The 144,179-nt window shown below is 32.5% G+C and overlaps 3 protein-coding genes across 23 annotated transcripts; 1 reads left to right on the forward strand and 2 right to left on the reverse strand.

Annotated features, from left to right (window-relative positions):
* Positions 1–15,122: 15,122 nt before the first annotated feature.
* LOC143257317 (uncharacterized) lies at positions 15,123–73,526 on the forward strand. 21 transcript variants are annotated; one of them, XM_076515810.1, is made up of 13 exons: positions 15,151–15,429; positions 17,623–17,675; positions 18,653–18,798; positions 18,888–19,012; positions 41,231–41,508; positions 47,791–47,856; positions 50,392–50,685; positions 56,986–57,186; positions 59,617–59,752; positions 60,516–60,702; positions 60,902–60,958; positions 65,391–67,569; positions 70,129–73,526. In XM_076515810.1, exons 5-13 carry the CDS (start codon positions 41,380–41,382, stop codon positions 70,228–70,230), a joined length of 3,351 nt encoding a protein of 1,116 aa, XP_076371925.1. In that variant the 5' UTR covers positions 15,151–15,429; positions 17,623–17,675; positions 18,653–18,798; positions 18,888–19,012; positions 41,231–41,379; the 3' UTR covers positions 70,231–73,526. The 21 variants fall into 21 exon arrangements, with proteins under 21 accessions (XP_076372042.1, XP_076372035.1, XP_076372066.1 ...); XM_076515818.1 differs by having other exon boundaries at positions 15,151–15,363; XM_076515791.1 differs by lacking the exon at positions 18,653–18,798.
* A 1,256-nt stretch (positions 73,527–74,782) lies between these two features.
* Positions 74,783–76,433, reverse strand: LOC143257377 (dipeptidyl peptidase 2-like). The gene has a single exon (XM_076515958.1). It carries the CDS (start codon positions 76,305–76,307, stop codon positions 74,874–74,876), a length of 1,434 nt encoding a protein of 477 aa, XP_076372073.1. The 5' UTR covers positions 76,308–76,433; the 3' UTR covers positions 74,783–74,873.
* An 8,299-nt stretch (positions 76,434–84,732) lies between these two features.
* Positions 84,733–107,577, reverse strand: LOC143232811 (neural cell adhesion molecule 1-like). The gene is made up of 13 exons (XM_076468720.1): positions 107,529–107,577; positions 104,167–104,502; positions 103,299–103,409; positions 100,751–100,954; positions 100,268–100,561; positions 98,651–98,941; positions 97,585–97,872; positions 96,053–96,355; positions 92,833–92,964; positions 91,699–91,726; positions 88,611–88,708; positions 86,630–86,829; positions 84,733–85,225 (listed from the first exon to the last, which is right to left on the reverse strand). Exons 1-13 carry the CDS (start codon positions 107,575–107,577, stop codon positions 85,031–85,033), a joined length of 2,529 nt encoding a protein of 842 aa, XP_076324835.1. The 3' UTR covers positions 84,733–85,030.
* Between the last annotated feature and the right edge of the window lie 36,602 nt (positions 107,578–144,179).

Genomic DNA, 144,179 nt, shown 5'->3' on the forward strand with positions numbered 1-144,179 from the left:
ATCTTATCAGTATGACAACTAGCCGACAAATGCACATCTTATAGAAGTACACTTCTTTAATAAATACGTTTATCTCTTCTTTTCTTCTGACCTCATCTGTTTCATCAGCTGTCTTGACTGTAATTCCTTGCCATCTTGCCAAACACATACGGCTTCTACGTGCTACGTCTGTCAAATGTTATTCAGTTTAATAAGAACACGGGGCTGTGAAACCGAACGTTGTATGGTTCTACACATTCGCACATTTTCTACAATAATTCGAATAAGCTTTTAAGTGTCCCTTTCACAAGTTTAAAGACGTTGGCGTACAGGAACATAAGGAATCGTGTCCTCTTAAAAATAAATAATAATTTATGTTTATATATAATAATTTTACAATTAGAGTCAGCTCAGTAATTATCGCCTCCCGAGGTCTCAGCGCTAATTCTAGGAGTTTATAACATTAAAACTCAGGTTTTGAAACTCGCGGTAAGCCCATTTCTCTACTTTGCGATTAACTCAAAACAAAAAAAGTAATTATTTATATTAAGTAATTTAACTGGAATATCATTTCGTTATATTCGTTTTTATTTGTTTTTTTTATTTAGAATATTTAGGCTCAGTTACAACTGTAACACGTTGAGAAAATGATAACATTCTAAAATTTAAAAGATAAGAAATTATATCATATACAGTTTAATATCTAAGCACTGTTTGGTATGACCTAATTGATATGTTATTTGTATTTTTTAACAGTAATCACTTTTAAATTAGACTAAATTTCGAATTAAAACAATAATACTAAAAGAATCTTGTTTGAAAGCCATATGCAAATTTCATAGATAGCTCATAATGAGTGCTTATTGCATTCAGTGTTGATTACAAACTTTTGAAATAACACGAAAAGCTAATATTGTGCTTTTTTTTAGTAATGTAACAACACAACTTTTGCACTTAATAACGTGAGAAGTCATTTTGACAGATACTTTAGTTTCATCAAGAATTGTTGAAAACATCTAATAAAGACTCATAAGTAATCTAATAAAGATTGTAACAAGGCTTGGTTTAAAATGAAGGTTTCTAACACGCACATAATTTAAAACAAGTTAATTCGACATGTTGAGTTTCAGGCTGAATAGAATATGTTGTTGACACAGCATAATTAATTATCTCTCTGTCAATAAGAATATGGAGGGCATGGAGCAGTCTAGTAGCAACACAACAAAACGAAAGTGATGTAAGTACTCTGGTCTTAAGTCATTAGAAAAATGAAAACAAAAAGTTTGGTAGTTTGTTTTGACCTGTTGTTAGATTTATCATAAATAACATTATTCACGCTCTGTCTCGATGGAGCTGGCTGGACATTGTCCAGAGGTTGATGTGCTCGGATTATAACTAAAAAATAAATAGTTTGCGTCCGCACGTCTCAAAACTGCGTTCTTCTCGCTTTAGGGTCGTTAGTGAGCAGTAACAGTGACAGTAAAATCAGTTCAGACAAGAGAAGCTCAATACTTCACGCAGTGTGCTGTGACTAGTTTTCTTCCAGTTCAGACAAGAGTAGCTCAAGACTTCACGGAGGGTGCTGTGACTAGTTTCCTTCCAGTTCAGACAAGAGCAGCTCAAGACTTCACGCAGTGTGCTGTGACTAGTTTTCTTCCAGTTCAGACAAGAGTAGCTCAATACTTCACGGAGGGTGCTGTGAATAGTTTTCTTCCAGTTCAGACAAGAGTAGCCCAAGACTTCACGGAGGGTGCTGTGACTAGTTTTCTTTCAGTTCAGACAAGAGTAGCTCAAGACTTCACGGAGGATATTGTGACTAGTTTCCTTCCAGTTCAGACAAGAGTAGCTCAAGACTTCACGCAGTGTGCTGTGACTAGTTTTCTTTCAGTTCAGACAAGAGTAGCTCATGACTTCACGGAGGGCGCTGTGAATAGTTTCCTTCCAGTTTAGACAAGAGTAGCTCAAGACTTCACGGAGGGTGTTGTGACTAGTTTCCTTCCAGTTCAGACAAGAGTAGCTCAAGACTTCACGCAGTGTGCTGTGACTAGTTTTCTTTCAGTTCAGACAAGAGTAGCTCATGACTTCACGGAGGGTGCTGTGAATAGTTTCCTTCCAGTTTAGACAAGAGTAGCTCAAGACTTCACGGAGGGTGCTGTGACTAGTTTCCTTCCAGTTCAGACAAGAGCAGCTCAAGACTTCACGCAGTGTGCTGTGACTAGTTTTCTTCCAGTTCAGACAAGAGTAGCTCAAGACTTCACGGAGGGTGCTGTGACTAGTTTCCTTCCAGTTCAGACAAGAGTAGCCCAAGACTTCACGGAGGGTGCTGTGACTAGTTTTCTTTCAGTTCAGACAAGAGAAGCTCAAGACTTCACGGAGGATATTGTGACTAGTTTCCTTCCAGTTCAGACAAGAGTAGCTCAAGACTTCACGCAGTGTGCTGTGACTAGTTTTCTTTCAGTTCAGACAAGAGTAGCTCATGACTTCACGGAGGGTGCTGTGAATAGTTTCCTTCCAGTTGAGACAAGAGTAGCTCAAGACTTCACGGAGGGTGTTGTGACTAGTTTCCTTCCAGTTCAGACAAGAGTAGCTCAAGACTTCACGCAGTGTGCTGTGACTAGTTTTCTTCCAGTTCAGACAAGAGTAGCTCAAGACTTCACGGAGGGTGCTGTGACTAGTTTCCTTCCAGTTCAGACAAGAGTAGCCCAAGACTTCAAGGAGGGTGTTGTGGCTAGTTTCCTTCCAGTTCAGACAAGAGCAGCTCAAGACTTCACGGAGGGTGCTGTGACTAGTTTCCTATCAGTTCAGACAAGAGTAACTGAAGACTTCATGGAGGTTGCTGTGACTAGTTTCCTTCCAGTTCAGACAAGAGTAGCTCAAGAGTTCACGGAGGGTATTGTGACTAGTTTCCTTCCAGATCAGACAAGAGTAGCTCAATACTTCACGCAGTGTGCTGTGACTAGTTTTCTTCCAGTTCAGACAAGAGTAACTGAAGACCTCACGGAGGGTGCTGTGACTAGTTTCCTTCCAGTTCAGACAAGAGTAGCTCAAGACTTCACGCTGTGACTAGTTTCCTTCCAGTTCAGACAAGAGTAGCTCAAGACTTCACGCTGTGACTAGTTTCCTTCCAGTTCAAACAAGAGTAGCTCAAGACTTCACGCAGTGTGCTGTGACTAGTTTTCTTTCAGTTCAGACAAGAGTAGCTCATGACTTCACGGAGGGTGCTGTGAATAGTTTCCTTCCAGTTTAGACAAGAGTAGCTCAAGACTTCACGGAGGGTGCTGTGACTAGTTTTCTTTCAGTTCAGACAAGAGTAGCTCATGACTTCACGGAGGGTGCTGTGAATAGTTTCCTTCCAGTTTAGACAAGAGTAGCTCAAGACTTCACGGAGGGTGCTGTGACTAGTTTCCTTCCAGTTCAGACAAGAGCAGCTCAAGACTTCACGCAGTGTGCTGTGACTAGTTTTCTTCCAGTTCAGACAAGAGTAGCTCAAGACTTCACGGAGGGTGCTGTGACTAGTTTCCTTCCAGTTCAGACAAGAGTAGACCAAGACTTCACGGAGGGTGCTGTGACTAGTTTTCTTTCAGTTCAGACAAGAGAAGCTCAAGACTTCACGGAGGATATTGTGACTAGTTTCCTTCCAGTTCAGACAAGAGAAGCTCAAGACTTCACGCAGTGTGCTGTGACTAGTTTTCTTTCAGTTCAGACAAGAGTAGCTCATGACTTCACGGAGGGTGCTGTGAATAGTTTCCTTCCAGTTGAGACAAGAGTAGCTCAAGACTTCACGGAGGGTGTTGTGACTAGTTTCCTTCCAGTTCAGACAAGAGTAGCTCAAGACTTCACGCAGTGTGCTGTGACTAGTTTTCTTTCAGTTCAGACAAGAGTAGCTCATGACTTCACGGAGGGTGCTGTGAATAGTTTCCTTCCAGTTTAGACAAGAGTAGCTCAAGACTTCACGTAGGGTGCTGTGACTAGTTTCCTTCCAGTTCAGACAAGAGCAGCTCAAGACTTCACGCAGTGTGCTATGACTAGTTTTCTTCCAGTTCAGAGAAGAGTAGCTCAAGACTTCACGGAGGGTGCTGTGACTAGTTTCCTTCCAGTTTAGACAAGAGTAGCTCAAGACTTCACGCTGTGACTAGTTTCCTTCCAGTTCAGACAAGAGTAGCCCAAGACTTCAAGGAGGGTGTTGTGGCTAGTTTCCTTCCAGTTCAGACAAGAGCAGCTCAAGACTTCACGGAGGGTGCTGTGACTAGTTTCCTTTCAGTTCAGACAAGAGTAACTGAAGACTTCATGGAGGGTGCTGTGACTAGTTTCCTTCCAGTTCAGACAAGAGTAGCTCAAGAGTTCACGGAGGGTATTGTGACTAGTTTCCTTCCAGATCAGACAAGAGTAGCTCAATACTTCACGCAGTGTGCTGTGACTAGTTTTCTTCCAGTTCAGACAAGAATAACTGAAGACCTCACGGAGGGTGCTGTGACTAGTTTCCTTCCAGTTCAGACAAGAGTAGCTCAAGACTTCACGGATGGTGCTGTGACTAGTTTCCTTCCAGTTCAGACAAGAGTAGCTCAAGACTTCACGCTGTGACTAGTTTCCTTCCAGTTCAAACAAGAGTAGCTCAATACTTCACGGAGGGTGTTGTGACTAGTTTCCTTCAAGTTCAGACAAGAGTAGCTCAAGACTTCACGGAGGGTGTTGTGACTAGTTTCCTTCCAGTTCAGACAAGAGTAGCTCAAGACTTTACGCTGTGACTAGTTTCCTTCCAGTTCAGACAAGAGTAGCTGTAGATTACATCATATAAATACAGAAGATATTTAAACGTTCTTGAAGTATTTTAATAAGTCAAACAACAAGAAGAATTATTCTATTTTTAGGTTTAACCTGTGTAGTATCGCTTTGAAAGATGGGCGAAAATTACTGAAGATCAAATTCATTTTTATATTTTTTTATAATTTCCTTTTATTCAACAATATTTTCAATTTTCTAACAAAATAATAATTTTAAAACCAGCCGCTAAGTAAAGGGCTGTTTTAAAGGGTACCTAACGTGTGATAAAAGGAATACAGTAGAGAACTGATGTTTGTGGACGCAAACATTTTATAATGTCGGATCCACGGTTCGGCACGTTAACCACGCCAGAAACTTATGTTATTCATATTTCGGAACGTTTGAAAAATTAAAATGTGAAAGGCAAAACTGAAGTACCTTTCAAACTAGTAAAAATTAATGAAATATAATCCCTCAAATTTTCATGGTTGTCGTAGGTGATTGTCGATATCTTCCCTTACGGACAGATAGACAATTTCTACAAAAATGATAGATTAGACGTTACAAATACACATCATATAGTGATGGCTTGCTTTAAGATTAACATAAAGAAACGACGGATTCAACATACGTTTCACAAAGAAGACGCCGAACGTAAAAGTTCACAGATATAATCTAGGTAGCACTTCTGGACTTCACAAGTCTCTTGTTTCTCTGGGGATATACTATAACATAAAAGGCTTAAAGCACTTCTGTAGAAACAACAACCTAACTATCTCTGTCCTCTGTAGTAACAACGACCTAACTATCTATGTTCTCTGTAGCAACAGATGTCTAGTAGCCTCTGTTCTCTGTAGTAACAGCTATCTAGTCACCAATATTCTCTGTAGTAACAACAACCTAACTATCTCTGTCCTCTGTAGTAACAACTACCTAACTATCTCTGTTCTCTGTAGAAACAGCTATCTATCTCTGTTCTCTACAGTAACAACAATTATTAATCCATCTCTGTTCTCTGTAGTAAAAACTATCTAGTCACCTCTGTTCTCTGTAGTGACAACTATCTAACCACCTCTATTCTTGTGGTAACAACTATCTAGTCACCTCTGTTCTCTGTAGTGACAACTATCTAACCACCTCTATTCTTGTGGTAACAACTATCTAGTCACCTCTGTTCTCTGTAGTAACAGCTATCTAGTCACCTCTATTCTCTGTAGTAACAACTTCCTAACTATCTCTCTTCTCTGTAGTAACAACTACCTAACTATCTCTGTACTCTGTGGAAACAACTATCTAGTCACCTCTGTTCTCTGTAGTAACAACTATCTAACCACCTCTGTTCTCAATAGTAACTACCTATCTCTGTTCTCTGCAGTAACAACAACTATCTAGTCATCTCTATTTTCTGTAATAGCTGTTGTCTAGTCATCTCTGTTCTCTGGAGTAATGACTATCTAACCACCTCTGTTCTCTGTAGTAACAACAATTATCTAGTCATCTCTCTTCTCTGTAGTAACAAGAACTATCTAGACACCTCTGTTCTCTGTAGTAACAACTATCTAGTCACCTCTGTTCTTTGTGGTAACAAATACCGATCTCTGTTCTCTGTAGTAACAACTACCGATCTCTGTTCTCTGTAGTGACAACTATCTACCCACCTCTATTCTTGTGGTAACAACTATCTAGTCACCTCTGTTCTCTGTGGTAACTGCTGTCTAGTTACCTCTGTTCTCTGTAGTAACAGCTATCTAGTCACCTCTATTCTCTGTAGTAACAACTTCCTAATTATCTCTCTTCTCTGTAGTAACAACTACCTAACTATCTCTGTACTCTGTGGAAACAACTATCTAGTCACCTCTGTTCTCTGTAGTAACAACTATCTAACCACCTCTGTTCTCAATAGTAACTACCTATCTCTGTTCTCTGCAGTAACAACAACTATCTAGTCATCTCTATTCTCTGCAGTAACAACAACTATCTAGTCATCTCTATTTTCTGTAATAGCTGTTGTCTAGTCATCTCTGTTCTCTGGAGTAATGACTATCTAACCACCTCTGTTCTCTGTAGTAACAACAACTATCTAGTCATCTCTCTTCTCTGTAGTAACAAGAACTATCTAGTCACCTCTGTTCTTTGTGGTAACAACTACCGATCTCTGTTCTCTGTAGTAACAACTATCTAACCACCTCTGTTCTTTGTGGTAAGAACTACCTTGTTACCTCTGTTCTCTGTAGTAACAACTACCGATCTCTGTTCTCTGTAATAACAACTATCTAGTCACCTCTGTTTTCTCTAGTAACAATTACCTATGTCTGTTCTCTACAGCAACAACTACCTAACTATCTCTGTTCTCTACAGATACAACAAATATTTATCCATCTCTGTTTTCTGTAGTAACAACAATCTAATCACCTCTGTTCTCTGTGGTAACAACAACTATCTAGTCACCTCTGTTCTCTGTAGTAACAAATACCTATCTATCTCTGTTCTCTGTAGTAACACCTATCTAGTTACATTTATTCTCTGTAGTAACCTCGCATCTGTTCTCTGTAGTGACAAAAACTATCTAGTCATTTCTATTCTCTGTGGTAACTGCTGTCTAGTCACCTCTGTTCTCTGTAGTAACAACTACCTAACTATCTCTGTTCTCTGTAGTAACAACTACCTAACTATCTCTGTTCTCTGTAGTAGCAACTATCTAACCACCTCTGGTCTCAATAGTAACTACCTATCTCTGTTCTCTGCAGTAACAACAACTATCTAGTCATCTCTATTCTCTGTAGTAGCTGTTGTCTAGTCATCTCTGTTCTCTGTAGTAATGAGTATCTAACCACCTCTGTTCTCTCTAGTAACAACTATCTAGTCACCTCTGTTCTCTGTAGTAAGAACTTCCTAACTATCTCTCTTCTCTGTAGTAACAACTATCTAGTCACCTCTATTCTCTGTAGTAACACCTACCTATCTCTGTTCTCTGCAGTAACAACAACTATCTAACCACCTCTGTTATCTGTAGTAACAACAACTATGTGTCCAACGAGAGGAATCGAGCCCCTGTAGTAACCTGTTATCTGTTATCTGTAGTAACAACTATCTAGTCACCTCTGTTCTCTATAGTAACAACTATCTAGTCACCTCTGTTTTTCTGTAGTAATAACTACTTATCTTTTTCTCTGTAGTAACAGCTATCTAGTCACCTCTGTTCTCTGTAGTAACAGCTATCTAACCACCTCTGTTCTTTGTAGTAACAAGTATCTAACCACCTCTGTTCTCTGTAGTAACAACAACTATTTAATAACCTCTGTTTTCTGTAGTAACAATAAAGATACTCACTACCTGTGTGCTACAACAAGTGAATGTATTTCGAACCTGTTTTCTGGTACAGTTGTTTCGTTTTGCTTTCAAGTCCAATCACACAATAAAAACTTTATTATCTGTTGCAATAGAGAGAGTTTGATTATCTTTTGCAGTGATGCCCAGTGTGTAAAGGAAGAAAATACTTTCATCCTATTGCATGAAAGTGTAAGGAGTAATATCCTTTATCAGAACATTAGTTATAAGTATTTCGATCAAATATCGTGCTCACGTAAGACAGAATATATGTTAAACTGTTTGGAAAAGAGACGTCTAGTGTGTAGACGTGGAAATTTTTAGCATTTCTTGCCTTCTAGTAGAAGAACACTTAGCTCAGCTGCTATAGCTTTTGGCAATTCCCAAATGCCGTTGAAAGTTCCAAATCCTAAGACGTAGTAAATCTTGGATTCTGTTTAATGGAATACAGATTAGTCGAACTTTTAACAACTTCACTAAAATCTTAGTGGAAGATATCAAGTTTTTTCAAAATGGCTTATAAATCATGGCTTATCGGTTGAATTTCTTGGTAGAGAGGTCACAGTGAAAGAGATAAAGACATTTTATAAACGTTACGTGTTTTTATGAAGATATCATTCTCTCAGTAATTTAAGCGTTTATATTATGTGATGATGTAATGGTGTTTTATTATTTATTTCTAAACACGTTACGAAGGTATCAATCTACTTCAATAAAACTTATATGATTTTATAACCTATTCTTTACTGCGTAAATTCCTTATCCTGGTATTACATACAACACATTTCTAAAATGTTGGCTTCTCTACGGTGGCGGAAATTATCTCTTAGGAGACGCGAACGATTAGGGTAGAATAAATAGTGCAACACGTTTTAATATATATATTTTAGTTGTGAAAACAATAGGTAATTGCCACAATACATATAAGATTTCAATGTGTAGTGTATCCGTATATTATATCTCGTTATATAACCAACCTTTTCACTCATTTAAAGACATTAAGAAACTTTATTTATTACAGAGAGCGTGAAGGACAGACGTTTGTGAAATGTTTCTATAAAGTTTAGTAATTTTAATCTCACACACAAGCAAAAAAATTGACTGAGTTTGGAACATAGAAATCCACTTCAGTTACATTTATAATTTTATAGACCACTGCTGCCATCTATATAGTGAAACGTTACGTTTTAAGCATCTCTATAAAAATTAGAATGTCGTATTATTTATTTATAAAGAACATAATGAGTAACGGAAGAGAAAGTTAAGACTTTATAAGAAAAATTATATTATGTTTGCTTTCAAAGCTTCTACAACCTCATAACAAGGCATTACTACTGCCATCTATCGTCAATAATATAGAATATAAACCCATAAGCTGAAAGTCATTTCAAATTATCTTTCTAAAATGGATATCAACTTCTTGTTAAACTTTCGAAACGTTTACTTTTTCATAATTATGAATTTTGACGACGAATAAAAAAATTCACTATCTTTAATCAAACAGTTTACCCATTGAATAATACAGGATAAAAAATTAATAGCATGAATATTAGGTATTCTTCAAATGCTGATACAAATATAGGCTTAGTGTAGTGAGTAAAAGAGTATTTAAAAACCATATACGTCATTTACTGGTTATCTTTAGAAGAAATTTACAGTTTACTCCTATCCAAGTTTACTGATGAGACGTGAAACTCTCCGAAACCAACTTTCATCATTAACAGATGGTGAATCGAGATATTGATTAGATTTCGTATTTCTGCTTTGCTAGCTTCTGCCAAACGAAACATTAATAAAGATATATTTTAGCATAGACTTGTAGAAGGCGCAATAAGGCTTCTACTTCTGAAAGACATTAGATGAGCATGGTACAGCTGCACCAAACAGAAAATACAACCAAATTATAACAGCTACTTACCACAACACAGCAAGAACAAAATTACTAATTTAATGCTTTACGCTAAGCTTAACGTTTGAAACTTTGTAAAAAGTGACACCTGTAATTCTGAGATCCCTGGATCTTATTGTTGTTTCAAAGTAAAGTTGAGGAGGTAACACTGGCGAGCAGCACTTCAAAGTCGATTCGTTCCGTGCTCACTCATCGTGATAATGACATTTGATTTGCAGTGAAGGTGCGCATTACGTTTATTAATTGAAATATCGTGCTATGAACGTGCATCATAATCTTCTCATGCATGATTTATTTTATGTGTTAGAAGTTTTGCCATCTTAAAAGATCAAAGAACTTATTTAAATCGTTTGAATCACATCTTAATTATGGATTCTTTTCAAAGAACTGTGTGCATCAAAGTAAATAGGTCTGACTTCATTAGCGTATTTGTATGTTAGTCTGACTGCTTATATTAGAGAGTTCTTTGTACTAAAATTAATTTGTTATATTACAGCAGTCATCGTTAAATAAATATTAAATTAAACAGAATATTATGGTTTCCTTATTTTAAAAGATCTTATATTGAGAGACGTATCATTACCAACCAGTAGATAGCATAATTAATAATAACAATCGCGTTTTGAAACATAACATACATGTTTGCCGATAAGTTGAAACATAAGCAACTAACAAACCTCAATAAAGCCTTCGTTCAGTTTCTCCGTAGTAATGTAAAGCATGCGATAGCAGAAAAAAAAACTTTAATTTGTTCTATAAATAATGGAAAATACTTAGTAATGTGTTCTGAAAATAAATGAAAAGGCTTAGTAATTTGTTCTGTAAGTAACGTAAAAGATTTAGAAGTTTGTTCTGTAAATAACAGAACAGATTTAAAAACGGGTTCCTTAAATAATGGAAAAGGCTTAGTAATTTGTTCTGTAAGTAACGTAAAAGATTTAGAAGTTTGTTCTGTAAATAACAGAACAGATTTAAAAACGGGTTCCTTAAATAATGGAAAAGGCTTAGTAATGTTTCCTGTAAATAATGGGAAAATTTTAGTTGTGTGTTCTTTAAGTAACGAAAAAAGCTTAGAAAATAAAGGAAATTATTCAGAGAATGTGTGTGTTTGTTTTTATTTTTCTTATAGGAAATCCACATCAGGCTATCTGTTGTGTCCAACGAGAGGAATCGAGCCCCTGATTTTAGCGTTGTAAACTGACCGCTATCCTAGTGAGGGACCATTCAAAGAAACTGCGATGTATTTTATATTTAATCTCTATTAAAAATGTAAATAATGGTGTCCTTAAACCAAAACAGTTAATAAAAAATGTAACTAAATAGCTCGCGTTGAGCTTACTTGTATATCCTACATCTTAAATACGAAGAGAAAAATAATTATAATGACTTGATTCATTTAGCATAAGGGGACATAAAAGTCTGCCATCGATATGTCCATCACAAAAAATCGAACCTCGAATTTTGACTTTGTAAGTTCACCGAGATACTTGTATTTCCAACAAGTGAGATTAATTACGACTTCCGACGCTAACAAAACTCTAAGCTGAAAACTAATGATCGAAAGGAAAAACAAATTGATGTCAGATTGAGTAGACGCTCAGGCCGATTTACAGAAGTTTGCTCAAAGTAAAAAGTGTCGAGCCTAGCATCTGATAAAAAGAGACTGTGTGACCTACATAAGTGTGGTCCATTGTAGTGCCTTTTACTGAACCTAAGCACACAGATGACTTTCTCAAACTCAAACGCTTGAGCAACAGTAAAAAGCAAGATAGGCTCAAAACAATAGTTAGATATGTCCGAGGCACGATCTTCCTAAAACCAGCGAGTCATTAAGACTCAATAAAAATCGTCAACCTCTGACAGCAGAACGGTTAGCTACAAGTTTAAAAGTGTACTTGAAGAATGCATCTACCACAGACAGTGCCACCTAGCAAGACTAACGCTGGCCTCGACGTAATCAGTCAAAGTACTGTTCTGTATCACGCGATTTTCGTTAGTTTTACCATCAGGATTAGACATTACTGTCCCATTTCACGAAGACTTAGTTATGTTTTCTATGGTGTAAAACAGTTTTCATCATAATAACAACAATTGGTACCAAGGTTAATTTTTTCTTCTTATGTATAATCATTATATCTACATCAACAATTTCTGTAAAATTTATTTATTAAATATTTTTAGTTCATGTCCGTGTGGGTTTTGTGACCGAATAAATAAAAAATCCTACTGTTGTGTTTATTTTTTTTTATAATTAATAAATTCACCTGCAAAAGTTTGATTCACTAACAATTTTGAAATAAGATTTCTCCCATCTATTAAACTCGTTTGAGAGTTACTACAAAAACAGATCTGAACCAGTTAGAACTGGTAGTTGGATTAGTTTAATGTTTAAACTAGAACATGCTGGGAAAATGTTATCGAAGATATTCTATAGATGGCTGACATGGGTATTAAAACTTCAATTACAGTAAAGTACAGAACAACGTTTCGACCTTCTTAGGTCATCTTCAGATAAGATAATCTGCAGCTCACTATTGCTGGACACGTGATAAGAGTGTAAATAGATACGAGATTGTAGGGGGCGTTGCAGTTAGATTTTATGTTATTGATTAATATAGGTGTAAAGATATTCGTTTATATTGGTTTTATTGTGGTTTGAGTTCTATATAAAAGTAGTGTTTCTTTGATTTTGTGTTTGTTTGTATTTTACTTCAAGTGGGTTTCTCGTCATCATAAGTTATTGAGGATAATTTAAATTACCATGTGCTCATAAAGAAATTTTATACAAATATTATGTTTATTTGACACCTAAAATGTTCACTATTATCACAGGAACTTCCTTGTTTCTTAGAAAAAACGCCACACTGCGCTAGCTGCCATATCCGTCGCGAATCGGGCCCCAGATTATGAAGTTACAACTTACCGCTTTCCCACCAGGGGAGAGATCTGTTACTCTTATCAATTAACTACTGTCCAAAAAGCGTATAATTTTTTGGCATCACAATAATTCTAACCTCGTTCACAGCACAGAAATTCAGTTCAGAGAAAACCGTGTCCAAACAAAAAACAGTTTGTCTCTGTTAGCTTACCACGAAAACACCATATTTATTGTAAAAATTCATGTTTCGGATTGGCTGTTTCGGGGATCAAGACAAACCCTGTGCACCTCATTTTACCTGCGAGCACTACAAAAAACTCTAGAAGGTAAGACGGACAATTTCTGCTTGCTTGAATAGTAAGATTTTATATTATACAAATTTTAGACCTTTTAAAATTTAAATATCTTTTAATTTATTTTTTTAATTTCCAATAGCATAAAAAAATATTACATATCAAATATTCTGCATGAACCTCTTACACATTAGTTGTGGATGAAATAAATCTATTCTTCATAATCACAATTTTAATTTGCTCTTTTACAGGATGGTACAGAAGGGAAAAGAGAACCATGAAGTTTGCTATCCCAAGAAATTGGCGTGAACCCACTGATCACTCCTACTTCTGCATTGTGGACCTTTCCAAACGTCGGGCTGGCAAGAATGCATCTGTTACATGTATCCGGACCTTCCATCGCCCCAGTGCCACACTGCCCTGAGCTCTCTGTACCCACTCCGCCAGAGAGAAAACAGTCATCTTCACAATAGAGCAGCAAATCAGAAGAGGAGGTAGACGTTGAAGATCCAAATTACAATTTCATAGGTACAGCTGGTGAGAGAAACTCATACTACCCCAACCAAAGAGACCTCAATGACTTGATCAGAGATCTTGGTCTAACAAAGTCGAATGCCGAGCTTTTGACATCTAGGCTCAAGAAGTGGGATGTATTAGATGAAAGTGTGCAAGTCACAAGTCAGAGGAAGTGTCACCGACATTTTTCAAGCTTCTTCACTAATCAAGATGGGCTCTGCTTCTGTCTTAATGTATCTGGTCTGTGCGAGGCAATTGGGATTGCCTGTAACCCGAACGAGTAGCGCCTCTTCATTGATAGCTCATCCAAAAACCTCAAACATAACGGGAATAAGTATCTGTCTTTTCCCTGGCTCATTCGGTGCTCCTCAGATTGGAATACAACAGCGTTAAGACCTTGCTAGAAGCCTTGAAGTATGAAAAGTATGACTAGGAGGTTATCGGAGACTTCAAAATGGTGGCATTCTTGATGGATCTTCAAGGAGGCTTTACCAAGTTTCCCTGTTAACTTTGCCTTTGGGACACCGCAACACACTACAACAGGAAGCACTGGCTACAACGGACCAAGTTCTCTGCAGAGAGGCATAATGTCAAGTGTGAGCCACTAGTGGACCTCCAGAAGGTGTTGTTTCTACTGTTGCACATAAAATTGGGTCTTATGAAACAATGTGTCACAGCTCTTGATAAGGAGTCTGCAGCCTTCAAAAACATTTGAGACTTCTTCCCTAAGCTGTCTGAGGCAAAGGTCAAAGCTGGTGTCTTCATTGGATCACTAATAAAGAAGATCCTGGAGTGCACAGAATTCCCCAAGAAGCTCAATAGAAAGGAAAAAAAAAAAAGCTTGGGGCAGCTTTGTCGCAGTGGTTTGGGGCTTCTTGTGCATTCATAAGGCCGAAAATTATGTGGAACTGGTTGAGGCTCTGGTGAAGAACTACGGCAAAATGGGCTGCAGGATGTCCTTGAAAGTCCATATCCTTGACGCTCGCCTTGCTCCTCTGAGTATGCTCTCATGTTATCCTTGAATTTATCAAGATACGCTCCTTGGTAGCGGCGTTCAGAGAAAACATAACAGCAGACTATATATGGGGTCTGATACGTGAAAATGATTTACATTACAGTCGCAAATTTTGAAAACTACTCATTCTAAACATTTTTATTCATTTTTGTATAACTTTAGTATAAATACATGTAAGTCTTGATTCATATGTTGTTTTATTCATACTTTATGTAAATGAAAATGTGCAAATTTGCCGGTATTTACAAAGAAAATAAGTTAATTTCAAAATTTCATTATCCTGGTCACAAAAGAAAAGTTTGAAGGGAATAATGGCCATTTTCTGTACTTTTGCAACATAAGCAATTAAGAAATAACACATACTATCCAGGAACAAAATTTATATTGCATAGTGTTATAAACAGTTAATCCAGATAAACTTTTATTTCTGTCTGGCATGTGCATTAAAAATAATGCTCAATATATTTCGTAAAATAGCCACGAGATGCCACTAGTTAAGCCATTTGATGGAAAGTTTACAAAAAAAACCCAACAAAACAGATACCATAAAGTTTAAAGTTGTGACAGAAGCAGTGAGAGTGTGATACGGTATAGAAGTTTTGAGTTATGGCTGATAGTACAAATACCATTAAGCTCAAAAATGCAGAGAAAGTTTAGGTGTTAAAGAGGGAGCAAGCCGAGTTAGGTAAACTCTGAGATCGTGGTGTGTTGTCAGTTAATATATTCCTAAAAAAAAACAACAGATAAACTGGTATGGAGTATTTCTGTTAAGCCTTCTAACAATTGAAGAACAAACTACAGTAGCGGTTGGTTTTGGTTTTAGAGCAATACACGTAGATTTTTATCGTGACAGTAAAACTCCGTCGTCATTAAATGATAAATTATTTATTGTAATTTAATTAATTACCTTAAAAACAAAGTGTTTGATAACGCAAACATTATTTCAAAATATCCATATTTTTAAGTTTTGTGATTTAAATATGTTCTTTCCTTTACATATCAAACTCGGTTGTTTAAAAATTAAACCTTTAAAGTTCTAATAAATATATTTGAATGTTTCATAATTTACGTAACTTAATATCCTGTATAGCGAGTAATTTTAGGAATATAAAAAATCACGTACAAGTGAGTAATTGAAATCTTTAAAATTACAAACCAAAATTAAATTGTTTTTGTTGTCACCTGTGAGAATTGTGTATGATACCTGGGTGACAGTATTCCATACAATAATGTTACTAATATGGAAACCATTGTTGTTTATATTAACCGACTTTCAACTACATATTTCTAATTATTATAGAGATTCATTCAGTAATTATTGTTAGCACACCTGATGTTTTGTTTTTTAGGATATTTATAAATTATAGTTTTAAAGTAGTCTTGGTTGATGTTAGCGTGTACATATCAGAAGTAGTCACTTTATGTGAACGATTGATGCTGTAATGTAACGTTAAATACATCATTTGAATTAATATAATACACTTCAACAAGTTGTATTTGGCTGTCATAAGAAAGGCAGTAATGTTTATATATTTGTATCAATAAGAATAATGAACAGAAGGCATGTGTCACAATTAACAATGAAAGAGATATCCATACCTTGTTTGAGTATGGTTAAAAATGTCCTTCTATAAAAATATCTTTTGTTTGGTATTCCTTCTTCACTATTTCTTTTAATCATTGTTCAAGGTAGTGAATAGATTAATAATTAATTATAATAATAGTCTCACAATAGTTCAGAAAATTATGAATATAACTTGTTGCAAGAAAAAAATTTGAATTGGTTTTACCTCAGTTGGTATGTCATTTTGGTTAGTTGGTGTGAAAATAAATAACTTGGATTACCTTGGAGGAACCAGTTTCATAGTTGTACAATGTTTTCTTTTTCAGTGGATAAAATATTTATGTTTGTGTGATTTATCTTGGTGAGCCTTGGGAAAAGCTAAGAAAGTAGTGGATTGTTTTACAAGTCAAAATAGTATAATAATTTGTTTTACACAATTGGTTTGATTTATTGGTTCTGGGCAGCATGTAGGCCATGTGGTATTAAAATGGAGCACTGACATTGGTTCATGTAAATAGATAATATATCATGGTTGAATATTTACCAGTAAATTCTCAGTAAAAATCTGACGGTTCAAACAAACTCTCCAGCAGGCTGGAGCACATTTTTCTTCCACATTTGAAGTGTTTGATCCCATAGTCAAAACAAATAACCATTTCTAGAGTTTTCTCACGAGTTCTACCTTCAGTATTTAAGATTAAAATTTAAAAGAGGTCTAATGATGCTCCAAAGTAAGATTGAATGTTGTTTAATTACAGGAATATCTCGCACCCTCAAGAGGTGTGAGCACCCCTGGTTGGGGACCACTGAATTATAGGAATATCTCGCTCATTTTAAATAATGTGACTCTTTTTCCAGCTTCTAATGAAAAACATTTTATACAAAATAACCTCTTGTTAACAAGACAATATACCAACTACTAATATTCTAAATTCTTCCATTATCTTTCTAAAGATAGGGTGAATTCCAAAATATCACAAGTTCTGTTGTTTTGTACCTTCCAGTTTGATGTGTTTGTAAGGTAAAGAGATCTTCTCTGTGAAGTAATTTAAGATTCTTATTTGTTAAATAGGTGTATCTACATCATCTATAAAAACAACTGTTTAAACAGTAATGTGTTGTCAAAACTTTAAACTGTATAAATCATTTATAAGTAAATTATATTAAATGTTAAATATGGTACAGGTGATAAACAGATCTATACCAGTGCTACTGAGTTACTTGTATTTGGAGATATATTCTGGTCACAGCACATTTCCAGATACAACTTTGGCACAAAAACATTTACTGTGTGAGGCTTGTCTCACAAATACCTGCCACTACTATTATTCTGAGTATTATGTCTGTGTACTAGTGTGATTTTTTAATGATGTTTTTTAGATGAGCTAAAAACAGCTTATAAGAAGAAGGCTCTTCAGTGTCATCCTGACAAGGTTAGTGTATACACATGTAATTAACTCATTTTATTTACTAACCATCCCAAATCACAGACATACAGCACTCAATTAATATTCACACTTTAGGCTTAAGATGCCCTTCAGCCATCTTAACTTGACGACTCTTTTATTGTGTTACTTTATATCGACATTGGTTTCTTGTAGTTTTTATTTTTACAGACTAATATGAAGATATATATCTGTAATGAATTTATAAATTTGGTAGTTTTAATGTTTTTACAAACTGTTTAGGATATTTCTCGTTAGCAGTTGTTCAATGAAGCTGCTAGGGAAGACTTAAAAGTGTTGATTTATTGTTAACGACTAATGGAAAAATGGTTGAGAGTGACTAACAGAGTAATTGAGTTGTCTTGAGTTTCTTTATATTTTAAATTATGTCTGTTAGTTTTATTATATCTTAAACTGATGTCCTTTATATCAAACTTGTGTTCTTTGGTGTTATCATCTCTCAAACTTTTAACCATTAGCCATCTAAGACCTAAAAATGTTTGGAAAAATGACATCCACTTAGAAGTTCACCTAATTCATGGTAAATCTGGATAGCCAAAAAGAACAAAAAGTGTGTACCAATCTTGTTGGCAAGTGTCATAAACAGGATATAAAGATTTATTTAACTTGTAAATAACAACTCAATTTTAGGCTATTTTAAATTGTGATACATAACAATGCTATCAGTACATTACATTTTTTCTACATCAAACAACATAATTTCTGTGCTGCTTGGAAACATTGTAATACTTATTTTGTTACAACACATTGGCAGTTTCTCTTTCTATGTGTGAAAACTTGTATGGCAGTATGTTAGTACACCTTCTGTAACAATTAATATATCAGATATATGTTTCTTGAGTTTTAAAACTCACTTTTGCTATACAGACAACCAACAGATGTGCATTACATCAAAGATGGGGAGGATCATATTATCACATAGTCACATTGGTTTAATCTTCCAGGTTCTCAACTCTGTTGGTTCTGTGAATACAGTCATCTCAACAGATGAAGTGACTTTTAAAATGTCCACAGGAGATTACATCTAGAGGAAGGACAAAGCAATCTTTATTTTTATACAACGTGTTCCAACATTAGATGGAATATTTAGGTATTTGTGAAACTAGCATCATACAGACAGATGTAATAGATTTACAAAACACATACACCACTACTAGTAACTTTTTTGTTTCTCTTCAGAATCAACATGATCATTTAGCAACTGAGAACTTCCAAATGCTCAATGAAGCCTTCCAAACTCTTGTAAAACAAGATGATATGTATAGCATATATTTTGATGATGACCTAGTCTGTTTTGAGAAAATGTACGTAAGAACATTAATATTTTTCACACAATTTAGTAGCTTGTATTATAGGACAGTCTCCACTTGTACACATTGTATATTATTAACAGAATTTTACACAATTTAATAGTTTCTGTTATAGGAGAGCTTCCACTTATACACATTATATATTATTAACAGGATTTCACACAATTTAATAGTTTGTATTATAGGACAGGATCCACTTATAAACATTATATATTATTAACAGGATTTTACACAATTTAATAGTTTGTATTATAGGACAGTTTCCACTTATAAACATTATATATTATTAACAGGATTTTACACAATTTAATAGTTTGTATCATAGGACAGTTTCCACTTATAAACATATTTTTGTAACAGAATTTTACACAATTTAATAGTTTTGTACTATAGGACAGTTTCCACTTATAAACATTATATTTTTATAACAGGATTTCACACAATTTAATAGTTTTCCACTTATAAACATTATATTTTTGTAACAGAATTTTACACAATTTAATAGTTTTGTGCGATACGACAGTTTCCACTTATAAATATAAAATATTATTAACAGGATTTTACACAATTTAATAGTTTGTGTTATACAAAAATCTTAACTTACACACTATATTTTTATAATAGGATTGCACACAATTAGTAGAATGCATTATAGGACAATCTCCACTTATACATTTTACATTTTTAAAACAGAAGTTTCCTTATAGAAATTGTTAGTTAATTTTGATGAAGGTACTGAAATGTAATTCATAACATCATTTTGTATGTTTCTGGTTCTACTGACTCTAACAACACAGTAATGGAATATATCACACTCTGTGTTTATCTAACAAAAAAACACACTAGAGAAGATGATTAGTTACTACATTTACACCTAGTTTTATATCAAACAGTAACAAGAGTACAGTAGTCTGTATGTACATTGACATTACTTACTTTACACATAGGTTTATATCAAACAGTAACAATTGTACAGTAAGTAGTCTGTATGTACATTAACATTACTTACTTTACACCTAGTTTTACATCAAACAGTAACAACTGTACAGTAGTCTGTATGTACATTACTTACTTTACACCTAGGTTTATATCAAACAGTAACAACTGTACAGAAGACTGTATGTACATTGACATTACTTACTTTACACCTAGGTTTATATCAAACAGTAACAACTGTACCGTAGTCTGTCAGTTCAGTGACATTACTTAATTTACACCTAAATTTGTATCAAACAGTAACAACTGTACAGTAGTCTGTCAGTACATTGACATTATTTACTTTACACCTAGGTTTATATCAAACAGTACCAACTGTACAGTAGTCTGAATCTACACTGACATTACTTACTTTACACCTAGGTTTATATCAAACAGTAAGAACTGTACAGTAGTCTGTATGTACACTGATATTACTTATTTTACACCTAGGTTTATATCAAACAGTAACAACTGTACAGTAGTCTATATGCACATTGACATTACTTACTTTACACTTAGGTTTATATCAAACAGTAACAACTGTACAGTAGTCTATATGTACATTACTTACTTTACTCCTAAGTTTATATCAAACAGTAACAACAGTACAGTAGTCTGTATGTACATTGACATTACTTACTTTACACCTAGGTTTGTATTAAACTAACAACTATACAGTAGTCTGTATGTACATTGACATTACTGACTTTACACCTAGGTTTATATCAAACAGTAACAACTGCACAGTAGTCTGTATGTACATTGACATTACTTACTTTACACCTAGGTTTGTATTAAACTAACAACTATACAGTAGTCTGTATGTACATTGACATTACTGACTTTACACCTAGGTTTGTATCAAACAGTAACAACAGTACAGTAGTCTGTATGTACATTGACATTACTTACTTTACACCTAGGTTTGTATTAAACTAACAACTATACAGTAGTCTGTATGTACATTGACATTACTGACTATACACCTAGGTTTGTTTCAAACAGTAACAACTGTACAGTAGTCTGTATGTACATTGACATTAATTACTTTACACCTAGGTTTATATCAAACAGTACCAACTGTACAGTAGTCTGTATGTACATTGACATTACTTACTTTACACCTAGGTTTATGTCAAACAGTACCAACTGTACAGTAGTCTATATGTACATTACTTAATTTACTCCTCAGTTTATACCAAACAGTAACAACTGTACAGTTCTCTGTAGGTACATTGACATTACTTACTTTACACCTAGGTTTATATCAAACAGTACCAACTGAACAGTAGTCTGTATATACACTGACATTACTTACTTTACACCTAGGTTTATATCAAACAGTAACAACTGCACAGTAGTCTGTATGTACATTGACATTACTTACTTTACACCTAGGTTTGTATTAAACTAACAACTATACAGTAGTCTGTATGTACATTGACATTACTGACTTTACACCTAGGTTTGTATCAAACAGTAACAACAGTACAGTAGTCTGTATGTAAATTGACATTACTGACTTTACACCTAGGTTTGTATCAAACAGTAACAACTGCACAGTAGTCTGTATGTATATTGACATTACTTACTTTACACCTTGGTTTATACCAAACAGTACCAACTGTACAGTAGTCTGTATGTACATTGACATTACTTACTTTACACCTAGGTTTGTATCAAACAGTACCAACTGTACAGTAGTCTGTATGTACATTGACATTACTTTACACCTAGGTTTATATCAAACAGTAACAACTGTACAGTAGTCTGTATGTACATTGACATTACTTACTTTACACCTAGGTTTATATCAAACAGTACCAACTGTACAGTAGTCTGTATGTACATTGACATTACTTACTTTACACCTAGGTTTATATCAAACAGTAACAACAGTACAGTGGTCTGTATGTACATTGACATTACTTACTTTACACCTAGGTTTATATAAAACAGTAACAACTGTACAGTTGTCTGTAGGTACATTTACATTACTTACTTTACACCAAGGTTTGTATTAAACAGTAACAACTATACAGTAGTCTGTATGTACATTGACATTACTTACTTTACACCTAGGTTTATATCAAACAGTAACAACTGTACAGTAGTCTATATGTACATTGACATTACTTACTTTACACCTAGGTTTATATCAAACAGTAACAACTGTACAGTAGTCTGTATGTACATTGACATTACTTACTTTACACCTAGGTTTATATCAAACAGTAACAACTGTACAGTAGTCTATATGTACATTACTTACTTTACACCTAGGTTTATATCAAACAGTAACAACTGTACAGTAGTCTGTATGTACACTGACATTACTTACTTTACACCTAGGTTTATATCAAACAGTAACAACTGTACAGTAGTCTGTATGTACATTGACATTACTTACTTTACACCTAGGTTTATAATAAACAGTACCAACTGAACAGTAGTCTGTATATACACTGAAATTACTTACTTTACACCTAGGTTTATATCAAACAGTAACAACTGTACAGTAGTCTATATGTACATTACTTACTTTACACCTAGGTTTATATCAAACAGTAACAACTGTACAGTGGTCTGTATGTACATTGACATTACTTACTTTACACCTAGGTTTATATCAAACAGTACCAACTGTACAGTAGTCTGTATGTACATTGACATTACTTACTTTACACCTAGGTTTATATCAAACAGTACCAACTGTACAGTAGTCTGTATGTACATTGACATTACTTACTTTACACCTAGGTTTATATCAAACAGTAACAACTGTACAGTAGTCTGTATGTACATTGACATTACTTACTTTACACCTAGGTTTATATCAAACAGTACCAACTGTACAGTAGTCTGTATGTACATTGACATTACTTTACACCTAGGTTTATATCAAACAGTAACAACTGTACAGTTCTCTGTAGGTACATTGACATTACTTACTTTACATCTAGGTTTATATCAAACAGTAACAACAGTAGAGTAGTCTGTATGTACATTGACATTACTTACTTTACACCTAGGTTTATATCAAACAGTAACAACTGTACAGTAGTCTGTATGTACATTGACATTACTTACTTTACACCTAGGTTTATATCAAACAGTAACAACTGTACAGTAGTCTGTATGTACATTGACATTACTTACTTTACACCTAGGTTTATATCAAACAGTAACAACTGTACAGTAGTCTGTATGTACATTGACATTACTTACTTTACACCTAGGTTTATATCAAACAGTAACAACTGTACAGTAGTCTGTATGTACATTGACATTACTTACTTTACACCTAGGTTTATATCAAACAGTAACAACTGTACAGTAGTCTGTATGTACATTGACATTACTTACTTTACACCTAGGTTTATATCAAACAGTAACAACTGTACAGTAGTCTGTATGTACATTGACATTACTTACTTTACACCTAGGTTTATATCAAACAGTAACAACTGTACAGTCGTCTGTATGTACATTGACATTACTTACTTTACACCTAGGTTTATATCAAACAGTAACAACTGTACAGTAGTCTGTATGTACATTGACATTACTTACTTTACACCTAGGTTTATATCAAACAGTAACAACTGTACAGTAGTCTGTATGTACATTGACACTTTACTTAGGTTTACAAACAGTAACAACTGTACAGTAGTCTGTATACATTGACATTACTTACTTTAGGTTTATATCAAACAGTACCAACTGTACAGTAGTCTGTATGTACATTGACATTACTTACTTTACACCTAGGTTTATATCAAACAGTAACAACTGTACAGTAGTCTGTATGTACATTGACATTACTTACTTTACACCTAGGTTTATATCAAACAGTAACAACTGTACAGTAGTCTGTATGTACATTGACATTACTTACTTTACACCTAGGTTTATATCAAACAGTAACAACTGTACAGTAGTCTGTATGTACATTGACATTACTTACTTTACACCTAGGTTTATATCAAACAGTAACAACTGTACAGTAGTCTGTATGTACATTGACATTACTTACTTTACACCTAGGTTTATATCAAACAGTAACAACTGTACAGTAGTCTGTATGTACATTGACATTACTTACTTTACACCTAGGTTTATATCAAACAGTAACAACTGTACAGTAGTCTGTATGTACATTGACATTACTTACTTTACACCTAGGTTTATATCAAACAGTAACAACTGTACAGTAGTCTGTATGTACATTGACATTACTTACTTTACACCTAGGTTTATATCAAACAGTAACAACTGTACAGTAGTCTGTATGTACATTGACATTACTTACTTTACACCTAGGTTTATATCAAACAGTAACAACTGTACAGTAGTCTTACTTACTTTACACCTAGGTATGTACATTAGTCTGTACATTACTTACTTTACACCTAGGTTTATATCAAACAGTAACAACTGTACAGTAGTCTGTATGTACATTGACATTACTTACTTTACACCTAGGTTTATATCAAACAGTAACAACTGTACAGTAGTCTGTATGTACATTGACATTACTTACTTTACACCTAGGTTTATATCAAACAGTAACAACTGTACAGTAGTCTGTATGTACATTGACATTACTTACTTTACACCTAGGTTTATATCAAACAGTAACAACTGTACAGTAGTCTGTATGTACATTGACATTACTTTTTACACCTAGGTTTATATCAAACAGTAACAACTGTACAGTAGTCTGTATGTACATTGACATTACTTACTTTACACCTAGGTTTATATCAAACAGTAACAACTGTACAGTAGTCTGTATGTACATTGACATTACTTACTTTACACCTAGGTTTATATCAAACAGTAACAACTGTACAGTAGTCTGTATGTACATTACTTACTTTACACCTACGTTTATATCAAACAGTAACAACTGTACAGTAGTCTGTATGTACATTACTTACTTACTTTACACCTAGGTTTATATCAAACAGTAACAACTGTACAGTAGTCTGTATGTACATTGACATTACTTACTTTACACCTAGGTTTATATCAAACAGTAACAACTGTACAGTAGTCTGTATGTACATTGACATTACTTACTTTACACCTAGGTTTATATCAAACAGTAACAACTGTACAGTAGTCTGTATGTACATTGACATTACTTACTTTACACCTAGGTTTATATCAAACAGTAACAACTGTACAGTAGTCTGTATGTACATTGACATTACTTACTTTACACCTAGGTTTATATCAAACAGTAACAACTGTACAGTAGTCTGTATGTACATTGACATTACTTACTTTACACCTAGGTTTATATCAAACAGTAACAACTGTACAGTAGTCTGTATGTACATTGACATTACTTACTTTACACCTAGGTTTATATCAAACAGTAACAACTGTACAGTAGTCTGTATGTACATTGACATTACTTACTTTACACCTAGGTTTATATCAAACAGTAACAACTGTACAGTAGTCTGTATGTACATTGACATTACTTACTTTACACCTAGGTTTATATCAAACAGTAACAACTGTACAGTAGTCTGTATGTACATTGACATTAACAACTTACTTTACACCTAGGTTTATATCAAACAGTAACAACTGTACAGTAGTCTGTATGTACATTGACATTACTTACTTTACACCTAGGTTTATATCAAACAGTAACAACTGTACAGTAGTCTGTATGTACATTGACATTACTTACTTTACACCTAGGTTTATATCAAACAGTAACAACTGTACAGTAGTCTGTATGTACATTGACATTACTTACTTTACACCTAGGTTTATATCAAACAGTAACAACTGTACAGTAGTCTGTATGTACATTGACATTACTTACTTTACACCTAGGTTTATATCAAACAGTAACAACTGTACAGTAGTCTGTATGTACATTGACATTACTTACTTTACACCTAGGTTTATATCAAACAGTAACAACTGTACAGTAGTCTGTATGTACATTGACATTACTTACTTTACACCTAGGTTTATATCAAACAGTAACAACTGTACAGTAGTCTGTATGTACATTGACATTACTTACTTTACACCTAGGTTTATATCAAACAGTAACAACTGTACAGTAGTCTGTATGTACATTGACATTACTTTTACACCTAGGTTTATATCAAACAGTAACAACTGTACAGTAGTCTGTATGTACATTGACATTACTTACTTTACACCTAGGTTTATATCAAACAGTAACAACTGTACAGTAGTCTGTATGTACATTGACATTACTTACTTTACACCTAGGTTTATATCAAACAGTAACAACTGTACAGTAGTCTGTATGTACATTGACATTACTTACTTTACACCTAGGTTTATATCAAACAGTAACAACTGTACAGTAGTCTGTATGTACATTGACATTACTTACTTTACACCTAGGTTTATATCAAACAGTAACAACTGTACAGTAGTCTGTATGTACATTGACATTACTTACTTTACACCTAGGTTTATATCAAACAGTAACAACTGTACAGTAGTCTGTATGTACATTGACATTACTTACTTTACACCTAGGTTTATATCAAACAGTAACAACTGTACAGTAGTCTGTATGTACATTGACATTACTTACTTTACACCTAGGTTTATATCAAACAGTAACAACTGTACAGTAGTCTGTATGTACATTGACATTACTTACTTTACACCTAGGTTTATATCAAACAGTAACAACTGTACAGTAGTCTGTATGTACATTGACATTACTTACTTTACACCTAGGTTTATATCAAACAGTAACAACTGTACAGTAGTCTGTATGTACATTGACATTACTTACTTTACACCTAGGTTTATATCAAACAGTAACAACTGTACAGTAGTCTGTATGTACATTGACATTACTTACTTTACACCTAGGTTTATATCAAACAGTAACAACTGTACAGTAGTCTGTATGTACATTGACATTACTTACTTTACACCTAGGTTTATATCAAACAGTAACAACTGTACAGTAGTCTGTATGTACATTGACATTACTTACTTTACACCTAGGTTTATATCAAACAGTAACAACTGTACAGTAGTCTGTATGTACATTGACATTACTTACTTTACACCTAGGTTTATATCAAACAGTAACAACTGTACAGTAGTCTGTATGTACATTGACATTACTTACTTTACACCTAGGTTTATATCAAACAGTAACAACTGTACAGTAGTCTGTATGTACATTGACATTACTTACTTTACACCTAGGTTTATATCAAACAGTAACAACTGTACAGTAGTCTGTATGTACATTGACATTACTTACTTTACACCTAGGTTTATATCAAACAGTAACAACTGTACAGTAGTCTGTATGTACATTGACATTACTTACTTTACACCTAGGTTTATATCAAACAGTAACAACTGTACAGTAGTCTGTATGTACATTGACATTACTTACTTTACACCTAGGTTTATATCAAACAGTAACAACTGTACAGTAGTCTGTATGTACATTGACATTACTTACTTTACACCTAGGTTTATATCAAACAGTAACAACTGTACAGTAGTCTGTATGTACATTGACATTACTTACTTTACACCTAGGTTTATATCAAACAGTAACAACTGTACAGTAGTCTGTATGTACATTGACATTACTTACTTTACACCTAGGTTTATATCAAACAGTAACAACTGTACAGTAGTCTGTATGTACATTGACATTACTTACTTTACACCTAGGTTTATATCAAACAGTAACAACTGTACAGTAGTCTGTATGTACATTGACATTACTTACTTTACACCTAGGTTTATATCAAACAGTAACAACTGTACAGTAGTCTGTATGTACATTGACATTACTTACTTTACACCTAGGTTTATATCAAACAGTAACAACTGTACAGTAGTCTGTATGTACATTGACATTACTTACTTTACACCTAGGTTTATATCAAACAGTAACAACTGTACAGTAGTCTGTATGTACATTGACATTACTTACTTTACACCTAGGTTTATATCAAACAGTAACAACTGTACAGTAGTCTGTATGTACATTGACATTACTTACTTTACACCTAGGTTTATATCAAACAGTAACAACTGTACAGTAGTCTGTATGTACATTGACATTACTTACTTTACACCTAGGTTTATATCAAACAGTAACAACTGTACAGTAGTCTGTATGTACATTGACATTACTTACTTTACACCTAGGTTTATATCAAACAGTAACAACTGTACAGTAGTCTGTATGTACATTGACATTACTTACTTTACACCTAGGTTTATATCAAACAGTAACAACTGTACAGTAGTCTGTATGTACATTGACATTACTTACTTTACACCTAGGTTTATATCAAACAGTACAGTAGTCTGTAACATGTACACCTAGGTTTGTAACAACTGTACAGTAGTCTGTATGTACATTACTTACTTTACACCTAGGTTTATATCAAACAGTAAACTGTACTGTACAGTAGTCTGTATGTACATTGACATTACTTACTTTACACCTAGGTTTATATCAAACAGTAACAACTGTACAGTAGTCTGTATGTACATTGACATTACTTACTTTACACCTAGGTTTATATCAAACAGTAACAACTGTACAGTAGTCTGTATGTACATTGACATTACTTACTTTACACCTAGGTTTATATCAAACAGTAACAACTGTACAGTAGTCTGTATGTACATTGACATTACTTACTTTACACCTAGGTTTATATCAAACAGTAACAACTGTACAGTATATCAAACAGTCTGTACAGTAGTACATTGTACATTACTTACTTTACACCTAGGTTTATATCAAACAGTAACAACTGTACAGTAGTCTGTATGTACATTGACATTACTTACTTTACACCTAGGTTTATATCAAACAGTAACAACTGTACAGTAGTCTGTATGTACATTGACATTACTTACTTTACACCTAGGTTTATATCAAACAGTAACAACTGTACAGTAGTCTGTATGTACATTGACATTACTTACTTTACACCTAGGTTTATATCAAACAGTAACAACTGTACAGTAGTCTGTATGTACATTGACATTACTTACTTTACACCTAGGTTTATATCAAACAGTAACAACTGTACAGTAGTCTGTATGTACATTGACATTACTTACTTTACACCTAGGTTTATATCAAACAGTAACAACTGTACAGTAGTCTGTATGTACATTGACATTACTTACTTTACACCTAGGTTTATATCAAACAGTAACAACTGTACAGTAGTCTGTATGTACATTGACATTACTTTACACCTAGGTTTACAAACAGTAACTACAGTAGTCTGTTTACATTGACATTACTTACTTTACAAACAGTAACAACTGTACAGTAGTCTGTATGTACATTGACATTACTTACTTTACACCTAGGTTTATATCAACAACTGTACAGTGTACAGTAGTCTGTATGTACATTGTACACATTACTTACTTTACACCTAGGTTTATATCAAACAGTAACAACTGTACAGTAGTCTGTATGTACATTGACATTACTTACTTTACACCTAGGTTTATATCAAACAGTAACAACTGTACAGTAGTCTGTATGTACATTGACATTACTTACTTTACACCTAGGTTTATATCAAACAGTAACAACTGTACAGTAGTCTGTATGTACATTGACATTACTTACTTTACACCTAGGTTTATATCAAACAGTAACAACTGTACAGTAGTCTGTATGTACATTGACATTACTTACTTTACACCTAGGTTTATATCAAACAGTAACAACTGTACAGTAGTCTGTATGTACATTGACATTACTTACTTTACACCTAGGTTTATATCAAACAGTAACAACTGTACAGTAGTCTGTATGTACATTGACATTACTTACTTTACACCTAGGTTTATATCAAACAGTAACAACTGTACAGTAGTCTGTATGTACATTGACATTACTTACTTTACACCTAGGTTTATATCAAACAGTAACAACTGTACAGTAGTCTGTATGTACATTGACATTACTTACACCTAGGTTTACAAACCTAGGTTTATATCAACTTTACAGTAATCAAACTAACAACTGTACAGTAGTCTGTATGTACATTGACATTACTTACTTTACACCTAGGTTTATATCAAACAGTAACAACTGTACAGTAGTCTGTATGTACATTGACATTACTTACTTTACACCTAGGTTTATATCAAACAGTAACAACTGTACAGTAGTCTGTATGTACATTGACATTACTTACTTTACACCTAGGTTTATATCAAACAGTAACAACTGTACAGTTTAGTCTGTACAGTAGTCTATGTACATTGACATTACTTACTTTACACCTAGGTTTATATCAAACAGTAACAACTGTACAGTAGTCTGTATGTACATTGACATTACTTACTTTACACCTAGGTTTATATCAAACAGTAACAACTGTACAGTAGTCTGTATGTACATTGACATTACTTACTTTACACCTAGGTTTATATCAAACAGTAACAACTGTACAGTAGTCTGTATGTACATTGACATTACTTACTTTACACCTAGGTTTATATCAAACAGTAACAACTGTACAGTAGTCTGTATGTACATTGACATTACTTACTTTACACCTAGGTTTATATCAAACAGTAACAACTGTACAGTAGTCTGTATGTACATTGACATTACTTACTTTACACCTAGGTTTATATCAAACAGTAACAACTGTACAGTAGTCTGTATGTACATTGACATTACTTACTTTACACCTAGGTTTATATCAAACAGTAACAACTGTACAGTAGTCTGTATGTACATTGACATTACTTACTTTACACCTAGGTTTATATCAAACAGTAACAACTGTACAGTAGTCTGTATGTACATTGACATTACTTACTTTACACCTAGGTTTATATCAAACAGTAACAACTGTACAGTAGTCTGTATGTACATTGACATTACTTACTTTACACCTAGGTTTATATCAAACAGTAACAACTGTACAGTAGTCTGTATGTACATTGACATTACTTACTTTACACCTAGGTTTATATCAAACAGTAACAACTGTACAGTAGTCTGTATGTACATTGACATTACTTACTTTACACCTAGGTTTATATCAAACAGTAACAACTGTACAGTAGTCTGTATGTACATTGACATTACTTACTTTACACCTAGGTTTATATCAAACAGTAACAACTGTACAGTAGTCTGTATGTACATTGACATTACTTACTTTACACCTAGGTTTATATCAAACAGTAACAACTGTACAGTAGTCTGTATGTACATTGACATTACTTACTTTACACCTAGGTTTATATCAAACAGTAACAACTGTACAGTAGTCTGTATGTACATTGACATTACTTACTTTACACCTAGGTTTATATCAAACAGTAACAACTGTACAGTAGTCTGTATGTACATTGACATTACTTTACTTTACACCTAGGTTTATATCAAACAGTAACAACTGTACAGTAGTCTGTATGTACATTGACATTACTTACTTTACACCTAGGTTTATATCAAACAGTAACAACTGTACAGTAGTCTGTATGTACATTGACATTACTTACTTTACACCTAGGTTTATATCAAACAGTAACAACTGTACAGTAGTCTGTATGTACATTGACATTACTTACTTTACACCTAGGTTTATATCAAACAGTAACAACTGTACAGTAGTCTGTATGTACATTGACATTACTTACTTTACACCTAGGTTTATATCAAACAGTAACAACTGTACAGTAGTCTGTATGTACATTGACATTACTTACTTTACACCTAGGTTTATATCAAACAGTAACAACTGTACAGTAGTCTGTATGTACATTGACATTACTTACTTTACACCTAGGTTTATATCAAACAGTAACAACTGTACAGTAGTCTGTATGTACATTGACATTACTTACTTTACACCTAGGTTTATATCAAACAGTAACAACTGTACAGTAGTCTGTATGTACATTGACATTACTTACTTTACACCTAGGTTTATATCAAACAGTAACAACTGTACAGTAGTCTGTATGTACATTGACATTACTTACTTTACACCTAGGTTTATATCAAACAGTAACAACTGTACAGTAGTCTGTATGTACATTGACATTACTTACTTTACACCTAGGTTTATATCAAACAGTAACAACTGTACAGTAGTCTGTATGTACATTGACATTACTTACTTTACACCTAGGTTTATATCAAACAGTAACAACTGTACAGTAGTCTGTATGTACATTGACATTACTTACTTTACACCTAGGTTTATATCAAACAGTAACAACTGTACAGTAGTCTGTATGTACATTGACATTACTTACTTTACACCTAGGTTTATATCAAACAGTAACAACTGTACAGTAGTCTGTATGTATGTACATTGACATTACTTACTTTACACCTTTAGGTTTTTATATCAAACAGTAACAACTGTACAGTAGTCTGTATGTACATTGACATTACTTACTTTACACCTAGGTTTATATCAAACAGTAACAACTGTACAGTAGTCTGTATGTACATTGACATTACTTACTTTACACCTAGGTTTATATCAAACAGTAACAACTGTACAGTAGTCTGTATGTACATTGACATTACTTACTTTACACCTAGGTTTATATCAAACAGTAACAACTGTACAGTAGTCTGTATGTACATTGACATTACTTACTTTACACCTAGGTTTATATCAAACAGTAACAACTGTACAGTAGTCTGTATGTACATTGACATTACTTACTTTACACCTAGGTTTATATCAAACAGTAACAACTGTACAGTAGTCTGTATGTACATTGACATTACTTACTTTACACCTAGGTTTATATCAAACAGTAACAACTGTACAGTAGTCTGTATGTACATTGACATTACTTACTTTACACCTAGGTTTATATCAAACAGTAACAACTGTACAGTAGTCTGTATGTACATTGACATTACTTACTTTACACCTAGGTTTATATCAAACAGTAACAACTGTACAGTAGTCTGTATGTACATTGACATTACTTACTTTACACCTAGGTTTATATCAAACAGTAACAACTGTACAGTAGTCTGTATGTACATTGACATTACTTACTTTACACCTAGGTTTATATCAAACAGTAACAACTGTACAGTAGTCTGTATGTACATTGACATTACTTACTTTACACCTAGGTTTATATCAAACAGTAACAACTGTACAGTAGTCTGTATGTACATTGACATTACTTACTTTACACCTAGGTTTATATCAAACAGTAACAACTGTACAGTAGTCTGTATGTACATTGACATTACTTACTTTACACCTAGGTTTATATCAAACAGTAACAACTGTACAGTAGTCTGTATGTACATTGACATTACTTACTTTACACCTAGGTTTATATCAAACAGTAACAACTGTACAGTAGTCTGTATGTACATTGACATTACTTACTTTACACCTAGGTTTATATCAAACAGTAACAACTGTACAGTAGTCTGTATGTACATTGACATTACTTACTTTACACCTAGGTTTATATCAAACAGTAACAACTGTACAGTAGTCTGTATGTACATTGACATTACTTACTTTACACCTAGGTTTATATCAAACAGTAACAACTGTACAGTAGTCTGTATGTACATTGACATTACTTACTTTACACCTAGGTTTATATCAAACAGTAACAACTGTACAGTAGTCTGTATGTACATTGACATTACTTACTTTACACCTAGGTTTATATCAAACAGTAACAACTGTACAGTAGTCTGTATGTACATTGACATTACTTACTTTACACCTAGGTTTATATCAAACAGTAACAACTGTACAGTAGTCTGTATGTACATTGACATTACTTACTTTACACCTAGGTTTATATCAAACAGTAACAACTGTACAGTAGTCTGTATGTACATTGACATTACTTACTTTACACCTAGGTTTATATCAAACAGTAACAACTGTACAGTAGTCTGTATGTACATTGACATTACTTACTTTACACCTAGGTTTATATCAAACAGTAACAACTGTACAGTAGTCTGTATGTACATTGACATTACTTACTTTACACCTAGGTTTATATCAAACAGTAACAACTGTACAGTAGTCTGTATGTACATTGACATTACTTACTTTACACCTAGGTTTATATCAAACAGTAACAACTGTACAGTAGTCTGTATGTACATTGACATTACTTACTTTACACCTAGGTTTATATCAAACAGTAACAACTGTACAGTAGTCTGTATGTACATTGACATTACTTACTTTACACCTAGGTTTATATCAAACAGTAACAACTGTACAGTAGTCTGTATGTACATTGACATTACTTACTTTACACCTAGGTTTATATCAAACAGTAACAACTGTACAGTAGTCTGTATGTACATTGACATTACTTACTTTACACCTAGGTTTATATCAAACAGTAACAACTGTACAGTAGTCTGTATGTACATTGACATTACTTACTTTACACCTAGGTTTATATCAAACAGTAACAACTGTACAGTAGTCTGTATGTACATTGACATTACTTACTTTACACCTAGGTTTATATCAAACAGTAACAACTGTACAGTAGTCTGTATGTACATTGACATTACTTACTTTACACCTAGGTTTATATCAAACAGTAACAACTGTACAGTAGTCTGTATGTACATTGACATTACTTACTTTACACCTAGGTTTATATCAAACAGTAACAACTGTACAGTAGTCTGTATGTACATTGACATTACTTACTTTACACCTAGGTTTATATCAAACAGTAACAACTGTACAGTAGTCTGTATGTACATTGACATTACTTACTTTACACCTAGGTTTATATCAAACAGTAACAACTGTACAGTAGTCTGTATGTACATTGACATTACTTACTTTACACCTAGGTTTATATCAAACAGTAACAACTGTACAGTAGTCTGTATGTACATTGACATTACTTACTTTACACCTAGGTTTATATCAAACAGTAACAACTGTACAGTAGTCTGTATGTACATTGACATTACTTACTTTACACCTAGGTTTATATCAAACAGTAACAACTGTACAGTAGTCTGTATGTACATTGACATTACTTACTTTACACCTAGGTTTATATCAAACAGTAACAACTGTACAGTAGTCTGTATGTACATTGACATTACTTACTTTACACCTAGGTTTATATCAAACAGTAACAACTGTACAGTAGTCTGTATGTACATTGACATTACTTACTTTACACCTAGGTTTATATCAAACAGTAACAACTGTACAGTAGTCTGTATGTACATTGACATTACTTACTTTACACCTAGGTTTATATCAAACAGTAACAACTGTACAGTAGTCTGTATGTACATTGACATTACTTACTTTACACCTAGGTTTATATCAAACAGTAACAACTGTACAGTAGTCTGTATGTACATTGACATTACTTACTTTACACCTAGGTTTATATCAAACAGTAACAACTGTACAGTAGTCTGTATGTACATTGACATTACTTACTTTACACCTAGGTTTATATCAAACAGTAACAACTGTACAGTAGTCTGTATGTACATTGACATTACTTACTTTACACCTAGGTTTATATCAAACAGTAACAACTGTACAGTAGTCTGTATGTACATTGACATTACTTACTTTACACCTAGGTTTATATCAAACAGTAACAACTGTACAGTAGTCTGTATGTACATTGACATTACTTACTTTACACCTAGGTTTATATCAAACAGTAACAACTGTACAGTAGTCTGTATGTACATTGACATTACTTACTTTACACCTAGGTTTATATCAAACAGTAACAACTGTACAGTAGTCTGTATGTACATTGACATTACTTACTTTACACCTAGGTTTATATCAAACAGTAACAACTGTACAGTAGTCTGTATGTACATTGACATTACTTACTTTACACCTAGGTTTATATCAAACAGTAACAACTGTACAGTAGTCTGTATGTACATTGACATTACTTACTTTACACCTAGGTTTATATCAAACAGTAACAACTGTACAGTAGTCTGTATGTACATTGACATTACTTACTTTACACCTAGGTTTATATCAAACAGTAACAACTGTACAGTAGTCTGTATGTACATTGACATTACTTACTTTACACCTAGGTTTATATCAAACAGTAACAACTGTACAGTAGTCTGTATGTACATTGACATTACTTACTTTACACCTAGGTTTATATCAAACAGTAACAACTGTACAGTAGTCTGTATGTACATTGACATTACTTACTTTACACCTAGGTTTATATCAAACAGTAACAACTGTACAGTAGTCTGTATGTACATTGACATTACTTACTTTACACCTAGGTTTATATCAAACAGTAACAACTGTACAGTAGTCTGTATGTACATTGACATTACTTACTTTACACCTAGGTTTATATCAAACAGTAACAACTGTACAGTAGTCTGTATGTACATTGACATTACTTACTTTACACCTAGGTTTATATCAAACAGTAACAACTGTACAGTAGTCTGTATGTACATTGACATTACTTACTTTACACCTAGGTTTATATCAAACAGTAACAACTGTACAGTAGTCTGTATGTACATTGACATTACTTACTTTACACCTAGGTTTATATCAAACAGTAACAACTGTACAGTAGTCTGTATGTACATTGACATTACTTACTTTACACCTAGGTTTATATCAAACAGTAACAACTGTACAGTAGTCTGTATGTACATTGACATTACTTACTTTACACCTAGGTTTATATCAAACAGTAACAACTGTACAGTAGTCTGTATGTACATTGACATTACTTACTTTACACCTAGGTTTATATCAAACAGTAACAACTGTACAGTAGTCTGTATGTACATTGACATTACTTACTTTACACCTAGGTTTATATCAAACAGTAACAACTGTACAGTAGTCTGTATGTACATTACTTACTTTACACCTAGGTTTATATCAAACAGTAACAACTGTACAGTAGTCTGTATGTACATTGACATTACTTACTTTACACCTAGGTTTATATCAAACAGTAACAACTGTACAGTAGTCTGTATGTACATTGACATTACTTACTTTACACCTAGGTTTATATCAAACAGTAACAACTGTACAGTTCTGTACATTGACATTACTTACACACCTAGGTTTATATCAAACAGTAACAACTGTACAGTAGTCTGTATGTACATTGACATTACTTACTTTACACCTAGGTTTATATCAAACAGTAACAACTGTACAGTAGTCTGTATGTACATTGACATTACTTACTTTACACCTAGGTTTATATCAAACAGTAATCAACTGTACAGTAGTCTGTATGTACATTGACATTACTTACTTTACACCTAGGTTTATATCAAACAGTAACAACTGTACAGTAGTCTGTATGTACATTGACATTACTTACTTTACACCTAGGTTTATATCAAACAGTAACAACTGTACAGTAGTCTGTATGTACATTGACATTACTTACTTTACACCTAGGTTTATATCAAACAGTAACAACTGTACAGTAGTCTGTATGTACATTGACATTACTTACTTTACACCTAGGTTTATATCAAACAGTAACAACTGTACAGTAGTCTGTATGTACATTGACATTACTTACTTTACACCTAGGTTTATATCAAACAGTAACAACTGTACAGTAGTCTGTATGTACATTGACATTACTTACTTTACACCTAGGTTTATATCAAACAGTAACAACTGTACAGTAGTCTGTATGTACATTGACATTACTTACTTTACACCTAGGTTTATATCAAACAGTAACAACTGTACAGTAGTCTGTATGTACATTGACATTACTTACTTTACACCTAGGTTTATATCAAACAGTAACAACTGTACAGTAGTCTGTATGTACATTGACATTACTTACTTTACACCTAGGTTTATATCAAACAGTAACAACTGTACAGTAGTCTGTATGTACATTGACATTACTTACTTTACACCTAGGTTTATATCAAACAGTAACAACTGTACAGTAGTCTGTATGTACATTGACATTACTTACTTTACACCTAGGTTTATATCAAACAGTAACAACTGTACAGTAGTCTGTATGTACATTGACATTACTTACTTTACACCTAGGTTTATATCAAACAGTAACAACTGTACAGTAGTCTGTATGTACATTGACATTACTTACTTTACACCTAGGTTTATATCAAACAGTAACAACTGTACAGTAGTCTGTATGTACATTGACATTACTTACTTTACACCTAGGTTTATATCAAACAGTAACAACTGTACAGTAGTCTGTATGTACATTGACATTACTTACTTTACACCTAGGTTTATATCAAACAGTAACAACTGTACAGTAGTCTGTATGTACATTGACATTACTTACTTTACACCTAGGTTTATATCAAACAGTAACAACTGTACAGTAGTCTGTATGTACATTGACATTACTTACTTTACACCTAGGTTTATATCAAACAGTAACAACTGTACAGTAGTCTGTATGTACATTGACATTACTTACTTTACACCTAGGTTTATATCAAACAGTAACAACTGTACAGTAGTCTGTATGTACATTGACATTACTTACTTTACACCTAGGTTTATATCAAACAGTACCAACTGTACAGTAGTCTGTATGTACATTGACATTACTTACTTTACATCTAGGTTTATATCAAACAGTAACAACTGTACAGTAGTCTGTATGTACATTGACATTATTTACTTTACACCTAGGTTTATATCAAACAGTAACAACTGTACAGTAGTCTGTATGTACATTGACATTACTTACTTTACACCTAGGTTTATATCAAACAGTAAGAACTGTACAGTAGTCTGTATGTACATTGTACATTACTTTACACCTAGGTTTATATCAAACAGTAACAACTGTACAGTAGTCTGTATGTATTGACATTACTTTACACCTAGGTTTATATCAAACAGTAACAACTGTACAGTAGTCTGTATGTACATTGACATTACTTACTTTACACCTAGGTTTATATCAAACAGTAACAACTATACAGCAGTCTGTATGTACATTGACATAACTTACTTTACACCGAGGTTTATATCAAACAGTAAGAACTGTACAGTAGTCTGTATGTACATTGACATTGATTACTTTACACATAGGTTTATATCAAACAGTAACAACTGTACAGTGGTCTGTATGTACATTGACATTACTTTACACCTAGGTTTATATCAAACAGTAACAACTATACAGCAGTCTGTATGTACATTGACATAACTTACTTTACACCGAGGTTTATATCAAACAGTAAGAACTGTACAGTAGTCTGTATGTACATTGACATTACTTTACACCTAGGTTTATATCAAACAGTAACAACTGTACAGTAGTCTGTATGTATATTGACATTACTTACTTTACACCTCGGTTTATATCAAACAGTAACAACTATACAGCAGTCTGTTTGTACATTGATATAACTTACTTTACACCGAGGTTTATATCAAACAGTAAGAACTGTACAGTAGTCTGTATGTACATTGACATTACTTACTTTACACCTAGGTTTATATCAAACAGTACCAACTGTACAGTAGTCTGTATGTACATTTACATTACTTTACACCTAGGTTTATATCAAACAGTAAGAACTGTTCAGTAGTCTATATGTACATTACTTACTTTACTTCTAAGTTTATATCAAACAGTAACAACAGTACAGTAGTCTGTATGTACACTGACATTACTTACTTTACACCTAGGTTTATATCAAACAGTAACAACTGTACAGTAGTCTGTATGTACATTGACATTACTTACTTTACACCTAGGTTTATATCAAACAGTAACAACTGTACAGTAGTCTGTATGTACATTGACATTACTTACTTTACACCTAGGTTTATATCAAACAGTACCAACTGTACAGTAGTCTGTATGTACATTGACATTACTTACTTTACACCTAGGTTTATATCAAACAGTAACAACTGTACAGTGGTCTGTATGTACATTGACATTACTTACTTTACACCTAGGTTTATATCAAACAGTAACAACTGTACAGTTGTCTGTAGGTACATTTACATTACTTACTTTACACCAAGGTTTGTATTAAACAGTAACAACTGTACAGTAGTCTGTATGTATATTGACATTAATTACATTACACATAGATTTATATCAAATAGTAACAACTGTACAGTGGTCTGTATGTACATTGACATTACTTACTTTACACCTAGGTTTATATCAAACAGTAACAACTGTACAGCAGTCTGTATGTACATTGACATTACTTACTTTACACCTAGGTTTATATCAAACAGTAAGAACTGTACAGTAGTCTGTATGTACATTGACATTACTTACTTTACACCTAGGTTTGTATCAAACAGTAAGAACTGTACAGTAGTCTGTATGTACATTGACATTACTTACTTTACACCTAGGTTTGTATCAAACAGTAAGAACTATACAGCAGTCTGTTTGTACATTGACATAACTTACTTTACACCGAGGTTTATATCAAACAGTAAGAACTGCACAGTAGTCTGTATGTACATTGACATTACTTACTTTACACCTATGTTTATATCAGACAGTACCAACTGTACAGTAGTCTGTATGTACATTGACATTACTTTACACCTAGGTTTATATCAAACAGTAACAACTGTACAGTAGTCTGTATGTACATTACTTACTTTACACCTATGTATTTATAAAACAATAACTAAATTGTGGATGAAATGTGTGGACAAACATAAATAAATAAATATAAGATTTAAATTTCTAATTTTTTTTGTCATTGTACATGTTTTGGGTGTTAGGGTAATTCATTTTGTTTTAATTCATTCTGTTTTTTGGCGTCAGGGTAATTCAGGGTAATTCATTCTGTTTTGGGCGTCAGGGTAATTCATTCTGTTTTGGGCGTCAGGGTAATTCATTCTGTTTTGGGCGTCAGGGTAATTCATTCTGTTTTGGGCGTCAGGGTAATTTATTCTGTTTTGTTTATTCAGGAAAATTTGTTTTACTTCGTGTTGCGAGAATCCGTTATTCAGAAAAGTAAGTACATCAAAACTTAACCTCATTTTGTCTTTTAAAAATTATTGAACAGTGTGGGTAGTGGCTGTAATTAAATATTACTGTGGTTTAAAGTTAAGAGTCACAAATGTTTCATAGTCAGTATGTTTTGTGCTAAATGAAACATTTTATTTTTATATATATATTTCTTTCCAATATTTGCAGTGTTTGATGAAACAGATAAAATGGAAAAAGAAAGACTGCATTAGAACAGAAGAGGCTGGCAAGATAATGTGAAATAAGACATAGCTGAGCAAAAGCCTCAGAATAAATGCAGTCATTTTTCTCATGATTTAGAAGAATCATCTGGTAATATGCACAAGTCTCAGAGACCTGATAATGGTAGTTCAAGTAACAATACTGAGGCAACTGATAAACCTTCAGTGTCTCAATCTGTGACAAGTTTCAAAGAGGACACAGACTTTTTAAATTTGCTGCAGAAGGTAATGTTGGAGATGTTTTCTCTGTTAATATTTGGTTTGTAGTTCTGAGTTTTAGTAAGTTAAGTAATATTTTGACAGTGTAAGTGTATGTTTGATTTCTGAGTAAATGAATCTATTTAATTAAATATTTTGATGGAGTGTGATGGATATTTCTTGATCATGGGTAGCTGTCACCACAGACCAATTCTACACATTGTATGTCATGATATATGTGTACATTTTCTATTCTGAATAGAAGGCTTAGTTATTACTAAAAGATTTATCTTGCATGCTAATGTTAAATTTCAATCCCCACTATATGTTATTTCTTCAGGAAGTTATGATACCTTTTGAATAACCTACGATTCTATTTTCTAAAAGAAAACTGTTCTCTTTCTTGTTCTGTTTCATGAATATTAAATAAATGTTTATTATTTTATATGTTATCTGTAAAGGTATAGGTTTATCATACATAATGTTTTCCATTTCCTTTTCATGTACCTTATAAAAATTAATTAGGGGTATGTGATTCGGGCCAAAGTATTTTAACATTACTAAAGCTACTCAATTCAACTGTATTGTTTATAAAGTTGAATCATTTTTAATTGATTCTTATTGTATATGATGATCAGTTGTACAACACTGAGGATTATGGCTAGGATGATTTGAGTGGTGGGTAATAAAAACCCATAGATCCATGTGCTACGGTCATCGTAGTGTTCCCCACTCCCTCTTTGTACAGCAAAGAAAAGTCATTATTTTCATATTTATAACTTTGAATTTAACTTGTTATAAGTTTAATGACTTTGAATAAAACTCTCCACATAAGCAGTCACTAGACAAACGTGTTAGTGTTAACAATGAGTCTAAATAAATAAATGACAAATTTTACTCTAGACAACATAAACCTTTGCTGTAAAAATAATAATCTTTGTATGTATCCACTGTGTGTGATATTGTAAAATGTCTGTGCTAAGTACAAGTGAATTAGTGTAGCTGGACCATTTGTTCAGTTTTGTGTGCATGTTTTTACCTGTGGACTTTTCCTGAAACATATTTTAACATGAATGTTATTTGTTTTATGATTTTTTCTATAAAGTGTTTGTTTGTCACAAGCTAATTGTGAAGTCAACTGCACTGAAACATTGACAAAAGTTGTTTATGCTTGTGACAAACTTTTTCTTAAAGATAATTAATGCTGAACACAAGTAATCATAGTACATAGGAGTGATGGACAGTTTTGTCCATCATACTCTAACCCCAACAAAACAATACTGTGTTACCTCATTATGGACACTGAATGTGTTGTACTTGGTTGGACTAATTTGCTTGCAATAAGATTAAAGATTATGGTAATCAGTGATGATGAGAAAACCCACTTGTAGAGAAAAATATATATGTCAAAACAGCTGGTTTGGGTTGAGAAAATTTTTATGTAGAGGAGCGAACAATGTTTCGAACCTCTTTGGTCATCGTCAGGTTCACAAAGAAAGAGGTAACTGACCAATAGTTGACTGGATGTTTGAAGGGGGTTGTGTAACTGAGTGTAGGAATGTAGAGAGCATGCTCAGATGTTTGATTATATTTATTAATATAGGTATAAAGGTATTCCTTTGTATTGGTTTATTTTGGGCTTGAGTTGTTGTATAAGTAAGGCTTCTTTAATTTTGTGTTTGTTTCTTTATTTAGTATTTGGTGTTTTCTATGGTTATGTTGTGTTTATTTGACTTGCAGTGTTTGAAAACGTGTGAAGGTGACTTTTTGTGTTCTTTGAATCTGGTTATCATTTTTCTACTTGTTTCTCCAATATAGAAGTCGTGACAGTTATCATATTGTATTTTATAAATAATGTTGGTGTGGTGTTTGTCAGTGTAGTTTTTACATAGTGTAGATCTCAGTTTTGTGCCTGGTTTTTGAATAAATCTGGTATTAACTGTGATGTCATATTTTGTTTCTAGTTTTTGCCAAATGTTGGTTATTTTTCTGCTGATGTCGGGAATATATGGTATGCAGCAGTATATGGTTTCGTGATTTTTTGATTCATAGGGTATATTTACTTCTGTTGGTTGATTTTTCTTTTTGTCTAGGTGTGTGCGTATAATGTTTTCTACGGTTTGTGGAGGAAACATTGATGTTGATGAAGTATTGTTTTATTTTGTCTAATTCGTCATTAATTTTATCTGGTGAGCATAGTCTCATGGCTGTGTTTAATTGGTTTCTTGGTATCTTGAGTTTTTGTTTTGTTTAATGTGCCAAGTCCCAAGAAATGTATAGTCCACTATGGGTGTTTTTTTGGTGAATTTCTGTTTTAAATTGTGTATAGGTTCTTGTAATTTTGAGGTTAAGAAATGATATTCGATTACTTTCTTCCTGTTCACATGTGAAGTTAATGTTGGGATGTATAGAGTTAATGTGATTGAAAAAATTAAGTGTGTGTTCTGTAGATTTGAATCCCGCAATCGTGTCGTCTACATATCTGTACCAGTATAGTGATGGATGTAATGCTGTGTTGATTGCTTGTGTTTCAACTTGTGTCATAAAAATATTGGCTAGAACTGGTGATACTGGGTTGTCCATGCTTTGGCCATTTGTTTGTATATAGTTGTGGTTGTTCAACATGAAGTTTGTCTTCATCATGGTGAATTCTACAAGGGTTGTTAATTGGTTGCTGGGAATGTCTATAGTTGGGTTAGGGTCTCGGATATAGAGTTCTAAGGCTATCTTGCAGGCTTCAGAGGTTGGAACTTCTGTAAAGAGCGATATAACATCAAAACTGGCCATTAAGGCTGTATGATTAAGTTGATTTAGATTAGACTTGAAATTAAAAGTCTTTGATGAATGAACTGGCTGATGTTACATATTTAGAGAATGTCCATGCTATGTATTTACCAAGATTGTAATTAAACGATTTATATGTGGACATTATTGGTCGTAATGGACAATCTGGTGTATGAGGTTTGGGGATGCCATATATTTGTGGTGTGCGTGAGTCGGTCTTGCGTAGGTAGGAATAAAGTGTTTTTGAAATTGTGTTGGCTTTTTAATTTTTAGTAGTATTTTGTTTAGTTACATTTCATGTGTCTTTGGATTTGTGTATATTGGTTTAAACTTGTTTGCATCTGATAGGATGTTCTTCATTGTATGGATGTATTCATTTGTGTTCATTATGACTATAGTGTTTCCTTTATCTGCTTTTAGAATTTTTATGTTTTTGTCTTGTTTTATGTTTTTAATGGAATTAATGTCTCTTTTTGTTCGATTGTTTTTTAGTTTTCTGTTTTGTGAAATTATGTTCATGGTTTTGTGAGAAAATTCTTTGAAAAAATCACTCAAGATGTTTTTAGGTGTTTCTGGAAAATATAAATTTTAATTTTTCCTGGGAAGTTTGGCTGTTGGATCTCAATAAAATTGTCCAAGTTGTCTTCTTTCTGTTGGTTGTTTTTGGTTGTTTCCTTGTTTTTGTTTTCTGTGGAAAGTATCACAAGTCTTCTGTCTAGGTCTTCTAAACATGTTTTAATTTCTAAGGTTGGAATGTACCTAGGTGCTATTGCAAAGTTGAGTCCTTTGTTAAGTAGATGTATCTCATCTGTGTTTAATTGTCGGTCGGATCTGTTAATTATGAGGTTAGTCAACGGTTTGTCATGTTTGTGTCATTTTCTATTGTTTGCATCTTAGTTTTTCTAGTTTTTTGTTGTGGCAGATCTTTTTGTCTCTGTCGTTCTTAGTGTTGATTTGGTTTATGTTTCGTTGTATAAGTCCGTAAATCTCTGGTTTAATGCAACATACCAGTTGATGATCCAGGTTCATTTTTTGTTTTTGTAAGTCATGTAGTTCTTGGTATTTTGTGTTCAACATGGCTTTAAGTAGTTTCTTCTGTAAATTATGGATAATGTTTGTGTATTGATTAAAATTTTTTGATAGTTTTACCTTTACAAAGTTAGGGGGTAGTTGTTCCTTTCTACATTGTTGAATGAAATAATGTCATTTCTTCTATTGATAATTCTTTGGTTTAAGTTTGAAACATTTATGCACACCCTCTACATTCCTACACTCAATTACACAACTCCCTTCAAACATGTGGTCAGCTATCGGTCAGTTACCTCTTTCCTTCTTTGTGAACCTGACGATGACCGAAGAAGGTCGAAACATTGTTCGCTCCTGTACATAAAACTTTTCTCAATCCAAACCAGCTGTTTTTACATATATAGAGAATAGAGTAGTTATAATGAGACTGATGATTACAGGTTACAGAATTATATATCTAACCAGTTTGATTTGAGCCCTTAAGTCAGGGGTTCCCAACTGGTGGGTCGCAACCCCACCAGGGGGTCGCGCAGCCTTGGCAAGCGAGTCGCGTAGCCTTGTTAGAAGTAGCTTGGATAACATTAATTTTATTACATTTTCAAGTCGCGAGTGCCAAAAGGTTGGGAACCCCTGCCTTAAGTACAGAGTATTCCTAACCATTGTTACAAATCTGAATTATGTAACACTTTGTTTGTAAAAGACAAATATTTAACAACCTTATTTAATCTCTTCAGAAGTATTCAGAAATCACCATGTTGGAAAATGTGAGTTCAATTATTCTTGTGATGTTGATACTTACTAAACTTTACAGACACTTTTAATAGGTTAGACCAGTCACAAGTTATAAAATTTAAAATTATTACATCCTTACAAGTTACTAAAACAAATATTTATAAATGAAGATTTTAAAAATTTTCTGTAAACATAATGTGTCAGTTTATTACAACGAAAGTTACATATGCAGCACAGTATTTAAGACATTCCATTAATAGGTATATGTTGATATAATTAATGTTTATATAAACAGGTAAGTCTGTTGTCTCAATCATTGTGAGATAACATTTAAAATGTGGTGTTTACAAAGTTCTGTTTTTCCTTTACTATACTTGAACATACAGTTAACTATATCCTGTTCATCTGTTGTTTTCACATACCTGCTACTGTTTCCATCAATGACCAATGTTTGAAGTTCAGTAATACCTTGCTTTCTATATATAAACATTGTTGAAACTGATTCACAAAAACTTAAAAGAAATGGTTTCATTGTAGCTCGAGATGACTGGTATGGGTATTAAAACTTTTATTAAAATAGATGACAATGTTTTGACCTGAAAATAACCTAAGAAGGTCAAAACGTTGCTCTCTACTTTATTTTAATAAAAGTTTTGATACCCATACCAGCCATTTGAGATGCATATTTACTTCAAGTGGGTTTCTCATCACCACAAAGTAATGGTTTCAGTTGTAGCAACCTCACACTGTTCTTTATTGAACAGAACATGTAATTTATATCTGCTAGCCTCAGTATTGTTCATAAATCTAGCCATTCCACATTGTATTAGAATAATTAGTATTAAACTGTAATTAATATTTTGTTAACGATATAATCATTTTCACTTGGTAAACATAGATTTTGGGTAATGTTCAGTGTTTTATTCCTTGGTTCTTAACACTCAACTTGCATACTTCACTTTTATTATAACACTTTGTGTTGTATTTGAAAATTAATAACAAGTGACAACTAATTTTTTATATTCCCTTTCTTCTTATCCGGAATGTTTGATAAGAAAACACTGGCCTTTTGAGTAAACCTTGTTTGTCTTGTATCTTACGTATGCATATTATAAACTACCATTCTGTAGGTGATAAAATTTGAAGTAATGTGAAAATTTAGCTTACTCAATGTAATATAATTAGATTAGCACAACAAATAATCATAAAATATCATAGTAAATAAGTTTCTGAATAATATTATATCAGAATAGTTTTGTAGCTATTTTCATATGAAATACACCATATGCAGTGCAATGTTACATTATAAATGTTTTTATTTCTGCACTACTTGTAATGTTTGGTTTAGTATTTACAGAACCCCTTTAAAATCTAAGAATAATTACCTCAATTATTCAAGTCAGAGTTGTGAGCTTGTTTTAGCACCTTTGTCTTTCACAAATGGGTTACAATTTTCACAGAACAAAAGCAGTGGTTTCCACTGAACAAACTTAGTAGGTTTTGTTTTAATACATAAAAGTAGATTTAACATAATTTCTGAGAAAGTTAAAATAAAAGTCTAAAGAGTAAGTCTTTGCATCAGAGTCAATTTGTATTAAAAATATATAATGTGATGGTAGTTTGAATGTGTAATCAACTTATCAGAAGTCAGAAGAACGTGTTGAACACAGTTTGACTTGATGATATTCTTTATTTTTATCTCAATAACTTGTTTTTATGTGAAAAACAACTGACATCATGCAGGAACAATTTTGTTTATTTTCCCAGATGAAAAAATTTAATTCATTTGCAGAATGGGAAGAATCAAGGAAAGAAACATTTGAAAGAAGGAAAGTAAGTTTTGGTGATGAGGTTACCTTTGTTATAAGAGAAACATTTCAAAGAAGGAAAGTAAGTTTTAGTAATAAGGTTACCTTTGTTTTAAGAGAAACATTTGAAAGAAGGAAAGTACTTCTAGTGATGAGGATTTTTGGTGTTTTCTTATGAAACATTTTTACATCACTTTATTTTTTTTATGGAACGTTCTTATGTTCCTTTTCTGTTTTTTTATGGAATGTCTTTATGTTACTTTTCCAATTTTCTTTTATTTCATGAAGGATTCTTGCATTGTTTCATGTTTTTTGGTTTTTTCTATAGAACATTCTTGCATTGTTTCTTCATTTTTTAGTATTTTCATGGAACATTCTTGCATTGCTTCTGTGTGTTTGGGTTTTCTTTGTAGAACATTTTTTCATTGTTTCTGTGTGTTGTTTTTTCATGGAACATTCTTGCATTGTTTCCATTTTAGATGTGTTTTTTCATGGAACATTCTTGCATTGTTTCCATTTTTGGTGTTTTTTATGGAACATTGTTGCATTGCTTCTCTGTTTTTTATGGAACATTGTCGCATTGCTTCTCTGTGTTGTGTTTTTCTATGGAACATTATTGCATTGATTCTGTGTTTTTGTATGGAACATTGTTGCATTGTTTCTTCGTTTTTTGTTTTTTATCGAACATTCTTTCATTGCTTCTCTGTGTTTTTATGGAACATTCTTGCATTGTTTCCATTTTTTGGTGTGTTTTTTATGGAACATTCTTTCATTGCTTCTCTGTGTTTTATGGTTTTTTATGGAACATTCTTTCATTGCTTCTCTGTGTTTTATGGTTTTTATGGAACATTCTTTCATTGCTTCTCTGTGTTTTATGGTTTTTTATGGAACATTCTTACTTTTATTTTGTTTTATGGTTTTTATGAAACATTCTTACTTTTATTTTGTTTTATGGTTGTTTATGAAACATTCCTATGTTGTTTTTCTGTTTTATGGTTGTTTATGAAACATTCCTATGTTGTTTTTCTGTTTTATGGTTTTTTTATGAAACATTCCCATGTTGTTTTTCTGTTTTATGGTTTTTTTATGAAACATTCCCATGTTGTTTTTCTGTTTTATGGTTTTTTTATGAAACATTCCATGTTGTTTTTCTGTTTTATGGTTTTTTATGAAACATTCCGATGTTGTTTTTCTGTTTTATGGTTTTTTATGAAACATTCCAATGTTGTTTTTCTGTTTTATGGTTTTTTATGAAACATTCCGATGTTATTTTTCTGTTTTTTGCTTTTTTATGAAACATTCTTACATTGTTTTCTGTTTTTTGTTTTTTTATGAAACATTCTTACATTGTTTTCTGTTTTTTGTTTTTTATGAAACATTCTTACATTGTTTCCTGTTTTCTGTTTTTTTATGAAACATTCTTACATTTTCTGTTTTTTATGAAACTTTCTGACATTGTTTTCTGTTTTTTTATGAAACTTTATGACATTGTTTTCTGTTTTTTATGAAACCTTCTGACATTTTTTTCTGTTTTTATGAAACCTTCTGACATTTTTTCTGTTTTTATGAAACTTTCTGACATTGTTTTCTGTTTTTTGTTTTTATGAAACATTCCTACATTGTTTTCTGTTTTTTGTTTTTACGAAACATTCTTACATTGTTTTCTGTTTTTTATGAAACATTCTTATGTTGTTTTTTCTGTTTTTTGTTTTTTTATGAAATGTTCTTACGTTGTTTCCTGTTTTTATGAAACATTCTTACGTTGTTTCCTGTTTTTTATGAAACATTCTTACATTGTTTCCTGTTTTCTGTTTTTTATGAAACTTTCTGACATTTTCTGTTTTTTTATGAAGCTTTCTGACATTTTCTGTTTTTTTATGAAGCTTTCTGACATTTTCTGTTTTTTTATGAAGCTTTCTGACATTTTCTGTTTTTTTATGAAGCTTTCTGACATTTTCTGTTTTTTTATGAAACTTTCTGACATTTTCTGTTTTTTGTTTTTATGAAACTTTCTGACATTTTCTGTTTTTTGTTTTTATGAAACTTTCTGACATTTTCTGTTTTTTGTTTTTATGAAACTTTCTGACATTGTTTTTTATGAAACATTTTACGTTGTTTTTTATGAAACATTTTTACGTTGTTTTCTGTTCTTTGTTTTTTATGAAACATTCTTACATTACTTTTATTTTGTTTTAAGACTCTTTAGTTAAAAGTTGATGATTTTAACCTTCACTCATATTTTACCTATTTAGTATTTCTTTGATTAGTATTAGAATACAAATATTATATTTTAGAAGTGTATTGTAGACAGTGTTGTTATTTGGACAAAATATCATACTGTTCTCAGATGACTGTATTCATGTTCTCTTGTTTAAGATAATTTTCTTCATTATTCTTATGTTAAAGATATACTCAAATGTGTGTCTTTTACTAAGTTTTACACTTCACAATTTTCCTTTGGAGTTCTCATTAATTTGGAATTTTTAATTCACTTTGATTGTATTTCTCCTCATATTTTAACTTTGAAATGGGTTAAATGGTAGCTATTTTCCATGAATAGAAGACTAAAGAAAAATTACCTCCGAGACCAAAGCCATTGACAAAGAAAGAAGAAAAGGCTCAGAGCTATCGAAGAACTAAAGAGGCCAAAAAGCTTTATGAAGAACTCATGCAACAACAGCAGCAGCAACGGATGAAGGAAGAAAAGCGCTTGCAGAAAGAAGCCAAACGTTGCGATAGACTGAAGGAAGAAAAACTGGACCACTTCCAAGAACGAGCTAGCTTGGCAATTAGAGAATCAGAGAAGAAAAACACTAGTGCCATAAAGCAAGTGTTATCCTCCAAGACAGATGAGGTGAGAAATGCTGATGGTATTGTAACAAATAAATTATTTATAGACAGAGGTACTAGATGAAAATGATGTAGTTAAAGCTGGTAAGTAACATTATATATACCTACATAAATGTAATTAAAGCTGGTAAGTGACATTGTATACACCTACATAAATGTAATTAAAGCTGGTAAGTGACATTGTATACACCTACATAAATGTAATTAAAGCTGGTAAGTGACATTGTATACACCTACATAAATGTAATTAAAGCTGGTAAGTGACATTGTATACACCTACATAAATGTAATTAAAAGTTCCTAAGTGACATTGTATACACGTACATTAGTATAATTAAAAGTTCCTAAGTGACATTGTATAATTGTTTAATCTAATATTAGAAAGAGACAGAGGCAACTGAAGAGGGAGGCCATTGAAATGTTAAGGTGTTACTGACTTCTGAAAGTTAGTTGTATTTGGGTTCTATTTGGGTTAAATAGCACAATAATAACTAGCTATAATAACTTTAGTAAATTAAAGTAAAAAAAAATTAACTCAGTATCTAGTGGTGTGAATTTTATTACATCACTAAAATAGGCTTAGTACATGTGACAGTACTTGAGGCTTAAGTGTATTTACCTTATTGGTAAATTGTAAAACATGACAGTGCATTTTTTATTAAATAAATATAATGTAAAAAGTAGTTTATTGTATTTTAGTGTTTTAAGAATATTTTTACTTGAACTTACATTCATTAAATAGGTTATAAATCAGGTTAAATACATTTTTAATTTTATTAATGTTATGTATAATGTTAGTTCTAATAAATTATTAAGTTCTGTTTATAAGTTTAATATAATTAAAGATAAACTATAGTGTGTGGATAAAGTACTGATAAAATATTATTGATTCTCAAAAGTTAGGCTTAACAATAACTGTGTTAACAATCAGCTATTTGTATTTGATATTAAGTGTTTATTTTCAGGCTGTAGGATTAAACACATTATGTGTTCATAGTTTGTTGGCTGTTACTGGTGCAACATGGGTTTTATTTGGACTGGCAGATAATTTTAAAGGAAGCTAGTAATGAAGAAGTACAATTTTTAGGTAAAGTCTATAGGTTGGAGTCTGTCGTAATTAAAGTAGAGGCAACAGATAAAGATAAGTGGTAGACTTTGGGAAATGGTAGCAGGACTTGAGGAGGAAATTGTTACATGTAAAGGATGTAACAATGACATTCAGGAAGTTAGAGTGCTATCAGAGTAAAATGTTGTGGATGTAGTTATGTTGAGCCTATTCTGTTGAGAAACAGATTTCAGCACTTGGCTTCTGTAGATGAGGAACTGTTGGACAGAAGGAAAACAAAAGGGTCAGAGAAGGATGTTGATAATAAGGTTATAGTTGTATGTGATTCCTTGACAAGGCATGTGGATAGAATAGTTTGTAGGGCAAATAGGAAAAAAAAGAAATCAGATTATGCTAACCACAGGCACTGGAAGAGGACATAACCAGCAGAGCAGAAAGTGTAATAAATGGGACTAATAGAAATGCAGTTTTTGCAGTGCATGTAGGGGCTATTGATGTATAGTAAGGTAGGTCACAGGAGACAGTCAGTGAGTATAAGGCATTTAAATAAAAGGGTCGTAATTTAATTTTTCTGGGATACTGCCCAGAATTATCTGTGGGGATAAAGTTATTAGTAGGTCACTAGGGCTAAATTTTAGGCTCAGTGTAGTACGTAAGGATGAGCAGACAGGCCATTTGGACATGTGGGATCAGTTCAGTGAAAGAAAGAAGTTTTTTTGTAATGGATAGTTTACATCTGAATAAGGCAGCCATTGGCTTGTTTTCTAAGGCTATTAACTCAGCTATAAGGGAAGTTTTAAACTAAGACTAGACTGGTGAGGGCCAGGAAAGTTGAATGTAAAAATAATGAGAAGTACATAAAACTTTATCACAGGAAATGAGAATACAAGTAATTATAATGGTATACTGTTGTAATGGCAGAAATAAATATAAGAAATAAATGACTTTAGAACATTGGTAGTAATGAAAGATTTTAATGTAATAGGATTGAGTGAAACATGGTTAAACATAGATGATTTTGATGACAGAAATTTTTTAGATATAGAGTTACAGGCTGTTTAATAGGGATAAGGTATTAAAGAGAGGTTGAGTGACTTTGGTTATAAAATGTAAGTTACATCTTATAAAATTGTGGATATTAAAAGTTATAGCAAGGGTATTTGGGTTTCTATTAGTGGATATAAAAGGTAAAGGCTTTTAGTAAAATATGTTACAGATGATACTGATGAAATTAGTGAGAAACTTTATAGTAAGATTAATATTTCAGCTGCTAATAAAGTTGAAATTATAGATGAGCTTAATTTCAGACATGTAGATTGGAAAATGCTAGAGGGAAACCATGATGCAGAAGTTTTTTGGAAGCTGTTAAGAATAGCATTCTTCACCAGTTGATTAAGGAGCCAACCAGAAACAACACTATTTTATTGTTAATGTTAAATATATATAAATGATGAAGAGGATAGAAACTGGGGAACATCTGGGTGCAAATTCATTAGGTTTAAACCAACTAGAAATAACATTATACACTGCTGGCCAAAATCTTGAGGCCAATGAACATAAAGACAAAATATGTATTTTGCACTGTTAGACTCAACCACTTATTTGAGTAGAGCTTCAAAAGATGAAAATAAGAAAGGACTTCTTTTTGGTATGGTCTTAAACTTTTGACCAGCTAGTATTAAAGCTAATTTCATGGTGTTCACATTTTCCCTATTAAATACTAAAAGGTTTTTTATTTTTATTTTCCCTTTTCTCATTTTCATCTTTTGAAGTTATACTCAAATAAATGGTTGAGTCTAACAAAGCAAAATTGCATACTTTTTCTTTATGTTCATTGGCCTCAAGATTTTGGCCAGCAGTGTATTTATTGTTAATGTTAAATACATATAAATGATGAAGATGGTAGAAACTGGGTAACATTTGGGTACAAATCCATTAGGTTTAATGTTTTGCTGCATATGGGGATAAGGAATAATGATATTTTGTTACAAATTACAATAAAGATTTCAAAGGGATGTGACATGAACTATCTGTTGTAAATTAGGTTATTTAGAGACACGTATCAGATATGGAATATTTTTAAATATTCAAGGTGAACACATTTCTTATAGAAAGTAAAGAGTGTCTGCAAGTTAAAACCAGGTTGAGTTTGAAAGATAAAAAATAAACAAAAGCATCATAAACTTTCAAGAAGTTTTAATTTACTGGTATAAAAGGAGGTTTAAAACATTATAGAAGATGAAGAAAGTTGGTGAAACAGGGAAGTAAAATATGAGAAGTTAATGTATGAGAAAATGGAAGAAGTGACAACGGGAAATTATTTATATATATTAAGGGTTAAAATGTAAAGATGGGATCAGGACCCCTGAGGGATGATAAAGGAAGTCTTGTATCTAATGATTATGAGATTGCTGGGTTACTAAATTCTGCTTTTTCTTCAATTTTTACTAACAAAGATTTAAACAGTATTCCACATCTTGAAGAGCTGGTAAATGGAAACAAGATCAAATGTAACTCCTCTTTTCAAGGAAGGTGATAAAAATTGTCCTAGTAATTATAGATCCAGTGGTATTACATCAGTTGTGTTTGAGTTTTTGGTGTCAGATAAAAGATACTTTGTAAAGTCATTTAATAAACTATAATTTTATTAGGTGGTCAACATGGTTTCACTGAGAAAAAATCTTGCCTTACCAATCTTTTGACCTTCCTTGACAAGGTTACAACTTGTGTGGATTAGGGTAAAGGTGCAGATTTAATATATCTGGGTTTTCAGAAAGCATTTGACAGTCATAAAAGGCTTGTAAAAAATGTCTCTAAAATTTTGGGGAATAATTTAGCAAATTAGATAAAAAAAAAAAAAAGTGGTTGGATGTAAAATGGCAGAGGTTTGTTACAAATGGAGTTTAGTCAAATTGGGTTGATGCTGTGAGTGGGGTACCTCAGGTCTCAGTCTTAGGACCTTTTTTGATTTACATCATTGACATAGGTAAAGGAATAGTCAATAAATTACTTGCATTTGCTGATGATATTAAGGTCTTGAGTGTTGTCAGTTGTGAAGAGGATGCTACTGACTTTACAAGGATTACCAGAATGGTACCTGGGATGGAGGGGTTGTCAGAGGATACTACTGACTTACAAGGATGACCAGAATGGTGCCTGGGATATGAGGAGAAGTTAAAATATCTCAAATTGTTTTCACTCTAAATATAAGCATTAAGGGTATCTGATTGAGGTGTTTAGAATTTTAAAGGGAGTTGATAAGAGTTGGTGCATCATTGGTTTCATATTTAACAGTAATAATAATGGGACTAGGGGACACAAGTATGAATTTTAGCAGGATAAGGGTCATCTTTAACCAAGACAGTTTTATTTTTCTAACAGTGTGGTTGGTCTTTGTAATGGGTTGCATTCAGATGTTGTAGAAGCAGTGAATTTAAATGAGTTTCAGAAAATACTAAGTGAATGATAAGGGCTGGCTTTAAGTTTGTTTTTTTTTCAAGTTAGAGAGTGGAACAGCCAAGATGAACCAAAAGGTTACATGCTGTTCCAGAATGTTAAGTTAAACACATTTCAGTATAATGTTAGTGTTTAAATGAAGTCATTCATAAGTAACATAGTAGATATACATTGTACACACTTTATATTAATTAAATTTCTTAACTGGTGTAGAATATGATACTTCAGTTTAATTAAAGTTCATCACCAATGTAATATATATTCTCAGTGAAAATTATTTTACACATATATCATTCTGAATTAAGTTTAAAAATTACACATATTTTAGTATAATGCATATTTAGTTATAGTTATTTAAAGGTTAAAAAGTTAATCAAATTTATCACAAAATGGTCTGTAATAAAGAAAAAGAGTTCTGACATAGTGTATAGGATGTTGTAAGGATGTGTTGGTGTACAATATATTGCAAGTATGCATCAGTTTACAGGACACCATGAGGATGTATTGATGCACGGGATGTAGCAAGGATGTATCACTCACTGTATAAGATATTGTAAGGGTGTGTCGGTGTACAGGATATTGCAAGGATGTGATGGTATTCAGTAATATAACAAGGGTTCAGTGATAGTTGAGACTTGTAGTAGATTCATTTATAGATAGTATTGATATGTTCATTACTCAGAATGAGAGAAAGCATATTGAATACATGCAAGATTTCCAGAATAAAATGTTATTTTCATGTGCCTATGAAGAAGTTTACAAGTTCAAGTAGTTTCTAAGGTAAAAATCACTTTAAATATAAAGTTTTCCCTAAACTCATTCTTTACATTACACAACCAATAATACCTCACCTCATGGAATTGTGGTAATATGTAAGCACATTTCTGACACTGATAATATGTGAATGTATGTTTTCAATCAAAACATAATTGTACACCATTCCATATATTAGAAGGCACTGAGAAAGAGCTACAATGAACATGTTTGGAACATTATTAAAGAAAAAAACTCAAGCAATTCAAGTGAAAATGTCCAGGAAGAATCTGAAAAATTGAACTGTCAAGAATGTTCCCACACAGGTTATTTGTATTTCTTTTCTAAGCCAACTGAATTGTCTGGTTGGAATGGTGTGACACCTCATCCATCAAAGAAGGTACATTATCTCTTAAAATGCTTGAAGGTTGTTCGCATTTCTCTTCCAAACCAACTAGCTCATTGGATTTGGATGATGTAACACTTCATCCATAAAATGACAAAAAATGTAGTGTGTATGTTACAATGACTAGTTTGTTTGTTTTCAATCCAATTAAACATATCTGTTGAAAATACAGAAATGTATAGTTTTTTAAAGTAAAAAATCTCTGCTTTAAGCACAAGTGTTGTAACTATACAAAAGAAGTCTATTAAATTACTCAGGTGGAAAAATTTGTAAATAAATTTAACTGAATTCATACATATATTTTGTTTCAAAGACAAAGAACTGAACGTTGTTGGACAACTTGTGTGATGGACTATTTATAATATGACCATTTATGTACCTTCATCAAACGTCATTTAATCACTAGCTCACTATCAAGTTATTCCATTTGAACTGCAGCTTTTTTGTGGGTACTAATGAATTAGGAAGCATATTACTTTAAATACTGTTCTATATCTATTTTTATAATTATGTTAGAAATGATTGTTAAAACATTCTGTAATGTGATAACCAAGTTCAAGTACTAAAAGAAAGTATATATAATAAGATTACTTTTCCACTTCTCTTAATCCACTCATATGAAGGAAGTGGATCAAGAAACTGCAGTAAAACACCTACAGAATATGGAAAGAAAAATAAACATGCAAGAATGTCAGGAAATTAAAACATTTGGAGCTGATAATGGCACAATGAGAATGATGAATCATTGTCGTTCTAGACAGAAGTCCAAAGAATGGAACACCAATAGTTGTCCATCAAGTGGGCAGGATCAACTAACTAAAAAGGTTGTTTTTATTTCACTTTGAAATGGTAGAACTTTTATAGTACATGTAGTTTGATTAACTGCAGAATGTATGTTCTCTTTCCACAACTAATCTCTATCTGTCTGCTTCACCTCTTGTTTTAAAATGAAAGAGTATCTCCAATGGTTTTTGTAACATATAATACAAATCATAACTCCTTAAAGTTAGGTTGTGGTAATCAGGTGTCATGATTCGTAGCCTGAATCTTTACCTAAATACCATTATTAATCAGTTAATTTTGTTTTTCTTTAATGGCTGAAAACTTGTACATTTAAGCAGTTATCTTCACAGAAATGCTGAGAACAAATGTTTTTGGAGTGGTCAGTACTCGATCCTTAGGTTTCTTTATAGAGATACTTATGTGCTATCTTCTCAGTTAAGGTCTCTACATTAAATGATTGTACTGTGAGATGATGTTTGTTCATGTGGATATTGAAATCTTGAACCTTATGTAGAGTGTGTGGCCATAATATGAATATATCATTAACATGTCTAAGTGATATCCTAGGATTTACATTATTTGTTTTATGACACATTGGAAAACAAAAACTATCATGTACTAAATCTTTTAGATTCATAACATTGATCTGAGATTAACAGCCGATCACATCAAAGAAGTTTATGATATAATGCATTTGAATAATATTAAAGTAATTGGGTATGAAACACACGTGAGAGGAATAGAGATAGAAAAAGTATTTTGTACATCTGTCTAACTGACCACACACTCGGTCAGCCTTGCATAAGAGTTGGCAGAACCCAGACACTTGTCTAGTTAGATGATGCAAGTTTTAATGACAGAGAATCAGACAAGCACACTTGTCTTGCTATTGAGAAGATGCAGATTTGAATCTTAGCTATTAATGTTGTAAAAAGTATCTCTTGCAATTTTTTTGAAGACCACACCTAAAACTTGTGATAAAAAAAAGCAATATAATGTAACAATTAAAGGAAAAATTAATAAAGTAATAACTAGACTCATATTAACGATAACAATGCCAATTCTTTGGTACTGATTTATTGACAGCAGGGTTTGAAAATTTGTATTACCTATTTGCTGGTCAGATTTACATTCTTTGTACTGGCATGTGACGTATGCTCTTCTAATGTACTGGCATGTGACGTATGCTCTTCTAATGTACTGGCGTGTGACGTATGCTCTTCTAATGTACTGGCGTGTGACGTATGCTCTTCTAATGTACTGGCGTGTGACGTATGCTCTTCTAATGTACTGGCGTGTGACGTATGCTCTTCTAATGTACTGGCGTGCGACAGATGCTCTTCTAATGTGGTTTCCACATGAAGGTTTTAACAAGAATGAATATCTTTAGATTTCTCTGGGAGGTGCAAAATGATAAATGATTTAGTAGTTTGTTTATTGTACAATTTATCAACATCTGGCTTGCAAATTTAGAATGCAATTTATTCTTGTATTTATTAGGTTGAGGAATAATTCGTGAGCGTTTTTAAATAAGTTCATTCAAGCATTACATGCAAGACTATACAATACTTCAATGCATGAACACATTACACCCAAAACATTTATTATGATACTTTATTTCATGTAATACCTAGGTATATAGTATGCATTGTTTTAAACGAAATTGCAAGAAATTAAATGCGAAAAGCAGATGGTGTCGAAAATGCTCGATTTTATCCACTTGACATTCCATTTAATGAGCTGAAAATGAAAGCAAAAATTAAAGACATATGAAAATCAAACACACCATCTATTAGAGCAAAAAATTATCTACCAAATGACATGAAATATTTTGCGAAAGCGTTTCATTTATTAATATATTTTTTTAACTTGAAAAAACGCTCACGAATTATTCCTCAACCCAATATAATTTGAAGTAGGGTAAATTTTGTGTCTAATATGACATCTTCAGTTTAATAATTATATGAGCAGTTAATTTTATTTTTATTTCAAATTGTTTCTGCATGTATGTTACTAGGACTAATATCTCTCCTGTAGAAATCTACTTTACAATAAAGAACACTCAAACCTAGAAAACAGTCCTTGGTTTGTTATGGTACTCTGTTGTTCATCATGCCAAAAGGAATAACACTTTTATCATCTTATGAACTAAATTGTATTGTTTCACTTGAGGAACTCTGTAAAAGTTGCTAAGATAAGATAATATTTGAAATTAATAATATGAATGAACATTGCCTGAAGGTTTTTTATATAGATATATTTAACAAAGTACAAACTAAAGAAATTTGTAAAGTCTACTGCAACCTAAAGTAGTCAAATTAAAAGAAAAGATCTCAAACATGTTTAGCCATTATTTATGTTTTATTGAGTGTTTTCATATTATTTCAAAAAGCTAGTTAGCAATTGGTTATTACAGTACTCCATTGTTTTGTAAAATTTAATGTTCCAAATTCATATTTTCACTTATAAAGAAGCAGAATAGATATGAAAAGCCAGAGAAAATGAACAAGTGGAGAGAACCTGAGAATAATACTGTTTCAACAGGAAGAATGAATGAACCAGAAGAAGTAGATTTGAAGGACTACCAGGCCAAGAGGAATGAAAAATGTATTTTTTTCTGAATTTTTAGACAGGATTATGGTTACATCTGTTGTTGTCTTATGTAAATATGAATAAACTTTACATAATTATAAGCTGAATCTGATATATTACCTTTTTTTTTTTCTCACAATCCTAACTTTGAATGGTTGCATTCACTTTTGTGTGTGGTATATAAGTAAAGAATTTAGGTAGAATACTTGTTAGAAAGAAAAAAAGAGCTTACAGTTTTGTCCCCAAGGGGGCATAGTGATAAATGTGCAGGCTTTTATAACCCTAAAAACCATGTTTCAGTACATGCCTTGGAAACACCACAGATATTTCTTCATGTACCTTTGTGAATAATGACAAGCAAACCCATATTGATAGTGTTGTTTAGTAAGAACAACAACCAAACTAAACAAGGCAGAGTTTAATATCTTGATGAAAGCTTAACAAATGATTACTGTACCAGTTAAAATTAGGACAGACATGCAAAGATAGTTCTTGTGTACTGTTTTGGACAATTTTAAAGGAAGGAAATGAACTGTCTGGTGTGTAGCAGTGAGTTGGTGAAGGCTGAAATGGTGTTTGCTTCCACATATCAGGAAGAAGCTATCCTGTCCAGTATATTTAATTATTTTTAAAGATCTAAGAAGAGAGTGAAATATTAAAAAAATATATACAAGTCGGTCAAATATTCAATTTATTTTATTGCATTTTTCCCCAACCGTAAGATTGGTCAGTAGTTTAAAAACATTTAGTACATACAACACTTCACTTTATCTTTCAGTTAGGAAGTATGAGACTGCTGAACCGAAAGCACCATGTCCTAATATTAACATCTGGGAAGAGCGAAAAGCAAAACAAGATGCTATCCAAAAATTGATTCCATCTTCCACTGAAGATGAGGAAGCAATGCTGTTGAAGGCTGTAGAGTTAAGCAGAGCTCAACTGGTGAAAGATAAACAGCTTAGGATGTAAACATAATTAATTTTCTCTAGTTTTAAATTGTAATCAACTAATGTTAAGTTTGTTTGAAGTTAAACACAAAGCTACACAGTAGGCTATCAGTGCTCTGCCTGCCATAAGTATGCTGTGTCACTGGGAGGCTAAAAATTGTAATAATATTTTTTGCATGAGAGAAGAACGTTATAACTTATCACATTTTCCTTGTAGATGCGTATCATCAGTGTGGACTATAACAGTACTGTGTTCATTGATTAAACTACAATGGTGGGTGTGACAAAAGTTGTGACTTCTTAAATATGGATCATTACTGTTAAGTTAGTATAAAACAGATAATTTGGTGGATATTTTAACTTCAAAATTGTTAGTTACCAATAACTTTGATATTGTAACATGTACATATTTTGAAATTTTTCTCTTCTGACAGTGGCTTCTAGAGTAAATTTTCATATTATATATTGTGTTGATTAACATATCTCCAATGAAACAGTCAGATTGATTATGTTCATAGTTCATTTCTGTATTCTGTACTATGTTGAGTAACACATCTGTATTGAAACAGGTTTATCATGTTCTCCGTGAATTTCTGTATTCTGTACACTATTGAGTAACAAGTCTGCATTGAAACAGGTTTATCATGTTCATAGTCCATTTCTGTATTCTGTACTATGTTGAGTAACACATCTGTATTGAAACAGGTTTATCGTGTTCACAGTCAATTTCTGTATTCTGTACACTATTGCCTCTCAGTGTGGATTTCTGTACGTGGTGAGGGGACCTCCCAGGGAAGGTTCTGTTCTGTTCTGTCTGGTTACCTTCTCTGGGATCTAAACATCCACTCACGTGTTTGCCGTGGCGACCCGTGAAGGGGAGGAGAGGATTCTGGTGGTTTAGGGATCCAACCCTAACACACCACTTTGGCCTTGAATTCCTGTAGACGGGCAGCCTTTGGGTGGCGCACCTTAGGTCAATCGGCTGGTCCACTTGGGCTAGAGTCAACCAAGTACCAGTGTTGGAAGTTCTCAATGGGTGTTGTAGACATTATATCTGATGCTGGTGTTTGGGTATAGTGCTCATGAAACCCTGGCATTGCTGCATTGTCCTTGCATGACATTGTAGTGCATCCCCTTGTAGGGCTCCATGGTGGGTGGGGTCAGTGGGTACCAAAATTTTTCTTTTTTCCTATAGATCCTCCTTCAAAGAATTTAAATAAAATAGTGAAAAAACAGTCAATAAGTAAACACTCACATCTTGAAGACTGAGCAGCAATATTCAACATCTGTAACACACGTACCTCATTTTCTTATATTACATTCTCTTTCAGAAAAACCTTTAGACAAATGTCCCCCTTTTTTATTCAAAGTCAGTGAAGAAGCTTCGATCTGGAGACATGTTAGTTGAAACATCCACAACCCAACACAGTGAACTCCTCTTGAATTCAATGGCAATTGGGGATATACCTATTGAGGTTACCCCTCATACTACCTTGAATTCATCACAAGGCCTTATTGTTAAGAGGGATTTGAAGAACATCCCCGAGTCAGAGATTCTCGCTGGTCTCTCCACTCAATGAGTTTCTGCAGTGAGGCGCATCTCCACTCACAAAGATGGAGTTACACTGCCAACAAATACCCTCATTTTGACATTTACATCACCACGTGCTCCTGCCACCATCAGGGCAGGTTATCTAATTTGCATGGTACGGCCATACATTCCAAACCCTCTCCGATGTTTCCAATGTCAGAGGTTCGGCCACTCAAAGACATCATGTCGTGGTTCCCTGACATGTGCTCGTTGTGGTGGCAAGGACCACGATGCCTATGAGTGTGACATGGACCCACATTGCATCAACTGCAATGGTTCTCACCCTTCATACTTTCGTTCTTGCCCAAAATGGTTGGAGGAAAAAGAGGTGCAGAATTTGAAAAGGACTCGTAACATTAGTTATCCTGAGGCTTGGAAATTGCTGCCCGCTACTCCATCTTGGACATATGCTGCTGTACTTCGTTCCACAACTACAGTGGGAGTGCAGACAGGTATCTCTGTGCCTCCAAGAGTATCGTTTTCAAAACAAATGAAAAGCCTTTTGACCTCCATGGTTATAAAGGTTGATGAACTGACTTCCACACCCATCTCTGTTCCTCCCATACATTCCAACAAACCTCAAGATCCACATCCTTCGGTTTTAAATACAGGCATTTCTTCTGATACATCTTTTTCTCCCACCCCAAGATGCAAAACAATCATTCGTTCGCATCCTCAGTCACTGGAATTCCCTTCCAATAACAAAGACCTGCCTAATCAACCCAGAGCAGGATCCATGGAGGTCGATAGACCTCCTCTGACTAAGGACAGTAAGGAAAAAAGATGTGGTCATAAACAGAAGGGTTCTCCAGCCACTTCGCCTACCTGTCATTAAAAATGGCCACCTTGATACAATGGAACTGTCGAGGTTTACATTCTAATCTGGATGATATGAAAACACTGATTGCTTCCTACCATCCTGTATGTCTTTTCTTACAAGAAACATTTCTAAAACCTACTGATACAGTCACCATTCAGCAGTTTTCTCTGTACAGAAATGACAGGCTGTGTGATGGACGAGTACATGGAGGGGTGGCACTATTGGTTGATCAGCATGTGCCCACCCTGTCTTTGTCACTCAACACACCTTTGGAGGCCTTAGCCATCCGTGTTTCCTTGGGTCATACCATCACTGTTTGTTCTCTCTACCTGTCCCCTGGAGAGACATATGGTCAATCAGACCTTGATGCTCTCATTGAACAGTTGCTGTCTTCCTTTCTAATCCTGGGGGACTTTAATGGACATCATCCTCTCTGGGGAAGTGCTGTTATTGATGGGAGGGGTCGCTCTGTAGAGCGTATGCTCTCTGATCACAACCTTTCTCTTTTCAGTACTGGTTCTTCCATTTATTTTATGCACCTAGTCAGTCCTTTACCACTATTGATCTCTCAGTTTGCTCCCCTTCATTATTCTCCCATTTTTCATGGAGGGTTGACAATTATCCACTAGGCAGTGATCATTTTCCTATACGTTTGAGAGAGGCTGGCCATGGTCGATGCCACCCTACCCGCGTGCCCTGGTGGAAGCTGGATTAGGTAGACTGGTCCACTTTCACTGCTCTCGCAGAACTTGATCCTGCCATAGTGAATCAGCCATCAATAAACGACTGTGTGACAGCAGCAACTGACTGTGTTATACAAGCAGCTGCTCAGTATATTCCTAAAACCTCGACACATTTTCCACGATATCCTCGTCCATGGTGGAATCCTGCTTGCCACTTGGCATGGAAGGCTCATAAACGGGCCTGGGATACTTTCCGTAGATATCCCACACTTTTGAACTGCGTCACTTTCCAACGGGCCCGTGCACGTGCTCAGTGGGTAAGACGTCAAAGCCAGAAGGAATCACGTCTATATTGATACAGGTTTGTCATGTTCATACTCCATTTCTGTATTCTGTACTATGTTAAGTAACATATCTGTATTGAAACAAGTTTTTCATGTTCATAGTCTATTTCCGTATTCTGTACAATGTTGAGTAACACATCTGTATTGAAACAGGTTTATCATGTTCATAGTCCATTTCTGTATTCTGTACTATGTTGAGTAACACATCTGTATTGAAACAGGTTTAACATGTTCATAGTCCATTTCTGTATTCTGTACTATGTTGAATAACATATCTGTATTGAAACAGGTTTAACATGTTCATAGTCCATTTCTGTATTCTGTACGATGTTGAGTAACACGTCTGTAATGAAACAGTTAGGCCTATCATTTTTTAATAAAATTTTAAAGACACTACTTCATCTTATTTGAGAAACATCACAGCAGATATATTGTTGCTGAGATAAGGTTTAGGTAAGACTTATTGACATCTCTTATAATTTTTATAGGAGAGATATTTTGCCATTTAATTAAGACCCTCAAGAGTTTTTAAAAAGTTGAGGGTCACTGGTTATTGTTTATCAGAGACCTCTGTAGAAACATTTCAATTTCTAGGATTTCATGATATTAATTATTCTAGTTCAAGATACCAGCTTTTAGTAACACTAATCATAATATAGTTTTGGCTTTAATGGTCTACTTTTGGCTGTTTTAAGATTTAATATTATATCATACAGAAACCAAAAGTTACTGGTATAAAAGAGGAACTATGTGATGTGTAAACATTCTTTTTGTCAGTGGTAGAAAGTATCTTACCAAAGCAGAGATTAAGCTATGTGAAAAGGCCCTGAAAAAAACAAACTGTCTTTAAGTTTTCACCCTAGAAACTTTCTGAAATTACAATAAAAAAGATCCATCTTAAAATAATTTAAAATATAAAAACAATATAAAAATTGTATTATCAGAGTTGGGTTTATTACTATTTTGTCTGAGCCATTGTGAATATGTTGCAATTTCTTTAGTTTAACAAATTAAAATGTCATTATGATAGAAGTGTCACCTTTCATGGCAAGATTTACGAGTGCCAGTTTATTATTTTATGAAGTCTAAATGAACTGTCTGAAACACATAAATGTAAGTTGTTGTTTTTTAAATTATTTTAATATTATTGTCTAAAAATATTTGGTGAGAGTATAAAATGTTAAAAAAGGACTAAATATTGTATACATTTCATGAATAAAATCATTTATGATCTGTTTGACATCAGATGTTTAATGTTCCATTTTTAGTGCAAAGCTGAAACTGATGAACACAGAAGTAACTTCCAGTAGCGAGACACCAGATGTTTCAAGAGAAAGTGAAAAAGAACGGCACAGTGTGCCCTGTGGTGGAAGTGGTTTGTCAGACACAAAAAGTGAAATAGAGTTGGACCAACTTGTTAAAAGTCCTTATTTCTCATCAGACACTGAGATATTAAAGGTAGAAAAACAAAAAGATGAGGGAAAATGTGAGTTGGAGGAGAAATTGGATAATGTTTCTGTTCCCAGTTTTCTCACACATGAAGTATCTAAGATGAAAAGTGGTGAACTTGAAAAGCAAAAAACTGAAAAACTACCAGGCTTTGTGAATGAAAGAAAAGATGAGTGTCTCATGCGACTTTCAAATCCCCCTAATGCACTGAAGTCTTGTCAAACTTATAATTGTAAGCTATATAATGTTAAGAAGATTAGTAAAGCATTAGATCATTCAGATATAAAACCAATTTCAAGGAATGTACAGTTGATGAAACTCAGTAATAATGATTCATCCAGTGATAAACAAGTGAACTGTGTTTCCAAAGAAAACCAAATCTCCTTTGATTTTCAGAAGAGCTTGTACTCAGCTGGTACTACTTCTGACTTGCCAACAGATACAGAATCAGAACATATCTCTGTATCCACTACCCTTGAACCTAGAGAGACAGTTCATAAAAACAGTGTACAGTTTACAGATGATGGGAACATCTTGCAGGAAAATGTATCCGATAGGATAAGAACATTGCCACGCCTTCATCCAAATGAGCAACCTTTTCAGCACACGTACTCTCCAGTCCAGAGTAATTCAGTAGATGTTGCTACTTGTAATCTCCCTTCTCCTATAATGACCATAAACAACAAACAAACAGTGTTTCACACTCATCATACAAATGAACCAAAGATGATGACTCCTGATTTTGAGTTTTCCAATAACCAAACAGAAACCTGTCAGCTGTCTGTTGCTAATGTCAGCCAGCCTTACCCTCCAGATCAAAGACTGCTGAACTCTGTTTCTGATGTTTCCAGGAAAGACTTAGAGCAGCCGTTACAAGTTTCTTCAAGTGTTATCAGTCAGCTGCTTCATACAAACCAGAAAATTAAAGATTCTCTTTCCCAGGCTTCTGATGCTCTAGTAGGTATGGCTGTAGAGGAATCATCTGATGTTCCTTTAGGCAGAGTTACTCAGCCATTCATTAAAGATCCCACAATACAAAATCCCTATCCTCAGCAGAATGAAAATCAGGTAACCCAAGAACTGTCAACTCAGTCTGATTATGCTGTTGCTAATAATTACTGTAATCCAGGTCCACAGGTGTTGACCAAGAGTGTGCTTCCACCTGCTACAGAATTAGAAATTCCTACAGAAACCAATCCAGGTGTAGCTGGTTCTCCTGGCTTATTTTTGCTCCCTGATAATAGTAGAACCTTACGTTTACTGCAGCAGCAAGCAACTTATATTCAGAACCTACAATACCAACTGTATTTACAATCACTACCAAAAAATCCTTTCTTTAGTTATGCTTTGCCACATCTGTCTGCACCCTCTCTTCCAGTTTCCTTTTATTCACCACTGCTGAATGGTAGTCAAGTTCTGGATAACCACCATCTTATTATTTCTTCTCACCCTCCAGCCAGTATGTATCCAACTAATCATAATACAGAATTCTGTGTAAGTAAGTCTGAAGATCATCAGCTTAGTAACAGAACCAATGTTTCTACAGCATTGTTGCCACCAGAATTTAATTTTTCTAATGATTATTTGTTAAACAACACTTCTCACCAAGACAATCCAACACAAAGAAATACTAGATCTGGTGTTCACCTGCAGGTTGCATCACCTGAAACCTGTCTTCAGGATCACCACCATAAAAATATTGCATCACCATCGATTTTACGCAATAAATGTGGTCAACTCAAAGGAAGTGGAAGAGCAAGAACATTCAGGAGGGTTACAGGAGAACCACGACAAATGAGAATTCCTGGATATAGTAACATTAACTCTCCCTTCAATAATAACAGATGTTGTGATCCAAACCCCATTCAAAATCCAAGAAATGATGATGAACAAAACCATCTTTGTGCTAGTAGAACAGCTAATACTTCACAGTTGGAACCATCAAGAAAGAACCCAGCAGAGGAAGGCAGTCAAAGGGCAAATGTCCTACAAATGCAGGTATCAGAAACATTTATTTGAACATAAAGAATACAGTAAATAATAAACCTTTAAAGGTTATACATAATTCACTTTCCTTAAAGCTCATTAAATTTGAACAGTTGAGCTACTACAATAAATTTATTTTTTAATGTAATTCACATGAAATATCATTCATTCTGTATTACTAGTTGTGTACATACTACTGAAACAACTGATGGTTAGATCTACATACTACTGAAACAACTGATGGTTAGATCTACATACTACTGAAACAACTGATGGTTAGATCTACATACTACTGAAACAACTGATGGTTAGATCTACATACTACTGAAACAACTGATGGTTAGATCTACATACTACTGAAACAACTGATGGTTAGATCAACATATTACTGAAACAACTGATGGTTAGATCAACATATTACTGAAACAACTGATGGTTAGATCAACATATTACTGAAACAACTGATGGTTAGATCAACATATTACTGAAACAACTGATGGTTAGATCAACATATTACTGAAACAACTGATGGTTAGATCAACATATTACTGAAACAACTGATGGTTAGATCAACATATTACTGAAACAACTGATGGTTAGATCAACATATTACTGAAACAACTGATGGTTAGACGCACATACTACTGAAACAGCTGATGGTTATACATACATACTACTGAAACAGCTGATGGTTATACATACATACTACTGAAACAGCTGATGGTTATACATACATACTACTGAAACAGCTGATGGTTATACATACATACTACTGAAACAGCTGATGGTTATACATACATACTACTGAAACAGCTGATGGTTATACATACATACTACTGAAACAGCTGATGGTTATACCTACATACTACTGAAACAGCTGATGGTTAGACGTACATACTACTGAAACAGCTGATGGTTAGATGTACATACTACTGAAACAGCTGATGGTTAGATGTACATACTACTGAAACAGCCGATGGTTAGAACACATACTACTGAAACAGCCGATGGTTAGATTACTGAAACAGCCGATAGACGTACATACTACTGAAACAGCCGATGGTTAGATGTACATACTACTGAAACAGCCGATGGTTAGACGTACATACTACTGAAACAGCCGATGGTTAGATACTACTGAAACAGCCGATGGTTAGACGTACATACTACTGAAACAGCCGATGGTTAGACGTACATACTACTGAAACAGCCGATGGTTAGACGTACATACTACTGAAACAGCCGATCGTTAGACGTACATACTACTGAAACAGCCGATCGTTAGACGTACATACTACTGAAACAGCCGATCGTTAGACGTACATACTACTGAAACAGCCGATGGTTAGACGTACATACTACTGAAACAGCCGATGGTTAGACGTACATACTACTGAAACAGCCGATGGTTAGACGCATACTACTGAAACAGCCGATGGTTAGGCGCACATACTACTGAAACAGCCGATGGTTAGACGACATACTACTGAAACAGCCGATGGTTAGACGTACATACTACTGAAACAGCCGATGGTTAGACGTACATACTACTGAAACAGCCGATGGTTAGACGTACATACTACTGAAACAGCCGATGGTTAGACGTACATACTACTGAAACAGCCGATCGTTAGACGTACATACTACTGAAACAGCCGATCGTTAGACGTACATACTACTGAAACAGCCGATCGTTAGACGTACATACTACTGAAACAGCCGATCGTTAGACGTACATACTACTGAAACAGCCGATCGTTAGACGTACATACTACTGAAACAGCCGATCGTTAGACGTACATACTACTGAAACAACCGATGGTTAGGCGTACATACTACTGACAGGATGGGATACAAAGTGTAATGGACAATTTGTTAATAACGTGTGATTCCTGTGATAAAAAAAAGAAACATTAAGAAGGAAAACTAGTTAGAAAATTAAACCAACTCTTAAAGTTTTAGTGAGGCTGTGACAATTTCTTTTCCTTTGTTAATAGATTCTCTTGCATTTCAAATTTTTTATTGAAACTTGCTGTACAAGTAGTTGATTCCTTTATCCATAACATCTTTCAGGAACAACTCCAACTTATTATAAAGAAAGGTTCCTTAAAAGTGTTCCAATTAAAAAATAGCCTATTGCATACTTGTTGTGTTAACAGAAAGTTTATGTCAAAGGCAATCCAACTACATGTTCTACCTGCCACTGGCTGACCAGTAAGCCTGAAGACTTTTAATACTAAAAATTGTTTACCCATGGTGGGCACAATGCAGGTAGCCCATTGTGCTTAACAACAAACAAAAAAACCCTCTTTTCTATGCATTATTTTCTTTTCTTGGTAGGAATCTTTTGTCAAAAGACTGTACACTCTTCATGACTAGTGTGTTATTTGTTCAGTCCACTTCTCTTTCCTAGTATGTTTTTTTTTTTTTTAGTAGCAATTGTCTCAAAGTTTGTATCTGTTATTAGCATAGCTACAATCTATATTTTGTCAGCCTTGAAGTGTACTATAAGACACACAGGGCATTTGATTATGGAATTCAAGACTCTGGTGAAATAATTTTATTTGGCAGGCCTTAAATGCAAGTTTTCCCCAACCAAGAAACCCTCGCCACTTTGGAAGATGGAAAAAGGAACAAGAAGTCATATTTGGAGTTCTACCTTCTCCAGAGTGATAGTGTTTGTAAGGAAAAGAATTTTGTGTGTGCAGTATTTAAAATGATCTGTAGATGGCTTAATAAAATATGTTGAGTTTCATGGACATAATGCAGTTGAAACATGCATTGTAAGTATCATTTATGTTCTTCATTACAATCACTCTCTATGAATAAGGATTACAGAGGTGTTTACCATTTGTGACACAGTTTGTATTTATAATAAAATTCTAAGTTAATGTTATTTCTATCTTTTAATATTAGTACTCTATATGTATTTTATACAGGCTTGTAAAGAATTTAAGGACATAAGTTTATGTGTACATTGGTTCTGTAGATATGAACTTTCATGCAAGTCATATGTGTTTGAATAATCACCCAATGTTATTGTACTGGTACAAGAAGTAAATAAGTTAATCATACGAATTTTTTTTTTTCTTAAACATTTTACAATTAACAAAAGAAAGACCATCTTTTAATCCGGCAGGTGGACAGAAGCAAACAGAATTGGATTAGTATAAAAATACTGTCTCCATTAGCTTTTCATACCCTTAAGGACAATGAAAATCCTAAACATAATAATGTTTTATTATTTATTACTTTTGACGAGTGTTTTATCTTAATTAGAAATATTTCCCAATAGAACTTTTTGTGAGGTTAATCTCATTTGCTGATCATAAGAATATTATATCACACACAGTTTGCTCACCATCGTATCATAAAAAATGTTTTATTGAATGTCCGGACCAGTTAATTGAAATTCATAGTTTACACGGTATGTATTCAGCAGTTTGTTTCTTTAAAGATGCTGTCATATATAGTGTGTAATAAGAACAGTAGTTAAAAAATTAGTCTGTGTACAAAATTCAAAGACACTTTTGTCAGTTTGCTTTGAGCAACTGCATCTCTTTAAATGTGTTTATTTGTAAACTGTAATGTGTAGAAATCCTTTAGAAAATCAGAAACACCTACAGATCTTTGTATTCTTTAAGTGTTTATAGTTTCCTTGGACACCATAAGAATTAAAAACATCAATATCCTAATAACACAGAAAATTCATAGGTATGGCAGTAGAGGCAATATATGTAGTACATTATTTTTCACATGTTAATTAAGCAGTGTTGACACTAGAACTTGCCAGGTGTGGAAACAGAAATATAGACAGAGAATCCCCTGATGAGGAGGGATGTATCCCATGGGCATGTTGAACAAAATGTATGGTTAGTTTATATACAAGAAAGTCATGTATGCACACAAATAAGTATTTTGTATCATTATAGTTTAGTCCAAGCAATATTATATGTTCAGAGTAAATATTAGTAGTTCATGTTTTTTGTTTGTTTGTTTGTTTGATTGGGAATTTCGCACAAAGCTACTCGAGGGCTATCTGTGCTAGCCGTCCCTAATTTAGCAGTGTAAGACTAGAGGGAAGGCAGCTAGTCATCACCACCCACCGCCAACTCTTGGGCTACTCTTTTACCAACGAATAGTGGGATTGACCGTCACAATATACACCCCCACGGCTGGGAGGGCGAGCATGTTTAGCGAGACGCGGGCGTGAACCCGCGACCCTCGGATTACGAGTCGCACGCCTTACGCGCTAGGCCATGCCGGGCCTAGTAGTTCATGGTACATCAAAATTGTAAGTGGGTGTGCCTTGCACCTGTAGGTTTCTTTACTGGTATTAGGTTGGTACACAGATACAATTTACTGCATGGTTGGTCAGCTAGTAGATTTAAGTTGTTACAAAATAACATTTAACCTTGGATAATAATTATTACTTTACCTTTAATTTATTCACAGAAATATCGCATCATAGAATATATATACTCTGTCACTAATTAAAAAGTTCTTCTGGTGTCGTTAAAGGATAAATGATCACTGACAATGCTGGGTTTAGAACTGTAAAAATTACATGATTTATAATGTTTAAAAGGAACATTGGCCACACCTAATGTTATATATTTAAAAGGTACATTGCTTACACCTAATTTTATGTTTAAAAGGAACGTTGGCCACACCTCATTTTATATGTTTAAAAGATACATTGCTTACACCTAATTTTATATGTTTAAAAGTTATTGGTTACACCTAATTTATACGTTAATTTGTGATTTGATGAAGGTGGTGAATAAAATTCATTATCTTCCTTTATTGTTGCATGAAACCAAACATGATCTACAAGTTCTTCACTGATATTGTCTGTTAAACTGAACATGATCTACAAGTCCTTCACCGATATTGTCTGTTAAACTGAACATGATCTACGAGTCCTTCACTGATATTGTCTGTTAAACTGAACATGATCTATGAGTCCTTCACTAATATCCTGTTTGTGTTAAACTAAACATGATCTACGAGTTCTTCACTGATATCCCGTTTGTGTTAAACTGAACATGATCTACGAGTTCTTCACTGATATCCTGTTTGTGTTAAACTGAACATGATCTACGAGTTCTTCACTGATATCCTGTTTGTGTTAAACTGAACATGATCTACGAGTTCTTCACTGATATTCTGTTTGTGTTAAACTGAACATATTACTAAAATGTTCTCTTTCCTTTTAGACTTCGCTTTAAGTAAAAAAAAAAATTCTTTATTGCCTCATTTTTTAGTTTTTACATACTGGTTTCTTATCTTAAGACATAACTTGAATGACTGAAGGGCAGTCAGCAGTGGACACTTTGTTTATAGCTTCAGGAACATTGGTCAGGGAGGTGGACATTTATTGAGTTAATTAAAAGAAGAGTTAGGTTTAATAAACGTGTTTCAAAAGTACTGTGACTGTTAAGCTTGTATGTTTAACATTTATAAACTTTATTGTTGGTTAAAAGTGGTCAGAACTTTTTTCTCCGTTTAGAAGTAGCTACGACCCATCGCTAACACAGCTTCTAGTAGGAAGTTTAACGCCTTTGTTAGTTATATTTCATCTCTAAAAGGGCCAGAGTTGTATATAGTTCATTCAGTTGTGAATACTAGAAATCTTTCTGGTCAGTGGTACCATTAGGGTTCCTGATTATATATGTTCGTTTCAATTGTGTAGAAATTACGAGTGTTTGTATTAACAAATGTTTCTAAATCACTTTTAGAGATAAACTTTCTTCGTGTAAACTGAATTAAAGATGCTGTAGGGTTACTGTGATGGTTGACTGTGGCGTATTATTATTTTGCCTTTTTTCAATCATTTATTTTGTATTTGTGATATATTATTTCTTTACTAATTCACTGTGTTTGTTTTTCGTAAGCCAAGTGCCTTAAGTGTTCCTTTGTTAAAAAAAGGGAAAAGTGCGTTTTAAATAAAGAATAATTAAAAATCACTTGTCACTTGTGGTCCTACTTGTGCCTGAGTGCGTAATACTGAACCTACTAGAACGTAAATTAAGACATAATTGAAATAATTTCATTTAAAAATAATTTGTTATAGGCTTAGCTATTTCCCTGAGGTTAAAATGCGAAGTATCCAAGGTGGTGTATGCCCTATATTTTCAGGTATGAGAGAAGTTGTAACAGATAGTCAATACAGCACAGGTAGCGTGCGTCAAACAGTTCGCGAAAAAATGTTAGTTACTCGAGAAATTTCTCTTACCAAGCAAGATTTAACCCGATTTTTGTTGGCCGACAACTCGGCTTCAGTTTCGTTTCCGCATTCGTGCTTGGGTTACTTAGCTACGTTAAAAATACAGAGGTGGGGCTATTTACCTTGAAGCCCTCCCCTCTTCAAAGCTTTTGTTCTTAAGTTTGTCAGTCATCTTCAGGCTAGTTTGATACAACTTAATGGACAGACAATCACTGTTAACCATTTTGGAAAAAAGTTATTAAAATAATCATCTTCATAAGAACTTCATTTTAACAAAAGTTTCACATTTACGGCTTCATCAGTTTTGTTCTGAACATTTTTATTAAAATGTGTGAATTCTTCTAGTATGCACTCACTACTAGTTTTGAAACACTCCAAACTCTATCTGACAAAATATGTATGTGCCTTCTTACAGCTGGAGAACTGTCTGACCGATTGTCATCAAACCTGTCATGTATCCTTAGCGTTTCTGTGGAGGATGTATGGGAGCCACTTTTTGAATATTACTCGCCATGTTGCCCTTGGCGGAACTTGTCTTTCTCGTGCATTTAACAGGTACTTTCCCTAGTTACCTCCGCCACCGAAAATGACAAAGATTGTTTTTATCCCCGTGTGTGTGTCTTTTAGCAGGATTTCTCAAAAACGGCTGAATAAATAACGGGATCAACTATCACAGCTATAACCTGCTGTTGTTAAATACTTATAGCATTTTCAATAGTATATCGTGCGTTCGAATCTTGGACCTTAAATCCGCAGCCCGGCATCTTAACCCCTGGGTCGAGTCTGGCCGTGGATAAAGAGTTGTATAATGTGGAGGCATTTGAAATTACTAAACACAGGAGTAAGGAAAAATGGATATTTGTTTAACTTTTTACTCACAGAACAAAAAATACTGTCTTCCGTCGTAGAAACTAAATAATTAAACTAGTTCTTGCAGTAATAAAACTTGATGACTTAGTGATGCAAAAATAAATAAATTTTGATAATCACACAAAATATGGCTTTGCAAAAACATTTATTACTTCAGTTATTTTAATAACTGTCTTCACAGACCAGTTAGGCTTGGCCCTTGTTTTAAATAAATGTGTTACATATTCTTACTTTTCTGTTTAATCCAGCTATAAATCATCATCACTTCAAATGATCTAGCTATCACAACTGAGTTTGGATCTGCATGATTGCTTCTTCTTAAGTCCACATGGTGTGCCCCTCCTTTGATGAGGATAGTACGAATCCCAGACGATATATTGTGTGTAACTCCCCCTTGTGTCCACGGATCCAAATCACCGTTACTGAACACAATATTTGTGGAATGGGTAATATCTCTTCCCCACATATGAGTTTTTAACCATTTTCGTCGAGGAGTCACTCCCCAGGTTGTTAGACAATATTCGTCCCTCATCTGGGCTGTGAAGGGCAAATCTGGGAACATATCTGTCACGTTATTACTGCCTCCTTCCAAGTTCACTTCTGTACAGGCCTGGAAGTCCCAGGCCCGAGAATTCTCGCCTTCTCCACAGCCAGTTGGATCAGCACACGGGGTGTATTTCTCCACATCAAAACATTCTTTGTCTCCAGATGCATTATAAAAGAGAGAGACAGCTAGAGCAAGACCCCTTGTCGGTACTGAGGTTGAGAACATTTGCTGGCACATTGCCTTGACTGGATGACCAGGGAGTTTCCCTGAAAAATCTGTTGGATATGGATAATTCCTCATAGCGACAAAGACAAAAGCATTTCTCGCCCAAGAAAGAAAATGTTGAAATTTTGTAAAATTAGAAATATCATTACAGAGATTGAATGTTTTCTGTATTCTATTAAACCCGACAACTCCTTCTGTGGCCCATTGCTTTAAAATCTGAAAGGCTTTTCTTATTTGAGATTCACAGTTGGGAAGTGCGTTATGGAAATTCTGTGTCACAGCCTGGAAGAACAATGAAGTCGATGTAAGTCCAGCTACCTGATATATAGGAGCGCTCGCTGCTATGGCTCCATTAACGATATTTGGATACTTGAACCTAAAGTACGCGCTCAACATCCCTCCATAACTACCCCCGAATGCAATCACTGGACATTGGGTGGCGTTGAGTGCTTCCTTCAGGTGAGTTAGCAGGTGAGCGTAGTCCGCAAGGGCTTGTTCAATCGTTAAAAGCCCAATAATCGGATTTGTGAAACTCGCATTTCCGGCTGGCAATGATTTCCCATAAAACCTGTGTTCAGCATAAACAACCAAAGCTTGAAACTTGGGAGCAATTTCGTGTATAAAACCGGTGTTGTTCCAGAATACATTAATGTCGTCTTCATTTCCTGTGTAAAAGAAGATAGGCCCTATTCCTTGGTTCCACCAAGTCTCTTCAACTAGATATCTTTGTTGAAACGTTTCCTCCCCGAAGGATACAAAATTGAAATGATCCAGGGTTTGATTGAAAAACATTTCTTTGTAGGTGACGGTGTTACTGTTTGCTATTTCGTTCTGACAAGCAATGAAAAATGTCACAAAAAGTATAATCTCCGAAACCATTTTTTGTTGTATACGTATAGATTGAATACTTAACTCGGTTGAAATAAAAATGAAAATATACTCTTACTGCTTTGTCAGCCGCTTAAGCTCGTCGACTGTCTTACTCGTCATTGAACATTGAACTGTGTAATGGTAGGTTTTAGCATGTGATCTGGTACTACCTCTACCGGCCAAAAACGTAATCATTTATTTATATCAAGATGAAATCGAATTAAAAGAATATTTAACATAGAGAGAAAAGTTTGTTTGTTTTTAATTTCGTGCAAAGCTACACGAGGGCTATCTGCGATAGCCGTCCCTAATTTAGCAGCGTAAGACTAGAAGGAAGGCAGCTAGTCATCACCGCCAACTCTTGGGCTACTTTTTTACCAACGAATAGTGGGATTGACCGTCACATTATAACGCCCCCTCGGCTGAAAGGGCAAGCATGTTTGGTGTGACGAGAATTCGAACCCACGACTCTCACAGAGAAAAGAACCTCGCTACAGTGGCAGAAGATCGACAGAAAACTTTTCCCGTTAGGTTTGTGAGCACTTAGTCGCGTATTTTAAAGTATATCTTATAATATTTATTCATGAGAAAAATATTTCCCGAGATCGAAACGATTCTGTATGAAACTAGCCCCTGATTTAAATTGAACAATTTTCAAGTTTCCAACCATCTGATAAACTATGAAAATTTTCAGTGTAGATGATGCTTGTGTGCCATGCAGAGATTGAAGGGTATAATTAGAGACCCAAAATTTAGAACTGTTGACCAGACGAAGGATTTGTTTGTTTTCGATGTTCGCATAAAACTATCGTCCACGTGATTAAGGGTAATGTAGGAGTTTGATCGATACACTGGAGTCTCTGTGAGTCATGAGGGATATATTGAGCCTTGTGAAGAGCTGCAGGTATGGTTGTTCATTATTTGAACATATATTGCCTGCTTCCTTAGCACGATGGTTTATTTTCTGTCTGTTTGTCTTACGGTTTTTTTCTGAATATCGTTGTGTACATATCTTCTGTATGTTTACAGAGTCGTGTGAAATAATATGATAGGGATGAATGTTTGTAACTTTTTATTTGTTCACGATGGTTATTTTTTTTTTATTTTAACTCCAGATACAAGCTTAAATCCAGGCCACAACCACCCCAAACCTAGTTCTTTTCTGGACTCCCCTGGAGACGGTAGCAGATTAGCAGCAGAGACGTAAGATAAAGCTAGCCAAACTTTAAAACCTAGCTATAATATTAAAATACAAAACAATTCCTGATTGATAATTAGGCTTAGGATTCTAACCACGAAAACAATACTAAATACCACAAAAAACGTTTAGTCTTAGCCTTGTGTTTTGCGTTTTTCTTCTAGTAAAGTCACATCGAGCTGTCTGTTATGTCGATCGAGGGAAATCGAACATCTGATTTTAGCGTTGTAAATCTAAAGACTTACCGTTGTCCCAGCATGGGACTAGTCTCAACCTATTATTTATAGCGAAGAAAAAATTGTATACGAATATTCCCAAGAACGACATCGTGTTTTCAGACTTTATGGTTAAATATTTAGTTAAAATATATTAATTAGTTAGAATTTGTTAAAATACCCAAGAAATATATTTATTAAAAAAGATTGTTTTAAAATAGTACACATTAAAGAAATCGTATTATAACTAAAATGTGAGATATTAATTTATGAACCTCGTTTGTTGAAACAAATATTGGGATTTTAACATACCAGTTAACTGTTTGTCATCAAAATATTTGAGCTATGTACTACTGATGTGAATATTTAACATCGCATCATTATACTGGTAAGTTTTATACCATAATGGTCTATTCTATACTTTAATTTTAATTTGTTCTGAGATAAACAATGTTAATTGAATACAAAATATACCACGTAGCACTAGCACCATCAATATTTTATTTTAAATGTGATATGATATTATTACTCCTATCAGCTTTTGTACATTTTTATTGCTGCTTGCTTATTGAATTATCAACAATATTGCGTAAGTTTACGCCATCTGTTGTTAATACGATTCACTAATTACATTTTATAGACAGGAATAAAGGTTAATTCGTTAAGCCTTTTCCCGTATAAGATGTTTGTTTCCAACCGATTATGGTAAAGCTAATAAACCTGCCGCCGTCTCTACTTTTAAACTGACTATAGAGAAGGCAACAGACCTATCCACTGATTGTGTGTGGAGTTCCTTAACTGCCAATCCATGCATAAACAACAGTTTTTTTTTTAATTTAAAATAAAAGTATAAACTCAAAAGTCTGTATTTTAAGAACGATATTTTTTTTCACCACTAGTTCGAACACGAACTTCTATAACATTATTTCTCAAATTAACCCTACAGTTATCACTGTGGTTGGGGGCCATCGATAATCTAAATATTTATATACCAAACTTACAGTAGTAGTAATACCCAAACTTTCGAAGAAAACCTTACTCTCTCTCTGTTTACTTCATCTCATATTTTGATAGGTAAAAAATATTTTGTGAATTTATGAAAAAACAACACTTTAGGTTTGATTTTGAAAATAAACTACGAACCTGTTTTAAATCGGGGCTTCCTCATGAACGATATTTTGTTTTTCTTTCACTTTGACGTATGAAATATATTACAAAAATGTGGTACTGTACTTTATAACGTAAAGAAAGGAAAAAAACAAAATTCACTTCCAGGTATCAAACTACTTCGATAAAATAATGTAAAATACATTATCTGAATTGACTTTAAGATCATTATACCCAATAACTATTATAAATGTAAGCCTTACTCTTACTACATACGACTATATTATGGTGGACAGCATAAGCTAGGCCTGCCGTTTGCTTTTTCACACACGACATTCTAATTCTGCACACATTTCTTTTTGTGTATGCGGTTAAATATATGATATATTAGTATATGTATAATTAATATTCTATAACTAAATAGGTCTATCTATCCTAAATCAAGTAAAAAAAAAATAAAAAAAAATACAATTTCCAGGTTCAACCTGTCTTCTGCATCATACCAGTGCCCTACCAGTTATGCTGACTTGACTTTGAATTTAATCTCATTCTACACAATAAACATTATAATTTAAGTATCTGTTTTAAAACCAATTTTATTATTGTAAAAGCTAAAATCTGTAATAACATATACTTTACAAGTTAATAACCTCAAAACAAAACAATTACAATTTAAGCCTTACTCTTTTCACATAGCCTGTTTTATGGCAGACGACATTTTATTTTATAGGCTAGGCCTACTGTTTGCTTTTCCACACGACATTCTAATTCTACATATATTTCTTTTGCTTGTGAAATTAAATCTATAAATAAATATGCCTATCTATTCTAGTGCTATGTTCTAAATTAAATGTTAACTCAAACTTACCAAAAAATGTCAAGTCTGCGTAGTCATCATATAAATATATTAAATTACTCTCAACTAAATAAATATTCTTACACAGTACAAATTAACGGTAAAATCATCAGCTGACAATAGACGCGTACATCTAATAGAAAAATTATAGTTTTGTGTACCTTCTCGTGAGTAAGATATGAAGTAAACGCAGCGGACAAACAAGAAAATTATCAGAGATTTTCAGTTTTGTAAACAGATTGCAGGTGGATCCATGTCTTTATAAGCCACAGAAAATAACAAATAAATGTAGCACCACTGATATTGCAATTAACCCTAACAGCTATTGCTAAGGAATCTCTTGTGTGTTTTGAATATAACATGATTTATTTTGCATTATTTTGAGTCACATCTTTACACTGTTACAATATTATTTAATATGATATAATATGTGGACTTCATCATCAATAAGTTGTTTTAAAAATAATTGTATGTTTCTTAAGCACAGACCTAAGTACTGGAATATTTGTGCTGTGCTCACTACGAGGACCGAAGGCGATTTTTAGCGACTCAAGCCAGTAGACTTACCGTTAAGTCACTGCGGATTGAAAATGAAAACAGTTGTTTTCCTTAAAACTATATTATGTTGTACCTGGGGGTTGCCCAATGCTTAAGATGCCAGTCTTTGAATTCATGGGTTCCATTACCGCACTATTGTGTTCTACACATTAAAACTGTGGGCGCGTTGTAAGAGTGACAGTCACATACCAGTATTCAGCCCGGAATGGTCAGGTGGTTAAGACACTCGACTTGTAGTTCGAGGATCACGCGTTCGAATCCCCGTCACACCAAATATGCTCGCCCTTTCACCCATGGGGGCGTTATAATGTGACGGTCAATCCCACTCTTCAAAAACGGCTCGTTTGGGTTGAGAAAATATTTTACATAGACGAGCGAACAACGTTTCGACCTTCTTCGGTCATCGTCAGGTTCACAAAGAAAGAGGTAACTGACCGGAAACTGACCACATGTTTGAAAGGGGTTGTGTAACTGTGTGTCGGAATGTAGAGGGCGGTGTTATTGTTTGAATATATAATTTTAATCGCTCTTCTATGTAAAATATTTTCTCAACCAAAACGAGCCGTTTTTGCATATATATCTCTCTACAAGTGGGTTTTCTCGACATCACTGAATCCCACTATTCGTTGGTAAAATATTAGCCCAAGAGTTGGCGGTGGATAGTCATGACCAGCTTCCCTTCCCTCTAGTTTTACACTGCTAAATTAGGAACGGCTAGCGAAGATGGCCCTCCTTTAGCTTTGGGCGAAATTCAAAACAAACCAGACCATGCCAGTATTCAATTAGTGTTGTCGAAAAAGATGTTGTTATCCAACTAGCTGCATTTTCTCTAGAATATCAGATCAATATTAGGAACGGCTAATGCACATAGGTCTTGTGTAGCCTCGTGCAAATAGTAGAAAATAAAAACAAGTTCTTAAGTAAAAATTACAGTATTATAAACCAAGACACGCACTTAACTAAATATTACAGTTTAGTCTAACAGTATTCTAAGCCAAGACAAGTTTATAACTAAATATGACAGTCTAGTCTAACAGTATTCTAAGCCAAGACAAGTTTATAACTAAATATGACAGTCTAGTCTAACAGTATTCTAAGCCAAGACAAGTTCATAACTAAATATTAGAATCTAATTTGGCAGTATTCTACTCCTCTCAGCCACTTCTTGATAGAAAAATGTTTCATATTAAATCACTGAAATTCAAACGTCGGTACGGTACATGTGTAAGAAAGAATCTGTATAAGTACTTACATCTGATTGTGAGAACCTATATAAGTACTTACATCTGATTGTGAGGACCTATATAATTACTTACAACTGTATAAAAGGACTTCTATGTCTACTTAAATTTGTAAAAAGTGACCCTTATAAAATAGAAACGTGACACGCAAAGGCTAAAATGAAAGCTGAAAACAACCGAGACTCGAAGTTCACTGCTGTTAGTCCATCAAAAGTTTCAGCAAGATTAAGTTGACGTACAGTTGATGTCAGGATGTATCATGTTCCCTTTACACAATTTATTAAAATATATTTAAATATTAATCATAAGAACATTACATATGGCTTTAAATTCAATTATTCATTTCGCGTAGCTTAAAATACAAAGTGAAATCTATCGTATAATATACTAATAAAAACAGTTTGTACAGTTACAATATTTGTTATATCTTATTTCAAAGTGACAAAATGTTAAATGTTAATGGCTAAAAGCACTTGTTAAAATGAATCTATTTGACGCTAGTAGAATTCGAGGTTTAGGTTTATAATATGATTAAAAGTACAGCTGGAGGTGTTAACCACGTGACATTAAGGTCTTAAGCATAATTACTTAAAAAGGAGTTCACAAATAAGCGTGTACTTGTAGAAGTCCAAACGCGAGAGCCCTTACGACTTAATCATGTATTAATACTTTCTGTAGACATCGAATAGGTTAGGCTAGTTTAATGTCTGTGATTTTCATGCAGAAATGATCACCCACAATTCCAAGCGAGTAGAGTACTCTCTGTCAAAGGATGTTCTTCTTTCTGGAATATCGAAGGTAACATGAATGCAGACAATTCACTTTGCTTTCACAGGTCTCTAAAAATAATAATAATAAATTGTTTTGTGAATTTCCTATAAATGACGCTGTTTATTATAGTTTACTAATTGCTTCCACAAAACTTCAGAAAACATTAAATGTCGAAGTATCTTTACTCTCGTAAGTTTTTCACAACACATCTTGATGTATTTAAATAATAGTTTCGTAAGACCGAAACGATCGCCGTGGTCTGGAGTATCTTTTCACCTAATAAAAGGAAAAATTATTAAACAAAGATTTATGTTACAAACTCATTACACACAACAGGAATGTCATTACACGTTGAATTGCGTTCTAATTCAGAAATAACGTTTTTAAGTTACTGGGGAGTTGAATCACTGTATTATTAATTGTTTAAGCTCTTGTCTTTAAACAGATTATTCTCCCCTTCACTATCAGCGACTTAGCGGTAAGTCTATAGACTTATCACACTAAAAATCGGTTTTCGATACTCGTGGTTGACACAGCACAAACAACCCATCGTGTAGCTTTATACTTTGAGAAGTCTAGAAGTTCACATGCTCGGTCTGTGAAGCCTACAGCCCACTTTGGGACTGTAGGTGCGTGGTAACTGTGATGCTTAATTCCCAGTATTCAGTCAGACAAGAGTTGACGGTGTGGGCTGTTGAATGGTCACCTTATCTGTAATTAATCAGTTTAAAATTATTTTCAGATACTCTTGGGAAAACAAAACAAACAAACAGGAGCTTGGGACCAAAAAATGCGCCACCTGCTGTTTACTAACAGCTCAGATCAAGAGAATAAACTTTTCAAGAGTTTGGGTATTATTGTATAACTTGTGGTCGGTTTACAGCCTTTCCAATAAATCTTGGAAATGTATTGTACAAGGAAATTTCCTCGTACAATAAAAATAAAATTTCAGAAACCATTTTGGGGGCTGTCTTAATATTTTGTCATTCTAACTGAATCCCTCCTCCTAAGTGGCACAGAGATAAGCCTGAAATTTTGGGCTTGATCCCAGTGGTGAATGGCACTATGCAGCTTTGTGTTTAATAAAAACAACAATTCTAACAGGATATGAGCTGAACGCGGCCGAGAGATTAGAGTGCCATACCAAAAACCTGAAGGTCTATTGTTCGCGCTCTATTACCACTTGGACATCGTTTATTAGTGACAGCCAAATCCAACTATTTGTTCAGAGAATAGTAGTGACAGTTGGCTTAGATAGCCTTGAGTAGCCTTGCTCGTGTGATAGTGGTACAAAGAAATAGGAAACTGATATAGAGCCAAGTTACAAAGTATTTGTAATGATGGAGATAGAAGCTTTAAAATTAGAATCTACGGAGAAACTCCGAAAAGGTTTTATTTCTCAGAAAGAAGTTCTAGAATGTTAAAAAAAGTACCTATTGAAAAATATAGAGCACGAATTTGGATCAGAAATATTTTAAAATATTGTTTAGGCAGTATTATGTCTGAGTCAAATATTATAATACATTAGCAAAGATATACATTTACCTCTTATAAGGCAAATAAAACCGAAACGAACTTAGAAACGTACGAGGTTTATTTGTTTCAGCAATAAACATATGGCGATCTGGCGAATGTTAAATTTTAATTCACACTTACTTTGCTGGAACGTTTGGCATTTTCCTTTTGTGATGAAAAACGAAGCAACTGTTATAATACAAATGATCTCCAAAACGTGTCATCTCAGTTTTCATTAAATCTGAATTTGTAGGATATTGTTAAATTATTCAAGTATTTACATTTTATGACAGCTACAAAGTGATGAATACAATGTAGTACTTGGTATAAGGATCAAACTGATACTTGTGGTACAGCTGTACTACAAAATGTAGTACTAGATGTAAAGGTCAAACTGATACCACTGGTATATCTCTACCAGAAAATGTAGTACCTGATATAAGGATGAAACTGATGTCTCTTGGTATATCCTTACCACAAAGCGTAGTACTTGGTATAAGGGTCAAACTAATACCTCTGGCATATCTGTACCGCAAAATGGAGTACATGGTATAAGGGTGAAACTGATACCTCTGGTATATCTGTACCACGATACTATGTGGTATATATGTACCACGAAACGTAGTACTTTTTATAAGGTCAAACTGATACCTCTAGTATATCTGTACCACGATACTATGTGGTATATATGTACCACGAAACGTAGTACTTTTTATGAGGTCAAACTGATACCTCTAGTATATCTGTACCGAAAAACGTAGTACTTGGTATAAGGGTCAAACAGATACCTCTGGTATATTTGTATTAAAAACATAGTACTTAGGACTAAAAGTAATTCATGAACAATATAAGTATTAAAAGATTAGAATCCATAAAATTAAATATTTTATTTTGAATATATCATCTGTAAAGTGTTTAAAGGACTGTTTTTATCCCACGTAAATAAGCTTGAGAAATTTACACCTGAAACCAGTGGCATTTCTAGTATTTTCTTTATTTAGGAGGTTGAAAAAAATTAAAAATTTTATATCAATGACAGTTGAACTGCGTGACATACAGGAGGAGAGACAATAAGCTATCTCGTGACATTCACCGGCAGTTAGCACTGATGGATATGATCTTTATTTTGTAAGATATATTGTTAGTAATTTCTTTCCTTTACAAAACCAGAGTGAGTTATTAAAGATACAAAATTCGTAGTAGTTATAAACTAAAAGGTTTAATACTTGTCTTACATACAACTCGTTCCCGTTGTAGAAACGTTTCCAACTCTAAACTTCACTTTCCCACCTGCTACTGCTCATCAGTGGCGTCTCACAGGAGGCGCTGCAGTCTTCATACTCTAGCTGCTGCCGCCCTCTGAAGTCGATCTGAGCGTACTCTGTTGGTACCTCTTGCCGTCTAACAACTGAGGAACGCTGACCTAATCCAGGCAAGGCCAACTCAGCATATGTGATGTCCTTGGTCTAAAAAGGCGAGTCACGTGACAAATAATAACAAACTCAAAATATCACAATAATTAAATTTCATATTTTAAAATGATTTAAGTAACATTTTGATTTAAAAATATGAGTTTATATCATCTTACTTTTTATAATATTTGTAGTATTGTAAATTTTATAATATTGTACTGCTCGGCATAGCCAAGTTGGTTAAGGCGTTCGACTCGTAATTTGAGAGTCGCGGTTTCGAATCCCAGTCATACCAAATATGCTCGCCCTTTCAGCCGTGGAGGTGTTATAATATGACGGTCAATCCCACTATTCGTTGGTAAAAGAGTTAAAGATGGTGGTGATGACGAGCTGCCTTCCCTCTGGTCTTACACTATTAAATTAGGGACGGCTAGCGCAGATAGCCTCTTTGCGCGAAATTCAAAGAAACAAACAAACTTGTAATATTGAAAACAAAATCCTGAGAACTTGATGTTGTTTGTATACAATGTTCAAGATCAGTAAAAGTTCACTCTTTGGATATGAATACATACGTATTTTAAAACACTCGATAAATTTCACTTACTACGTCTCTTTCAATCGACGTGTTCAAACAGCAAAAGATTATATTGAAGTAAAAGTTATTGTTTTTCTTTCTTAGTTTTTGCTAAATTATCTTTGGTGATCACAGATTTAAAATGGTGACTTCCAGTGATTTAGTGATCTCAGATTTAAAATGGTGACTTCGAGTGGTTTAGTGATCTCAGATTTAAAATGGTAAACTTCCGGTGGTTTAGTGATCTCAGACTTAAAATGGTTACCTCAAGTGGTTTAGTGATCACAGATTTAAAATGGTGACTTTTAGTGGTTTAGTTATCTCAGATTTAAAATGGTGACTTCCAGTGGTTTAGTGATCTCAGATTTAAAATGGTAAACTTCCGGTGGTTTAGTGATGTCAGATTTAAAATGGTAAACTTCCGGTGGTTTAGTGATCACAGATTTAAAATGGTGACTTCTAGTGGTTTAGTGATCTCAGATTTGAAATGGTGACTTCAAGAGATAGTCTATCTGTTTGATTCTTTTGTATATTCGTGCAAAGTTACATAAATACTATCTACGCATAGTCACCTCTCATTATGAACTGATAGACTAGAGAAAAAGGCAACTAGTAAAAAATACCTACCGCTAACTTTTGGACTTCACTAATCGAATATAAAGTATGAAAAATACGGAGTACGATTTTAACATAACGGGACGCAAGCCTTGGAAACTCGTATACAGAGACTGGCACGCTAACCATTAGCTACGCCCGGTTCGTAGAGGTGATCTCAGCCAATAAGAGTAAACAATGACAGAGAAATCTAAGAAATTACAGAAGTGTCATAAAATATCGTTATTTTGTGGTTTTTGAGGTAATAAAGAAGTAACTTATATTCTTACCTCAGCTAATCTGGAGTTGTTATGTGAAGAATTAATCTCTCTTAGCTCCCTGGATGATGAGTTAAGACTCTCAACTCTTTTTGCTGGACGTGGCGTGCTGTAGTTAGTTTCTAACACCAAATGACTACTGTGTCTTACTGGTGTACTGTAAGAAGATTCCATCAGTTGGAAGTGTGGGCCATCTTCCTCTTCAGGATAACCTAGAAAGGATTGTTTACATAATAAACTGGCATTATAGTTAGTTTTTAATACTAAATGATAGCTGTGTTATTATGTAAAAAGATTCTATCAGTTGGAAGTGTCAACCATCTTCCTCTTCAGGGTAACCTAGAAAGGATTGTTTACATAATAAACTGGTATTGTAGTTAGTTTTTTAATACTAAATGATAGCTGTGTCCTTATGAAAAAAGATTCTATCAGTTGGAAGTGTCGGCCATCTTCCTCCTCAGGGTAACCTAGAAAGGATTGTTTACATAATAAATTGGTATTGTAGTTAGTTTTTTAATACTAAATGATATTTAGTATTAAGCTGTGTCCTTATGTAAAAAGATTCTATCAGTTGGAAGTGTCGGCCATCTTTCTCTTCAAGGTAACTTTGGAGACAAGAAATGATGATGGTCAATCACTAAATTTGCTGTTAATCATGATTTTTAATGTCGCAAGCCTCAGACTTATTACTGAACACGTTGGAGGCATCTAACTTGGTCACAGGTGGCGAATGAAATGATAGAATTGGTGGGCTTCACCATACTTTCTCTCAACAACTGAATTGAGTTTTATATTTAATTTTAAGATCGTCAGAAGAATGAATTAGTACCATCGGTGCTGCACGTTCCTTATAAATATTGGTTTTTACTGAGATGAGTGAAAGACAACTAAAAACACCATAGCTATGACAACATATATATTAATGAATTAGTTAATTCGAACAGATGTTTGATGGGTCTCTTAAACTTCGCTTATAACCTGCTAGGTTTTTAGTTTTGTTCATCTATTGCGCGATAGAGGGCGAACTTCTCTGATTGCCCGATACCTCACTTCTTTTGCTACAACCTTTGTCGTTCTTCGTACTATAACTTTATTACATATTAGGCCTAGCGTGGTTTGGTAGTCAAGGCATCTATTTTCTGATTGGTAAGAGTTAGCGGTGGGTGGCGATATTTAACTGTCTTCCTTCAAGTTTAACACCTCTGAAGTAGAGATGTATAACGTAAATAGCTATGAGTAGCTTCTTACCAAACAAACTTGAAAGTTAATTTATTTAAACAATAATATAAGGACATAAGATGTGTGTTGTATTAAATGTTAATATTTGATTTTAAGTCCTCCAGTTTGACCATCAGCATCTCGCGTTCAAACTTGTATCAAACAACAAAGTCAAACTTTCTTCCAAATCTACAGAAATTGTCTACTTTGAACTCGAACTAACTGCTCATCAAAATGAGTAAAAACGTTTATGTCTTTAAAAGTTAAATTAATCTGTTGGTAAATATCAATGATCTATCCATCTATCATCTATCCATCAATTATCCATCCATCAAACAGTTATCTATTCATCCACCAATCAGTTATTTATCTACCTATTAATTCATCACCAGCTATCTATCCACCTATCAATAATCTAGCGATTTATCTATCATTTTTATATGATTCTATCATCTATCCATCTACTCTCTATCGATTAAGCTACAATTATCTATCCACCCATCTATCAACTACATATCCATCCACCCACTAACTATCCATTAATATATCCACCAATTATCTGTTAACTATATATATGTATCTACTCATCCATGCACCAACTATCCATTCATCTACCATCAACTATATATCTACCCATCAGCTATATATTTATCGACCAACTATATATCATACATATGTACATATATATATTTACTCATCCATGCACCAACTATCCATTCAACTACCATCAACTATATATCTATCAATCAGTCTTATGTTATTTATGTATTCCCACCTGGACACGAAGCTCTGTAAAATGTCCTGGATGGAATTATATCTGGACCTTTGTCTTCTACAAAATCGTCAATATCTTTCTTGAGTGGCACGTGGGACCTGAACATAGAAAACTCTTGATGTTAGTGTTAACTAGAAACTTTTTATTTTTTGAAAAATTAGGTCTATCAAATCTAACTAAACACGATGGTTCTAGTCACCAATAAAGGCAGATAAGGATATTGCTGCCGACTAATTGGCTGGCTTACCTCTTGACATTCATAACGTATACTATGACGTGTCATTTCATAAAGTACGTCTAAACTTAAGTCATCCTGTAGCCCATCTGGTGTTGAAACTATGAATTTCTTACTGATCCATGTCATGATTCACCTAAATCCTCAACAATAAATTTATGTGTTTGATTCAGTTGAATTTGGCGAGTAGGAAATAAAGTATTACCAGAATGTGTATTTAATGAGTCGTAGATGAAACATAAAAGCACATTCTAGAAAGCAACAAGAAAGTGGATAACATGTGGAGAACATGTAATGACAAACAAGTGACGTTGTGAGGAACGTGTAACTCTGTGGAAAACAAGTAACCTTGTAGAGAACGTGTAACATTGTAGAGAAGTAACCTTGCAGAGAACGTGTAACATGGTAGACAACAAGTAACCTTGTAGAGAACGTGTAACATGGTAGACAACAAGTAACCTTGTAGAGAACGTGTAACATGGTAAACAACAAGTAACCTTGCAGAGAACGTGTAACATGGGAGACAACAAGTAACCTTGCAGAGAACGTGTAACATGGTAGACAACAAGTAACCTTACAGAGAACGTGTAACATGGTAGACAACAAGTAACCTTGTAGAGAACGTGTAACATGGTAGACAACAAGTAACCTTGTAGAGAACGTGTAACATGGTAAACAACAAGTAACCTTGCAGAGAACGTGTAACATGGGAGACAACAAGTAACCTTACAGAGAACGTGTAACATGGTAGACAACAAGTAACCTTGTAGAGAACGTGTAACATGGTAGACAACAAGTAACCTTGTAGAGAACGTGTAACATGGTAAACAACAAGTAACCTTGCAGAGAACGTGTAACATGGGAGACAACAAGTAACCTTGCAGAGAACGTGTAACATGGTAGACAACAAGTAACCTTACAGAGAACGTGTAACATGGTAGACAACAAGTAACCTTGTAGAGAACGTGTAACATGGTAGACAACAAGTAACCTTGTAGAGAACGTGTAACATGGTAGACAACAAGTAACCTTGTAGAGAACGTGTAACATGGTAGACAACAAGTAACCTTGTAGAGAACGTGTAACATGGGAGACAACAAGTAACCTTGCAGAGAACGTGTAACATGGGAGACAACAAGTAACCTTACAGAGAACGTGTAACATGGTAAACAACAAGTAACCTTGCAGAGAACGTGTAAGATTGTAGACAAGTAACTTGTAGAGAATGTGTAACATTGTAGAGAAGTAACCTTGTAGAGAACGTGTAACATGGTAGACAACAAGTAACCTAGTAGAGAACGTGTAAGATTGTAGACAAGTAACTTGTAGCGAACGTGTAACATTGTAGAGAAGTAACCTTGTAGAGAACGTGTAACATGGTAGACAACAAGTAACCTAGTAGAGAACGTGTAAGATTGTAGACAAGTAACCTTGTAGAGAACGTGTAACATTGTAGACAAGTAACCTTGTAGAGAACGTGTAACATGGTAGACAACAAGTAACCTAGTAGAGAACGTGTAAGATTGTAGACAAGTAACCTTGTAGAGAACGTGTAACATTGTAGACAAGTAACCTTGTAGAGAACGTGTAACATGGTAGACAACAAGTAACCTAGTAGAGAACGTGTAAGATTGTAGACAAGTAACCTTGTAGAGAACGTGTAACATGGTAGAAAACAAGTAACCTTGTAGAAAACGTGTAACATTGTAGACAACAAGAAACCTGGTAGAGAACGTGTAACATGGTAGACAACAAGTAATCATGTAGAGAACGTGTAACATGGTAAACAACAAGTAACCTTCTAGATAACGTGTAACATGGTAGACAACAAGTAACCTTGTAGAGAACGTGTAACATGGTAAACAACAAGTAACCTTGCAGAGAACGTGTAACATGGGAGACAACAAGTAATCATGTAGAGAACGTGTAACATGGTAAACAACAAGTAACCTTCTAGAGAACGTGTAACATGGTAGACAACAAGTAACCTTGTAGAGAACATGTAGCATGGTAGACAACAAATATTCTTGTAGAGAAAATGGAAATCACTATTATTATAGTTCAATACAACCTTTACAAACAACATCATTATTACAACATCCACAGACAACAACAATATTACAACCTCTACAAACAACATCGATATTACAACATCCACAGACAACAACAATACGTACTTCTAATATTGATGTTGTTTGTAGAGAACGTGGAAATCACTATTATTATAGTTCAATACAACCTTTACAAACAACATCATTATTACAACATCCACAGACAACAACAATATTACAACCTCTACAAACAACATCGATATTACAACATCCACAGACAACAACAATACGTACTTCTAATATTTATGTTGTTTGTAGAGAACGTGGAAATCACTATCTATTATAGTGCATTAAAACCTATACAAACACCATCAATATTATGACATCCACAGACAACAACAATATTACAACATCTACAAACAACAACAATATTACAACATCTACAAACATCAACAATATTACAACATCCACAAACATCAACAATATTACAACATCCACAAACATCAACAATATTACAACATCTACAAACAACAATATTACAACATCTACAAACAACAATATTACAACATCTAGAAACAACAATATTACAACATCTAGAAACAACAATATTGCAACATTTACAGATAACAATATTACAACATCCACAAATAACAATATTACATCTTCAGATAACAATATTACAACATTTACAGATAACAATATTACAACGTCCACAAATAACAATATTACATCTACAAATAACAATATTACAACATCTAGAAACAACAATATTACAACATCTACAGATAACAACGATACGTACTTGTAATCCTCTTCTCTGTCGAGCTCACCTGGGTATAAATAAAAAATATAGAGATTTTATTGTCGTGAAAATACGTTTAATTAACTTATATAATATATATATATATTATTTGTTGTTGTTGTGAGGTAGTATATATGTATATTATTTATAGTTGTGAGAATAAGTTTAATGTACATTTAAGTTTTACTTTCACAACAATGAATAATATATAAATTTACCAGTGATAATAAATTATCGCTAAGCTTTACATTGTAATAAAATTATTAAAATATTAAAAATAATTTCTTTAGAGATCGTCTTTAATATACCTTCCCCTTTTTAATGGATATGCCTGGCATGGCGAGGTGGTTAAGGCGCTCGACTCGTAATCCGAGGGTATAGAGTTCGAAACCCCGTCATACTAAACATGTTCGCCCTTTCAGCCGAGAGGACGTTATAATTCCACGCTCAATCCCATTGTTTGTTGGTCAAGACTTGGTGATGGGTGTTGATGACTAGCTGCCTTCCCTCTACTCTTACATTACTAAATTGGAGAGATCTTGCGGAGATTGCCCTCGTGTAGCTTCGCGCGAAATTCAAAAACAAACAAACAAATCTAATGGATACGTGTCGGAGCTTTTAAAACTAAAAACATTGTTCCGACACTCATGGTCGGCCGAATACTGCTGACACATTGTTCAGCTTTGTCAACAGGTGGATAACAGGTGTGCTCTGTCCACCGCGGGTATTGAAACCTAATTCCTAGCGTTTACCGCTGAGCTATTTATGGTAGTGGTGGGGTTTCTGTCGGTTGTTTCAAATAAGAATCATATACGTTCCTAACGTTAAACACCCACATAAAAACACTGATTACACTGTTTTAGATTCTCTAAGCCTGTCTAGGTTAATGACAAACAACATACGTTACGTAATTATTTCAGATAAAAAATGAACAAAAATAAGATCTGTAACTTAGCTAGAATGTATAGAGTGTAAAAAAATTATTTGATTTAAAAAATGTCCATATACTTTTTATTACGTTAGCAATAATAAAAACTGTACAGATAAATTACTTCATATTCGGTGACGAACGCCTATGTTTGAGATTTTGAAAACATTTCTTTAAGTAATTAAATATCGTCACTTGTTGTGTACCTCTGGTTAACTTCCTTCTACTTCTGACTTTGAGGATTATCACCACGGCCACAGATATGAGAACGAGAGTAGCCACGGTAGATACGAGGATGACAAATAGAGGTCGAACGACTAAGATATTCTGTGAGAGACCTTAAAGAGATACGATTATAGAAATATCTGTGAGAGACCTTAAAAAGGTATAATTATAGAAGTATCTGTGAGAGACCTTAAAGAGATATAATTATATAAATATCTGTGAGAGACCTTAAAGTGATATAATCACAGAAATATCTGTGAGAGACCTTAAAGTGATATAATTATAGAAATATCTGTGAGAGACCTTGAAGAGATATAATTATAGAAATAATATTATTTGTTTAAAAAAATCAAAAACTTATATCATGACTATAGAACTAACACAAAAATGATAAAATAAAGTTATGTCGAAAGTGTTCTATTCATACACTAAAATAGTGAATTTTATTTTCATATTTGAGTGGTTTGTGAGGCTACGTGAGGGATAACTGTGTTATCTGACTCTAATTCTGAAGAGATAGACCAGATAGAAAGTAGCTAGTCAGAACCATCCATCAACAAATAAAAGGAAGAATGTAACATTATAATGCCCCCACGACTGAAAGGACAAGCATGTTCGTAATGTGATTCGAACCCGCAGAATGCGAGTTGAATACCCTAATCATTAGGCCGTACTTGATATGAGTTCATAAACCAAGGAGTGCGGTAGCAATCCCAATGGATCTTTTAAAAGATGGCAGTCTGTAAATCGCGTATGGTGACACATACACTAGGACGTCAGCAAAATGCAGCCTAAAGGGCTAGAGACGAAAAACACTTCAGCAATCAAGTATAAAGGTACCTCTAAGGTTCGGCTAACCTTTTTTTCAGTAATCAAGTATAAAGGTACCTCTAAGGTTCGGCTAACCTTTTTTTCAGTAATCAAGTATAAAGGTACCTCTAAGGTTCGGCTAACCTTTTTTGACGTCTAGAAAATGACTGTTACTTGTGAACCACAGTGTGCCCGTGACCAGGATGTACATCAAAACACTTCACTATTCCTTAGGATGGGCCTTTACATATCTAGTGATCCACGATAGGCTAGATACAGCCCACAATACAAATCACAGCAAGTCCTTGTGTGTACTATATGGGAGTAGATAATTTACCGTATAAATGTATGTCAGGACAGCTGGTATGGGTATTAACACTTTTACCAAAATAAAGCAGAGAACAAAGTTTCGACCTTTTCTGGTCAACTTCAGATCATCACGAATTTACGGTATAACCCTTATCGCGTCACACGGGATCCTTGTCACGATTTGTCTTGCTTCACGACAATAGAGTACATCATGGTTTTTTATAGAATAGAATTGAATAAGATAATGAAATGGTGCCTTCCACCAAAAGTTACACCCACTGAAAGCCAAGACTTTGCGTATGCTTTGAACTGGTGCCTTCCACCTAGAAGTTACACCCACTGAAAGCCAAGACTTTACGCATGCTTTGAACTAAAACAACGACTAATGTGTAAATCAAATGATTTCAGTAAATAAGCGAATTCGTTAATTACTGTAGCTTTAATTAATATAATTAACTCATATTTAATTGTTTTCTTATCATTTCTTTCGAAAGGGTAAAAGCAGCAGATATTTGATAAGCTATCAACATTATAAAAAATAATAACACGTTTAATGAACTGATACAAGGAGCGTATAGAAAGATGTCCACATTAGTTTTGTGTATGATATTTACTTAGTTTTTGCCTCTACAAAGAAGGATATGCCACTCGAATAGGAAAGTTTCGTCCTTGGTGTAGTTCTCGGTTCTGAAGGATTTATTCTTTAACTTTTGAAGATATAACTCAGTAAGGAAATAACATGAACATTTATTACAGGGTTTACTTGTAGAGTTACTCTTAACTTTTAAAACTGCTCATCAAATATTCTGTATCATTTTATGTATTCTCTGCAACAGCTTGAAATAAAAATTAGAAACACTTATATACGTGACTTAAACTCATTGTTTGTTATCAGTGTAACAACGTTTTATCGCCACGGTTATAAATACTACAACCAGTTTAAGTTGGGTCGATTGTTACGGTTACGACACCGTTACACGTCTATATGGAATTTGTTCTGTTTGAAACAGAAGTTTATCGGTAAATGCATTGGATAAAACAACAGCAGCTATCTGTCTTATCCGTGAAATAATTTTATTTCCAAGATGCGACATGAATAAAACACCTGTAATCAAATCTGTTCCAAATTTTACACAGTCAAGTTTCTGACAAGACGATCTAAAGTTTATATTTATCCTTTCAAGCATATTCTAAAAAAATAAAAATTTCTACTAAATTTAACTGAAGATTTCTGAGGCTTGTTTGTGTGATCTGCTGATCTTCAATGTTCTAAGTTTATTTTAAAGGTGAGCTATGTAAGTATTAATACAGTTCATAAAATGTTTGATAAGTTGTAAGACAAACATGTTGCCATCTGTTGGAACAATCTTGTGAGATCGAATAGTTGGATACGGATGTTATTCTTTTAACACACACTCACGGTAAGTAGTGGTAACGGGACGCGAACCAGGGAACTTCAGCTATATACTCTTTGACGCTTATCACTAATAAAACAGTAAATCAATATACATATTTGTAATTATTGCATTAAATACTATTTTATAAAGTAATTATGTATTAACGACTTGTATATATATATATATATTTTTGGCGAGGTCAACGTTAGCCTACGGTTGGTATTACACAGTTGACATTCAAGACAGTATTAGAAGATAACTGAAACCATTTTAATTATTGTTTCTATTTTCAGAGTGAAACGTTAAAAATAAAATCATGTAATGAAAAATACACTGAAACATATGTACTGTTCTTATGAAATGTTACAAAATACACTGAAACATATGTACTGTTCTTATGAAATGTTACAAAATACACTGAAACATATGTACTGTTCTTATGAAATGTTACAAAATACACTGAAACATATGTATTGTTCTTATGAAATGTTACAAAATACACTGAAATATATGTACTGTTCTAATGAAATGTTACAAAATACACTGGAACATATGTACTGTTCTTATGAAATGTTACAAAATACACTGAAACATATGTACTGTTCTTTGTTCTCTTCTTATCCACTCTACCAACCTTCGTATTAACAAAGTGTGTACGTGTTGTAACCAAGAAACGACATCTTACTCTTGTCTAAGAGCTTTTCGGCTGGCCTGAGAGTGGTTGCCGATATTATGGCTGGTTCGCTACGACCTTTAAGGTTGTAAGCAAACACCAAGAGTCGCAGGGCAGTTCCAGCAGGGAGTCCTTCGACCAGAAATGTGGGGATTGGAGATGATTGGTTGGCCTGCAGGACACCCTGGCCTACACTGTACACCTCTAGAGCAAAGTCTGTGTGCACACCGCCACTGTTCCCTTCCACACACTCTAAATATATCAGGTTGTCTGTTTGGTTTACAACCGAGCAGTTCTGAGGAGGATCTGGAGGACCTGTAGTGTTAGATAATGACATAGCATCAGTTGTGAGGAAGCTTTGGAGGATCAGTAGTGTTAGAAAATGACATTTAATTTAATCAGTTGTGAGGAGGATCTGGAGGACCTGTAGTGTTAGATAATGACATAGAATCAGTTGTGAGGAGGTTTTGAAGGACCTGTAGTGTTAGATAACATTGGGTCATGACTTACAATGAGAAGATTTTGGAGGGTACTATATCTTCTCAAGGGTACCTATCATACTGTATTTATATATGTTAACAAACACTTTCTGTTTCAACTTATTTATAAATATAAAAAAGGAAAACATTTTTACTTTTACATTATGGATATGCCCCTATTTTTATAGTACACTTTTAAGTTGGTTTTGTTTACCTGAACAACATCTTAAACACATAATTCAACCATACCAAAAGAAACGCAACAAGTCGGGACCATCCACCGCCTTTAAAAGCTACTCTTAACCACTGAGTAAGTGGAATTGACTGTCACTCTTGTAACGCGCCCTAACTGAAAGTATGAAGCGTGTTTGTTAGCCCCAAGTCTCGAATCTCCTGTACTGTGCTCTAACCATAATGGTATACGCTTGGGCCCTTTTATCTTGGAGTTGCTAGGCCTTTTCATATTGCAGTAGATTATCGCACTAAAACCAAGAAATTTGAAGTTTGAGCCACTTAGGCTCACTTAATTAAGAAAAGTTTCATGAACGAAACATATGATTAATAATTAGCGTTTAACATCGAGTGCTTTTGAGTGAACGAGGCTTAGGATTAGTGTGCTGACTTGAGGATCGGAAAGTCCTAGGCTCGAGCTGCAATGTGCTGACGGATCTATACAACTCTCACACTCAATTCCGGTAATCGGTTAAGAGTAGTCTGCCAGCTGGCTACTTATGGTCAGTAGTTCTAGATCATAAATTGTGGGTCTCTGACCTGTCCGTTAAGCTCAGGTGTTGTATATCAGATTCCAAATAAGTAAGCTAAATATTTTCAAACTGAATACCGGAAACAAAGAAGTGTATGTTCGACTCGTCTGAGCTATATATCTTGATCTGACTACTGAATAGTCAGATTCCAGATGTCGGCTTACTGGATATCACACATACTAGTCTGATCTATAATTTCTATCGCATGCATTCAGATTTACTACGAGTACAAAAAATTAACATTCAACATACAGTTAAGAGATGTTTTATTTATATTGTAAAAGAGATATATAAAGGATACCAGCAGGAACAACAGTGAAGACGCAAGGCTTTCGTTGGATGCCAATATCATTGGTACCCCAGCAAAGTATGGTACCATAGTCGTCATCAGTTTCGGGCGTGTAGGTGGCCAGACTTTGTGTCTTATTGTTGCTGTACTCGATTTGGCTTAAATGTTTAATGGAACTGTTGAACAACCAGCTGAAAGTGACATCTGGTGGATCTGCTACCAGACTGCAAGACACGTAGACTGTCTCTTGTATGGCGACCCTATAAGTGAACTTCTGTCCCGGCTGACACTGAGGAGCATCTGTGAAGTAATCCAGTTAGTTGGAACCATTACAAAAATAATTTTAAAACCAAGAAATAGAAATAATTTAGGATGTTCAGCTGGAGCACTTCGTTTCCACATTAATTTGTTTAGATTTTAGAGCTCAAAAACTATAATTCATAATCTTATTTTAAAAATAGAGGAATTTGATAGTAAAGTTAGGAAAAAAACAATCTTTATCATTCAGATAATCAAAAGGTAACTTTTATTTTAACAGACGTTTCGCATTAAAATAAAAGTTCTCTTACCATTATCTGGAATTCAGAGGTCATTGTTTTATTCTCGAACTTTATTATCAAAATGTGTACACACGTTTAGTGTGCACAAAATTTTTTTATAAACAAATGGTTTCGGGAAATAGAAGTCATGAGCATGTTTTTATGATTAACAGTTCTGCCACTATATGTAAACTCTTCCTTTTATGTCACTTTTATTAACAACATATTATTCTCAACTCTATTTATTATAGAGACTATCTTGTATTTCTAGATTAGTATATGGATTGAAGATAAACATAAAATGGCTGAGATGGCCAAATATCAAAAGATCCTACTGGATTTACACCCGAAAATGTCGTTAATAGTAAAGATACCCAATTAATGAAATAATGAAGAAAAACAACCAAAAAACATACTTGATGAGCCATAATTATTACCAGATTAATTTCTAGTTCTGAATTGATGTGATCGAAGGAAAATATTAATAATATAAAATTAGTAGGAGATTCGTGTAAGTGCTAAATGATGTACCAACACACATTTGACATCAATAAAAATCTTGTTACTGATCCCTAGCCCCTCTCTGTTGCTGGCTGAGCAGGTAAAATGCCCTCGGTGATACAGCTGAACCCGTTGAATTATCAAGGTGTGATTACTAATCATGATCCCGTATGTAAAATTTGTTGTGACGTCTCTTCCCTCGAGCTGCCAGTTCACGGAGTGAATCCAGGGGTTGGACCGGATGTTGCATTCCATGTATACGTCGTTTCCTTCTTGTATCTCACCTGACACAGGAATATTCCCCATGTGTAGCGTGACTTGTGGTGGAACTACAGCCAATAAAAATCACTCAAGTGAGAAATGTTTCAAAACAGTTGTTATACACAAACATATCGGATTTTGTTTCATGTTATCTGGCATTGTTTCGTGTTGCATCATATTGACTCGAGTTATTTCGTCTTGTGTCGTGCTATCTCATATTGTGTAGAGTTATCTCGTGTTGTCTTCTACCGTCTCGTATTGTCGGATTTCGGATTATTATTAAAAAGTCACGATAAAAATATTGAAAAGTAAGATAAACACTTTGAAAATTTAAATGAAAAACCATTCATATTAAAAGTCTTGGCTGAAAGCTATGGTTATACTGACCATTATTATTGGCTAGAAGATTTGGTTAAAAGCTATGGTTGTACTGACCATTATTATTGGCTAGAAGATTTGGTTAAAAGCTATGGTTGTATTGATCACTATTATTGGCTAGAAGCTTTGGCTGAAAGTTGTCGTTGTATTGACCATTCTTGTTGGAAGCCTTCGCTGAAAGCTATGGTTGTACTGACCACTATTATTGGCTAGAAGCTTTGGCTAAAAGTTATGGCTATATTGATCATTCTTTAGGAAGCCTTGGCTGAAAGCTAAGGTTGTACTGACTATTCTTATTGGCTGGAAGATTTGATTAAAAGCTAGGGTTGTATTGACCATTTTTATTGGAAGACTTAGTTAAAAGCAATAGTTGTTATTTACTATTTTCATTGGTTAAAAGTCTCAAGTAAAAACTATGGTTGTATTAACCACTCTCACTGGTCAAAAGACTTGGCTGAATGCTATAGTTGCATTGATCATTCTTATTGGAAGCCTTGAATGAAAGCTGCGGTTGTATTGACCATTCTTATTGGCTAGAAGCCTTGGCTTAAAGCTTCTTATTGGTCAGAAGCCTTGCTGTGTAAGCAGGTTTGGCTGCAACGCAGTAATGTAGTAACTCCTCTTTGTTATAAATAAGTGTCTTTACGTGTAAGTACGCTTCAAGAACTAGTGTATCAAGATTTTTTATTGGTTAGAAGTTTCTTGAGTAGAAGATATGGCTGTATCGATCTTTCTTATTGGTCTCAAGTTTTGTCGCTTATGAGCAGTTAAGGAATACGTTACCCATCACCGGAAATCGAGCATCAAATTTTAGCTGTGCAACTCCATAAACCTTACATTGACTCACTGGGAACGTAACATATTTTAATGTTATAAGTTCAAACCTCAAAGCCTACAGTAAATGTTGAATAGTTCAACATTTGTTTCTAGTTTCACAAAAGCCAGGATTCTAAGGTTTATAGTTCAGTACATCATACGTAAAACCGCATTTAAATAATATCAGATTTAAGACTTACAGTAAATTTCCAATTTCCATCCGTCTTCTATTGCACTGTTGGGGATGAGAGGGTTCTCCGCTCTGCAGGATAATAACTTCTCATTATCGCCAACAGATGGCACAAACGTCAATATACTGGTGCTGACGCCAGCTCGACTTGTACTATCCCGAGTGTTCTGCATCTGTCTCTTGTCTTTCCACCACGTGATCTTTGCTGGTGGACGAGAGCCGTTAGACGTGCATGTCAGATCAACTTCTTTGTCTGCCGATAGGGGCTGCTGGTAGGGATGAATTTTAACTTCCACTGGCTTTACTAATGTAAAATAGACAAAGAATATAATAAAACATGCTCACAAGAAGAAATTAATTTAGAAAACAATTCGATATTTATAACCTTGTACCAATTGAAATGTTTGAAAAACGAAACGTTATACAGACGACATAATTGGAACAGCTCATGAGCCACAAGTGTTTTAGGCTAAAACAATTCCAGTTTACTTACTGTTTAAGTCAATAGTGACAGAACGTGAAGAAGGAACAGTGACGTTGTTGTTTGATGACTGGCACGTGAGAACGGCCAGCATGTCGTGACGCTTTAATTTGGATATTTTTAACTCGTTCTTAACCTCGTTATCAGGTGTAAAAGTGTAGTCATCATCCAGTAGGGTGTACTCTCGCCACCAGGTCACTGAAGGCCGAGGCTTACCTGAAATACAGATATAATTACTTAATCCTAATAAGTCATTTTTGTAAATAATTTGTTATATATGTCAATAAAATAAGTTCTATTAACTTACCTTTTCGAAATAAACAACAATTTAAATATAATTGGATATCTAAGTAAACGGTATTACGGTTCAGACATCGTAAAGACAATTTAACATGTTAATTGTTAACCAGGCGCACTTGTAATGTCACTTTCAGTATATTCATTATCGAAATTATTTTTTTAACATCATACTAACAATAGTTTGTTTTGTTTCATGACGCGTAAGTGAAAAGTCTGTGAACTTAAGACTCTAGAAACCAGTTTTCCATATCTGTAGTGAGCACAGAATATAAAACTCATTGTGCAGCTTTGTGCTTTATTACAAACAAACAAGTAATAAATTTAATTTTTAATTAATGTATTATAATGATAGTGCTAACGCTTTTTTTAGATTTATAAAGTTTAGTATTAATTAGCAGTGTGTCGTGGGGCCACAACAACCTATAGGGTAGGCTTTTCTAGTAACAGAAGTATAATTTAACTTGCTCGGGCTATGGCAATCCAAACTGTCAGATATTCCCAGTTCACGCCCTCTACTGGACCTTTATTTTACTAACTAAATATGCAATATTTCCAATATTATTTGAATTTCTTCATTTTATTCTTTTATTAGCATAGAAAGTACGAAAAGTTTATTTGATAGAGAAACAAACTTAACTTTGTGTGGATCTTTTTTAATTTGGTATACTGATAGATCTTTATAATCTACTACTGGATGCCATACTTATTGTAAGAAAAACCGCCAAATTTTGACAAAAATCGTAGCGATTGTCTAGACAAAAGGTCACATTTTTGTCTAATATTCGGTCTAATATTTTCACTAGAACTTCACCTAAGAGAAAAAGTGGATTGTTTTTAGTTTTTGTCATCTGGATTAAGGTCGACCCATCATATGAACAAAATATTTGACCTTCTTAACAAATGAATGAATATTTGTTGTAACATTCTGATCAATGCTACAAGGTCCGGCATTGCCAGGTGGTTAAAGTACTCGACTCGTAATCTGAGGGTCGCGGGTTCGAATCCACGTCACACCAAACATGCTCGCCCTTTCAGCTGTGGGGACGTTATAAACTTACGGTCAATCCCACTATTCGTTGGTAAAAGAGCAGCCCGAGAGTTGGCGGTGGGTGGTGATAACTAGCTGCCTTCCCTCTAGTCTTACACTGCTAAATTAGGGACGGCTAGCGCAGATAGCCCTCGTGTAGCTTTGCGTGAAATTCAAACAAACAATGTTACAAATGTAGCTACGAGTATGGTCGTCAATTTTGATTTCATTTCTGTAAGTCGTAGACTCAATCATATCTTGGCCGCACCTTTTGCTTTCACAACTAAAGTGTTTTTGATTAAATTATGTACACTGGACACTTAAGTTATATTCATTAGATCAACAGCAACGCCACCTTACGGGCGGTCGTTTGTGCTAGTAGTTGCTAATCGTAGTTTTCATACTTCAATATAAAATCTGTAAAACATGTGAAACTTTTTAAAAAGTATTTTTTACTGCACAGTAAAAGTATTAGAATTGTTTTATTTAGTCATATCCAACTCATAGGATCAAAATTATTTAGTTTACAGAGCTCAAGATTTTCACAAATTTTGCTGAAATAAACCGAATTTCTTTTACATTAAAATTGGTTCAAGATAAATAATAGTGTTAAAGATAAAATCAAGTCTTATAGTGTAGAACTAATGAAAGTCGTGTTCTTGTTGTGAGAGGAAAACGTTTATTTAAAATTTTGTTTTATTAAAAACAAATGGTTGTTGTATATACCATAGCTAGTTTTCAAATTTTTTGAATACTCAAACTGTGAAGTTTTTTTGTTTGTGGTGCTATTCAATAGGTGACGTTATTTTCAAAGCCTTGATTACCACTTTTGGCATTAAGATCTTATTGGATTTCAGGTGTCACTTAAATAGATATATTGACTACCACGCTAGTTCCCTTACCGTATTTCAGACCTGGACTTTTTTTCTTTTTCATAGGTTTATTTGTATTATTTTAATAATATCTTGTTCATATAAGTATTTTCATGCTAGTTATTTTACTATTAATCCACGAACCTTGGCGTTCTTTGGCTACAAATTATATTTGTGTTTTTTAACCCAATTTTTGTAGCGGGTAGCAAACTAGGAATCATACGCTAAGCACAAGGACGAAAGTTCTAAAGGAAGGTTTACGTATTTGTTGTCAACCACAAAACTACGCAACTTCGAGAATTGAACCCCGAATTTAAAGTTATAAGCCCTTAAATTGTCAAAATAATAAAGATTTACTCACCTCCTCGGACTCGACAGTTTAAGTCCAAAGAATCACCTTCGTTAAACGGTCCAACTAAACCATTGAGTTTGCGACCCTGACCGTCCGTAATTACGGGTTCTCCAGAAGGAACTAGAAAGAACAGACCATGCTGAAAGTTGTTTACGTTTCACCAAGTTTCACATTAAGTAGTCCAAACCGATCTGAAATATGTTCTTAATGAAACAACGTATCGAAAGATACCAATTCAAACACTAACCAATAAGATCGCGTGAATGGTGTTAATAGTAAAGTAAATAACACATCCAATCGCAAAACACGTCAAAAAATTATGTTTTGTTTTGTAAAACCATGTTTCATGATTCAAGTGTGCTTTGTATGTTAATGAACCACAATATTCTAAATCCACTTATCCACTTGTTTCAAATCCTACTCGAGGTTAATAGCTATAGCGCCCCCTGTGATTCAGCGGTAAATAGAAAGGCTTATAAAACCAAGTTTCTATACCCGAGGTGGACTTTATGGTTCAGTACGAGCAAAGTAAACTTAACCGTAAGAACTCCTTGTCTTCAAGAATAAATATACCCCATCACGTCGTGTCTGACACACTGTAAAAGTACAAGATTACTGTATTATCAAACCGTAATTTAATAGACCTAATACTCAGGAATTACACTTTTGTTTACTCTATTGTTAAGCGCAAAGACACACACAATGGACTATCTGTGGTGTGTCCACTTTGTGAATCAAACCAACGAAAAATACGTATTAAGAAATATAGTATTATAAAACATACCAATAAAAAAACATGGCCAGACAACAAATAAACTACAACAAATGACTCCAAACTTAGTAAACATCTTAAACTCCACGTAAGAAATGCTCATACCTATAACTTTCAACGTGATGACTGTATTGACAGTCCGAGCTTTGTGAAAATCCACTCGACACCTGTACTCTCCAGCGTCATCTTCCTTCACAGGATCCAACTGAAGAAACGCTGGTCTGTTGAGCATATTGAAGTAGGCACGACTCTCCAACTTAGGACTGGAAGACTGGTGAGCCTGGTCCACATTACCCCGTCTGGCGTCCAGAGTATAGATGGGCTGAGCAGACTCATCTTTATACCAGAGGACGAGAGCTGCAGAGTCATCGGCCGAGGGAGAGGAGATGTCACATGGAAGAGCCACTTTCCCACGTACTACAGCTGTGTAGAGTATCGAAGCTGGAATGAATAAAAAGAATAAGTAAACAGATGAAGTTATACTTCAGAAAAATAAGCGTTTGTTTCTAGATAGCTAGAACACTACTAAATCCAAAAGGAAAGTAAATTATTTCACGCATTTTAAAGTGGTGCTACGAATAACTACATAACAGTTATTTAAGTAAGTTGATGGTGTAATTATATATCTGACTTAAAAAAACAACTGAAGTAGAACAGACTATCTACATAACGGTGTCATCATCTATACGAAGGACGTAAACTATAAGTTATATAATTGTTGGTCCCTCTACAGCGGGTTTTGATAACCGTGATAAATAAATGTAAAAAGGATGAAAACGGTTCTTTACACAATAACATATTTATACATTGACAAGAGAATCCCCATCACACCAAACACGTTTGTCCTTTCAGTCATCGTTATAATGTGATGGTCAATCCCACTATTCATTGGTGAAAGAGTAGCTCAAGAGTTGGCGGTGGATGATGATGACTAGCTGCCTTCCCTCTTCTCTTTCACTGTCAAACTGGGGACAGCTAGCGCATATGGATCTCGTATAACTTTGCTTGAAATTCAAAACCATACCAAGTTCCCTCAGTCAATTACAAGAGTCAGATCAGATGAAACAAACAACAAGAACAGTAAAACAATTAGATCAGATGAAGCAAACAATAAAAACAGTAAAACAGTAAGATCAGATTAGACAAACAACAAGAACAGTAAAACACTAAGATCAGATGAAACAAACAAAATACAGTAAAACAGTAAGATCAGATGAGACAAACAACAAGAACAGAAAAACAATTGGATCAGATAAGACAAACAACAAGAACAGAAAAACAGTCAGATCAGATGAAACAAACAACAAGAACAGAAAAACAGTCAGATCAGATGAAGCAAACAATAAAAACAGAAAAACAGTCAGATCAGATTAAACAAACAACAAGAACAGTAAAACAATTAGATCAGATGAAGCAAACAATAAAAACAGTAAAACAGTAAGATCAGATTAGACAAACAACAAGAACAGTAAAACACTAAGATCAGATGAAACAAACAACAAGAACAGAAAAACAGTCAGATCAGATGAAACAAACAAAAAACAGAAAAACAATTAGATCAGATGAAACAAACAACAAGAACAGTAAAACAATTAGATCAGATGAAACAAACAACAAGAACAGTAAAACAATTAGATCAGATGAAACAAACAACAAGAACAGAAAAACAATCAGATCAGATTAAACAAACAACAAGAACAGTAAAGCAATAACATCAGATGAAACAAACAACAAGAACAGTAAAACAATTAGATCAGATGAAGCAAACAATAAAAACAGTAAAACAGTAAGATCAGATTAGACAAACAACAAGAACAGTAAAACACTAAGATCAGATGAAACAAACAAAATACAGTAAAACAGTCAGATCAGATGAAACAAACAAAAAACAGAAAAACAATTAGATCAGATGAAACAAACAACAAGAACAGTAAAACAATTAGATCAGATGAAGCAAACAATAAAAACAGAAAAACAGTCAGATCAGATTAAACAAACAACAAGAACAGTAAAGCAGTAACATCAGATGAAACAAACAACAAGAACAGTAAAACAATTAGATCAGATGAAGCAAACAATAAAAACAGTAAAACAGTAAGATCAGATTAGACAAACAACAAGAACAGTAAAACACTAAGATCAGATGAAACAAACAAAATACAGTAAAACAGTAAGATCAGATGAGACAAACAACAAGAACAGAAAAACAATTGGATCAGATAAGACAAACAACAAGAACAGTAAAACAATTAGATCAGATGAAACAAACAACAAGAACAGTAAAACAATTAGATCAGATGAAACAAACAACAAGAACAGAAAAACAATCAGATCAGATTAAACAAACAACAAGAACAGTAAAGCAGTAACATCAGATGAAACAAACAACAAGAACAGTATAAGATCAGATGAAACAAACAAAAAGAACAGTAAAACAATTAGATCAGATGAAGGAAACAACAAGAACAGTAAAACAGTAAGATCAGATGAAAGAAACAACAAGAACAGTAAAACAATTAGATCAGATGAAACAAACAACAAGAACAGTAAAACAATTAGATCAGATGAAAGAAACAACAAGAACAGTAAAACAATTAGATCAGATGAAAGAAACAACAAGAACAGTAAAACAATTAGATCAGATGAAACAAACAACAAGAACAGAAAAACAGTCAGATCAGATTAAACAAACAACAAGAACAGTAAAGCAGTAACATCAGATGAAACAAACAACAAGAACAGTAAAACAATTAGATCAGATGAAACAAACAACAAGAACAGAAAAACAGTCAGATCAGATGAAAGAAACAACAAGAACAGTAAAACAATTAGATTAGATGAAACAAACAACAAGAACAGTAAAGCAGTAAGATCAGATGAAACAAACAACAAGAACAGTAAAACAGTAAGATTAGATGAAAGAAACAAGAAGAACAGCAAAACAATTAGATCAGATGAAACAAACGACAAGAACAGTAAAGCAGTAAGATCAGATGAAACAAACGACAAGAACAGTAAAGCAGTAAGATCAGATGAAACAATCTATAAAAACAGTAAAACATCAAATCAGATGAAACAAACAATAAAAACAGTAAAACAATAAGATCAGATGAAACTAACAACAAGAACAGTAAAACAATAAGATTAGATGAAACTAACAACAAGAACAGTAAAACAGCCACATAAGAAGTAACAAACAACAAGCAGAATAAAACAGTCACGTGAGATTAAACAAACAATAAAATTCGTAAAACAGTCAGATCAGATAAGGAAGGAACACGTCCAGACAGATAACAAGACCGGTAACCAATTGTATCTTTGGTTAGGTAAAATGTATCACGAAAGTTGAAAAACCACACAATAGAAGGCGTGAAAGTTTCACAAATCTTGTTAAACTTTAACGGTAAGCTGAAGAACAACAAACATTTCTAAACGTAACAAATTGATTTATGTTTAAGAGAACATACTACATGTTTCGATAGAACACTGGTCTGTCTTCTTCCGGTCGTCACACATTATAAATCGTTGTTTGCCAACTTGTTATTACGATAGAATAATACTTTTTCTTACAAAGTTTCACTACACTTCCAGCATATATATGGTCTGGCATCTATTGTTAATTGTTAGAAAATAAAAGGATAAAGAAAATACAGCACTTGTATCAGGAAATGATGTCAGATAATGGGTAAATTATGTCAGATAACGGGGTGATTTGAACTTTTGGGGAGGAGATTCTTCTTGTTTTTCTAAACGGTTACTTTTGGTCCCTACTGATTCATTAGGTGGCGTGGAGCGAACTAATTGTGGTTATCTTTATCACAGATAGACCTCTGATAAAGGAGAGTATGTGTTTGTAATTTTATTCCTGCTAATAGTTCATGTTTCCTTCTTAATACAGTTAACACAGCTAAAAACATTTTAATCTGAGACACATTAGTATAATCTATTAATACAACATTATAAGTAATTCTCGCCATTGTTTCAATTAACCGGAATAAAATTATCAGATTCCTGCTTGGAAATGAACTACTACATTCCTCAAAGTTCAAGCCTTATCAACGAGGGTGGAATCTAATAAAATAACCTGTGTTTCTCTGTGTCTGTTTTGTGTTTTATCATTATTTTTGTCATCAGGATGTGGAAGAAAAATGTTGGTCTGCAGTTAGTGATTGTTCGTGACATCATCTAGACCCGATAGAATGCTTGTTGTGTTCTTATTCACGGAGATACACAATAATCTATCACTGTGGATACCGAAACTCGAATTTCAGCGTTATAAATCCTCAGAGTTATCGCGAGCCACCTGGTGAGAAAGCAACCAATAGATGGCAGTATGGAAGACGACTTTGGACTAAACGTTACATAACTCCATTATAATTCCAATTTTTTTATAATTAATTTACTAATATTAAGAGGTGACTTGTTTTCTTATTTTTGTTCCATTAACATTTCGGCTTAGGAAAACTTAGTGTTGAGGGCACTCGACTCATTATCTGAGGGTCACGGGTTCGAATTCCTCTCACCGAAGATGTTCGCCCTTTTAGCCATGGGAACTTTAAAATTGAACAATCATTCCTACTGTTCTTTAGTACAAGAGTAGCTCAGGAGTTGTAGGTGATTGGTATTGAGTAGGTCTAGTTTATCATTGTTAAATTAGGGACGACTAGCACAGAAAACCATGGAGTAGTTTTGCATAAAATTCAAACAAACAAACTATTAATAATTTTCCATAATTTCAACAATACTCATCTTGTAGGTTTAGTTTCATACAGATTCATCTGTGGATAAAATACCAATTTTCTTCATGCACTATGGCTAGAATATTATTTTGATGTATTAATAACCTTTAAACCTGACTTTAATTATACAGACAAAGTTAACCCTAACCTCTATCTTAATCTTATCATCCAGCATCATAAGCCTGCCATTTTGTTATTCTTGTCCATTTTATTTATATAAATGTTGTTGTTTTTAAATAGAAAAACAAATATATATATATGCGCTTCTGATTCTGTTACATGCAACAAAGAAAAAAGTAAATTTCTTGAATTCTGAAATTAGGAAAATATTAGGAAACTGCGGTACTATTAGCCCTGGTGAAGATCCAGTGAAATATTCACTGCAAAAAACAAACAAAAAACAGTTATTAATGTCTGGGGAGAAAACATGTTTTTTATCCAATTTTATTTTAAAAATAAATTAAGCATAATTAATTAAATTTATTTTTATATGTAAAACCTTCAGTGTGAATAATGTTGCTATGAAAAATAAGGTAATTTTTCTAACTTTATTGGCGAAATAAATTAAACATACATAATTAATTCTCTATTATTATAGTTCCAATGTCAGTCCGAGGATGGCAGCATCATACATATACATTAGTTCAATTACGGTTTGTTTGTGTGTTTGAATGCTGTTGAGATAGTGTTTTGTAGGTGTGTTTAAAACATTATTTTTGACAGAAAAACTCTTCAGTGACTTCAGTCTTGTTTGTTCACTAAACTATATAGCTTTATAAGATATTCAATTTACTATAAAGTGAGATTTTAATTAAAGTTTATCCTAGACGCATCTCTTACAGTATAGTTTCGAGTTTATAAGTAAAGCAAATTAGTCAGGCGTAAACGGTTTATTTGTGTTCTACGTTGTCTTCAGTGTAATTTTAGGCTTACACTTTTTGACACGATAAAAATAAAATGGGAAGCGAAACAACGATAAAACAAGTAAGTACTACTTTTTAACAAGTTAGAACGATACGATAAGATTCAATATCTGTGTTATCTTCCACATTTTAAATGAACTGCTATCGATTTAAACCTTTTACATTATACATGCACCAACGCCACGAAGTTGGTATAGATAGACTTCATAGTTATTTCTAGGAGTATCACGTTATATTATTTTGTTTATCACTAAACATTAGGTTGCTGATATTTTGCTGTTCTATCACATTTAGGAAATCCCTGAGAAAAAACGTTTATGTGTTCATAGTGCCAGGGTTTGAACTTGCTAGAAAGTTAATCATCAACTAGGGCTTCACCAGATAAAACTCGAATCAACTAAATATATGAATACTTTAAAAAAAAAATCAAATTCGGAATGACTAAAACTTCAACACTGCGAGAAATGAAGGATCTAAGTGGTCGTTCAAATCACGTGATATGTCGAAAACGAACCCCAGCGGCTCAGGGTTAAGTTTCTAGTTTATTTAAACGATAAAATCGGGTTTCGCTACCCGTGGTTGGCAAAGCAGTAATAGCCCATTGTATAGCTTTGTGCTTAACAACATACCAAGGAATCTTCCTAGTGGCACAGCGACAAGTCTACAAGTTTACGACCCAGAAATGCGGGTTTCGATGCTCTCGTAGTGGATGCACCAAAAATAGTTCGTTGTGTAGCTTTGTGCTAAATAACAACTGACTAAACCTCACGAACTCGAAAAATAATCAAACATCTACAGAGAAATCTTTATTGTTATTTAGTCCTATTAGCATATCCATTTCTTTAAGCCTGGCTCTTGTTAGCTATTGTTCTCGATGCATTCGCTTGAGTACAAAGCGTGGAGTGAATGAAATAATAAACAACACGTAGCAACAAAGGCGACAAATGAACAGGGAACAATGGTTCTATGAGAAGTCGCTGGAATGTTAGAACTCTGAACTAATGAAAGGGGGTTGGAATAATGGAAAATCATCAGCCTAAAAGGTAGTGATGACTTGGATCACTGCTACACTCAAATGTGTGTTAGTGCACTACAATATAAAATGTGCAGTTAACTTCTAAAATACAGTAAAGGTTCTGTGAAAATATTGCGAACACTCACCATCCGAGAGCAGTAGAATCGCACAACTTTGTGTCATTTTTATTAAAATATTTGTAAGTTTCTTTCATTCTTTTACTATTGACTACAAAGCTACACAATGAGTAATTTGTGCTCTGCCTGTCGCGGGTATCGAAACCCAATTTTTAGTGTTATAAGTTCTCAGATTTACTCCTGAGCCACCGGGGCTAATATTTGCAAATTGAATACTTTTATAAGAAATATTTGTTTGTTGGTTTGTTTGGAATTAAGCACAAAGCTACACAATGGGCTATTTGTGTTTTGCCCGAAACGGGTATGGAAACCAGGTTTCTAACGGTCTGAGTCACCAGACATGCCGCTGTGCCACTGGAGGGCTGTAAGAAAGAGCAACGTTCAATATATGAAAATAATGATTAAGAACGTTATTAATTTTGGTGAACAAATATACTGTTGTTTCAAACCTACCATGAAGGACGTTTAGCGCCACCTACAGTTGATAATTCTTTATATAAAACAACCACTAATACCATCAGAAAACAAAGCATTTTCTTTAACAGCATAAAAATATAAATGAACAAAGCTTAGCTGGAATCAATAAATATAATCATAACAATATCAAGGTTTTATGGTTAAAGTTTAGATGGTTAACATAGAGAACAGTAATAAGGCTTGTAGTTAAAGTTTAGCTGGTTAACACAGATAAGAAGAATAGGGTTTTATGAAATAAGTGACGTTGATTAACATGATAACAGTAAATGTAGTAATAATAAATAAATAAACTTAGTAAGTATACAGTTTTTTTCGTAATGACTACAAAGCACCTTCACAACAAGAGTGGTGAACGCGCTGTATAGGAAATGATTTTGAATATTTTTTATCAGTATAGTCTAAGTGTCTTAAGCCTTGTGTGTTTAAAATACATCAAACTCTCGGACTAAGGTTCATCTCCCTCAACATATGTGGCGCTTTTGCGTTGATAACCTGAACAATATAGTTAAAATCCTGTGTTGGTTCTGTTATGCTCAACGTTTTGTTCGACTGACATAACTAAGGTTTTCATATATATGTATTATATAATAAACGTATACTTTACTGAAAAAGTATATACGTGATGACCTTATAAATCTCCTTGTCAGAATGAAATTTCATTGGAATGATAGAAAACAGCGTGTTCTTTATTTAATAAAAGTTGTGCACCTATATCATACTTTTAAAGAATAACTCTGACGTTTGACAAATTACGTTTACATAATCGATTTTGAGAAACAATACAATTTTATTAAAACACGTGAAGTGTGCACGAGAGCGTGCTTAATTGGAAGTTTTGTTGTGTTTTAAAATGTTATATGTTAAGATCTTCGCAACAGCTTATCTCGTGATACACACTCAGTCGGAGATATCGAGTTTTAAATCTTTGAAACTGTTTTACTGGAAACCTAGAAATATTTTAACTCCTTTATAAACTGTAAAAAGTTCTGTGTGACATTGATAAATTATACAAATATTTATGTGGTGATGTTGTTGTATATTTAGTTAAGACTTTTGTAAAAACTAATAACTTTATAAGTACAGATTAAGTGTATCAGATATGACGTATGTTACACCAACTAGTTTTGACGTACCACGTACGTTACTGTTACAACACCGTGACAGTATTATTCGTTATTGGTTAATTTTGTGGCGGTATAGCCGGGTTTCAGTAGCTATGTACTTACTGTAAGATTGTAGAGTTTAGTTGTCATTTCTCTCCACGAGTAGAGAAGTCTGTTCGATCGTCTATTTATTAATTATTCAACACAAAGAGGTGTGAACAACATAACTAAAACCATTAAAGACCCACAACACAGTTAGTAGCCATCAAACCATCTAAATACCCAACGGACAAGAAAAGACTCGCTTTAAAACATCAACTACTAATAAGAATTCCAAGACATTGAAAAAGAAAACATCTTGAAAAATATAATAAACATACCAAACTTGATTTGTAAAATTATATCATGCTAGAGAAAGCAATTAAATTAATAGGGTATTAAATAAGTCTAACTAATAACCATTCTGAAGTCAGAAAAACAACCTGTCTTGATTCAAGTTTGAAAACCGAATGGAAAAGGAATCATACTTGCTTTAAGAAGACGCAGTCTTGTCCTTTTGAGATAAATTAATACTTAGGACGTCACTGGAAAACACCGATTAGCAACCGAAACTTAGGATAAAGCAGTATAAACAATTTGATTGTCAGTTAGACTCAAGCCACTGTGTAGAATATTAGCCATAAAAACAATCTGGTAATTGCTTCATATGTGTAATAAACAAAACGGAATTACTGTTTTATTAGCAGCTAATCCGTAAACTTAATAACCAACATTTTGAAGTATAAAACAGACTTCTGATTGGTTGGTTTGTGACAACGTTATATATATTAAACTACACTCTTCTCACATACCAAATAGAAGTTATCTTAATAAACTGTATACATACCACCAGTCCGTCTGACAATCTTGGGCCATGATGACAGATGATGTAAGCCCCTTCTGTTTGTGTTAAAATATTTGAATGTAAACTCATTTTCCCCAGTGTTTTGTCTTTGATCTAATTCAATGCGACTCTCTGTACCTACTAAGCTTACGGAACCTACGGTTTAGATGTTTGCAGAAAATGTGTGTTACAAAGATAGATAATACCATGAATAACATCTCAGTTAGCATCAGTTATTAGCTCACAGGATGAAGCTATACAGACGAGTACGTGTGTTCGTTGTAGTAAACTGAACGGTTATTTTATTTGACGTATTACCGAATAAATATTACTAGAACGATTAGTTAGTTTTATAACAAGTCTGTTTTCCTACCCTTGTACCAGTTTTTGTATTGGTGGTTAGGTGCTCGACTCGCAATCTGTGGGCCGTCGGTTCGAGTCCCGTCACCAAACTTGCTCGCTTATTCACCCGTGAGGCGTTATAAGTGTGGTCAATCCTTCTTTTTGTTGGTAAAAGATTAGTTCAAGAATTGGCATCAGATGGCTGCCTTCCCTCTAGCTTATCACGTTTAGAGAATGCTTTTAGTTAGAGAATGCTACAGCAAATGGCTCTGGAGTAGCTATGCGCGAAATTTTGAGAACTAATAAAATATGTGTTTATATTGAATCAGTTATAAAATAATATCAGTACTGAAGATTATATAAGAACATGCCCATAATTATTCCGTTTATTCCGAAAAGAAGCTTTCAGTAGCTTATGATGTGACGTACTTTCCGGAACGAACTAATGTAAGTGAAGCACTTCTAAAACTAAAGTTGTTTGAAAAATCTCTTTATCGTTGTAAAGTGTTTTAAAACTGGCCATATGATTACTTTATTATTGGTTTAAAAGCTATCAACTTTCTAGAGAAAGAAAACTATGGTCGCCCCCAATTGGCTCATTTGTAGTGTAGCGACAAACAAACAAACGTTATTTTAAATTCAGCTAATTCACGAACAAACGAACCAATAGAATATGGTGGCGAAAATATACAATATATCCCAATAAAAAATAAGAAAGCGGTATTTCTATTCGCCGTTTCTAATCTGTAGTAAATTACATGTTCTCTAATGTCTCTACGCTGAACGTGGTGAGCTATTTATTTCAATCCACCGTTAAGATATTGAGTTTGTATGTAGTGTTTACTGTTTTACGTTACCTGTGTATTGAAGAAAGCTCTTTACAAGAGATGTACAGTTACTATAACTTGTAACGTATGTCCCATTTCTATACAGTGACATAGCGTTAAGTCTGTGGACACCCGTGGTAGGCACGACACAGTTCGCCCATTGTGTAGCTTTGGGCTTAAATAAAAAAAAAATCTAGTTGCAATTAGATCTTCATGACAAATAAGAGTTTGTTTCTATGATTGAATCAACTCCACTAAATATACATACATACATTACCATGTAAAACACGCACACGGCCAGTGAATAATTCAGTATTACAAGAACATGAAATTTTATTTTGGACCTTGCGATGATAAATATCCACTTATCTATTCACCTGTGTCTGCTCTGTTTTATTTTGTCTATTTATTAAACAGATTCTGTTCTCTCTCGAACTTGGTGTTTCTCAACTAGTGTGCCGTGTGCTTATACTTTTCATGAATGATTTTACCTAACTTTAGTGTTTACATTCGTTCGAGTCTTGCTTTCGAAAATAAATAAAAAATTATTCGTGTAGCCATAAGCATATCCAGCACCTATGTGCTGGTATAAATATTCCATTAGTTCTGATAAGCAAGACATGTATAATATAAAATGTTAATATTGTTACATGTTTGGTGTGCATTAATGTATTTAGTGTGCTGTGGAGCCTACAATGTTAAGAAACATTACTCTAACTAGACCTCTACTATGATTTGTTTATCTTGTGTCAGTTTTTCACTATATTTGTAACTATGAATTCGTCTCAATATAAATATTATCTGTACTTTGCTATTTAAAGCTTTGTTCATATCGAGTTTTTAAGTAACTAGTGTTACTGTATTTATGCAGAAATTTACCAAAAACTAATTGACCTCTGTCATAGGTGGCGAATCAAGAGTAGACTAGGCCTCACATTTCTTTCCCGCCAAAATTAACTGTTTGGGTATTTACTGTTGAGAGTAAACATCTAAAATAGTTTTCAAATTATTATGTTTAGTATTGTCCTACGCTTTCTATCTTCTTTTACTTACATGGAGTATTATGTTTTATTACAATTGACTTTCGAAACGTCCTCTACACTTGTGTCTCCACAACAGGCAGTTGCCGTCCATTTTTGAAAGTTTCATTATGAATACTCTGCCTAAACAATCTATCAAAGAGTGCATTAGACTGAGTTCTTTAAAAGTACACGAAATATAGAATTAAGGCATCATATAAAAACTGTAGGACCTTTGGTTGTTGTTTAAACCGTTATTATTGGATTAGGATATATAGAATTAGGGCATCATATAAAAACTGTAGGACCTTTGTTTAAACCGTTATTATTGGATTAGGATATATAGAATTAGGGCATCATATAAAAACTGTAGGACCTTTGTTTAAACCGTTATTATTGGATTAGGATATATAGAATTAGGGCATAATATAAAAACTGTAGGACCTTTGTTTAAACCGTTATTATTGGATTAGGATATATAGAATTAAGGCATCATATAAAAACTGTAGGACCTTTGTTTAAATCGTTATTATTGGATTAGGATATCTTTCTGAAAGACATTTGCCCCTGATGAAGAAAAGTACACTTTCTGAAATTCATTTACCCCTGATGAAGGAAAGTCCACTTTCTGAAATTCATTTACCCCTGATGAAGGAAAGTTTACTTTCTGAAAGACATTTACCCCTGATGAAGGAAAGCTCACTTTGTGAAAGACATTTACCCCTGATCAAGGAAAGTCAACTTTTCGGAAGAGCTTGAGTCATAAGGCTATCTTTATCCTGCGTGATTTGGAGCATCATATCATGGTGGGAACCATATATCAGACTTTCAGTATTTTAATGAATATAATTGCACCAATAAAAGAATTGCCTTAGATGATAAAACCCAGGCGTACTTTGTAAAAACAAAAATCTACTCTAATTATATTACATACTGTAATGTTATCTAAGTTTCTGATTTATATCAATAATTATACTATACATAAGTAAGAGTTAACTTTCGAAGTGCATTACTTTCTTTTAATATTAGATACCATGTTTTATTTTTCATATTTTTCTAAGCAGAATACGAGGGGAATGTCTAACAATTTCGGGTTTGACCTTAAACTAGTCATTAAACGACGAAAGCGCTACAGACCAAGAAAAAAAACAGTTAACGTTACTTAACAACAAAGGAATATCTCGTGAGAAAAGTAAGACGACAATATCAGAATTGCACATGATTAATTTCTGACTTAAGGCAGAGTTATGTCATCTAAATACCCTCGTCAAACTAGTTACGTTGTTTTACTGTGCTAATCCACTACGTCAGAGAGACGTGGGTGGGTATTGTAGGCCTGCAAGTGAAGTTTTGTGAAGAGACAAATACTTGATGAATTTTACACATTTACACATAAAGGACACATTGACAAGATGCTGGGCATATACACAGTAATATAATCAGCTTCTGGGCACATACACAATACTCTGACTGCATTTGGGGCATATATATAATACCTTATATACACAATAACGGACCCGACATAACCAGGTGGGTTAAGGCGTTCGACTCCAGGTCGTACCAAACATGCTTGGCTTTTCATTTATGGGGGCGTTATAATGTGACGGTCAATCCCACAATTCGTTGGTAAGAGTAGCCCAAGAGTTGGCGGTGGGTGGTGATGACTAACTGCCTTTCCTCTAGTCTTACACTGCTAAATTAGGGACGGCTAGCACAGATAGCCCTCGAGTAGCTTTACGCGAAATTCAAAAAACGAACAAACAATATACAATAATATAACCAGATTCTGGGCATATAAACAATAATTTAACTAGCTTTTGAACTTGTATCCAATATTCTAGCCAGATTATGGGCATATATATACAGTACTCTAACTGGTTTCTGGACATAAACACAATATTCTAGAGATATTCTGACACATACAATACTCTAACCAGTATTCTAACCAGTTTCTGGACTAATAGACAATACCCTAGCTAGGTTAAGGGCATATACACAATACTCTAACCAGTTTCTAGACGTACATAATATCCTAACCAGTCTCTATACATATATAATGCTCTAACCAGTCTCTATACGTACATAATACTTTAACCAGCCTCTATACGTACGTAATATTTTAAACAGTCTCTCCACGTACGTAATATTTATCCAGTCTCTGTACGTACATGATATTTTAATCAGACTCTATACTTACATAATGTTTTAACCAGTTTCTATACATACCTAATACTGTAACTAGTTTCTATACATATGTAATACTCTTAACTAGTTTGTAGACATACATGATACTCTAACCAGTTTCTAGATATACATAATACTCTAACCAGTTTCTACACGTACACCATACTCTAACTAGTTTCTAGACGTACATAATACTCTAACCAGTTTCTATACATATGTAATATTCTAAACAGTTTCTATACATATGTAATGCTCTATACATACATTTTCTAGACATACATAATACTCTCACCAGTTTCTGTACATATGTAATACTGTAACTAGTTTCTATAATATGTGAGACTCTAACCAGTTGCTATACATATGAATACTGTAACTAGTTTCTGATATATGTAATATTCTAACCAGTTTCTAGACGTACATTATACTCTGACCAGTTTTTATATATAAATAATACACTAACTAGTTTCTAGACGTACATAATACTGTAACTAGTTTCTAGGTATACATAATACTCTAACCAGTTTCCATAGGTAAACAATAACACATGCTAACAAATAAATTTGTGCTATGATCCAGAATATTAAAACAATGAACAAATTAATTTTTATTTAACTTTGAGCTTGTTTTACCGTAAAGATCTACAATATATTTACTGTGTAAACCGGGTCGATCAAATCCCTAACTGTAGCATTATAAATTATCAAGCTTACACCGTAGGACATTACTTAACGAAGAAATAGTGTTTCAAAGAGAAAAAATCAAACTGATTTATTATATTACCTCTATCGATGATTTGTATGGCTGAGTATCTGTTTTTATCAGGAAATTAATAATGAGCTAGCAGCGAAATACACGTTTCTTTACCATAACAGACAACTTGTTGGTATACATCTCAGAACGAAACGTTCAAATTGAAAGTGATGGCAATCTAATAACGATATATTCAAACAACTGTCGAAAATTTATCAACTTTCAAAATCACGTCAATTTTATCGAATATTGAGAATAGATGAACGTAGGTAAAATGATTCTACCGTAATATTTAACAAGCTGGTTTTGGTTTTGTTTTCTACATTTAACGATTTCTAAGTGACACTAAACGTTTCGGTGTTTCATCCACTACTATTGACTTTTCATTATTGTTTCACAGATATTATTGGAAGTAATGTATGCATAACTTTCGAACGTTTATATAATGCTGTTTTACCTCTCCAGTCACTGCTCATTGCCTGATAAGAACTTAAAGTGACGGATGAAAACAGAAAAGCGAACGTGAAAAAATTTTGTCGTATTGAATGTGTAATCAATGTGAGGTTGTTACTGTTGTTATCGATAACAGTATTTGTTGAGCATTAAGTTACATCGTTGGAGAAGATATTTTATTTATTGTTTTATTGTAGAAAAAATAATATTTCGTAAATGGTCAGAAAATTTATACAATTTTGGAACACGGCATAGCTCAGTGGTTAGAGTACTGGACTGTGGATTAAATGGCATAGCTCAGTGGTTAGAGTACTGTACTGTGGATCAAATGGCAGAGCTCAGTGGTTACAGTACTGGACTGTGAATTAAATGGCATAGCTCAGTGGTCAGAGTACTGGACTGTGGATCAAATGGCAGAGCTCAGTGGTTACAGTACTGGACTGTGGATTAAATGGTATAGCTCAGTGGTTAGAGTACTGGACTGTGGAGTAAATGGCATAGCTCAGTGGTTAGAGTACTGGACTATGGATTAAATGGCATAGCTCAGTGGTTACAGTACTGGACTGTGGATTACATTGCATAGCTCAGTGGTTACAGTACTGGACTGTGGATCAAATGGCATAGCTCAGTGGTTACAGTACTGGACTGTGGATCAAATGGCATAGCTCAGTGGTTACAGTACTGGACTGTGAATCAAATGACATAGCTCAGTGGTTAGAGTACTGGAGTGTGGATCAAAAGACATAGCTCAGTGGTTACAGTACTGGACTGTGGATTAAATAGCATAGCTCAGTGGTTGCAGTACTGGACTGTGAATTAAATAGCATAGCTCAGTGGTTACAGTACTGGACTGTGGATTAAATAGCATAGCTCAGTGGTTACAGTACTGGACTGTGGATTAAATAGCATAGCTCAGTGGTTACAGTACTGGTCTGTGGAGTAAATGGCATAGCTCAGTGGTTAGAGTAATGGAGTGTAGATCAAATGGCATAGCTCAGTGGTTAGAGTACTGGACTGTGGATTAAATGGCATAGCTCAGTGGTTAGAGTACTGGACTGTGGATTAAATGGCATAGCTCAGTGGTTAGAGTACTGGACTGTGGAACAAATGACATAGCTCAGTGGTTGGTTAGAGTAATGGAGTGTAGATCAAATGGCATAGCTCAGTGGTTAGAGTACTGGACTGTGGATTAAATGGCATAGCTCAGTGGTTAGAGTACTGGACTGTGGATTAAATGGCATAGCTCAGTGGCTAGAGTACTGGACTGTGGAACAAATGACATAGCTCAGTGGTTACAGTATTGGACTGTGGATCAAGTGGCATAGCTCAGTGGTTAGAGTACTGGACTGTGGATTAAATGGCATAGCTCAGTAGTTAGAGTACAGGACTGTGGATTAAATGGCATAGCTCAGTGGTTACAGTACTGTACTGTGGATGAAATGGCATAGTTCAATGGTTAGGGTACTGGACTGTGGATCCAGAGAACCAGTTTTATACTCGTTGCTACAGAAAAATCAGCACTTGGGGCTGTAGGTGCGTTATAAGAGTAAAGGTACAATTATGTTATTCAAGAGAGTAACTTTAGAGTTGGCAGTGGTGCTGTTGACTGTCTGCGTTTGATGTATAATAGGGATGTGTATGCTGTACTAAAATGGTTTTTGAATTTACAGATCAGTAACTCTCGTAAAACCACATATCATAAATTATTATGAAACAGATTGTATCAGAACTACTTGCTTTCGTAGGTAGTGTAATGTCACAGAAAATTGATTGCTTTTGAGAAAAGTATTGAAGTAGCACTTTCTGACGCAAATTATTATCGCACTTGTGTCATAGAGATGTTTCCAGATCGGGAATTTCAATACGGGGAACCCATTGTACTTACTAGTATTGGAAAACAAAGAAATATGTATGAGCCTGAGCACCCAGGACCATCCTGAAAGATACCTGATACAAGTCGTGTCATAATTGTGGGAAATAATATGTCGCGTTTTGTAGTAGATGAAAATCCACAAACCCAAATATCGGTAAAACCATTCACACAGGATATTTAAAAAGTTATTTAGTTAGCTTAGCGACATAAATCATATGTACACCGTATGTTTTCACAAGACAGTTTGTCAACTGTCATACTGGCTAAGATGCTGGAGACTCTTACATTAAATGGGGAACTAAAATAAAAAGATTGTGCTCTAAACATTATAGCCTTACGACTGAGACTTTTGTATTTCAAGAGAGTTGTTAAGAAATGAGCTGTAACGATATGGCAAAGCTGCAAAATCGTTTTAAACCAACAACATCATACTCTGTATTCCAAACTAGGATACCTAATCGGGTAGCTACAGTGTAGATTTACGTGCCTCTGTATTCCAAACTAGGATACCTAGTGGAGTAGCCACAATGTAGATTTACGTGTCTCTGTATTCCAAACTAGGATTTCTAATTGGGTAGCCACAGTGTAGATTTACGTGCCTCTGTATTCCAAACTAGGACACCTAATGGGGTAGCCACAGTGTAGATTTACATGCCTCTGTATTCCAAACAAGGATACCTAATGGGGTAGCCACAGTGTAGATTTACCTGAATATCCGAAATCAACTGGACAGTAATTTTGTAGAACTGTTAACTCATATTGTATTCCAATCAATGAAAATATAGACCTTTAATTATTTAAAGAATAATTGATGTTTATATCAGGTATAATACATCTTATATACTGTATTATTATATTAACCCCAAATATTATAACCAACTAACGTCTTTTTCTGTTTCAAAGCAAAACCATATTAAGCTATCTGCTGTGTCCAGTTCGTGATTCAAACCTAATATTTTAGCACTGTAACTTCCTAAATTCATCTCTCTCTCACCGGATGTCACTTTATCAACAGAAACGGGACTTGCTTGTAGACTTAGCGTTGAACCACATGATTTGTTATAACGATTAAATTAGTTTTTATTTAGTTAAGACTTATACATTATCCAGATATATCATTTAAAAACCAGTGGTGTTATGTATAGAGATATTTGATATATAGTTATATATTATCCAGTGTACATTGTGTTTCTAATATCTGATATATAGTTATATATTATCAGTATACATTGTGTATAATATAATATCTCTATATAGTTGTATATTATCTGTGTATATATTGTAATAGTCTGGATTGTACATTGTGTAGTACTTTATCATATATAGTTATATATATTATCCTGTGTACATTATGTAGTACTAATATCTGATATATAGTTATATATTATCATGTGTACATTGTGTAGTTCTAATATTTGATATATAGTTATATATTATACAGTGTTCATTGTGTAGCACTAATATCTGATATATAGTTATATATTATCCAGTGTACATTGTGTAGTACTAATATCTGATATATAGTTATATATTATCCAGTGTACATTGTGTAGTACTAATATCTGATATATAGTTATATATTATCCAGTGTACATTGTGTAGTACTAATATCTGATATATAGTTATATATTATCCAGTGTACATTGTGTAGTACTAATATTTGACATATAGTTATATATTATTATCCATTGTGTACATATGATATATTTTATATAGTACAGTGTACACTGTGTAGTACTAATATCTGATATATAGTTATATATTATCCAGTGTACATTGTGTAGTACTAATATCTGATATATAGTTATATATTATCCAGTGTACATTGTGTAGTACTAATATCTGATATATAGTTATATATTATCCAGTGTACACTGTGTAGTACTAATATCTGATATATAATATATTATCCAGTGTACACTGTGTAGTACTAATATATATTATCCAGTGTACATTGTGTAGTACTAATATCTGTATATAGTTATATATTATCCAGTGTACATTGTGTAGTACTAATATCTGATATATAGTTATATATTATCCAGTGTACATTGTGTAGTACTAATATCTGATATATAGTTATATATTATCCAGTGTACATTGTGTAGTACTAATATCTGATATATAGTTATATATTATCCAGTGTACATTGTGTAGTACTAATATATGATATATAGTTATATATTATCCAGTGTACATTGTGTAGTACTAATATATGATATATAGTTATATATTATCCAGTGTACATTGTGTAGTACTAATATCTGATATATAGTTATATATTATCCAGTGTACACTGTGTAGTACTAATATCTGATATATAGTTATATATTATCCAGTGTACATTGTGTAGTACTAATATCTGATATATAGTTATATATTATCCAGTGTACATTGTGTAGTACTAATATCTGATATATAGTTATATATTATCCAGTGTACTAATATCTGTATATAGTTATATATTATCCAGTGTACTAGTATATCTGATATATAGTTATATATTATCCAGTGTACATTGTGTAGTACTAATATCTGATATATAGTTATATATTATCCAGTGTACATTGTGTAGTACTAATATCTGATATATAGTTATATATTATCCAGTGTACACTGTGTAGTACTAATATCTGATATATAGTTATATATTATCCAGTGTACATTGTGTAGTACTAATATCTGATATATAGTTATATATTATCCAGTGTACACTGTGTAGTACTAATATCTGATATATAGTTATATATTATCCAGTGTACATTGTGTAGTACTAATATCTGATATATAGTTATATATTATCCAGTGTACACTGTGTAGTACTAATATCTGATATATAGTTATATATTATCCAGTGTACATTGTGTAGTACTAATATCTGATATATAGTTATATATTATCCAGTGTACATTGTGTAGTACTAATATCTGATATATAGTTATATATTATCCAGTGTACACTGTGTAGTACTATTATCCATATCTGATATATAGTTATATATTATCCAGTGTACATTGTGTAGTACTAATATCTGATATATAGTTATATATTATCCAGTGTACATTGTGTAGTACTAATATCTGATATATAGTTATATATTATCCAGTGTACATCCAGTGTGTGTAGTACTAATATCTGATATATAGTTATATATTATCCAGTGTACATTGTGTAGTACTAATATCTGATATATAGTTATATATTATCCAGTGTACAATATCTGTGTAGTACTAATATCTGATATATAGTTATATATTATCCAGTGTACATTGTGTAGTACTAATATCTGATATATAGTTATATATTATCCAGTGTACACTGTGTAGTACTAATATCTGATATATAGTTATATATATATCCAGTGTACATTGTGTAGTACTAATATCTGATATATAGTTATATATTATCCAGTGTACATTGTGTAGTACTAATATCTGATATATAGTTATATATTATCCAGTGTACACTGTGTAGTACTAATATCTGATATATAGTTATATATTATCCAGTGTACATTGTGTAGTACTAATATCTGATATATAGTTATATATTATCCAGTGTACATTGTGTAGTACTAATATCTGATATATAGTTATATATTATCCAGTGTACATTGTGTAGTACTAATATCTGATATATAGTTATATATTATCCAGTGTACATTGTGTGTAGTACTAATATCTGATATATAGTTATATATTATCCAGTGTACATTGTGTAGTACTAATATCTGATATATAGTTATATATTATCCAGTGTACATATGTGTAGTACTAATATCTGATATATAGTTATATATTATCCAGTGTACATTGTGTAGTACTAATATCTGATATATAGTTATATATTATCTGATATACTAATATCTGTATATATATATTATCCAGTGTACATTGTGTAGTACTAATATCTGATATATAGTTATATATTATCCAGTGTACATTGTGTAGTACTAATATCTGATATATAGTTATATATTATCCAGTGTACATTGTGTAGTACTAATATCTGATATATAGTTATATATTATCCAGTGTACATTGTGTAGTACTAATATCTGATATATAGTTATATATTATCCAGTGTACATTGTTATATATACTGTACATGTGTAGTACTAATATCTGATATATAGTTATATATTATCCAGTGTACATTGTGTAGTACTAATATCTGATATATAGTTATATATTATCCAGTGTACACTTTGTAGTACTAATATCTGATATATAGTTATATATTATCCAGTGTACATTGTGTAGTACTAATATCTGATATATAGTTATATATTATCCAGTGTACATTGTGTAGTACTAATATCTGATATATAGTTATATATTATCCAGTGTACACTGTGTAGTACTAATATCTGATATATAGTTATATATTATCCAGTGTACACTGTGTAGTACTAATATCTGATATATAGTTATATATTATCCAGTGTACACTGTGTAGTACTAATATCTGATATATAGTTATATATTATCCAGTGTACACTGTGTAGTACTAATATCTGATATATAGTTATATATTATCCAGTGTACATTGTGTAGTACTAATATCTGATATATAGTTATATATTATCCATATCTGTGTACATTGTGTAGTACTAATATCTGATATATAGTTATATATTATCCAGTGTACATTGTGTAGTACTAATATCTGATATATAGTTATATATTATCCAGTGTACATTGTGTAGTACTAATATCTGATATATAGTTATATATTATCCAGTGTACATTGTGTAGTACTAATATCTGATATATAGTTATATATTATCCAGTGTACACTGTGTAGTACTAATATCTGATATATAGTTATATATTATCCAGTGTACATTGTGTAGTACTAATATCTGATATATAGTTATATATTATCCAGTGTACATTGTGTAGTACTAATATCTGATATATAGTTATATATTATCCAGTGTACACTGTGTAGTACTAATATCTGATATATAGTTATATATTATCCAGTGTACATAGTACTAATATCTGATATATAGTTATATATTATCCAGTGTACATTGTGTAGTACTAATATCTGATATATAGTTATATATTATCCAGTGTACATTGTGTAGTACTAATATCTGATATATAGTTATATATTATCCAGTGTACATTGTGTAGTACTAATATCTGATATATAGTTATATATTATCCAGTGTACATTGTGTAGTACTAGTACTAATATCTGATATATATATTATATATTATCCAGTGTACATATGTGTAGTACTAATATCTGATATATAGTTATATATTATCCAGTGTACATTGTGTAGTACTAATATCTGATATATAGTACTAATATCTGATATATAGTTATATATTATCCAGTGTACAATATCTGTGTAGTACTAATATCTGATATATAGTTATATATTATCCAGTGTACATTGTGTAGTACTAATATCTGATATATAGTTATATATTATCCAGTGTACATTGTGTAGTACTAATATCTGATATATAGTTATATATTATCCAGTGTACACTGTGTAGTACTAATATCTGATATATAGTTATATATTATCCAGTGTACATTGTGTAGTACTAATATCTGATATATAGTTATATATTATCCAGTGTACATTGTGTAGTACTAATATCTGATATATAGTTATATATTATCCAGTGTACACTGTGTTATATATTATCCAGTGTACATTGTACTAATATCTGATATATAGTTATATATTATCCAGTGTACATTGTGTAGTACTAATATCTGATATATAGTTATATATTATCCAGTGTACATTGTGTAGTACTAATATCTGATATATAGTTATATATTATCCAGTGTACATTGTGTAGTACTAATATCTGATATATAGTTATATATTATCCAGTGTACATTGTGTAGTACTAATATCTGATATATAGTTATATATTATCCAGTGTACATTGTGTAGTACTAATATCTGATATATAGTTATATATTATCCAGTGTACATTGTGTAGTACTAATATCTGATATATAGTTATATATTATCCAGTGTACATTGTGTAGTACTAATATCTGATATATAGTTATATATTATCCAGTGTACATTGTGTAGTACTAATATCTGATATATAGTTATATATTATCCAGTGTACATTGTGTAGTACTAATATCTGATATATAGTTATATATTATCCAGTGTACATTGTGTAGTACTAATATCTGATATATAGTTATATATTATCCAGTGTACACTGTGTAGTACTAATATCTGATATATAGTTATATATTATCCAGTGTACACTGTGTAGTACTAATATCTGATATATAGTTATATATTATCCAGTGTACACTGTGTAGTAGTACTAATATCTGATATATAGTTATATATTATCCAGTGTACACTGTGTAGTACTAATATCTGATATATAGTTATATATTATCCAGTGTACATTGTGTAGTACTAATATCTGATATATAGTTATATATTATCCAGTGTACACTGTGTAGTACTAATATCTGATATATAGTTATATATTATCCAGTGTACATTGTGTAGTACTAATATCTGATATATAGTTATATATTATCCAGTGTACACTGTGTAGTACTAATATCTGATATATAGTTATATATTATCCAGTGTACACTGTGTAGTACTAATATCTGATATATAGTTATATATTATCCAGTGTACATTGTGTAGTACTAATATCTGATATATAGTTATATATTATCCAGTGTACACTGTGTAGTACTAATATCTGATATATAGTTATATATTATCCAGTGTACATTGTGTAGTACTAATATCTGATATATAGTTATATATTATCCAGTGTACATTGTGTAGTACTAATATCTGATATATAGTTATATATTATCCAGTGTACATTGTGTAGTACTAATATCTGATATATAGTTATATATTATCCAGTGTACATTGTGTAGTACTAATATCTGATATATAGTTATATATTATCCAGTGTACATTGTGTAGTACTAATATCTGATATATAGTTATATATTATCCAGTGTACATATGTGTTATAGTACTAATATCTGATATATAGTTATATATTATCCAGTGTACACTGTGTAGTACTAATATCTGATATATAGTTATATATTATCCAGTGTACACTGTGTAGTACTAATATCTGATATATAGTTATATATTATCCAGTGTACACTGTGTAGTACTAATATCTGATATATAGTTATATATTATCCAGTGTACATTGTGTAGTACTAATATCTGATATATAGTTATATATTATCCAGTGTACATTGTGTAGTACTAATATCTGATATATAGTTATATATTATCCAGTGTACATTGTGTAGTACTAATATCTGATATATAGTTATATATTATCCAGTGTACATTGTGTAGTACTAATATCTGATATATAGTTATATATTATCCAGTGTACATTGTGTAGTACTAATATCTGATATATAGTTATATATTATCCAGTGTACATTGTGTAGTACTAATATCTGATATATAGTTATATATTATCCAGTGTACATTGTGTAGTACTAATATCTGATATATAGTTATATATTATCCAGTGTACATTGTGTAGTACTAATATCTGATATATAGTTATATATTATCCAGTGTACATTGTGTAGTACTAATATCTGATATATAGTTATATATTATCCAGTGTACACTGTGTAGTACTAATATATGATATATAGTTATATATTATCCAGTGTACACTGTGTAGTACTAATATCTGATATATAGTTATATATTATCCAGTGTACATGTGTGTAGTACTAATATCTGATATATAGTTATATATTATCCAGTGTACATTGTGTAGTACTAATATCTGATATATAGTTATATATTATCCAGTGTACATTGTGTAGTACTAATATCTGATATATAGTTATATATTATCCAGTGTACATTGTGTAGTACTAATATCTGATATATAGTTATATATTATCCAGTGTACATTGTGTAGTACTAATATCTGATATATAGTTATATATTATCCAGTGTACACTGTGTAGTACTAATATCTGATATATAGTTATATATTATCCAGTGTACATTGTGTAGTACTAATATCTGATATATAGTTATATATTATCCAGTGTACATTGTGTAGTACTAATATCTGATATATAGTTATATATTATCCAGTGTACATTGTGTAGTACTAATATCTGATATATAGTTATATATTATCCAGTGTACATTGTGTAGTGTACATTACTAATATATATAGATATATATTATCATGTGTACACTGTGTAGTACTAATATATGATATATAGTTATATATTATCCAGTGTACATTGTGTAGTACTAATATCTGATATATAGTTATATATTATCCAGTGTACACTGTGTAGAACTAATATCTGATATATATTTATATATTATCATGTGTACATTGTGCAGTACTAATATCTGATATATAGTTATATATTATCCAGTGTACATTGTGTAGTACTAATATCTGTATATAGTTATATATTATCCAGTGTACAGTGTGTATACTAATATCTGATATATAGTTATATATTATCCAGTGTACATTGTGTAGTACTAATATCTGATATATAGTTATATATTATCCAGTGTACATTGTGTAGTACTAATATCTGATATATAGTTATATATTATCCAGTGTACAATATGTGTATATAGTACTGTACATATACTGATATATATATAGTTATATATTATCCAGTGTACATTGTGTAGTACTAATATCTGATATATAGTTATATATTATCCAGTGTACATTGTGTAGTACTAATATCTGATATATAGTTATATATTATCCAGTGTACATTGTGTAGTACTAATATCTGATATATAGTTATATATTATCCAGTGTACATTGTGTAGTACTAATATCTGATATATAGTTATATATTATCCAGTGTACATTGTGTAGTACTAATATCTGATATATAGTTATATATTATCCAGTGTACATTGTGTAGTACTAATATCTGATATATAGTTATATATTATCCAGTGTACATTGTGTAGTACTAATATCTGATATATAGTTATATATTATCCAGTGTACATTGTGTAGTACTAATATCTGATATATAGTTATATATTATCCAGTGTACACTGTGTAGTACTAATATATGATATATAGTTATATATTATCCAGTGTACACTAATATGTAGTACTAATATCTGATATATAGTTATATATTATCCAGTGTACATTATGTAGTACTAATATCTGATATATAGTTATATATTATCCAGTGTACACTGTGTAGTACTAATATCTGATATATAGTTATATATTATCCAGTGTACATTGTGTAGTAATATCTGATATATAGTTATATATTATCCAGTGTACATTGTGTAGTACTAATATCTGATATATAGTTATATATTATAGTGTACATGTGTAGTACTATATCTGATATATAGTTATATATTATCCAGTGTACATTGTGTAGTACTAATATCTGATATATAGTTATATATTATCCAGTGTACAGTGTGTAGTACTAATGTAGTACATTGTGTAGTACTATATCTGATATATAGTTATATATTATCCAGTGTACATATGTGTAGTACTAATATCTGATATATAGTTATATATTATCCAGTGTACATTGTGTAGTACTAATATCTGATATATAGTTATATATTATCCAGTGTACATTGTGTAGTACTAATATCTGATATATAGTTATATATTATCCAGTGTACATTGTGTAGTACTAATATCTGATATATAGTTATATATTATCCAGTGTACATTGTGTAGTACTAATATCTGATATATAGTTATATATTATCCAGTGTACATTGTGTAGTACTAATATCTGATATATAGTTATATATTATCCAGTGTACACTGTGTAGTACTAATATTTGATATATAGTTATATATAATCCAGTGTACATTGTGTAGTTCTTATATCTGATATATAGTTATATATTATCCAGTGTACATTGTGTAGTACTAATATCTGATATATAGTTATATATTATCCAGTGTACATTGTGTAGTACTAATATCTGATATATAGTTATATATTATCCAGTGTACACTGTGTAGTACTAATATCTGATATATAGTTATATATTATCCAGTGTACATTGTGTAGTACTAATATCTGATATATAGTTATATATTATCCAGTGTACATTGTGTAGTACTAATATCTGATATATAGTTATATATTATCCAGTGTACAATATGTGTTATATATTATCCAGTACTAATATATCTGATATATAGTTATATATTATCCAGTGTACATTGTGTAGTACTAATATCTGATATATAGTTATATATTATCCAGTGTACATTGTGTAGTACTAATATCTGATATATAGTTATATATTATCCAGTGTACATTGTGTAGTACTAATATCTGATATATAGTTATATATTATCCATAATATCTGATATATAGTTATATATTATCCAGTGTACATTGTGTAGTACTAATATCTGATATATAGTTATATATTATCCAGTGTACATTGTGTAGTACTAATATCTGATATATAGTTATATATTATCCAGTGTACATTGTGTAGTACTAATATCTGATATATAGTTATATATTATCCAGTGTACAATATCTGTGTATAGTACTAATATACTAATATCTGATATATAGTTATATATTATCCAGTGTACACTGTGTAGTACTAATATCTGATATATAGTTATATATTATCCAGTGTACATTGTGTAGTACTAATATCTGATATATAGTTATATATTATCCAGTGTACATCTAATATCTGTATATATTATCATGTGTACACTGTGTAGTACTAATATCTGATATATAGTTATATATTATCCAGTGTACATTGTGTAGTACTAATATCTGATATATAGTTATATATTATCCAGTGTACATTGTGTAGTACTAATATCTGATATATAGTTATATATTATCCAGTGTACATTGTGTAGTACTAATATCTGATATATAGTTATATATTATCCAGTGTGTACAATATGTATATAGTACTATATATGTACATTGATATATATATGATATATAGTTATATATTATCCAGTGTACATTGTGTAGTACTAATATCTGATATATAGTTATATATTATCCAGTGTACATTGTGTAGTACTAATATCTGATATATAGTTATATATTATCCAGTGTACACTGTGTAGTACTAATATCTGATATATAGTTATATATTATCCAGTGTACACTGTGTAGTACTAATATCTGATATATAGTTATATATTATCCAGTGTACACTGTGTAGTACTAATATCTGATATATAGTTATATATTATCCAGTGTACATTGTGTAGTACTAATATCTGATATATAGTTATATATTATCCAGTGTACATTGTGTAGTACTAATATCTGATATATAGTTATATATTATCCAGTGTACATTGTGTAGTACTAATATCTGATATATAGTTATATATTATCCAGTGTACATTGTGTAGTACTAATATCTGATATATAGTTATATATTATCCATGTACTGAGTACTAATATCTGATATATAGTTATATATTATCCAGTGTACATTGTGTAGTACTAATATCTGATATATAGTTATATATTATCCAGTGTACACTGTGTAGTACTAATATCTGATATATAGTGATATATTATCCAGTGTACATTGTGTAGTACTAATATCTGATATATAGTTATATATTATCCAGTGTACATTGTGTAGTACTAATATGTGATATATAGTTATATATTATCCAGTGTACATATGTGTATATAGTACTAATATCTATATATATATATTATTATATATTATCCAGTGTACTAATATCTGATATATAGTTATATATTATCCAGTACATAGTACTAATATCTGATATATAGTTATATATTATCCAGTGTACATTGTGTAGTACTAATATCTGATATATAGTTATATATTATCCAGTGTACATTGTGTAGTACTAATATCTGATATATAGTTATATATTATCCAGTGTACATTGTGTAGTACTTATATCTGATATATAGTTATATATTATGCAGTGTACATTGTGTTGTACTAATATCTGATATATTTTTATATATTATCCAGTGTACATTGTGTAGTACTAATATCTGATATATAGTTATATATTATCCAGTGTACATTGTGTAGTACTAATATCTGATATATAGTTATATATTATCCAGTGTACATTGTGTAGTACTAATATCTGATATATAGTTATATATTATCCAGTGTACACTGTGTAGTACTAATATCTGATATATAGTTATATATTATCCAGTGTACACTGTGTAGTACTAATATCTGATATATAGTTATATATTATCCAGTGTACACTGTGTAGTACTAATATCTGATATATAGTTATATATTATCCAGTGTACAGTGTACAATATCTGATATATAGTTATATATTATCCAGTGTACATTGTGTAGTACTAATATCTGATATATAGTTATATATTATCCAGTGTACATTGTGTAGTACTAATATCTGATATATAGTTATATATTATCCAGTGTACATTGTGTAGTACTAATATCTGATATATAGTTATATATTATCCAGTGTACATACTAATATCTGATATATAGTGTATATACTAATATATCCAGTGTACATTGTGTAGTACTAATATCTGATATATAGTTATATATTATCCAGTGTACATTGTGTAGTACTAATATCTGATATATAGTTATATATTATCCAGTGTACATTGTGTAGTACTAATATCTGATATATAGTTATATATTATCCAGTGTACATTGTGTAGTACTAATATCTGATATATAGTTATATATTATCCAGTGTACATTGTGTAGTACTAATATCTGATATATAGTTATATATTATCCAGTGTACATACTAATATCTGATATATAGTTATATATTATCCAGTGTACATTGTGTAGTACTAATATCTGATATATAGTTATATATTATCCAGTGTACATTGTGTAGTACTAATATCTGATATATAGTTATATATTATCCAGTGTACATTGTGTAGTACTAATATCTGATATATAGTTATATATTATCCAGTGTACATTGTGTAGTACTAATATCTGATATATAGTTATATATTATCCAGTGTACATTGTGTAGTACTAATATCTGATATATAGTTATATATTATCCAGTGTACAGTGTAGTACTAATATCTGATATATAGTTATATATTATCCAGTGTACACTGTGTAGTACTAATATCTGATATATAGTTATATATTATCCAGTGTACATTGTGTAGTACTAATATCTGATATATAGTTATATATATTATCCAGTGTACAATATCTGATATATAGTTATATATTATCTGTAATATACTAATATCTGATATATAGTTATATATTATCATGTGTACATTGTGCAGTACTAATATCTGATATATAGTTATATATTATCCAGTGTACATTGTGTAGTACTGATATGTGATATATAGTTATATATTATCCAGTGTACATTGTGTAGTACTAATATCTGATATATAGTTATATATTATCCAGTGTACACTGTGTAGTACTAATATCTGATATATAGTTATATATTATCCAGTGTACATTGTGTAGTACTAATATCTGATATATAGTTATATATTATCCAGTGTACATTGTGTAGTACTAATATCTGATATATAGTTATATATTATCCAGTGTACATTGTGTAGTACTAATATCTGATATATAGTTATATATATATTATCCAGTGTACATTGTGTAGTACTAATATCTGATATATAGTTATATATTATCCAGTGTACATTGTGTAGTACTAATATCTGATATATAGTTATATATTATCCAGTGTACACTGTGTAGTACTAATATCTGATATCTGATATATAGTTATATATTATCCAGTGTACACTGTGTAGTACTAATATCTGATATATAGTTATATATTATCCAGTGTACATTGTGTAGTACTAATATCTGATATATAGTTATATATTATCCAGTGTACATTGTGTAGTACTAATATCTGATATATAGTTATATATTATCCAGTGTACATTGTGTAGTACTAATATCTGATATATAGTTATATATTATCCAGTGTACATTGTGTAGTACTAATATGTGATATATAGTTATATATTATCAGTGTACAGTGTACAATATCTGATATATAGTTATATATTATCCAGTGTACATTGTGTAGTACTAATATCTGATATATAGTTATATATTATCCAGTGTACATTGTGTAGTACTAATATCTGATATATAGTTATATATTATCCAGTGTACATTGTGTAGTACTAATATCTGATATATAGTTATATATTATCCAGTGTACATTGTGTAGTACTAATATCTGATATATAGTTATATATTATCCAGTGTACATTGTGTAGTACTAATATCTGATATATAGTTATATATTATCCAGTGTACACTGTGTAGTACTAATATCTGATATATAGTTATATATTATCCAGTGTACACTGTGTAGTACTAATATCTGATATATAGTTATATATTATCCAGTGTACATTGTGTAGTACTAATATCTGATATATAGTTATATATTATCCAGTGTACATTGTGTAGTACTAATATCTGATATATAGTTATATATTATCCAGTGTACACTGTGTAGTACTAATATCTGATATATAGTTATATATTATCCAGTGTACATTGTGTAGTACTAATATCTGATATATATAGTTATATATTATCCAGTGTACATATGTGTAGTACTAATATCTGATATATAGTTATATATTATCCAGTGTACACTGTGTAGTACTAATATCTGATATATATTTATATATTATCATGTGTACATTGTGCAGTACTAATATCTGATATATAGTTATATATTATCCAGTGTACATTGTGTAGTACTGATATCTGATATATAGTTATATATTATCCAGTGTACAATATGTGTAGTACACTGTGTAGTACTAATATCTGATATATAGTTATATATTATCCAGTGTACATTGTGTAGTACTAATATCTGATATATAGTTATATATTATCCAGTGTACAATATCTGTGTAGTACTAATATCTGATATATAGTTATATATTATCCAGTGTACATTGTGTAGTACTAATATCTGATATATAGTTATATATTATCCAGTGTACATTGTGTAGTACTAATATCTGATATATAGTTATATATTATCCAGTGTACATTGTGTAGTACTAATATCTGATATATAGTTATATATTATCCAGTGTGTGTACACTAATATCTGTATAGTATATAATATGTACACTGTGTGTACTATATAGTATATATATATATTATCCAGTGTACATTGTGTAGTACTAATATCTGATATATAGTTATATATTATCCAGTGTACATTGTGTAGTACTAATATCTGATATATAGTTATATATTATCCAGTGTACAGTGTAGTACTAATATCTGATATATAGTTATATATTATCCAGTGTACATTGTGTAGTACTAATATCTGATATATAGTTATATATTATCCAGTGTACATTGTGTAGTACTAATATCTGATATATAGTTATATATTATCCAGTGTACATTGTGTAGTACTAATATCTGATATATAGTTATATATTATCATGTGTACATTGTGTAGTACTAATATCTGATATATAGTTTTATATTATCCAGTGTACATTGTGTAGTACTAGTATCTGATATATAGATATATATCCAGTTATATATTATCCAGTGTACACTGTGTAGTACTAATATCTGATATATAGTTATATATTATCCAGTGTACACTGTGTAGTACTAATATCTGATATATAGTTATATATTATCCAGTGTACATTGTGTAGTACTAATATATATAGTTATATATTATCTGATATATAGTATATATATATTATCCAGTGTACATTGTGTAGTACTAATATCTGATATATAGTTATATATTATCCAGTGTACATTGTGTAGTACTAATATCTGATATATAGTTATATATTATCCAGTGTACATTGTGTAGTACTAATATCTGATATATAGTTATATATTATCCAGTGTACATTGTGTAGTACTAATATCTGATATATAGTTATATATTATCCAGTGTACATTGTGTAGTACTAATATCTGATATATAGTTATATATTATCCAGTGTACATTGTGTAGTACTAATATCTGATATATAGTTATATATTATCTGTAATATACTAATATCTGATATATAGTTATATATTATCCAGTATATAGTACAGTGTACACTGTGTAGTACTAATATCTGATATATAGTTATATATTATCCAGTGTACATTGTGTAGTACTGATGTTATATATTATCCAGTGTACACTAACTAATATCTGATATATAGTTATATATTATCCAGTGTACATTGTGTAGTACTAATATCTGATATATAGTTATATATTATCCAGTGTACATTGTGTAGTACTAATATGTGATATATAGTTATATATTATCCAGTGTACATTGTGTAGTTCTAATATCTGATATATAGTTATATATTATACAGTGTTCATTGTGTAGCACTAATATCTGATATATAGTTATATATTATCCAGTATACATTGTGTAGTTCTAATATCTGATATATAGTTATATATTATCCAGTGTACACTTGTGTAGTACTAATATATGATATATAGTTATATATTATCCAGTGTACATTGTGTAGTACTAATATCTGATATATAGTTATATATTATCCAGTGTACATTGTGTAGTACTAATATCTGATATATAGTTATATATTATCCAGTGTACATTGTGTTGTACTAATATCTGATATATTTTTATATATTATCCAGTGTACACTGTGTATATATTATCCAGTACTACTAATATCTGATATATAGTTATATATTATCCAGTGTACATTGTGTAGTACTAATATCTGATATATAGTTATATATTATCCAGTGTACATTGTGTAGTACTAATATCTGATATATAGTTATATATTATCCAGTGTACATTGTGTAGTACTAATATCTGATATATAGTTATATATTATCCAGTGTACATTGTGTAGTACTAATATCTGATATATAGTTATATATTATCCAGTGTACATATCTGTGTAGTACTGATATATAGTTATATATTATCCAGTGTACACTGTGTAGTACTAATATCTGATATATAGTTATATATTATCCAGTGTACATTGTGTAGTACTAATATCTGATATATAGTTATATATTATCCAGTGTACATTGTGTAGTACTAATATCTGATATATAGTTATATATTATCCAGTGTACACTGTGTAGTACTAATATCTGATATATAGTTATATATTATCCAGTGTACATTGTGTAGTACTAATATCTGATATATAGTTATATATTATCCAGTGTACATTGTGTAGTACTAATATCTGATATATAGTTATATATTATCCAGTGTACATTGTGTAGTACTAATATCTGATATATAGTTATATATTATCCAGTGTACATTGTGTAGTACTAATATCTGATATATAGTTATATATTATCCAGTGTACACTGTGTAGTACTAATATCTGATATATAGTTATATATTATCCAGTGTACATTGTGTAGTACTAATATCTGATATATAGTTATATATTATCCAGTGTACACTGTGTGTAGTTATATATTATAGTGTACATGTGTATAATATCTGATATATAGTTATATATTATCCAGTGTACATTGTGTAGTACTAATATCTGATATATAGTTATATATTATCCAGTGTACATTGTGTAGTACTAATATCTGATATATAGTTATATATTATCCAGTGTACATTGTGTAGTACTAATATCTGATATATAGTTATATATTATCCAGTATACATTGTGTAGTTCTAATATCTGATGTATAGTTATATATTAGTACTAATATCTGATATATAGTTATATATTATCCAGTGTACATTGTGTAGTACTGATATGTGATATATAGTTATATATTATCCAGTGACAAATGTGTATTACTAATATCTGATATATAGTTATATATTATCCAGTGTACACTGTGTAGTACTAATATCTGATATATAGTTATATATTATCCAGTGTACATTGTGTAGTACTAATATCTGATATATAGTTATATATTATCCAGTGTACATTGTGTAGTACTAATATCTGATATATAGTTATATATTATCCAGTGTACACTGTGTAGTACTAATATCTGATATATAGTTATATATTATCCAGTGTACACTGTGTAGTACTAATATCTGATATATAGTTATATATTATCCAGTGTACACTGTGTAGTACTTATATCTGATATATAGTTATATATTATCCAGTGTACATTGTGTAGTACTAATATCTGATATATAGTTATATATTATCCAGTGTACATTGTGTAGTACTAATATCTGATATATAGTTATATATTATCCAGTGTACATTGTGTAGTACTAATATCTGATATATAGTTATATATTATCCAGTGTACATTGTGTAGTACTAATATCTGATATATAGTTATATATTATCCAGTGTACATTGTGTGTAGTACTTATATCTTGTATATAGTTATATATTATCCAGTGTACATTGTGTAGTACTAATATCTGATATATAGTTATATATTATCCAGTGTACATCTAATATCTGATATATAGTTATATATTATCCAGTGTACATTGTGTACATTGATATATAGTTATATATTATCCAGTGTACTACTATATCTGATATATAGTTATATATTATCCAGTGTACATTGTGTAGTACTAATATCTGATATATAGATATATTATCCAGTGTTATATATATATCCAGTGTACACTGTGTAGTACTAATATCTGATATATAGTTATATATTATCCAGTGTACATTGTGTAGTACTAATATCTGATATATAGTTATATATTATCCAGTGTACATTGTGTAGTACTAATATCTGATATATAGTTATATATTATCCAGTGTACATTGTGTATCTGATATATAGTTATATATTATCCAGTGTACTAATATCTGATATATAGTTATATATTATCCAGTGTACATTGTGTAGTACTAATATCTGATATATAGTTATATATTATCCAGTGTACATGTACATTGTGTAGTACTAATATCTGATATATAGTTATATATTATCCAGTGTACATTGTGTAGTACTAATATCTGATATATAGTTATATATTATCCAGTGTACACTGTGTAGTACTAATATCTGATATATAGTTATATATTATCCAGTGTACATGTGTACAATATGTGTATATACTAATATCTGATATATAGTTATATATTATCCAGTGTACATTGTGTAGTACTAATATCTGATATATAGTTATATATTATCCAGTGTACATTGTGTAGTACTAATATCTGATATATAGTTATATATTATCCAGTGTACACTGTGTAGTACTAATATCTGATATATAGTTATATATTATCCAGTGTACACTAATATCTGTGTACATTGTGTAGTACTAATATCTGATATATAGTTATATATTATCCAGTGTACATTGTGTAGTACTTATATCTGATACATAGTTGTATATAGTATTCAGTGTACATTGTGTAGTACTAATATCTGATATATAGTTATATATTATCCAGTGTACATTGTGTAGTACTAATATCTGATATATAGTTATATATTATCCAGTGTACATTGTGTAGTACTAATATCTGATATATAGTTATATATTATACAGTGTACAATATCTGATATATAGTTATATATTATCCAGTGTGTGTGTAGTACTAATATCTGATATATAGTTATATATTATCCAGTGACAACTGTGTAGTACTAATATCTGATATATAGTTATATATTATCCAGTGTACATTGTGTAGTACTAATATCTGATATATAGTTATATATTATCCAGTGTACATTGTGTAGTACTAATATCTGATATATAGTTATATATTATCCAGTGTACATTGTGTAGTACTAATATCTTGTATATAGTTATATATTATCCAGTGTACATTGTGTAGTACTAATATCTGATATATAGTTATATATTATCCAGTGTACATTGTGTAGTACTAATATCTGATATATAGTTATATATTATCCAGTGTACACTGTGTAGTACTAATATCTGATATATAGTTATATATTATCCAGTGTACACTGTGTAGTACTAATATCTGATATATAGTTATATATTATCCAGTGTACATTGTGTAGTACTAATATCTGATATATAGTTATATATGTGTACATATAGTTATATATTATCATGTGTACACTGTGTAGTACTAATATCTGATATATAGTTATATATTATCCAGTGTACATTGTGTAGTACTTATATCTGATATATAGTTATATATTATCCAGTGTACACTGTGTAGTACTAATATCCGATATATAGTTATATATTATCCAGTGTACAGTGTTATATATGTGTGTAGTACTAATATCTGATATATAGTTATATATTATCCAGTGTACACTGTGTAGTACTAATATCTGATATATAGTTATATATTATCCAGTGTACATTGTGTAGTACTAATATCTGATATATAGTTATATATTATCCAGTGTACATTGTGTAGTACTAATATCTGATATATAGTTATATATTATCCAGTGTACATTGTGTAGTACTAATATCTGATATATAGTTATATATTATCCAGTGTACATTGTGTAGTACTAATATCTGATATATAGTTATATATTATCCAGTGTACATTGTGTAGTACTAATATCTGATATATAGTTATATATTATCCAGTGTACATTGTGTAGTACTAATATCTGATATATAGTTATATATTATCCAGTGTACATTGTGTAGTACTAATATCTGATATATAGTTATATATTATCCAGTGTACATTGTGTAGTACTAATATCTGATATATAGTTGTATATATTATCCAGTGTACACTGTGTAGTACTAATATCTGATATATAGTTATATATTATCCAGTGTACATTGTGTAGTACTAATATCTGATATAGTATATATTATATCTGATATATATCTATATATTATATATTATCATGTGTACATTGTGTAGTACTAATATCTGATATATAGTTATATATTATCCAGTGTACATTGTGTAGTACTAATATCTGATATATAGTTATATATTATCCAGTGTACATTGTGTAGTACTAATATCTGATATATAGTTATATATTATCCAGTGTACATTGTGTAGTACTAATATCTGATATATAGTTATATATTATCCAGTGTACATTGTGTAGTACTAATATCTGATATATAGTTATATATTATCCAGTGTACATTGTGTAGTACTAATATCTGATATATAGTTATATATTATCCAGTGTACATTGTGTAGTACTAATATCTGATATATAGTTATATATTATCCAGTGTACATTGTGTAGTACTAATATCTGATATATAGTTATATATTATCCAGTGTACATTGTGTAGTACTAATATCTGATATATAGTTATATATTATCCAGTGTACATTGTGTAGTACTAATATCTGATATATAGTTATATATTATCCAGTGTACATTGTGTAGTACTAATATCTGATATATAGTTATATATTATCCAGTGTACACTGTGTAGTACTAATATCTGATATATAGTTATATATTATCCAGTGTACATTGTGTAGTACTAATATCTGATATATAGTTATATATTATCATTGTGTACAATATGTGATATATAGTATATATTATAGTGTACATTGATATATATCTGATATATATATATATCCAGTGTACATTGTGTAGTACTAATATCTGATATATAGTTATATATTATCCAGTGTACATTGTGTAGTACTAATATCTGATATATAGTTATATATTATCCAGTGTACACTGTGTAGTACTAATATCTGATATATAGTTATATATTATCCAGTGTACACTGTGTAGTACTAATATCTGATATATAGTTATATATTATCCAGTGTACATTGTGTAGTACTATCTGATCTGATATATATATATAGTTATATATTATCCAGTGTACATTGTGTAGTTATATAATATCTGATATATAGTTATATATTATCCAGTGTACATTGTGTAGTACTAATATCTGATATATAGTTATATATTATCCAGTGTACATTGTGTAGATATATAGTATATATTATCCAGTGTACATTGTGTAGTACTAATATCTGATATATAGTTATATATTATCCAGTGTACATTGTGTAGTACTAATATCTGATATATAGTTATATATTATCCAGTGTACATTGTGTAGTACTAATATCTGATATATAGTTATATATTATCCAGTGTACATTGTAGTACTAATATCTGATATATAGTTATATATTATCCAGTGTACATTGTGTAGTACTAATATCTGATATATAGTTATATATTATCCAGTGTACACTGTGTAGTACTAATATCTGATATATAGTTATATATTATCCAGTGTACATTGTGTAGTACTAGTATATATTATCCAGTGTACATTGTGTAGTACTAATATCTGATATATAGTTATATATTATCCAGTGTACATTGTGTAGTACTAATATCTGATATATAGTTATATATTATCCAGTGTACACTGTGTAGTACTAATATCTGATATATAGTTATATATTATCCAGTGTACATTGTATATCTGATTATAGTTATATATTATCCAGTGTACACTGTGTAGTACTAATATCTGATATATAGTTATATATTATCCAGTGTACACTGTGTAGTACTAATATCTGATATATAGTTATATATTATCCAGTGTACATTGTGTAGTACTAATATCTGATATATAGTTATATATTATCCAGTGTACACTGTGTAGTACTAATATCTGATATATAGTTATATATTATCCAGTGTACACTGTGTAGTACTAATATCTGTGTGTACACTGTGTAGTACTAATATCTGATATATAGTTATATATTATCCAGTGTACATTGTGTAGTACTAATATCTGATATATAGTTATATATTATCCAGTGTACATTGTGTAGTACTAATATCTGATATATAGTTATATATTATCCAGTGTACACTGTGTAGTACTAATATCTGATATATAGTTATATATTATCCAGTGTACATTGTGTAGTACTAATATCTGATATATAGTTATATATTATCCAGTGTACACTGTGTAGTACTAATATCTGATATATAGTTATATATTATCCAGTGTACATTGTGTAGTACTAATATCTGATATATAGTTATATATTATCCAGTGTACACTGTGTAGTACTAATATCTGATATATAGTTATATATTATCCAGTGTACATTGTGTAGTACTAATATCTGATATATAGTTATATATTATCCAGTGTACACTGTGTAGTACTAATATCTGATATATAGTTATATATTATCCAGTGTAGTATACAAATTGTTTGGTTAACTTGGCACATGTCACAGAATCATGAGGAAGCAGGTGGAACACTTTACATCAAATCTTTCTTACGTCTCACAGTTCTCAACTTTAAGTTATAATTTACACTTGGACGTAGACGTATCATGTTCTAATTTGCATATTCAA

The sequence above is a fragment of the Tachypleus tridentatus genome, chromosome 1, assembly GCF_004210375.1.
Source record: "Tachypleus tridentatus isolate NWPU-2018 chromosome 1, ASM421037v1, whole genome shotgun sequence".
NCBI lineage: Eukaryota > Metazoa > Arthropoda > Merostomata > Xiphosura > Limulidae > Tachypleus > Tachypleus tridentatus.

Excerpts from the sequence above, each read along its gene's own strand:
- LOC143257317 (XM_076515810.1), top strand. The coding sequence starts at position 41,380 with ATGCACAAGTCTCAGAGACCTGATAATGGTAGTTCAAGTAACAATACT. Across the intron at positions 47,857-50,391 it reads AAACATTTGAAAGAAGGAAA|AAGACTAAAGAAAAATTACC; the intron begins GTAAGTTTTGGT and ends TTCCATGAATAG. Across the intron at positions 57,187-59,616 it reads AGGATCAACTAACTAAAAAG|AAGCAGAATAGATATGAAAA; the intron begins GTTGTTTTTATT and ends TCACTTATAAAG.
- LOC143257377 (XM_076515958.1), bottom strand. The coding sequence starts at position 76,307 with ATGGTTTCGGAGATTATACTTTTTGTGACATTTTTCATTGCTTGTCAG.
- LOC143232811 (XM_076468720.1), bottom strand. The coding sequence starts at position 107,577 with ATGTGTGACGACCGGAAGAAGACAGACCAGTGTTCTATCGAAACATGT. Across the intron at positions 100,955-103,298 it reads AAACTGTCGAGTCCGAGGAG|GTAAGCCTCGGCCTTCAGTG; the intron begins GTGAGTAAATCT and ends TCTGTATTTCAG. Across the intron at positions 91,727-92,832 it reads TAGAAGGAAGTTAACCAGAG|GTGAGCTCGACAGAGAAGAG; the intron begins GTACACAACAAG and ends ATTTATACCCAG.